General features: G+C 37.2%; 7 protein-coding genes across 14 annotated transcripts in view; 3 read left to right on the top strand and 4 right to left on the bottom strand.

The window, feature by feature from the left end:
• The window catches only part of LOC139967924 (monocarboxylate transporter 10-like), a 12245-nt gene extending 3637 nt beyond the window's left edge, over positions 1-8608 (bottom strand). The window contains exons 1-6 of one of the 2 annotated variants that reach the window (XM_071972146.1): positions 8312-8608; positions 3257-3618; positions 2193-2333; positions 1459-1838; positions 890-1115; positions 110-253 (exon numbers count right to left, since the gene is read on the bottom strand). In XM_071972146.1, coding sequence (XP_071828247.1) covers positions 110-253; positions 890-1115; positions 1459-1838; positions 2193-2333; positions 3257-3440 — 1075 coding nt within the window. In that variant the 5' untranslated portion in view covers positions 3441-3618; positions 8312-8608. Of the gene's footprint in view, positions 1-109; positions 254-889; positions 1116-1458; positions 1839-2192; positions 2490-3256; positions 3619-8311 lie in introns of both variants that reach the window. The other variant, XM_071972145.1, reaches the window with a different exon arrangement.
• Positions 8609-15320: 6712 nt separating this feature from the next.
• LOC139967922 (erythroid differentiation-related factor 1-like) lies at positions 15321-37563 on the top strand. 2 transcript variants are annotated; one of them, XM_071972141.1, is made up of 22 exons: positions 15321-15595; positions 17739-17863; positions 18664-18863; positions 20046-20109; positions 21268-21393; positions 22085-22215; positions 22951-23038; positions 23846-23967; positions 24964-25138; positions 25900-25984; positions 26379-26529; positions 27097-27172; positions 27592-27867; positions 28322-28934; positions 29615-29830; positions 31055-31258; positions 31479-31702; positions 32309-32467; positions 33186-33338; positions 34028-34175; positions 35016-35307; positions 35783-37563. In XM_071972141.1, the coding sequence occupies exons 2-22, from the start codon at positions 17786-17788 to the stop codon at positions 35943-35945; spliced, it is 3744 nt and encodes a 1247-aa protein (XP_071828242.1). In that variant the 5' UTR covers positions 15321-15595; positions 17739-17785; the 3' UTR covers positions 35946-37563. The 2 variants fall into 2 exon arrangements, with proteins under 2 accessions (XP_071828242.1, XP_071828243.1); XM_071972142.1 differs by having other exon boundaries at positions 15341-15595; positions 29615-29818.
• On the bottom strand, positions 37084-48549 carry LOC139967923 (uncharacterized). 2 transcript variants are annotated; one of them, XM_071972144.1, is made up of 6 exons: positions 48436-48549; positions 44012-44241; positions 42164-42452; positions 41878-41909; positions 40493-40582; positions 37084-39584 (listed from the first exon to the last, which is right to left on the bottom strand). In XM_071972144.1, exons 2-6 carry the CDS (start codon positions 44233-44235, stop codon positions 39323-39325), a joined length of 897 nt encoding a protein of 298 aa, XP_071828245.1. In that variant the 5' UTR covers positions 44236-44241; positions 48436-48549; the 3' UTR covers positions 37084-39322. The 2 variants fall into 2 exon arrangements, with proteins under 2 accessions (XP_071828245.1, XP_071828244.1); XM_071972143.1 differs by lacking the exon at positions 48436-48549 and adding an exon at positions 48192-48416.
• Positions 48550-51306: 2757 nt separating this feature from the next.
• Positions 51307-63235, bottom strand: LOC139967919 (WD repeat-containing protein 54-like). The gene is made up of 8 exons (XM_071972139.1): positions 62926-63235; positions 60339-60401; positions 58573-58639; positions 57374-57427; positions 55444-55654; positions 54622-54784; positions 54284-54352; positions 51307-53319 (listed from the first exon to the last, which is right to left on the bottom strand). Exons 1-8 carry the CDS (start codon positions 63154-63156, stop codon positions 53185-53187), a joined length of 993 nt encoding a protein of 330 aa, XP_071828240.1. The 5' UTR covers positions 63157-63235; the 3' UTR covers positions 51307-53184.
• A 1313-nt stretch (positions 63236-64548) lies between these two features.
• LOC139967918 (bromodomain-containing protein 8-like) lies at positions 64549-114080 on the bottom strand. 5 transcript variants are annotated; one of them, XM_071972135.1, is made up of 18 exons: positions 99304-99445; positions 86357-86448; positions 85468-85537; positions 84422-84471; positions 83637-83843; positions 82316-82377; positions 81531-81634; positions 80189-80371; positions 79434-79524; positions 77043-77075; positions 71955-72124; positions 71309-71515; positions 70214-70419; positions 69646-69723; positions 67643-67889; positions 66806-66892; positions 66254-66356; positions 64549-66218 (listed from the first exon to the last, which is right to left on the bottom strand). In XM_071972135.1, exons 2-17 carry the CDS (start codon positions 86446-86448, stop codon positions 66273-66275), a joined length of 1971 nt encoding a protein of 656 aa, XP_071828236.1. In that variant the 5' UTR covers positions 99304-99445; the 3' UTR covers positions 64549-66218; positions 66254-66272. The 5 variants fall into 5 exon arrangements, with proteins under 5 accessions (XP_071828236.1, XP_071828237.1, XP_071828235.1 ...); XM_071972136.1 differs by lacking the exon at positions 99304-99445 and adding an exon at positions 113834-114080 and having other exon boundaries at positions 64549-66356; XM_071972134.1 differs by having other exon boundaries at positions 64549-66356.
• LOC139967920 (clarin-3-like) lies at positions 91120-101186 on the top strand. Its single transcript, XM_071972140.1, has 4 exons — positions 91120-91258; positions 93151-93826; positions 97648-97830; positions 99320-101186. Exons 2-4 carry the CDS (start codon positions 93610-93612, stop codon positions 99595-99597), a joined length of 678 nt encoding a protein of 225 aa, XP_071828241.1. The 5' UTR covers positions 91120-91258; positions 93151-93609; the 3' UTR covers positions 99598-101186.
• LOC139967914 (clarin-3-like) lies at positions 102906-106479 on the top strand. The gene is made up of 3 exons (XM_071972125.1): positions 102906-103467; positions 104160-104339; positions 105383-106479. Exons 1-3 carry the CDS (start codon positions 103242-103244, stop codon positions 105667-105669), a joined length of 693 nt encoding a protein of 230 aa, XP_071828226.1. The 5' UTR covers positions 102906-103241; the 3' UTR covers positions 105670-106479.
• Positions 114081-114486: the final 406 nt, after the last annotated feature.

Here is a 114486-nt window from a genome sequence, read left to right as displayed (position 1 = left end):
CCGAAAATGTCAAATCACTGCTATTTATGCCTACTTGTTGCACTATGCACCTGTTCTGTTAATATTTTCTGACATATGGAATAACCTAATGACCTCTTGTTTAACATACCTGCTGGCAATGTCCCGATTGTGAATCCAATACCGAGAGATAGCATTGCTAGTGTAATACCCTGGTCGGAATTATCGGCTTCTAAAAGTGTTACGGCGGCTCTGTATGGTAATGTATTGTACCAGCCTCTAAAGACGCCTATGACTGTATAGAAAAGAACAGATGGTAAACAGAGAGAGGTGAACGTCTTCGAACAGGGAAGAGAGACCGAGGGATGAGAGACAGAGAGAGAAAGAGAGGGAGGAGGGTGCGGGCGGGGGGGGGGGGGTGATAGTAAGATCGAGGGTTTTTCTACCTAAAGTAAAGAACACTTCGTCGTATTATTTACTTCATTATTGTTAAAAATTTCATTAATCAGTTGATATATATCGTAGGTATATTGCATTTGAAAACATGAATTAGTGAATATGTGTCAGTTAATTAATAACGAAATAAATAATAATAATAATAATTAGGCAATTCAATGACAAGAGGGAAATTTTTCCTCAAATTTCTAACCTCAACCATGGAAAATGTCATGTGTAAAATACCTCTCAAGTCCAAAATAGTATTATAGTATTAATAAATTTCTCGGTAATACAGTGAGCACATATTTCATATATTTCACAGATATCAAAATATCATATTTGACTACCATCAGCTGGGATCCTCTTCACAACCCAATATTTGAAATGACAAGGTTCTTATAAAATGTCAAGTGGATTTTTTTGTGTACGGTTTTCGTGCGTCTGAGTGTGTGCATTAAAGTGTAGGCTATTCAATTTAAATCGGTTTACTTACACAAGCAACATATAGAAAGAACTATTTTCACGGGGCAGACTACAAATAGGACGGACACTACTGCCATGATGAAGTTAGTTGTTGTCAGTAAATTGACTTCCTTCCATGGAAGTTTATTCATAAAGAATACAAGGAAAAGTTTCCCACATACATCGCTAACCGTCATAATCGTGACGTAGAGAAGGATGTCGCCTTCGATCATCGCGATACTTTCAAAGTAACTGATCTGAAACAAAGAAATCAAATTGTCAGTTTGTTGTCTTGAAATTGTGTCACTCACCATTTTCGAGCGAGAGGGGAAAAAAAGCAACGCTCTGGAAATCTAAGAAAGTTTTGCAGATAAGTATAAGAATGATATTTTATTCTGTGGAAAATGGCACATACATCGCTAATTACGGAAGAAACAATAAACATTGCTTCTATCCCCATTTGACATGCAGGCATAACGTGAGGGTTGCGGTGGGTATGCAGCCCCACGGCCCGTGTGGAAAAAAAGGATATAAACAAAATATGAAAGAATATGAAACTGTGAAGATTTCATTCCAAGTTGAATTGCCACCGATACTTACAACATTCACCCAAAATACGGACCACGACATGGCAGGCAACATCAAAGCACCGAAAATGAGCCACGCCCTCCAAAACGTCAATAGACGCATCCAACTATTCCTTTCTTCGTATATTATGACGTCATATGGCGTGTTTTTTGGTCTCATGGGATGCTCCTCTTCTGCCTCTTCCTCTTGGTGTAACTTTTGTATATTCTTCAAGGAACCATTTGTCTTATCTTCCTCCAATGATATTCTTCTAAAATGTTTCTCGTTTAGACTGATTAAGAAAGAAGCTGGAATCGCAAAGATTGCAGCAAAGACTGACGTCATCTGAATTGTGAATCGCCAACCGTAAATGGGGATGAACTTCTCATAGGCAATGGTAACCAAGACAACCGCTGCAAGAAAGAAAGAAAAAATAATATATATATATATATATATATATATATATATATATATTTATATATAAAATAACACATTCGAAATAAATAAAAATAAACAAATTTAAATAATTTCGTATGGATATATCCTTTCAAAGATTGTCTTAAAAAAACGCTTGACCTATAGCTTAACTATGTATAGTATAATCAGCCCAGTACCAACTCCTCGCAATGCGCATGCCCGAGTGTAGCTTAAGTGCTGCCACAGAGCGTATATACGAAATATGGATACATCTACATATAGCCTTAATTATTGCTGAAGTGAGACTAAAATTGAGTATAGCAACACATAGAGGACATTTATATCCTTACCCATTGCACCACCGGCCGAAGGTATCCCGGCAGCTCTCGTTTGAGCACTCGATGAGAAATATTTGAACAAGACGCACAGTATTGAATGTATGCATACTCCAGAGGTAGAACCGCAGAAGAATCCCATGAACAGTAGGACTCCTATGTAATTAGACATGAAGGAAGACGTCAGATAGCAGATTGCACAGCTCACAGATCCGAGTACTGCCGTCAAACGATATCCGATATAACTCTCTATTAACACTGCTACGGGGCTGATTAAAAAATTGCTAGCCCAGGCAACCGAGCCAATCCAACCTGTTGCAAACAAGAAATTGTCACTACCATTTGTATAAATACAGACCAAGTGAATAGAGACGCATTAGTCCAACACTCTTCTTGAAAATTTATTATACATTGCTGAGATATAAGAATTTAAATATTCATTTATTTAAATCAGTATATTTAATAAATAAATAAATAATTAGTGATATCGTGCATGCATGCATGCATAGACAACACACCAAACTGATCCCCCCCCCCCGGCAATATCTTGCACTGACGCAACTTTGACTCATCCGCAACTAGAAACACTTTTAAAATCATAATTTCAGTACCATATTCAAAGAAAACAAATGAAGTTTTTGTTGTGGCCTTATGTGACAATCAATTTGCAATATCACTCACTCAAATGATTTGAATGTTATAACATTTGTGTTTCACACACGTGCACACACGCACACACACCTGGGTGTGTTTTACATTCAGACCGAGGACCCCATTGTTTTTTCCATTGTTCAAATCCACGTACCCTAACCTTAACAATACCCCATGACAATAGAATTCTTTCGAGGACGTGGTTATTCTGTAGAAATCACATCCGAGGACCCAGGAACTCTTTAGGTCAAGTCCTCGGTCAGAATACAAAACAAGTGCACACACACACACACAAACACACGCGCACACGCACAAACAGCGCATACAGCGTACGGTTCCGTGAGAAATCTTCATAGAAAAGACAATCGGAAACGAATGTTGTACCTCTCTGTTTTGCACGTAACCGTACTGACGCGAGCTATACTGACCTGCTTCCACAGCTGTTATATTGAGATCGTCTTGTAACCCGGTAAAGAGTCTACCGTATGAGTTCATGGGAGCTAATAAACCACCAAATATGAAAAATGATGCCACACACATCAGACACCCATGGATGAGCCTTGGCGATGACGCCATTTTGTGGCCTCTAATCTTATAACCAGCACTGGTCATCGACGTTCCTATACCAGGGCTAACAACACCCTAGTCGTATAACCGTACGCATGTTTATGGGATGTTACGAATGTTTGAAACGTTAACAAATGCGCTTTTGGGTAACTGTTACTGCCCGTCATGTTGGATAAGCCCTTCAGCAATCTTCCGCATCTGCAACCCGGCTTCAGTCATAGAGCTGTGAGTAAATAAAGGCAATAAATAAAGGTATATAAAGAGTTCTTGATTTCCAACTCATTACGATTTTCATTTATATATATATATATATATATATATATATATATATATATATATATATATATATATATATATATATATATATATATATATATATATATATATATATATATATAGTCCGTTCAAAGTATCTCTTTCGAGATCCGGCTTTAGGAATCACAAATGATTTTCGAGTTGGTTAGCATCATGTTTGATCTCTAGAGTAAGGCTAAATATGTCTCCAAAAACAGAACTAGTATTGTTCGATACAGTTGACAAACGCCTACAGTGGAATTACGATCTTCCTTACCGGTTTCGAACCTCTGGACACACAATCAGCGTCCATATCCTAGTGGTTAGGGTGTCCGCGTACAGAGCGGGAGGCCCGTGGTTCGAATCCCGGTGGAGGCTGAAAGTTTTTTCACTGTTCTTGATTTTCCAACTCATTACGATTTTCATTTATATAATATATATATATATATACACACACATATACACATATATATACACACAAGGAATTTATTAAGATGGGGTGGCACCCTTTGGGTCGTTGAAGCAGCAACCCATATAGGGGACAGGATTGGTTGTCGTCTTCCCCACAAAAAAAATATTTTTAGACAACCAACGGTACATTCGAAACATAGACACTATAAATTTGATGTACAACTAATCTAACGCAAGTTTGTGCTAATAACAACCGGGCGGGTGTATATACCGTACCCGCAAAACTGTATCCGCGCCCGATACATTTTTTTGGAAAACTATAATTAATTTGATGTCAATGTGTTAGGCCAATGTTTCACTAGGCTAATGTTATGTTTTACCTATTCCAGCATGTCACAACTGTATCTCTACTATATTAGAAATTATTATTTAATTGGAAAAGAAAGTCGCGTTTTTTCTTCTTTCAAATTGATTGTGATTGCGGTTTCAGAGCACTAGAGATATAACTCGGCGTCTTTATTAGCAGACGGCTTGCAATGTTTAACCTGTATCATGGATACCTGACAATCTGTCTTCTATAACAGCAATACAAGAGAAATTTTACAAATTTTACATAAAAAATCGTGGAAAAACATAGGAACAATTTGAAAATATCCAAATAAAATAAGAATTTTGGGGGATGGGGGGGGGGGTGGTTAACATGATACCCCTGCAAAACAAAACTTGTAGGCTATCATACAATTATATATCGAAAAACTAACTGAATATGCTCCACGTTCATAACGCAGGTCAAAACAGACCACCAAACTGCAGTGTGGTTTCGATGATGATACTTTAATAATCTTAAGTCTTTTGACCAAAAAACTAGCAGCAAGCAACTTGTCTCAAAACTGATTAAATTGTTGTATATTTTGCAAATTTTGGCTGATGGCATGTAGGAAATGCCTTAATAAATAATTTAGGAGATGTTTTGCCACCTTTGGTGTATTGGTATTCTGACACGAAACATTTCTCCCAAGCTATCTTATGTTTTCCTTTGAGTTTGGAAGATTTGCTTCGGAAAAGCGAAGAAGCCAATCAGGTTTGCCAATTGGGCCCACTTCCTCAAAATGTTTATTCAAAGCCCTGCCTCCCGCATTGAACAACCACTTGGCCTTAGATTGCTTTATACACTGCGAGACCATCGCTTATTGCTGTGGAAGAAACATGATCTCACATGACACGCAATTTCGTAATAATAATATGAATAAAGATTTTGTGGTTTGCATAAGTTTAAGCCCCTCTTTGGAGAAATGTCCAAGACGTTTGTATCGGACAGATCCTCGGGCATGTAATATACAGTGGACAATCACTTTCGTGGTAGGTAGAAACGGACTCTGAGGCATGTACAGTTGCACGCGAGAAAAAGAGTATTACAAACGACTTGGCCAAGACTACTCAAAGGTTAGCATAAAGTGCTCCCCAACCTATAAGTTCTGCGGGAATCTTCTTTATTTTCAGCCAGGATTTTCTAAAGTGCCTTCAATCACCTTCAATCCTCCAGATATTTATAGCATCTGTAGTTTGTTTCATCCTCTTCCACATCCAAGCATGTTAAAAAAAAAATCACGATAGTAGTTCACTTTAGGACAAGTTTCCGACAATGGTTAACCTTTCAGGGGGACGTGCACTACACTCTAATTTGTGGTACGGTACCTATGGTAGCTTACGCCCATTAAAAGACCCATTGACTTACACACTAAATCACAAAAGTAATGTGGTCTCTAAGTCTAGATAGAAGTTTTTCACTAGCTAAAGGCTACCCATCACCGGATAGCTGACAAGTTGGCCTGTCATGGCACCTTCAATTTTCCGTATCATGACCATGTAGATTTTTTGCTATCCGAGCCGGAAGTTTTCGTCACTTGTAAACAAACCTCTTCACTCAGTGGTAAACAATTTTCCTACGCTGCTCCTAGGAGGCCTAAAGGGGTCTAAAATTGCCTGAATTGACCCAATTTTCAAACCACATGTACTTCCATTCATGCTCTTCAACATGCAAGCCACAAAAAACTAGATATGATTGATAACAGGTCAAAAAATGTTCTCCTGCTGCTTTTTGGCACTTTTCCTGAAGGAGAACAATCGAGCGGATGGATATAGATTCTAATAGGAGTATGCCAGCTTAAAATGCTATAGAAGGTGGCATACAAGTCAGAGTCTACATCAATCCGCCCCAAGTGTTCTCCTCGGGAAAAGTGCCAAAGAGCAGGAGGAGAACATTTTCTTTTATATGTTATCAATTAGGATCTGTTGTTGTTGTTGTGTGGCTTGCAAATTGAAGAGCATGAATGGAAGTACATGTCTATTACGATGTTTGCTCTCATTTATTCATTCAATCTATAATTTAACCCTCTTCAATGATTGTGGATATTTCATCTCATCCATGTTAACTGTTGATAAGTCTTAGCAATTGTAAACGTTTATTAATGAATTTTGGAACTAAAACCGATGACCCGGAAGATGAAAAACATTTATATGAAGAAACAAACATAACTATGGGCTACACTGCAATAACTGAGTTTAATTTCACTTTCAGGAAATCTTTCCAGATTCGTTCAGCCAGATTATCGCTAGAATTACATACCGTACAAAAAACTCATAACAGAAATATTATCCAGGAATAGAAAGACACCTGCAAATCGGAAGAATAGGCTTACATACTACCATGCATTCTCAAACAGATGTAACTGTTATCCATTGCGCTCAATAATACTATAGCTCCGGATGCTTTTTTTTTTAAGGGAAAGTCGCCCAGGAGAGAACCTGGGCACGAAAAACAAACTACCAAACGACTGGTCCGCTCTCAGCCCAGTCCCCTTGCATCGGGACTGTGACTGTGTGATCATCGTCAGGTGTGCATCACCATTCCCCTCGAAAGGGAACAGATACTACACATAGCTCCGGATGCTCTTACTATTATTAATGGAGACTTTAATTCATTGTAGTCTAAAGAAGAGCAGTGTGTACTATATGTTATCAGCATGTCAAGTGTACAGCCCGGGTTGCCGCTACCCTAGACCTACTCTACTAAAACGTTAAAGATGCATACCTCTCATATTCAGTTACCAACACTTGGAAAAGCCGATCACAACCTAGTTAACCTTGTACCTAAGTACAGACCTATTGTACAGAGACAAAAGCCCACTATACTTACCATTGACATTGTTACAGCCTGCAGATATAACTGGATGTAGTCAATCCAGATATACAGATTAAGTTATATCTGATCTTTATAAACCAGATATAAGTTGATAAGCAGTTATTCCAGATATACATATGAAGTTCAATCTGGCCATATAACACCAATGATATAACTGAATAAATAGTTATTCCAGATATGCAGATAAAGATTAATCTGGCCATATATATAGCCATGAATTACTGGATATGTAGTCAATCCAGATATGCAGATAAAGTTGTGTCTGGCCCAGATATGGATGCCATAAAATTTAACCAGATCAAATTTTATATGTGCCATATAAAACTCAGTTCATTTGATATCAAGTTATATCTGTCCAATTTTTTTATCTGGCCAGATATAAAATCCAGATCTGGAGAAGATCTGGCCCAGATTTATATTCCAGATCTGGATTCTTATATCTGGCCAGATCTGGGATTTCGGTAAGGGATGAAGTGGTGCATGCGGGCATATGGTTGTAAATTAGGTCTACTCTCAAGATTGTGCTAATAACCACTATTACTAAGTTCTGAGTGTGGTTGAAAGGCGGTGTGTGCATGGGGGGGGGGGGAGGGAGGGCTGCATCTTCTGGATCCGCGCCTGTGTAGGCCTATTAGACATACATAGTCCTAACGTTCCAGTCAGGCATCCCCGCCCCCCTCCATTATTGGTGTTTTAATTGTACGTTATGAGAAACGTTATGGGAAGTTATGTTTACTATATATAGGGCCTATACTACGGTTCAAATTCAGATTTTATCATTTCGCTCATAATAGTAAATATCTAAAATGAGTTAAAGGGTTGACCATTCGGTTCCCAAACATGGTACAAAATGGATTACATGTGTATGATACCAAATTTACCGTTATTCAGGAAATACCGATGTTTACAATATCGTCACTGTGGCCAAAAGAAATTAAGAAGACTGGTCAAACAAACAGAGAAAGGAAGATAGAAGAAAATGAACGCTTGTGATCATGTTGACACTTACCTTATCTTTGGTCAACTGAATTTGTCTTGTTATTTGAAACCGACTTGTCAGTTCTACAATGATCCAATGCCTCACCGCTCTATTCGATAAACACATGAAACAAATTATTGAGTCTTTGCACTGCAGTGTGTTGATGCAAGAAATGCCTTGTGATATTTTCGCATGCATGCATGCATGCTTGTGAACAAAATCATCATTGTTTCCGATAATATATATAGCGAACCTATACCAACCCCACACATACAGCTATATATCCACGTATAATCAGTTTCAGTGTAAATGAACCTGCATGATGTCATATCGAACCCACGCAGAGCGGGTTAATGCACTACCGTACTGTGTAATGTGTGGCGCTCTGTGTGACTGTGTACAACAGGTGACGACAAAAAAAAAAACACTGGACAACAATACAAAGCTATATAGCAATTGACGCTATTGAATATTTTGTGTAGAAACTGTACAAAAAAAAATAGTTTTATAAACAAATGTATTGTGTCACGTCAACCGGATCTATTGTGTTAATTGATTTGTGTGTGTGTATAGCCTATATGTATATAAAAATAAGCAAATTCGTGTTGACGACTTGTGCATTAAAACGAATGCCCCCCCCCCCACCTCTCTCTCTGGATATACTATGTTGCACGTTGACAGCTACATATATATGATACGCAACATAATTCGTTATGAAATGTAATCACTGCGCTTTCAATTACACCATCGTTTTGTGTAACTGAAACAATGAATTACTCATCATGAACTTTGTGCGCCATCTATATATTAATTTCACCGGACGATTTCACCGGATATTTCACAAGTCTGCGTAAATGGCCGTATTGCTTTATACGGATTCTGTACCCGGCGTGACCTCTAATTATCATATATATATATATCAGGTGCGTATCCAGGGGGGGGCATTGGGGGCGCGCGCCCCCCGGGTAAGAAAAAGAGGAGAGAAAAAAAAAGAAGAAAAAAGGAAAAAAGAGGGGAAAAAAGAAGAGGAGGAGAGGAAGGAAGAGAAAAGAAAAAGAAGAAAGAGAGAAAAAGGAGAAAAAGAGGGAGTAAAAGAAAAACGCGAAGACACCGGGAAGAGAAAGAGGAACAGTGACATCATTACAGCGCTGAAGGGTAGCCAGTGACGGATCAATGATTTCGTAAAAGTTTGACTCACCCTACCCCTTACACCGACAACTCCATTTTTTGACGTTTCCATTTTCCTCTCTCACTAATGATCTATATATATATATACTATATATGGTCTATCATAACGCGTGTGTAGAATTGTGCTATCAAACCAACTGTGGCTGGTCTCGAACTCGATCGTGTCGTTGGGGAACATGACGATTTTTGGGATGGGGGCGACCGCCCGCCCCCCCCCCATTCAGCATTGTTTTAAATGATATCGCTAAGTAATTTCAAAATAGAAAGTGCTTAGATGCAACTTACAAGGCCTGGGAAGTGTCATTTCCAGCGATCTGGGAGACATTTTCGGCCAAAATTTGCTTGTACGCTTCGCGCTAACAAATGGTCCTGTGTAGTGCCATTTCCAGCGATCTGGGAGGCATTTTCGGCCAAAATTTTCTTGTACGCTTCGCGCCAACCTATGGTGGCGCTACGCCCTCCCTTGGCAAATTCCTCGCTACGCGCCTGTTCGAATTTGTGACGCAAACAGCAGATATCACATCATATCAGTGAGCATGAAAATGGCGTTCCAGGATGTAAAGCCTCAAAACTGTCCGACTTGCCTGAAAAAATAACCCAAAATTTTCGCGCGTTCAACGTCTTCATGTCAATATCATATAAGCAAGCATCGGTTAATACATCGCATGCCATCATGTACCGTACGGTCCGTTCAAATTGCGCGGTATACCGCGGGATGCTAATGTAAACAACGACATGTCTCATGTAGATGTATAAAAAGCATGGAGGTCCAATTATGTCAAAACTCTCTTTTACATTAGTAATGGCGAATTAGGGCCTGCACCCCCGCCGCGCAGTGGCGGAGCGTCCATATGGTCAGGGCGGCGCATGCCCCCCCCCCCTGACGGACTCAAATGGACTGCTGGCGCCTTTTTCAGCTCTTTACCACTTTTTACTTATTCTAGATTATTGACTTTTTTATTGCGCTCTCATCTACTTACTGACATTTGTCACATTTTGTTGGTGTCATTTGGAGATGACACCTATTTATTCTTCGTTTATCTGCAAATTAGCCAGGCCCGGAAAAGGTCATTTCCGGCGATCTAGGGAGTATCTTTACTCAAAAATTTTCTGTACGCTACGCGCCAACCAGTGGTGGCGCTCCGCTTAGATAGTGTTGAAAGCGCCCCTACAGACCATTCTCGCTCCTCCTGACCAATACCCCTAGCTCCGCCACTTCCGCCGCGCCTCCTAAGCCTATGTGTATAGTGTTCGGTTGAAGGAAATATCTGCTATTTTTTCATTTCCTTCAACCAAGTTTTATAATAGCCGTTATAAGAGGTTTTAATATTTCTACACCAATAAATTAACTGTGTCTGAATTTTCGAAAATTTCTGACCAACATTCTGCATCACACTTCCCTCTACTCGTGCAATTTTGACCAGTCTGTTAGGGGTTCAAGGAAGTTTTTCTATATTGGTTGTCCATAGATGAAATTGTGTACAACATTATGGGTATGTTTTCAAGTGAGTTTATTCACGAGAAATGTGAATTTTCAAATTCGGAACAAATATGGGGCTTAAAACCTTGAAAAGTGGGGCTGACGGGTATTGTGGGCCGTGACGTAGAATCACCTACAAAAGCAAAGACCCACAGGAGATGCGATCAGGTCGAACATGATGTGTGCCGGGTTGACAATCTTCAAAAAGGTTATGGATGGAAAAAAAAACTATTAGGAACTACTCGGTTCTCAGGCAAAAAGTGTACATCTGGTTGGTCATTTCAAGCCCGAGAAGTGCCGTTTCCGGTGATCTGGGGGGTATCAAAATAAGAAATTTTCTTGTACGCTGCGCGCCAACCGATGGTGGCGCTCCGCTTAGATAGTAATTCGCGCCCCCCGGGTTTGAATATCCTGGATACGCGCCTGTATATGATAATTTAAAGCCTATGTGTATCTTCCTGTTACATCCTCAAAGTATACAAAGACACTTATATTACTGTCCTTCGATAAGGAAACTCCCAATATATATTGTGATACACTATTTTCGACATGAATTCCAAACTTAACCGATGGAAAATATTAGGTTTTCAGGATTCACCGCCAAAATAAAAAACCCGTATAGGCCTACATCAATCGGAGGGGTAAAGAAAAAACTTACATTAAAATGGATTATGAAATACTTCATGTGTTCGGGTATTACTTGGCTGATCTTCTGTATGGAGTTGACTGTCGGGCATTGTTAAAGCTAAGAGCAGAAAATATAGAATAGAATAATAAAGTCTGGAACTGAACTTAACAGTAACTGACAAAAGGTCATAAAAACTATCATATGGTTTGAAGAACGATAAACCCAATTTTACGAGGCCGGGGTTTCTGACGATAAATAACATGTGTTTGCTTTTGAATTTTATTGACCATCCGCGAAAAAATCAATGTTGTATTTTCGTACTGAAAGCTACGGGACCGCGGCTGTTAAAATGCCTGAAAAAAGGGCAGCAAATATATACCGTTCATTGTTCATATTTAATTTCTTTCAAGGCTTCCAGTGCCTGGCAGGAGAATAAACTTTATAGCTCAACACAATTCATCCGATAGCAGTACTGCGTTGGTTACACTAGTGTAACCAACGGTCCTATGTTTTTTTTAATTCTTATCATACATTTCAACACATAGAAAATCAGCCTATATGGGACAGACCTGCCAACCCATCCCCATGGTTCAAACATAGAGATTTTACAACAACAAAAAACAAGAAGAAGAAGAAGAAAGAATGGTGACCAAATCCTATAGCTTGTGCCCAACCTCCTACAGTCAACTTAAACACAACATTTGTAGAGCCTGAATATACCCCACTTCTTTTACTGCATTAACTTTGCTTTACCAATTCAAAAGGTTGCATGGGACATTTGCAGAACACACAGAGCACCTGTCAGACCAGGGAGTTTGGGAGTTGTTACATAACAACTCCCTGGTCACACGATACCAACGAGTCTCGACGAATTCGAAGAAAACGTGAAAGTTGACACGTGTGATGTGACACTGGATTTGAGAAATATGATCGTCACACAAGTTATTAAAATATCAACTTGCTGCGCAAAAAAGAGGATCCTCACCCAACCAGACATTGACCTATATTGCACCACAAATATGTAGACACCATGGTAAATTGTTTTCTTTAGAATAATTAGTCTCTTTAAATTTTTGGAGAACATTTCTGTTTCGATGTTGCTTTCTTAAAAAAGTTTCTATCCCTCGAGAGTCAGTGAGCTACCGAAGGCTGCCGTAGAAGTATAGGTCTTACTACTGATGCCATGCCATAACTCGCACCGATGAGGTTCTACAAGCAAAACAAATTTGCACTGCAGGCTACTAACATCAATGTTGCAGTATCGATGCTGTAACAGCATCGAACACTTCAACCACAGCAACCACTTCCAGAGATAATGACGCAACTACCCCTGTTGGGTCATTGTATTTTAATACCCTCAAAGCTAGGTGATCTAGGATATACCTCCTGCATAGTAAATGACGGACAAAATATTCATCAATTTGTCTCCTGGTGAAAGCGCTCTCACATACAGAGTTTTATATTTTGCGGATAATAGTTGGCAGGCTTTCGTTAATGGTATGGACATTACCAATTCTCAGTGGCGTAGGAAGGTACTTTTGAGTGGGGGGGGGGGGGCTGAAGACTGATGGCCGGCCTGGGGGAGGGGTCTAAGGGGAGGGGGTGTCCCCCTCCCCTTTGGATTTTTTTGCATTCCCAGGTGGCCTCAGATGCAACACACTTCAACACCCTCTCCATTTTGTGAACTTAATTTTGTATTTTCACCTGGCCTTAGATGCAATTTGGTGCTCCAAATGAGATTTTTTTCTCATTTGGAAATGAAAAAGGGGTTTTCTGACTTGCGAACCGGGGGGGGGGGGCGGAATGATACTTCCGCCCCTCCACATTTTTCACTGGGGGCTGGCGCCCCCCCAGCCCCTACCGGTTCCTACGCCCTTGGCAATTCTAAATGCTTGGAGGCGGCGATACATCGCCTTTGTGAAACAGAAACCGATTTCTTCATTGCATATTTCAATCTCGAGGGTATCAAGCATTGCCCTAGTAACCATGGCTTTGTTGAGTTCAATAAACGCTTAAAGAAAATTTATTCACCGGCTCACGTCTTCAGCAACATTAATGCCCGTTAACATAGAGACTGCGAAGTTGAAACGTTGAAGGAATTGAATTTTGTACCATAACGTTTTTAAGTTTTCTCAAAGTTATGCTTTGACCTTGTCATTATTCTTTCAAGTAAAATAGTTATTTTATTGAAACCTGGAAAAGGTAATTGCAATAAAACAAAATTGAGTACTTAATTATAGCTCTCGACAAATTGTAACTGTGCTATCAAAATCTATTTAAAATATTGTTTTCAATTTGCTTACTTAAAGTTTATTGAACCCTCAAATTGTTTAATTTTAAATTCATATTTTGTTATTATTAAATATAAATTCTTACCCGATCATATTATTTTTTAAGAATTGTAACCTTTTTCAAAGGCTGCATAGTTGAAAATTTCAAGGAATTGACTTCAGCATCTTTCCAACATAGTATTGATTTTTTTTTTGGTAATTTGTTTGGCCATAATAAAAATCTGTTCAGGAGATGCAGAACTTATTCAGCAGGTGGTTCCAGTCCACCAACAGATAACATTAAGCCACTCAGTTTCCGAGAAGAATGTCAAACTTTTGAGCATTTAATGTGACTTGCTATAGAAAAAACACTTGGTATTGCATTCTGAGTGTTTCACTTACCCCGTTCATTGTGCCACCGTAATCCAAACACTTTTGTATTGCATTCTGAGTGTTTCACTTACGTACCAAAGGCACAGTGATTCAAACACTTGGTATTGCATTCTGAGTGTTTCACTTACGTATCGATTGCACAGTGATTGAAACACTTGGTATTGCATTCTGAGTGTTTCTCTTACGTACCAAAAGGTTCAGTAATTCAAACAGTTGGTATTGCATTTTGAGTGTTTCACTTATGCACCACCGCAGGGACAAACTAAAACGAATGACAGCGAATGACCGAATGACAATTGACTTTGTACAGGGTTAATTATCATTTGCGAATGACAGCGAATGACAGCGAATGACAGCGAATGATAGCGAATGACAACGAATGACAACGAAGGACAGTGTTGAGTGGAGATAGAATGATTAACGGAGTGGAGTAAATGCGGTTATTGGTTTTCTGCGCAAAAATGATTTGAGGAAAATCGCATATGCGATTTTGTAACATATGTTACGTGGTTCCAGGGTTTTGGTGTAATTTACGGATAGAAATCACAGGGAAAGTTTGTGTGTGAGAATACGCTTGAGTGCTGTGCTTTTTACCTCTGTAGATTTATATAGAAATATATCCGTTTCAAGATTATATTATTGTTAGTTTCTAACAATTAATATCGGAAAAATGACGTTAATTTTTTTTTTAAATCAGACTTACAATTTCGCTTACTATAAGGTGCGTTTTTATCTTGTCCGTACTTTACTAGATCTAGATACCCACGAAATCTGAACTGTGATATCCGGTTGAAGCAAATGTCTGTGCTGTCATTACTGTCATTCGTTTTAGTCAACGCAATTTTTTAGTGTGTACAACATATTGTCATTCGTTATGTGTAACGCAATTGTCATTCGTTTTAGTAACACCCCCACCGCAAGCCAAACACTTGATATTGCATTCTGAGTGTTTCACTCACATTGGTGATTCGAACACTTGGTACAACTCACGGAGTGTTTCGTTTTCCATCATTTCTTGACTTGATATTATGAATTTGGTTTTCACAATGATCTAAAAGTAACTGGTATCTCAATCTCTATCCCCAACTTTTCCAAAAGCTTCACAATTTACCCCTAAAACGATTCATATTATCAGTGAATCTGAACGGAAATGACGTTAAAGGTCAACTAGCTGTGTTGTCGAAAAACCTAGAATTTTGTAGAAACTTACCTCAGCCGTCTACCCAGGCTAGGCCTACGGTTAACTAAATAAACTTATTTTGTCTCTCACTACACAACATCCTAGAGTATGTCAACTTCTGTACTTGCATTTAATCGCCTTTGCTGTCAAAATGTACACATAATCAAATGAAAACGTAAGTACTATGGTAATTATTATTTTTTTCTTTTCATCTCAAACCATTTTGCGGGATGGCCTTCGACTTTACTCGCTTTTAGATATCTTTACACTGTATGGATCCTTTCCGCGAAAATCACTTCACTACGTCTTTGCCCATTTGTACGTCGTAAAAGTCTTAAGTTGGGCCTTTAACTTCTAATAAAAGTATCATATCCGAACGCGATGCTATTCAACAAAGTATTCGAAAACAATCGGTCAAGATAATATAGGTAGCAGAGGCTTACTCAATTCAATTTTGTTTTATCTAAATAAGGTCATTGACGTAGATACCTGAATAACCCCATGACAGACTCTTGTAACATAGAACTTCAATGGAGATGTTTGTATTCAGAAAACGTATTATTTACATAACTTCAGTTCTTTATGCTAAACAAGTAGTAGATGGATATATATATGGTGGGCTTTGCCATAAATACCCTATATGTAATGGTTAACTCATAACTGTGTCAAATCTTGAATGCTTTTTATAAGTCTAAGTCCATGCCTGGTTAATTGCTGCCATTTTCTAGTTGTAAATGAATATCCAAGTATTAAATGTTTCTAAAAAAGTTGTGTGACCTCATCAAATCCAATTTTTAATTGAAGAAAATATTTTCTTTACTTTGGGACCATTGCAATCATATCAATTGGACCCGATCAAGTAGTTTGTTCATTCAAGAGAGTAAACTTATTAGTCTGTAGTTTCCTGATAAACTTTTTATCTCCAATTTTGAAAGCAATACCTTGCAGCTTTTAGAGGATAAGGTGAGCCAGAGATAAAAGCATCAGATATGAACAACATCTGAGGCAATTATGTCAGAACAAAATTCATAAGCTTTACTGTAATCTTATGGAATTCTGTCCATATCTAGAGTTTTGCCTAATTGCAAGGCGTTTGCTTGAGACATTCTCATTCAGTAACAGGTGAAAGACAAATGTAACTTGCAGAAGGGTGGTTCAGGTAATCATGTGGACACATTTGTGAAATACTTAATACTTGGACTAAGATTCTGACCCATAGCGGAGCAGTAAAACTAAAAACATAACTTATGCTGGGATTATGGAGCCATTTTGGACAATTACATCCATAGATTAGATCTATATTCATTAAAATACTGGATTATTCTCAATTATTGACATGTCAATATTGAAATCTCCTCCCAAGATACATGTAGATGAAATGGTGTCTGAATCTAAATGGGTTTTTTTTTTTCAAGCACATCAAGGGTGTTTTGGTAGAATGTTGAATTGATACAAAGCAAGATTTGTGGTGATCAGCTTGGTCCCAAATTATGAATAATATTTCATTGAGGTATTTGAAAGAGGAGTTTGCTGTACAGTTGTTTTTTAGGGTCATTCACCATGCAATAACATGTGTAGCAACAATGGCTGCAGTGTAAGGAAGGGACACAAAGACAGGCACATATGTACCACTGGATACCATTGGGATGCCTGAGTTGTTATCCTTGGACCAGTGGCGGAGCGTCCATATAGTCGGGGGGGGGGGGCGAATGCCCCCCCCTGACGGACTCAAATGGACCGGTGGCGCCCTTTTCAGCTCTTTACCACTTTTTACTTATATTCGCGATTATTGACTTTTTTATTGCGCTCCCATCTACCTATTGACATTTGTCACATTTTGTTGGTGTAATTTTCTGTCAAAATGCTCTAATGGCTATTTTTTCTTCGTTTATCTGCAAATTAGAAAGGCCTGGAAAGGGTCATATCCGGCGATCTAGGGAGTATCTTTACTCAAAAAAATCTGTACGCTCCGTGCCAACCTGTGGTGATGCTCAGCTTAGATAGTGTCGAAAGCGCCCCTACAGACCATTCTCGCCCCCTATGGCCAATACCCCTAGCTCCGCCACTGCCTTGGACCCTCCATGCAGTGTAAAACAAGCAGGAAAGGGAAATGAAGACAGGCATATTTTGTATATATGTACTATTGGAAGTCTGACATGATTTTCTTGGAATGGTATTTAGGATTAGCTGGCAAGCATATATACTTCAAAAACTTTAATAGTCAACACAGCCTGAGTACTGAACTGAGCCCACCTCTGTGCACCTTCTTTAGTAATTCAAAACCTTTTGATCGTTGTTGCTTTGTGTTCCTTTTCTAGAACAAGTACACAGAACTTAAGACACGATTGAAGATTTAAAAAAAAAAATGGCATCTTTTTCTGCAATAAACGCCATCACTGAGACTACAGATTGTCCAGACGACCAATCAGGAAACAAAGGAATGGTAAGTAATCTAATTAGTACCAGTATACCGTGGAAGAGGAAAAAAAAAAAAAGATATTACATTACAATTCTGAACTGTTGTGAAAGTTGTAGTTCACCAGCACATTATGGTGTCTACAGTAGGCATCCTCTTGACCATTGACATCAATACGAGACTTTATTCCAAATATCATTTGACAGACCGACCTAACTGATAGTTGCAACATCAGACTCCAAAGATCACTAACAATATAAAACAAATTTAACAACTTATTTCAAAGTATTTTGCACTGATCATCCATAGGTATTTAGATTTAATGGAACAAAGTTAAGAAGAAAAGAAAAAGAACAGAAATAATTTGAAAATATAGACAGCATTCAATTTCCATCTTTGTTGTACAGTATTGTCAGTTAATTAGAATTTTTGCTCAGATGGATATGTGCAAGGATGTGTCTTTAAGACATCATTTAGATAGTAGAAGGATACTTTGGTATTTGTAGACATGAAAATTCTATGAAATGTTGATTTTGAAGGCCTCCCCCAGGTAGTTTAATAATTTCAAGGGCAGCCTGCTTTGAAGCTTATATCAATTATAAATGAAAATTTGAGGTAACGTTACTATAAAGGCTGTACGGTGTTAAATTTTGATTTTCATGATTTTCATCAATGAGTTTGAATTTTTTCACAAAGTTAGGGGGTTTATCAAAGTTGTTTATAAGACTTTTATTTATGTTTTGTTGTGTTACATAGTTGCAGCATTATTATGTCACTTTTATCAAGGTAAGGGTTTTCAAATGGGAAAGTTGTTTCTTTTCTTATAGACCGAGGAAGAAGGAAGTGAGAAAGTCAACTCCACGACAACTTATGTTCTTAAATCTGCACAGACCCAAATTCCTCTGACATTCTCAAAACTCAAACAAGATACCGACTTACGCCAGCCACCGTCGAATTGGCTCAAGAGTGGCATTCAAATCGACGGTCGGAATTCATGGGTCAAGGGTGGGCCAGGAGAGTTCTCAAGGTAAGGGTTCGCTTTAGCATGTCTCCTATATAATCTTCTAAAAGAAAAAGGAGAAGTTGAAAAAATAATTGGTTAAAGGAAGTGGAATGTTTGATCAAAACTTGCGAGTAGACTGCATAGGTTTTATATAGAATTACACCAGTTTTTCATAATTATGGCCATCAATGGCATAATCTTTTACTTGATGGCTAGGGTTCGAAAGTATCGTAAAATGAAGATACAAAAGTACTTGTTATGTTACCTAGCAACGGATTAAATATTATTACTGACAGCTCAACATCTGCATACCAACTAATCACAAACTTGAAAACCTATCCATGTGATGACTTCGGATGGACACTGGCTGACATCAGGCCCTCTACTTGTCAATGAGTGTTTAGAGAATTATGAGGCATAGTTGTTAGGATTGCACCCATTCCTGCTTCTTAGACCGCCATTTCAAAATAACCATCCGATGAAGGTGATTGTTTTTCCCAGCATCTGACCACTATTTCCAATACTTTGGTTTGAGAATAAAGCACCAGGTCTGCATAGGCTCCTCCCTCTCTCTCTCAGTGTATTAACGAGACAAATCCATGAGCCGGGTAAAGGGATGTGCCACTTGTTGACTTTCGTTGAGTTATGTAAAAGGTGATACTTATTTCAGGTACATTTTATTTTGACCTGTTGAGTGTAATGCTTCTCTCATGGATGTTTTTACTCTCAGTGTAATGTGTGTTCTTTCAATCACAATTGCTTGCATATTTTCTTTCTTCTTCTTCCCAATTTCTCCTTTTTCCTGAGAACCATCACATAATTTACATGTGTTTAACTTGCCAATTTTCCTTGATTTCTTTCCTTGCAAGGAAATAGTCGGAAGTTTTACATCTCCTCTCTGTTCCGTACTCTCTAACCAAAAGGGAAAACAACACAATCAGGTCCCCTGCTTTACCTACTCTAGCTAATTCCATTCCACATCACTTTAAAATGGAACTTACTAGCATTTTACAAATTTTGCTTTGTTAATAAATATTTCAACTTTTACTGCTTCTGAGAAAGTGAGAATCACTTCATTTTAGATTTCTGAGTATTTTATATATATATATCTGTAATATAATCAAACTAATTCTTAAATTGTTTGAAATACCAGCTATATGAAATTTTTTAACCGCCTGTTGCCTCTCTTTGTGTTTTCACTTTCAGTTTTAGAATGGCTAATCAAAAACCAGATCAAGTCGGTGAAGTTGACGTCATTTCTGCGTCGGAGGTCTGTACTACATCAGAGGCGTCATGATTTTGATAAATGCTAAGAATTAAGAATCCTCTGACATTTACCCCATCATCTTTCTATAATTCTGGTATTCAGTTGCATAAAAGTGTCGTTGAGCAGAGAGTGTCTTCGAAGGTGATGGAACGTTAAACATATCGTAATTAACCATTTGTGACACCTCAATGTACATTTGGGATATACAGTAGTTGAAACTATTTTTTATAGTTTGGCAAAATTTAAAACCATAGTTTTCAACTTTTCCATTCACAAGGTTAGATCCTGATCAGCAGTAGTCAATGTCCATAAGACGTAGAATGATTACTGTCACACATTTCATTACTGATGATAGAATCTGTGATTGTCATAGGTTACTGTATATGCTTGGTTGCCATCAAAAGTTAACTTCCAGATAATTAAGCAAACACTATCACAGGGTGTGGGTTACAGTTATTTCCTGATCAGACGCTATCACCATGGTTACTGTCACAAGATTAATTCCACCCTGCATGCAATCAACATCTCATGGTATTTACCAATTTGCAAGTTAAGTACCTGGATAAGATGCTATAACTGTCACAGGATGTAGGTGGATTACTGTCACACCCCTCACAACTGAGTCGATGCTATCGCTGTCACGGTGCATATGTTGATTACTATCACAAGTTAGACTTCAGATTACTTGCAGTTACTCTCACAGTCCGTACATTGATTACCATTGCAGCTTAAAGTCCAGATTATATCAAATCTTTGTCATGTGATGTTGTTTACTTTACTGTCTCAAGTCAAGTGCCTGGTCAGATGCTGTCACTGACACAGCGTACATTTTTATTCATTTGACAAGTTTTGATCTAGATTAGATTAGATTAAATATCGATGTCACAGGACTTTTTTTGATGACCAAGTAAACTTCAAAGAGGTTCAAAGAGGGGGGTGGGGGGGGGGGCTGGAATTTCTTATCGAATGAAAGCCTGTGTCTGTAAATGTATCAGACTGACTGATATGTCCACAACTTTACTTGTTATATTCCAAGTGTTTGGTGCATAACGAAGAGTAAAATTTCAAAATCCGGTTGGCAGCTTTCATCAAGTATGGACATACTGTATAAAACACACATCATTACAATCAAACTTTTATTTCTCTTTCTTATTTTAACAGAATATTAAAAAGTTATTGAAGATACCCTTTAGCTCCAATCAGGTCAGCATGGCGGTACACAGAGTAGAAAACACCCTCCTTCTCGATGAGCTGGATCTACTGAAGGAATTACGATATACGTCTGAGGTAAGATTGCAGGTCAAAGGTCATCAGCAGACTTAAACAGTATCATCCAGTAGGAAAAACAAAATATATACAACAAAAGTGATTTTTTTTTGTAAAGCCTGTCTGGATATCTTCTTCCCCACTTTGGTATAAGGTTGTTTGAGGGGCGAGTTATATGATTCGCTTAATTAATTACATATTTTGTTTTAAAAGAAAAGATGAGTGTTCTGTGATGTCATCATGTTGTTTTTGTCGATACATTTCACACATTCAGATTCCGTTCTAGCTAAACAAATATGTCTGTCCTATGTTCGTGTTTGAGTTTAAAGGCATTAAAGACTCGCCCCAAACCGCATGCGGCCATCTGAAAAAGTTAACTTCTGTTACTTGCAAGTGACGTTTTGTTCGTGTCGCTACAAATGCAGACAGTAATGAAACGTGATACCTTAATTGTTATCTTTAGCTGGACCTGAGATGTCCATCGCTGTATCGTTTGTATACTGTGCTATGGGTATTGACCGCAGCTGTATGTAGTGACTGTACACTAGTGTCTAATAATACCGACGGTAGCAAGCTGTGTGTGTATTTTCTGGGATCGATGGTAGTGTTTAACACTTCTGTTACACCTCAAAACTAGGTCAAATTACCAGCATTAGATGTTTCTTTTTGCACGAGTCTTCACACCCTTTAACTGTGTATCGTCTGTCTTCAGTCTGCCAGGGATTGGGTGAAAGAATGCCTCTTACGAAGGGTCCTTCAAGATGGACAGACACTTACCACAGAGAAGAAAACCAACCAGATGCTACAGAACCAGAATCTCCTCTCCAAATTCCTCTATCACAGGTATTATTAAAGGGATAGGTCAATATTCTTGCCCTTTGCTTTTAATAGCAGATCTGTAAGGATAAATCAGAAATTTGTGTTTAATAGTGGAAATAAACTTTCTGTTTACAGAACACCATCATACAGATTCTATACAGGATGTTAGATTGTACTCACAGGATTTCTTGAAGGTCACTCAAGAAAGGGAAGTAAAAAGTGCATTAATATATAGTTGGTATGTAGTTGACGCAGACTGCAGTGTAATATAGTGTGTTATATCTCAGTTTTGATTCCCTGAGGAAACTGTTTTTAGAAGTAAACGAAGAACGGGTTCTGTGCTCTGCCAGGTGAGCTGTGCATTACATAGTTGACGGCGGCGGTTCCCCTTAACAGCAGTTTCTTTGTTGCTGGTGCTTTTCAGAAGTACCACACAGTACCTTTCACAAAATGCAACCATGAAGGGGTCCCACCCAAATTTTCATTTCATACGATCAAGAAAGTGGTAGGAAGAGATTTTTAAAGAGAAACTCAGTGTTTTATGTTTATATATTCAAGTACATGAACAATAGAAAAATGACTTGGAAATGTTATATATATCAATATTAAACAATAATAATGCATTGTGTCAGTTATTGTTCAGCCCTCTGTAAACCATCTTTTCATAATCTGATGAGAAATTAGGCTCAGCAGGTGTTTTGTTTTTAAATCAAGCTTTACTCATAATTAACATTAATTTGTTGTTTCTTTTTTTATCAGCATGGAGGAGCAGAATGTTGAATCTATACAAAGAGAACAGGAACAGGGGCGTTCGGTGATACCCCTGGTACCCCCAGAGGTCCAAAAGGTACGGTAACACTTTTGCTAGGTCGGAGGAATGAGAAGTAGAGTCTTTGAGCCAAAGATGATATTATTTGCTTGACAGATGAAGATAAATCAAGCAAGGAGGCATTGTGGTCTAGTTTTAATGTCAAGATTGGCCAGAGAGAGACGTTTGGCTTGAATGCAACTCAAGCTATAGTAACTTAGTCGTAGGCAACAGTACTTGACATACTGTGTGACCATATACCAAACTGTTTTCATTCAATACACCCTGGAAAGCAATTGAGGCAAGATTTCAATAAAAATCTATTTTTATCTAATTTTTTATACATGGAGCCAACAGAAAACTCACTAGAAAATAACAAAACAGAAAGGCTGGCAAACTTGAACTAATAAAGCTCAGTTTCATTCTTTTAATCCTCTGTTGAATTTCTAGATACTTTTGTGGTCCCAAAAGTCAATTATTCAAAGCATGAATGAGAAAAGGCAAATGTTGCATTGTTTATCATCTATGGATAGAAGTTCACAAGAAGAAGAACTTTAAAAGCAAGCTATCTTTATAAAATGTTGAGTCACCAACAAAATTTTTGCCAGAACTATCGTGTGTAAGTGGAAGTCAGGCTTCAATGCAAGAGTTTTGGTTGTATATAGTTATTTTGTTAAGGCGAGGACGTTTTGGGTTTTTATAGTCTTTCCTATTTCAAAGATCAATAATTACCTATCACTCATCAGCCAATTTATATACATATATATATATTTTTTTTTGGACATCTTACATATTGAACAGCTTCTATCTATTTGTTAACAAATTTCCTCTCTTTCAAACCTTCAGGCAGAGAGCAGTGAGTTTGCACGACAAGTCCTCTGGGAGTTTGAGGACATCTGTATGATGATTGGAAGTGATCTACCAATCTTTGGAGAAGGGAAGTATCCAGCAGTCAGTCTTCGACTCAGGTAAAAACAAAGAATCGCTTATTTAGAAATGTACCTTTTTTTCTGTTAATGTTACGTTTATCCTTATCAGGAATCATCAAATTTAGCACTATTTATGTTTCCTATTTTGTAACGTTATCCCGAGATTCTGGTTACCCGTACGAACAGATTTCCCCAGACGTGTCATCATTTTTGCTATCTTACATGAGCATCCAAGTGGATTTACAAAATTTAAGATACCTTCCAGATTTGTGAGTAGTACGGCGTAAGTCTTTGTGGAGAAGACTCTTTTTAGGATAATTAAGCAATCTTGTTACTTCGATTTGAGCACACGTTGAGTCACATAGTGGTTTTGGATTTTGGCCAATTAATTGCCGCAATTAAAATCAGGTTTTCCCCAAAGGGCCAGGATCAACCCAGTAAACTGAGGCTCCTCTCCTGACCACAGGAAATTATCTTTCTTTCTTTCATCAGATCAAGTATAGTAACCCCACTGGAGAATTTTTTTTTCAATCTATTTTTTTTAATTCAAAGAAAATATCAAAATGGTTGCATAATGATTTTAGTCTTGACAAATAGTTAACTATTACATGTTTTAAAGAAAGTGACAAATCTTATAGGAGAGTATGCTTCAATGCTTTCCCAATAAAGCAATTATCAATTAAGTTTTTAGATTTATAAAGACCACAGAAGCTTTGAACTGGAAGTCTATTTTGCTTTAGGTATTTGTTGGAACAGCTGTTCTTGCATTATCATCTCCATCACTTAGGTGATAGTTTTCTTTTCCTGTGGTTTCTTTTGTCTTCTACTTAGTAGGGGGGGGGGGAGGAAATTAGAGCTGTTTGTAATTACTGATAATTGTGTTAACATTTCTCTGTCAATGTTTGAGATTGTCTGGGTTCTACACAGATGAGTTTTTTTTTGCTTTGTGGCAATGTTTTACAACTTAAGAAGTTATCGTCTTCACGTTCTACATCGATTCACGTGTTGCTTTCCCTCGTGGTTTTCATTATTCAGAGATACGAACAGTCCAATCAACGTGCTAACAGGGATGGACTACTGGCTGGATAACCTCATGTGTAATGTTCCAGAATTAGTCATGTGCTACCATCTCAATGGCTTTGTCCAAAAATATGAAATGCTTAAGACGGAAGAAATCCCTCATCTAGAAAACGCAAAGTTTTCAACCAAGGTGAGGAGAAAACAATCAGAGGAAGATTATGTACCGTGTAATATGTTATTACTGGTTGTTAAGGAAGTGACCTCATAATAGCCCATTCTTCTTGGAGATCTAGATCTCTAAGATGGTTTTACTATCATATTATGTAGAGGGCACCAATAGTATTTTCAGATGTGCAGCTTATCCACTCGTCTTTGCTATCTCTTGTTATGTCACGGTATTGCCCACACATGCATTATGATGAATTGTGCAAAATGTCTCTCTAGCCTCTGGCAAGTTTCCTTAAAATTGCTTCCTTCATGTCTCTTCAATTGATTTGTGTTTAGAAACATGTTTATTTTCATTATGTCATGATTTGCACCTGTGCTGTCAACAATTGAGTCTTAGGTTGTGTTTTCTTGCTTTCATTGTAAATTGTTTCACCATGTCTAATCTATCGTCTGTTGGGAACACTAAAGTTCTTTGGTTACTCCCCGTACTTTAACATGCCGTTGATAAAAACCAAAGCATCTAGGAGATTATTGGAAGGTCAAAGGTCACTTGTGGTCAATATAAGTATGCAAACCCTGTAAACATGATAACTGCAAGAGTAAATATTTGGATGAACTTCATACTTGATATGTTGATCTGCATCTGTACAAGAACCATTAATACTGATCACTTGAAGTCAATACTGGTCGATGGTCTGTAGCGCATTGCTTCAATGTTTCTCACGTAAAAGTTTCCAAACAATCACTAAACCTATCGGCTTCCTGGTCGTCTCGCTGTTGCAGGTAGTGAAAGATATTGCCCAGAATATCCTGTCATTCTTGAAGAGTAATTGCACCAAAGAAGGACACACATACTGGCTCTACAAAGGTGAGAACTATTTTATTCATTTTATTTATTTCAGGTCAGACAAATGCTGTCAAGATCCTAAATATCAGAAACAAGAGATGAAACATATGTCAACTGTTTCGTATTCTGCAGAGACCAAACAAAATCTTTTCATTGTACTACTTAGAATGCCCACTCCTCCCCCCTCCCCCCCACCCTCCCCATCTCTACTCCATTAACTCCAGTAAAGAAACCCTTGTCATGCCACAGAAGTGTTTAACATGTTAACCTTTGATTGGTTTCTCATTTGTAAATCTTGTCTTTGCACTGTAAATATCAATCAGCAGAGATGGAATTATAAGATGGTTAAGATATTTATACTTTATTTACATCCCTGTTTAAAGTATTTTTTTATTTTCCATTTGTATTAATCCAGGTAAGGAGGATGATATCGTCAAACTCTACGATCTGACCAGTCTCTGCGATAAGTATCCGAACTGTCCTTGGGATAATCCTTTCATTGTTCCTGTAGCTTTACTTCTCTACAGAGTCGCTAAGAACATGTCGGCGATGAATCCAACAAAAAAGTGAGTGATTTGTGTTCAAATGGCTCTTTGGTTTCAGTGGGTGTCAGTGGGTCTTTAGCTTGGATTCCTGCAGTCTTTGAGCAGGGGCAGAATAAACTTCCCACCGACGTTGTCAAAACAGCTTGTTATGTCGACACGTTTAATACGAGACGTAAGACTTATCTGAACTTGACTCTTAGCTCCTCCGAACATTGCTTCACTTTGGATATTATGCGCTAGATCAATTCCTTGATTGATCTCTACTACCAATGTGACGGGGTTCATAAACAGTTTTAAAAAAAAACGGTCAAAATAAAGTAAATAATTGGAACAAAGGATCCTTAAAAGAAAAAAAAAGAATTATAGGCACTGGTCTCTGGTCACTGTTCTCTGGTCTCTGCTCAAGACGCAACAGGACAAGGGAAGGGGCAAAAGGGAACATGGGGGAGAGAGGGGGAGAATAAAATAGGGAAAGGTTTGGGTTAGAAAATGTTTAATAACTGGTGCTTGCTGCTGTTATTAAATGCATTGTTTTCTCTTGGCATTTGTGATTAACCAGTATTTTTCATTTCTCTGTCTTCCTCACAGACAGAATGCTGTCATATCTAAGCTACTGAAAGAATGCGTGAAACTGCTGAGGGAAAGTGGAGATACCCATCCGGAGGTATTTATTTGTTATGTGATAGAAAAGTCTGAGTGGGTTAAAATTGATGCATTTTAAAAGTAAAAAGTTGAACCCTCCATGTTTTGCTGTAAAGAAACGTTTAACTCGAGGTTCAAATGCTGGAGAGGAGAGGACATGAAGATACACTAATGTTATTTTCCAGTTTTGTGGGTGATTATCCCTCTCCTCCCCCCCCCCCAATAAGAAGGGGGAAAATTGATTACCGCTAAGTAACTACTAGAGGTTTAATATTAGCTATACTCAATGATTACAAAATGGTTGACAGTGTTTAAGAAGGTGTGCCATCTTTTTGGTGAAAATTATTAAGTACTAGAAAACCAGAAAAAGATAAACCAATTTGTGTGCTTCCCAGCAATTCATAGTGATATAATTTCATATTCTTGTTCATCTCTTCTTAGATTTCATCTTCCGCATACTACATGCTCACTCTCATTCACATCAATGACAAATACGATTCACCAACTAAGGTCCCGGCAGGGCAGAAAAAAGCCCTCTCTCCCACGAATAGCAGTGGAAGTGAAGAAGAGGAAGTGATCATGCCAAAGGTCAAATGTCATGAACTGATGTCACCCTGCCTCCAACCTCAAGAGAAAGTAAATACCGGCATCAAATCACCGAAACGTAATGAGAAAGCATCGGAAAAGAATGAAACAGTTCTGGACTACATCGTCAAGGTAACGGAAAATATATTATTAAGAAGAATACAGAGTTCACTTGCAACAATTATTCTGAGATCGTCTTCTGTGTACCTTGTTTTCAACAAAAAGCTTCAGAGGGGACCAGGCCCTTCCCCCCATCCCCCTTTCACCCAACCCCCTTCTACAACCCCTCCCTGGAACAGTCCCTGATGTAATTTCTTCTTCAACGCTGACTTGAACATTTTATGTCTTAATCGCTAAAAGGATCAAGAATTTTGACAGTTTCAAGAGGTAGAAAATGCCCCCTCTTTTCAACATAAGAGAATTCTCTTCACCCAAAGAGACTAGAGTTATGTCTTTAAGCACTGGAAATGTTTAATCATGCTCAATATACACATACCAATGTGTGTTCTAACGGCCACCTTGCCTTAGTCACCCCTCCATCCATCCCGCAGACAGATCCATATTTGTTTCTTTTTCATACTTGCAGGGTTTGAAATATATCCATGCATCCTCTCCGAGTAGTGTCAAAATTCCTCTGCCATCGCCTGAGCAAGTCCGACACGAAAAGGAGAAGGGAGCTCAGTCTGCTGATCTACCGGCCACGGAATCAGAGACGACCACAGTCCTCAAAGATGAAGAATCTTCAAATGAGTCTCAATCGATGCATTCTAAAGGAAGTAGTAGCAGTGACCTTAGACCAAGACTTGCCTTAGTGCCTTCGGAACTCTTTGGGAGGAAGCATGACATTTTGGGAACGGTAAAATCAAGTGATGTTACCTCCGAGAGGACAACAGAGACGAGAAGAGAAGACTCCGATAACTTAGACACTGCGTTGGTTGCGTCAGATCAATCTAGCGATGCATTATCTGTGGTTGGGGTTTCCCCACACACTGTTCAATTGAAGCCGGCTCTACTACAGATAGATCATGAGCAGGCGACAGATTTAAAGCATTTTCCTAATGATTCCTGGCAAATGGATGTACAAGTGTCACTTCTGTGCCAGGCTGCGCAAGTTTATATGAAAATGACGGAAGAAGAGTTTTCCAAGCAGCGCTATGGGGCAGCGCTGCTATACAGCAGAATCGGCCTAATGTGCGACGGTAATAAACTCATTTTCAAGATCTCAAAAAAGTATATTAAGTGTATAGAGCATAGTATAGAGACTTCATTGCTCAAATTTACTTCCTTGTCCAAATTATTTGTCGTTATTGGTATTGGGTTCACTGTTTTTATATGTATTAACATCATTGTAACATGTTGACTTTGTTGATGGTACCAAGTTTATTGCTCATATTAAGTCTTTTTCATTGGTATTGAGTTCATTGTTCTTGTTGTCATTGTCGAGTTCATTGTTTGTATTTGGTATTTATTTTTTAACTAAGATTATTATTTACATTAGCTCCATTGTTCATATAAAGTTTATTGATCCTATGACTTCATTGTACTGCATTCATTTTCCATATGAACTGTCTTCTTTACAATCAGCCCAAATTTTTATTGTGAGTTCATTGCTTATATTCTCTGTATTGAGTTCATGGTTCATGGTCACATTTCTGTGTTCTTAAAAGTATTACCTAGTCTGAATGTCAGGCCAAAATGCAAGGGCAAAATGGTTTGTTCTGTTTGTAGCTTTGTCCATTAAGATAAATTTGAAATGTTTGCTTTACTAACTTATTTTCCTTCAATTTTTTTTCCTTTAAACTTGCTTTAGTAACTGTCAGACTCTGAAGCTACTCTGATAATCCACAATTAAATTTATCATTTTTGGTTCCCTTTGCAGCAATAAAATCTCATTTCCCTCTGAAAGACCCCAACCTTAAAGAGCAGAGGTTGCTAGCTCATCAATTCTGGATGCTGGCTGGAGACTCTTTGGTCATGATGGCTCAAGATACCTCTAACTTTGAGCAGCATCTAGAGGCATTTGAGGACATCTCTGATAATCACAGGATCATTCAAGAAGCAACTGAAAAAGTTTTACTCGATAGTGAGTATGACGGTAGGGAACAAACCTCCCCTTCTCCCTCCCCCCTCCCCCACCCAGATCGGAGGTTATCTGATCAAGTCGTGGTGGAAACATGAAATTGGTGGCAGGACATGTGTTTTATCTCAGAGAGTCATTGAACCATCTTGTATGGTAACAGGCCTGGCTATCTGCATTTATTAGGTTGTGCTTCAAGAAGAGGTGAAAGGTTATCAGAGCATACAGATAGCTTTTTCTAGAATTTTGCAAGTTTTCCAAGATTCTTGTTGTGTGCTATAACTTAAAGGGGTTTTTACTCTTTCTCCTTTTTTTGATTGAACAACTATTATTTGGTATATAGTCATAGGTGTAGGAGACCAATTTGATTTGGGGGGGCTGTAACGACCTGCCCGAAAAATATCACCAAAATTTTCGTACGCTCCGCGCGTGTTCAACGATTTAATGTGCATAGTATATAGGCATGCATTGGTTATTACATCGCATGCCAATAACATACAATCATTTGCTGCTTATTACCCTTCCATATGGTTATAATTATTGGGGAAGTGGTTACAATAATAACGATAATAATAATATAAGTTTAACCATTGAAAAACACATTGCAAATTATATTTCTTTCAGTAGGTGCCCGAAAAAATTCTCAGCATATTGCCTGAAGTTTTTGCAGCCCCCCACGCCTATGAGTATTCCTTGTGCTATTAATCTCAGGAGCTTCCAAAACAATGTGAAATCTCATCTTGTAAATAGTCAAAGACACTTAGGTTGTTTTAGTGTTGTTTATTTTGCTTTGTTGATATCTAGTTTTCGTGTCTCTTTCTCCTTCTTTCCTGTTCTTGTTTTTCCTGATAAACAACCTCTGTTTTTCCTAGTGTCCGTCACTTGTACTTTTTCAATTATATATACCAGACACATGTGTATTGACTTTTGAGTACATTTGAGAAAATCAATTGGAATTGATTGGATAGAATTGAATATTTAAAAGGGAAAAAAAATTATTTTAGAAACATCTACAAAGATTTTACTTGATAGAGAGGAGCCATACTTCTGTTTTGTTTTTAATACCTGAATTTTTGTAAGCTCAGGGACTTCTTTGATGTACAAGATTTCAAAAGGTCAGGTAGGTCTTCTAAAAAATGATTGAAATAAATCTGTGAGAAAGACATTTTGATTCTTGTTGTTGGTGTTGGTTGTTTGTTTGTTAAACTTTTCTCACAGCATGTCGATTATCTTGCTTATCAGGTAGCAGTTGGGAAGTTGAATTAAGCAAAGAGAAGGAAATTAGCCTTCGGTCAAGTCTGAAATGTTACAACAGTGCCCTAAGAAATGACCAGGGTCAGTCGCCTAGCTTCCTGGTTACCGTGGCGAGGAAGATAGGCAACGTTAAGAATGAACTAGGAGTACATATAATGAGCAAGGCATCTCAGTGCTATAAACAAAGGGAAGGTAAGTAAATAATATTCATTTGTATGTTCTAAAAGAACTTTGGTTTTCTCTCCTTAACAGAGTATTAACGCTTGAATAATATTTCATTCCCTCATTTGGGGGTCCACATGTTTAACAATTCTAATATTCAGGGCATTTTGTGTCTGCACTTGAAACTTTTAATTACATTTAAAGGCTTCCACCAATAATTGTAACATGAGTATTATTTTTTCTTTACAAGGCAATGAAGTTTTAAAAGAAGAAAGAGACCTTTGGAAGCAAAGCCTCTCATGTTTTGAAAAGGGCATGGAAGCATTTGAGGAAGTCAAGGACGAAGCCAACATTGCCCTCCTGCTATGTAACAGCGGTCGATTAATGAGGCTCTGTGCACAGAGTCACGCTCACCAGGGGAGTGCAGGAGTAGCAGGCCAGCTTTCCCAATCAGAGAGACATTTCTTTCAAAAGGTAGGATATTTGAGAAACTATTGAATTCGGTAAGTTGATCTGTTACTTTGTTGTTTGTTGGTCTTGTGTCACTTCCAAATGCATTAATATATTTACAGCAGTGTTAGAAGAAGATAGTTATGTTGGTGCGGTAACTTTCCTTCTACCCCAACCCCACACCACCTCCCCCAAAACCCTACCATCACCCCTACCCTCACCTCCATTCAATGAAAATTAAAAAACAGCATCAACATCAACTTTTTATTGCCCACACACTTTTCATAAAAGCATTGAAAACCAGCCAATTTAAACAAATTAAAAAATAAACATGTTTTGACTCTTTGCTTCATTATTTTTAACGAACTTGGAAAACCTGCTTTAGGAGTAACAAAAACTTGCATTTAGGAGTGACAGAAACCTGCTTAACAAGCTTTTAGGATCAACAGCCAAATAATAGGTATTTGAACCGTGATATAACATATTGCATTCATCAATTTTTTCCTTTTACATGTTTTTCTTGCAGGTTTTCAAGTTATATGATCAGTGCTTTGTTTTTATATCTTTTCTCAAAGGTTTGTCAAGTTTGTTGCAATCAAACTTACTGCTTTCTTTCTATACTTCATTCAGGCTTTCAAATACTACAAGCAAGCTCTTTCACGTCTCGTTAAGAGGAAGAATAATCCGCAGATTTGGGATGCGGTGTCCTGGGAACTTTGCACCTCTCAGTACAGTCTGGGGTGTCTGTTACAAGACTACCCTCCTATGAAAACAACTGCTCAAGAAGAGGTAATATTTGTTCACAATGTTTTTGCGTTCATATTCCGAGCAAAGCACTTGTATCACTGAGGTCACTGTTTCTATGCCTCTGCCAGTAGAAAAATTCTGTCCACTTTCCGAACTTCCATTTATACTCTCATCTCAGAACTTTGCTCCCAATGTATCCACCAGCAGAAGTGGATTCTCTTAAGTCCTCTGCCCCTTACGAGAGATTTAACATTTTCAAAATATTTTGCTTTATGCTTAATTTCATATATCAATGTAGAACAAGACATATGCTCCTTCTTATATGATACACGTTCATATAAAAATCAAACCATTTAAAAGAAAAAAAAGAATAAAGAAAGAAACAAAAATCTACCATTTTCGAAATATGCAACGACTAAAACAGCATTGGTGAAACGCTGAATTACATGGCAGCATTGTCATGTTGGCTCCTTCATTCTCAGCCTTGTATTACGGTAGTGATTTTTGTTCACTTCACAACTCTTCACGGAGTTATACGGAAATGATCTTCAAGTTATTATGATAAAGCCTGGTACTCTCATGTTATCATTAAGTGTGTAATAAATTGGATTTCTAAGTTTGTTCAGCTCTCGAACTACTTAACATGGTCAGTGGGTGTATAACCATCAAATAAGTGCTATGACTTATTGCTGTTCTTATATTTAATATTTCATAGAGATATTTGGTGTTCAATTGTAGTTTTTTTTAAATTATATTTCAGGTGGAAAGGGAAATACAAGATTGCTTCAGCAATGCTCTTCGGCTGTGTAATGCAGAGGATAGATCCATGGCCTCTCGTCCTCTGTACCAGTATCGTATGGCCAGTATTCATCATCGCTTGGCATCAATGTATCACAATATCTGCAGAAGTCAGGTAATTACAATGTCATGAATAAATTAAACACTTAATATGTATGAATATTCATAGAACTGTAATATTCAGGTTGTACAAATCTCACATCATATGGCCAGTATTCATCATCGCTTGGCATCAATGTATCACAATATCTACAGAAGTCAGGTCATTACAATGTCATGAATAAATTAAACACTTCATATATTTATGAATATTCATGATCAGGGTTGTCACCAGACCATTTTTAGAGCCGGGTAATTTGTGACAGTGATCCGCGGGGTTAATTACAGTTAAGCTGCGTTTTGCACTGAATCGCGCTAATCTTTACCAAGTTACTTATTGGCGGTACTGTAGGCTAATTTGTGCCGGGCGGTAAGGCTGAAATTGACCTTGAGTACCGGGCGGAAATTTTGAGAGCTGGGTAGCACCGCCCGGCGCCGCCCGGCGTTGTGACAACCCTGTTCATGATATTGATTGTTGCCTGTGCACAAGATCTGCAATATTCAGGTTGTACAAATCTCACATCATATGGCCAGTATTCGTCATGGCTTGATCAAATGCAGAAGAATATTTACAGAAGTCATAACATAATTACATTGTCATGAATAATTACAACATGCAGTATATATGATTACTCATGATATAGATTGTGGCATTTGCACAAGCACCTAATTACATGATAACTTAATACTTTCTCTTTCAAACAGGAGGTTTCTCCAAAGCAGAGAAGGACTTATCCGTTGATAGAATTACATTATAACAAAGCTTTCAAATACTTCATAGAACAGGACAGACATTTGGAAGTACTTAGAATACAACTAGAGAGGATAGCAGTCCTGGAATTCCAGTTAGCTGGTAAGGCTTGTAGGTATTCATCATGGGAATGGGGTTGAAAGAAGGGTGGGAGGGGGTGGCGGAAGGGGATGAAAGAAGGGTGGGAGGGGGTGGTGGGAGGGGGTGGTGGAAGGGGTGGAAAGAAGGATGGGAGGGGTAGGGGAAAGAAGGGTAGGGGAAAGAAGGGTGGCAGGGGAAGGGGTTGAAAGAAGGGTGGGAGGGGGTGTCGGAAGGGGTGGAAAGAAGGGTGAGAGGGGGTGGCAGAAGGGGTGGAAAGAATGGTGGGAGGGGGTGGCGAAAGGGGTGGAAAGAAGGGTGGGAGGGGTAGGGGAAAGAAAGGTGGGAGGGAGGGGTAGGGGAAAGAAGGGTGGGAGGGGGTAGGGGATAGAAGGGTGGGAGGGGAGGGAGTGGAAAGAAGGGTGGGAGGGGTAGGGGAAGGGGTGGAAAGAAAGGTAGGAGGGGTAGTTATTCTGATATTGTTCTAATGTTGAGGTAATCAGGCACTTCAGTTTGAATTATGTGCTGTGTTCAAATAGCTTGTGTTGTTTGCAGTACAGTGTCGACCAAGTGGGGTAAATACAAGAACCCAAAGTAGATTGGATTTTTCAAGGAAGTTAGTTCTACAACAGATGTTGGAGATCTAAATAATAATTTATCTGCATTTTTCCAACACTAATATTGATACTTACCATAGGCCTGCAATTTTCTTTATCGCAAAATGTACCCTAACCTACCCTAAGTTTGCATATAAACATCAGGGCTAAATCCATTATTCTAATTCAAGAAGACTTCACAGACTTACAGAGAAAAGGATGGGAATATCCTCCAATTCTTTTCTCTTCTTGTTTGTTTCCTCTCAAGGTCAGACGGGTCAATCGGCTAGAGCCAAGTCTTTCAACTTAATATTACAGCTTTTCATTGCTTCAAAGGAATCTCTCATAGCTCTTCAAAGTAGATGTTCTTCTGCCGAAACCAAAAACGCTGTTCAGGAATCTCAGTCTCCTGAGAAACTTCCTCAAACAGACAGTCCAAAGGTGGAGGAGGCATTTGATTCAGAAGAGCAGACAGAATTATCCAAACTGGTACCACTTATGGAGTCTCGAATTAAAGTCAACTTGCTCGCTGTTATGAAACATCTCAGTCACAACAAAGGGTAAGCTTAACAAAAACTTCCCCATTCTCTCCTTGTACCCCCTCACCCTCCTCTCCCCTCCCCCTCCCTTTTTTTCGTGCATTAAGTTTAGAAAATTTTCCAAACTAAAGTTTCTGCATCTTGAAGTGAAGACCACATTATTCAAGAAGATATTCCTTTAAAGTTTGACAAATGATCAGGAAAATGTGTGCAATTATCTTAGCAATTTAAGCTAAAACTAGAATTATTTTACAAAATTATTACAAAGGTTTGTATTTTAATGAAACCCTGAATGCAGAGTTTATGATTTCAGCTTTTAAAGAAAACATTCCAAATATCTTTCGTTTTGAACTCTATTATTTAATGTAAATTTTTTGCCTCTATAATTAATTTTGGCATGCTAAATATTGCTGAATAAATTATTTTGGAACTATGGAAGTCTTTGCTTTGTAAAATATTTTGTGCCTAAAACTCACATATTTGACTAATCTTTCAGACATGCAGAGAAGCTGGAACCCTTCAAGAAGATTTACGGTAGTTTTCTAGGTAAAACCCACTCTGTTGAAGAATCAGACGAGGTCAACGCAGACAGAATCAGAACACTTCTTGAGATAGTTAATAAAATAGAGGCTATCGTTAGAAGCCATCCATTGACTTGAGAGTTTGTGGAATCCTGTCAGGACCTTCTTTACGTGCAATGATGTTTTTAGGCAGGCGCGTAGCCAAGGGGGGGGGCGAAGGGGGCAGCCGCCCCCCCCTTGAGCATATTTTTTTTAAATTTGTTTTAATGTTTTTATGATAACGCTAGTCATGGCGCTAATCATGGTAGCGCTACGCTTCGATAGTTTGCACTGCTGTTTCTACGGCTCTGATAGTTTGCCTACATTTTCACCCCTCCCTTGGCAAATTCCTGGCTACGTGCCTGTTTTTAGGTGCTTTTGGAGCTGTAAGCTCTGTTTAGAGTTTTGAAGACTGTTAGAATGTTGCAGGCAGTTTTTGTTGTTTTTGAGATGGAATATTCTCTGATTACCAAACATCCTTGAAAATGGAAATGGTTTCTGTGCTACATATCTAATCCTAAGACCATGTAGGTAAAATAAGTAGATGTGAAAGAGCCTTGCAGGGTATTCTTGACAGGCACACACACACAGTCAGTTGCAAGCATGCGAGATGAGAAAGATGAAAGTGACAACTGGCAGAGGAGAGGATGATTGTCCTGAAGATCTCTTCAGAGTTGCTTAGAACACTGCCAGTGGTTAATACCACAACATTGAAAACCGTCAAATATAGTGATGCGATTACTCAAGTCTCAAGAAATGACCAAATGTTATTACACATTTCATTTAATCATGTCTCTAAAAGAGCTGTACTTTGTTTGAAGGATTTTCATTTTTTGCCAAATGCTTACTTTGAAATCACTATGCAATCTTGTCGTTTTAACCAATCCTGCCTGCTTTCTTTTCATGGCACAGAATAAATCCCCTGCTAGTGTATCAGGTAGCTACATTTTCCAAATGTTTTGTGATATATTCTGGAGTTGCCTGTAACCAAATAAAGCTGGGAACTTAAAATAAATGGGAGAGTAGGAAGTGAAAATGTCCTCCCTTGCTTTTCAAATGCTGCAATGTTCAGTGCCAGAGTAAACTAAACTGAGTAATATTTACTTCCAAGAGCAAGGGTAGGAAGAGAGATCTACTGCAGCCTTGAGATGTAAATGATAGCTGAAACATAAATTATGATATTTAATTTGATGGCAGTGATCAGTTGATGTTTGAGACTACAATTTTGCTTTCTTAAAATTTGTGTCTATTTACAAAATAGGTAAACCTTTTATAACCTGTTATTATTACTCTTAATGAGCATGATAGCTTTGGGTAGCAAAACTGATGTGGTTAGGAATCTTTCAAGAACCTGTATTTTCAGTGGAAGTTGAGAAGCAGGAATATGTCGTTCTCTTGCTGATAAGTTTTCCAGGCGTCTCGAGATATGTGTACAAATCCCCAAAATGTGAGCTTTACTCTTTTGCCTTGTACCTATCAGCTATATGTAATATAGATTCATATTTTCATGCCTGGGTGTGCGGGAGGGGGGGGAGTATACAGTGACCATTTAAAAAGGGGGTAGGGAAACATATCAGTCATCTTTGATAAGGATTGGATAGAGCAAGACGGAACAATATCTTGACAAACTCACATTATCTGATACCTTTTTTGTCAGAGAAGTTTATTGTAAAAAAGAGACAAGTTGGAATAAAAACTCTTGTTAAAATCCCCTCAATTTGTTCTTTATTGTCAGTTTTCTTTTCATTACAGCCAAAAAATACTGACGATTTTGTAATTATCCCGGTATAGAAACAATCAGCTCTCAAGGAAAAAAATTAAAAGTTGAAAAAAAAAAACACTGCTGCAGATTTATTATATTTCCTCGCCAAGAGGAAAGCGTCATGAGAAGTATTACCTTTGAAATAAATATTTATGCTTATCCTTTCACTTGGTAGTTTATTTCCAGATTATAGATTCAGACACTTTCATGAATCCTCTATTAACATATTGTTTGTCCATATACACCATATACAACATCATTTATGATGAAAAATGACAGTCAAAATGAATAAAAATGACTAGAAAGTTATTCTTATTTAATGGTGAATGTGCATATATCTCCTTGCAAGGTGTTTGATATAAAATATGATTTACAAACAACAGCACCCAAAAAATAAAATGCTTGATTTCTTTGGTGCCTTTTGTACATATTAAATTGGTTTACAGTTTCTCCAATTCCTGAATACCATATTTAAAAAAGGGCCTCTAGAATCCTCTACAAAGTTCCTTAGGAAGTAAAATCATCCTATGGCAAAATTTGTAACAATAAATATAATAATAATCATAAATATAAAAAAGATTGCACTTATTAATTATGAATTATACGTTTGTAGAATGTGTACAGTGTTGAAAACGGTAATAAACACAATGCAAGACGACATTCTATCGATGAAATAAAGGAAAATTTATACGTTTGAGGAAAGGTAAAGTATTAAAAAGCACTACCATATTGCCTCCATTTATGAAATTCAAGAAATTAACTATCTCGTGTTTGAAATATCACAAGACGGCAAAAACATAATTTTGTTTCGACTGCACTGTCTCTTCCAACTGATAAAGCATACTTGAAGATTTTACAGATGTTTTGTATTGAACAGACTCCCTTATTCCAGGTTTCTCAACATATTGCCACAATTGGGAACACGACTGCGACTCAATGGTTTTGAAAGTCATGGACAAAAATGATTCCAAAGACATGCTCAAAGTGGGTCAAAAACATCGACATATATTGAAGCCTATCTATCACTTTTCAAGTGACTAAGTGGTCCTTTCTCGTTTGTTTCCTGTGGTGATGACCATCGGTCGTGGAATACTCGTTATAATTTACAGACAGTGATATTTAGCAGTATATTTTATTTTATTATCTAGTCTTAAAATCTCCCCTTTTTGTTTACTTCAGGGTTTAACATGGACGTCCACAGACAAATCCAGACAGGAGCAAGCAAACTGGGGGTATTCAATAACAAGTTCACCCTTTAAAGAACAGATAAAAGCCATATACAGTTTATCTGTCTGAATTGATCAGCAGCATTTTACAACTGGGTATAACTGGGTATAATTTTAACAAGAGTGCACCAGTTTTGGTTCCTTTTCTGTACTACCTTGATTTTTCTAGACAAGTTCTCCCTTCCCACCCCCTTCCCCCTTATTCCCCCAATCCCACAGTCACCCTTGGGGTTTGTATTTCACTATTTTCAATAAAATGGAAAGTTTTCTGCATTCACTCTTAACATCCAAGGTAACCAATGACAGTGGTACCTTTCAGTTCACCTCACATTTCACAGACGGCCATTCTTGATTTTCACTCACAATGTTAAATAATGGTCTCCTAAAGTACTAGAAAAACCTTGAACACATGACCAAAGTGTAATTATTTATAGCATAAACCTTGTGAGTCAATCACGTTTCACATATATGAACATATTGACATCCAATCATTTCACCTTGTTTGCACTTCTTGTATCTGGTTGTTCATCACACCAAGTTGAGCACCAAAGTACAGAGTACGGTTCTGAATCCATTCCTTTCTTCCTGAAAACGTCTACATAGAACGTTGACGCATTCCAAATGAGCCGCGAGAAGACTAAACACAGCACTGTGAGGTTTGCATAGAAGTAGTTGTACCAGAGAAAGTTGAGGAGAACACTTGTCCCTCCTATGGTCAGTATCAAGAGGATGTACAGAAATGGTCGCCACCTATGGATATGGAATTAAAACCAGAATGCAAACATTCGCATAGTGGTTTCGATGATGAAACATGAGCTATTTTCTGCATGAATCTGAAGTAATGTACAGTGAGGGTGTACACAAGTGTACAACATTCTTGATATTAGTAATACAGTGAAAAGCAGTGCGATGTGACAAACAGTAAATTCACAATGACACAGGCTCTCCTGATATGACCATTGACCTCAACAACAAGCTTCTTGTACTAAATGTGATAGATACATCAACATACTACGAAATTTATCGAAACCAAAAAGTAATGAATTTTCATAAAACCAAAAATCAATATCGAGTGAAATAACAATCACGAGAATATAAGAGAGTAGCAGAGAGTGAAAGCTCTTTCACAACGGTAACTCGACCTAGTTACATATTGACTGGACTAACGAAGATAAAATGTGTGAGGTATATCATTATACTATTACACACAAAAGGGCCCAGAGAATTTCAGTTTATACAGGTACTGGTTATCAATTTGGAGAGCAAACAAACAAACCAAAGATGACATTACTGACAAAGGGAAAGTCTTTATCCCCACCAGGGTCATTGGAATTTAGGGGGGCGGGCTGGAGCATGCAGACCAATTACTAAGTCACCTGGCCCCCTTGTTTGAAGTCCTCATTTTCCCTTATGAAAATAAGAATACATTATTCTTGATCCCATATTTCCCAGGCTCACTAATTGGCCCCATGTCAATAGAGTCAATGTCACTTAACTACCCTTAATATCAAGCCTGACCCCAACCTCCCATTAGGACTATTTGAAGAAAAAAAAATAAGATTTTTTTTTTTTTTACCATGCTGAAATTTCAGAGCATTTCTGTTCCTGTGAACTTATAATCTCTCACCATGGTATCTGAAGAAATCTTTCATACTCACTTTCTGGCAAACTTTTTGAAAATTGTCGGCCAAATTCCACTGCTTCCTTCTGTCAAGTACGAGTAAAAACCCACATATTCTTCACTGGGTCTAAAGAAATAGGTGAAAGAACACAACCACAAAACCGTTTTAAAAAAAAACAAAAAACAACACTATGTAATAGCATTAAACTAAAAATGTGAAAAGAAAGACAACAACATTCTTACTATGTCAGTCAGTGGCGGAGCGTCCATACAGTCAGGGGGGGGGGGCGGATGCCCCCCCTGATGGACTCAAATGGACTGCTGGCACCCTTTTCAGCTCTTTACCACTTTCTACTTCTTCGCGATTATTGACTTTTTTATTGCGCTCATCTACTTATTGACATTTGTCACATTTTGTTGGTGTAATTTGGCGATGACACCTATTTATTCTTCGTTTATCTGCAAATAAGCCAGGCCCGGAAAGGGTCATTTCCAGCGATCCAGAGAGTATCTTTACTCAAAAATTTTCTGTACGCTACGCACCAACCAGTGAGGATGTGACATCACAGCTAGTCAGATTTCAGCATTTTCTACACAATCTGATAAAACTTTACACTTGAATATCTCTTTAATCGAAAAAGATATTTGAACAGTTTTTTCATCATTGTGTTTCTTTAATTGTCCTCTTTCATATAACATAAACATGTATGACAACTGAACCAATCCTTTAAGTTTTGTGGGGCCTACAAAGATTGGATTACATACAATACATATTTTGTCACAAAAACTTTAGTCGTTGAAGCAAAATGAAAGACCTCAATGTTGTTTAGTTATGATTAGATCATGAAATACTAACATATCACACAAAATGACAAATGAAAACATCCGTCCTGCCTTAAACTGGAATGGAAGATCCAAACAAATTAAACAATCATTGTTTATCATCCCTTTATTTACTTTAATTACACTTATTTTATTTTTGAAGCTAAAACCATATCGTCATTTTCTGCTTAAAAGATAGAGTGTCCTTTTTAATGAATTTAATCATAAAAGGATTTTCATTTTCATTTTTGTTAGGTCATTTCAAATGTTTTATTGAGCTTCTTGCATAGTTTAGAATAGTTTCACTATACCTTCCTAGTATTGCTCATGATAATGAATGAATCTGACCAAAATGGAGACAACCAACTGAATTTATCACACACCACAAATTAAACAGCAAATCACAAACTTATATATGTCATTCATCTAAAAAGAAAAAAAAATCAGCCAAATGATTTTTGTAACAATTTTATAACAATTTGTAAATTTGAAAATTTTCTTGATGAGTTGAAAACTAGCTGGCTGACAATTGACGAAAAAAAAACTTATGTAAAAGCTTTTACAAAACTACAATAATTCATTCATTAAAGATAAACATACCTCACTATCACCAAGAAGCTCAAATAAACGGCCTGTGAAAGGAAAATAATACCAATTTAATATCAATCAATACATTTGAAATTGGTCTTACGACAATCTGCCCTACTCTACACCTTTGCCCACCCTTAGAAATGAGGATTTTATTCATTTGGTCACAATATGCTACAAAATCAGCTCATTGAAATTCAACTATGGCAATGGATAACATACATTTTGTTGCTGTAACATGAAGGAGGGGGCTTATTAGAAACAACCAAGTATATCATATTCAGGCTATTGAACTTACAGTATGGAATACCAGAATTGCCAATGGCAGGGCAAATATCCAGAAAGATTGTTCTGTCAAATTTAAGTCCTGGTTGCTGATGAAAGGAGCGATCCAATGGGTGATCCGGTCTGGGTACCACCTAATGCCAAAGGTCAGCAATGGAGGCATGAGATGTATGAAACATGACGTCATACGGTCCATGCTGTGGAACACCAGCGAGTTGCGAAACGTGATGGCTGCTGTCAGGACAGGTCCGTGAGATATACCGAAGATGACGTACAAGAATTCTGGAACACTTGGTCCTACCCTACAAGATGAAACCAGAATGCAAAAATGCATTGTTGTGGTTTCTATGATGTTAAATGAGCAGTTTTCTTCATGAATTTGACCAAATGTATAGTGAGAGTGTACATGTTTACAAGGTCTCAAGACTTGACCTCTGATGACCCCTAATGACCTTTGCCCTCCACCAAAAACAGTAGGCTCCTTTTGAGCGGTACTTCTAAACACCAAATATGAGGTCTGCCCATGATTCCCTTCTTAATAAACCTTGTACAGGTTTTCACAATTTGACCCCTGGTGATCCCAAATCACCAAAAACAATAGGCTTCTTGTACTTAATGTGGTACTACTACAAACAAAATAAGAAATTTGTCTAACCTTAACTTCTTGAGATATCATGTTTAAAAGCTGTGCTTCACAAATGCACTCACACACACACACACACGCATGAATGCATAGGTTACGATTATAAGCGAAACCAATAACCCGTTTTTTTAGCCAGATCCATGTTTTTGGCTAGAAAAAAACAGTTTCTAGTATTTACAAAACCGTGCAAGCCTACACAAGACATGAAAATTAATTTTTGAAGAGCAAAGACATAACTGATTAGATGGCGTCGTTAGGGCAGTATTTGAACCTATGACCCCCTTGACTCTACTCTTCATCCATTAGTCAACTTAGCTATCCAAAAATCAACTTATACTTTATGTGCACATTATCAAACCAGCATTTTACGACCGTCACTTGAAATTCGAAAAAAATACAGGTATACATCCTTCAGTTGCTATGCTATTAATAGATACTATTACTATATACTCAGACTAAGAACACAATTGGAGAAATCTGTTGCAACCTATTGACAAATCATACAAAATGGAAAGAAACTTTCGTTAAATTGTGGTAACTGTGCTTGAATAGCGATCGATCGTTGTAGTAATTGCAGATACCTATAATGTTATACATCAGTCTCACACAACAGGTTACATTATTAATAAAGGTCCATGTTTACAGTGCATTTAATATTAACATTTTGCTTTAGCTAATTCAGTTTGCAAGATATGGAACTGAGAAAACTCTCGGCATGGTCTCACCTCGAAAAGTGATGTGAGTGGCCATTCTATGGAGTGTAATAAATGTGTGTGGGCAAGGGAGGGGTATAGGCAGTGGGAGTGGAGGTCCTAACAACTACAGGCGCGTAGCCAAGGGGGGTGGGGCGAAGGGGGCAACCGCCGCCCCCCTTTGAGCATATTTTTGTATTATTTTTTTAATGTTGTTATGATATTGCTAGTATTTTCAAAAGAGAAAATGCTAAGATGCAACTTACAAGGCCTGGGAAGTGCCATTTCCAGCAATCTGGGAGGCATTTTCAGCCAAAATTTTCTTGTGCGCTTCGCGCCAACATGGTGGCGCTACACTTAGATAGTTTGCAATGCCGAATCTACAGTTTCGCCCCTCGCTTGGCAAATTCTTGGCTATGCGCCTGAACAACTAACCAAAAGCAAGGGGTCCTGGCAATTGAAGAAAAAGAACCATAAGAGTATCTAGCTTAATTATGCAAAAAGATTTCATGAAATTCTAGCTCACCATATGTATATGTACAAGACAAGATTTATGCAGTAACATAAGTCAACGAGGAACAGCTGCCATTTTAATTTAAAATAAAACCAAGCACGAAGTATGATTAGTATTGGCAAGAAGATGGCATAGATGTACAAGAGTAACCATTGGCAGAACCCAGCAGCCATCACTATGAGCAAGGTAAGGTGCATCCAGAAGAAGAAAGTAATTTTCACACTTAAGAACTCCATGATGATCTGTAAGAGAAAAAGATTGAAAATCCTGAAAGATCAACACAGTAATACTCCTAAATATATGCTAGCAATTAAGAGCAGCCACTAACAGCAGCCAATAGTGTAAACATCAATGTTACGCGCCGTTGGCCATAGATGTTTGTACATTGTGACGAGCGCTGGGTACGCTGTGGCGGAAAAGTGGATCCCCAGCAGCCACTAAGGGCAGCCTAAATTAGCGGACAATAACAAGACTGTTACTTTTTCTTACCTGTTTTAAAGCGATAATAATTTACGTATGCATACTGTCAAAGGCCAAAAATTAGCACCATAAGCGAGAAGAGATTTTGCTCTTTTATGTGATATAATTCTGGAATTTAATGGTCATGGGCGATTTCTGCATCCATAGTCAAATTAAACTTGTGATCCAACCAAAACTTGTGGAGAAAGGGGTAAATTGCCGCAATTTTCATACCAATTTGTTTCCCCACCCCCCCCCCCCCAAATGTCTCAACAATTAATTTATGAGAATATGCAACAGTCAAGAGAGGTACCATGACAAAGGTAAGTTATTCCTCTTACACGTGGTATGAATAAACAGTCAGTAACACTTTGATTTATTGAAAATCGATGGCTACAAACCGTTTTTTTTTTCATTATATATTCGATTCAATCAAAAAGCAGTATACAAACAACAAAGTACGAAAACACAAAGCGGATCATGATGTACAAAAGGAAACCAAATTCCTGTAGCCCGAAGGCCTGTACACCCTTACAATAAGAGACTTAGAACTAAAATAAATATATAATATTCACAAATAAACCATAAGAAATATAAAAATTAAAAATGACAAATTACACATGTGATAAAGCTAAGAAATGTTCCTTAATATTGCACGCAAATGACTGGTAAGAACCACACAAGAGCAAATTCCTGGTCTAACAGGAAGGGGATGCAAATGGGAGAGTTCGCTTGAAAAGCGCAGTAATGTGTTATGATCTAAACGTATTTTTTATTTCAAAATAGATTAATTTGAGTTATCAACCTAGTTAAGAGGTCCAGTAAGCACAACATTAAAGAAGTAAGATTCTTCTTTCATGTGCTATACGTCTACTATCGGAAACAAAGATTACACATTACATATATACAGCGCGTTTATAGAGATGTCCGTATCGAGGTTAAAACTTTAAGGCCACTTTTGGTCAAGAAATCGTTCTTTTTATCGATAGTAGAGATATATCACGTGGAAGAGGAACCTTTCTACTTTTAATGTGGTGCTAACCGTACATCTCAATAAGGTGATAAATAATAATAATAATTTATTTTATAAAGTGTAAAATCCACAAAAGTGCTCTAAAACACTATGTAACGGAAAATAAAAAAATATATGACACAAAATATGTAGTAAAACTGCAGAATAAAATACAATATAAATGAGTATGAAAAATAAAAGCATGCATGTTTGAGTTTGATGCACATGAATATAGTTGAATACACAGTATATATATATTGCAGTAATGCTGTCTAAAAATGTAGATTTTGCAGCTTTGACTTAAATGTTGTTAGACTAGAAGCAGTTCTAAGTTCAGCTGGCAGCTCATTCCAGAGGCGTGGCCCAGCCACGCAAAATGCTTTGTTCCCATAGCTGTTTGTCTTGGTAATTGGCACCTCTGGACGACTCTGACCAGCAGAACGTAGGGCTCTTGTTGGCTGAAAAGGGCTGATGAGATCTTGCAGGTATGGAGGTGCCATGTTGTTCGGGCACTTGAACACAAGAAGAAGGACTTTGAAACTAATCTGCTGAGATACTGGCAGCCAATGAAGATCATGCAGTACTGGGGTAATATGACTAGATGTTCTTGTCAGTGTAACAATCCTTGCTGCTATGTTTTGGAGCCTATGCAGTTGTTTTATCTGTTTATTATAACTGGTAGTTTCAGATAACTCAGATTAAATCAATTTTTATATCATTACACATTATGTTATAGAGCGTGTTTAGAGATGTCCATATTGGGGTGAAAAATTTAAGGCCACTTTTGGTCAAGAGATCGGTTTTGTTACCGATAGTTGAGATATACCACGTGAAAGAGGAACATTTCTAATTTAACCGGACATCTCAATAAGGTCGATAACTCAATTAAATTATTCGATTTTGGAAGAAAAAAAGATTTTGCGATCACTACACAGTATTTATGCACTAATTGAACAACACACTCGACCGTAGCGTCAGTTATAACAAACACACTCGACCGTAGCGTCAGTTATAACAAACACACACGACCGCAGTGTCAGTTATAACAAACACACACGACCGCAGTGTCAGTTATAACAAACACACATGACCGTAGTGTCAGTTATAACAAACACACTCGACCGTAGTGTCAGTTATAACAAACACACTCGACCGTAGTGTCAGTTATAACAAACACACTCGACCGTAGTGTCAGTTATAACAAACACACTCGACCGTAGTGTCAGTTATAACAAACACACTCGACCGTAGTGTCAGTTATAACAAACACACTCGACCGTAGTGTCAGTTATAACAAACACACTCGACCGTAGTGTCAGTTATAACAAACACACTCGACCGTAGTGTCAGTTATAACAAACACACACGACCGCAGTGTCAATTATAACAAACACACACGACCGCAGTGTCAGTTATAACAAACACACACGACCGCAGTGTCAGTTATAACAAACACACACGACCGCAGTGTCAGTTATAACAAACACACATGACCGCAGTGGTAGTACTGTGTGTCATGTCTTACTGTCCTTGTTCTCTAGTGGCTGCTGTTTTAGTGTTAGAGGCTGCTACCTTCCATGAGGCATTTACAGCCACCAGAGTATTTTCTTTTCTGAAACATTTAATTATATCATTCATCAATAATTGTCAATGGTTGGTATATGTGAGGAGTGTTTAATTCCACTCGGACACCTCACCCCATGCTAATTGGAACAATAGCTTGCCATCCTGCAGTATTTTGATGTTGTTTACTAACAGAAAAAAAAGAATATTCGTGCGATAGTTACTTCACTTTGGTCAAAGTGTAAATGTTAGGCTTACTGTATCTCCAACCAGGCCTAGGCTACCGGTTAACTTTATTTGTATTTGTATTCGTATATTTATTTGTTTCATCACATATTTCAATGTGACGGAAGTCTCCTATAAAGCCTGCAAGGCTTAACAAAGTAGGAGACTCCCCAAAAAGAAAAAAGAGAGAAAAACTTAAGAATAGAAAAAGAAAAGTTAATATTAGCATCTACAATGATGAATAATCGAATTGACACTAATTGAAATTAATAGTCTTAATAAAAAATCCTAACAATCTTTATAATGATTTAATCACAAACACACACAAGAATAAATCCATCAATAGTGAGAAATAATTTCAGTTTGGAGATTCCTTTTGAATAAAGAGTAAGAAGGCTTATTCTTAACATTATCCTGGAGAATATTCCAAGTTTTTATAGCACGAATACGAGGGCTTAAAGAACCCATAGTAGGCCTACTTCGATGGGATAAAACATGTGCGTTATTACAATGGCGTGTTTGATGGTTGTGGATTAGTCTACTACTATAAATAAAATCTTTAAAAGCCTCGGGTAGCAATCCATTCCACGCTTTATATGCAAATGTTGCAAGCTGGACTCTTATAATATCATTTAGTTTTAATAAATTTAATCTTTTGAATAATGGGCTAATGTTATCTCATAATTTTATCAGCTAGTAACAGCCTGTCTAGCTATCACTTGTGCAAGTTTACAACCACATAAAGTAAGATAATTCATTCTTTGTGCAGTCTGTGCCTACTTCTAAAAATATCAAAGTAAGCTACTTACTAATTATGACCTAAGTTAAAAAGTCTTTTTTTTTAATTCATAATCCAATCACCGGTATCTCAGACCTAGGCTATAGGCCTTAATGAAAGTTAAATACCTTTCAGTTGTATGTAAAATAACTCACCGTCTGCTCACAAGTCGGCAAAAAGCTAAATGCAAAAATCGAATATTTTTTTTTTTTACAAGATTGTTCTATCGTTTCCAAATCGCACCATTTCTATAGTCTTCAATGTAAACAAATTGGCCAATTAAACAACGCCCATGAGTATGTCAAATGTTCCCGCAATATATGCAGACGATCAGAGAGAATGGACAAGTTTACTGTTTGCAATACATGGTCCTCCGGGACTACGGTAGCCCAAACTAACCTTATGTGATAGTTGTAATAGTGAATACTATAGCTGCTGTTTAATTGAGCTTTGCCCACGTTCTTATAAAAAGAAGAAAGGGTCACGTACGACCGGGTTAAACACCTCCAATGCGTTCAATGTCAGTGTGATTTCTAAACACCCTCTATTTAAATTGCTGCTGTGACTACTATGGCTGTGAAAATAACCAATGCAATTTAAAAAGCGTTTCGAACAGGATGGCAATCGTATGGCTATAGGACACTTTGCACAAGTACATCTACTTCCTTTGTATAAATTGCTTTGGGATCGATTTCTTCACAATGAACTTCCATTGGTTATTATGTCTAACGCTAAGTTAAGCTTACTACAACTTCTCGGCCGCCGTACTATAATAAGTTACCGGTATACCGGTTTACAAAGGAGTATCTCGTGCTGTTCACATGCGGTTCTCTGTGAGCGGTGGCATCAGCGAAAGTAGTCCAGGATTGTGTCGGGCGTGATTACTTAACGTTGACCAGGGAGTTGTTCCCTGAGTGAACAGCATACCAGAGTAGCCATTATATAAAACCACTACGTTCTCAACTGAGAAATAGGCAGACAGTGCTCATGATTTCACCAAAAAGAAACACTTGAGAGGCTATATGGTATCTTTAGGAAGTGGAATGTAACGAACAATGGCCGAGGTATCTTGCTGTGTTAAATCCCTGTTCAGGATACGGATATAGGTCTATATACTCTCTTCTTCCTCACCCCTCCCTTTCCTTCTTATTCCCATTTTCTTCTCCTCCCTTCTCTTCTCCTCCCCTCATCAGCCCTTCCCTTCCTCCTTCCGCTTCCTATTCACCCCCCCCCCCCCAGCTCTGTACCCTCATCCTCCCAGTTTCGTTCCATTGGAGTTCGAATATTTAAAGATTACTTCCAATCTGTGTAAATTGCTTGTCTTCTTACCCATACCAATGTATTTAATAGTCTGTTTTTGGTTTGTTTTAAAAACTGTTGCCAACCTGCAGGAGCAGATTCGCTCAGGCTTGTACCCCCCCCCCCCTTCCCTGACACTAAGGCCTTGTGCAGTAACAGCTATGGGCTCAACGGGATTGGAGCTTATACAATTAAAGTTAATTTTCATTGAACGGCCGTGGAGATAGAAGGAAAGAAGTCTAATTAGTCTGAATGGGAAACTTATAGTTTAGAAGTATAAAGCGGAGACCATTATGCCTGGTTTTGTGGAAAGCTTTATCACAATTGAGAAAATGATCGGTTGTGTGGTCTTTGTTTGGAAACTGATTTTGACAATTTCCTTAATTCTGAAGATGGGATTTAAAGTTGACTTTTTGGACCTGAGACAAGCGTGATCAAAGGAGACAATTTATTGTATTTACGAGAAAACTAACAGGACAATATTCAAGCATAAAATAGCTAACACCGTCATGACAAAGAGAGGAACAGTTCTGTGTTAGCGAATGCTAGGTTCTTATCAATAAGAGCAATATGGTGGTAATTTCATTCCCTTGAAGAGGAATGTCGTTAAAATATGGAATAAAGTAACTCGGATTGGAGTTGATAGGAGTATCAATGTAGATTATGAAGGCATTATCGTAGTTCGGGTTGGTGGGAATGTCGAAAATGCTAGGAAACGTTTTTCAAAGGAGATAAATTTGGGCGGACGGGTTATTGTTAATAAGTTAGCTTTTTTGGTTTCCGGGTCGTTTCCGGGACTGCTAACCTTCCTCCAGAAAATACAGGGATCCTTTTCGCTGGCGATCTCGGTACAAGTTGTCTTTAATTGATCTGGGTCCTGGTGATGGATGAGATCATTAATTCGTTCTTAATTTTATTAATTATAGTCTTAAAAAATCACCTACCCGTCAAAAAATCCCTTTATAGAAAAAAAAAAAGTGTCTTTAACCTATCGCCACGGGAAACTTTTCATTTCGAGGGCGCTATTTCAGTTCCCAGAACGAAGGAAACGGCGCTATTTATGAACACATTTCAAAGAAAGATTACACGGCTAAATTAATATAAACTTGCACAGGAGGTGAAGTGTGATTGTGGTGCAGAGACGTGGCCATAAGCAGTTTAATGTATCCATGTTACGTCACTGACATACATGTCTTATATACATTCCTTTCTGTCTGTGAATAATTTGTGAGGTCATGAACTCCAGGGAAGTAATTGTCTTTGAATTTGTTTTAAATCGATTTCAGAATGCTCAACTTTTGGGGTACACCCATGGCCAAAAAGGTCATATACTCATTGTCAGCAAAATTGACCATGTTAAAAAAAAAGTGCTTAAAATGTCCCAAAATTACTTTCCTTGAGATTCTGCGAATCATATCCTTCGAGGTGCATTCCCAGACATCGATTCCAGTTATATTGTCAAATCGAAGAAAATTCTCATTTTGTCAGTGATTGTAAACTGCCTGCTAAGGTTGGAACTATAGTGACCATTAATTTACTTTCTAGCATATTTTTGGATAGTCTGTAAGTGGATAGACATTTTCAATCTATTGGCCTATCGGATCAAATAAAACTATCGACACTAGGAAAGGATTGTAAAGTCAACTCTTCCATATAGTGAATCTAGTTTTGGACTAACGTGAACTAACGGTGGAATTGGAAACACTGCAGCTATACTATTTTCACTTGCTTGCCTGCCTCAGGAAAAGAGGGAGGCAGAGAGAGAGGTGAAGATGAGATGTGAGAGCCTGAGGAAAGTTGCACCTCCATTGAGTCATGCTGTGTCAATGGAATGGGGAATTAATGGGGGGAAACCTTGGTTTAACAAGGTGCCTTGAGCACATACACTATGTTCGAGGGCGAAGGGTTTCTTTAATCAGGTACATGAAATAACTTGTTCTGAGATCTCAAAGAAATACAAAAATCAATTCATGCATTTTTGTAAACATGGCAAACATTTACTTATTTATTTTTTTAAATTTATGTTGAGCTGATAAACAGAGATTGCACATTCTACAAAACATGATCATCGCTTCAATGTTCGACACGACATACACAATGTATTGACATACGTAATGCCACATGTAAAGACATACGACATATGGCGTAACGACATACACAATGAATGCACACAAGCTCCTTCCAATTTTGGTGGCAGGAGGTAAGTACAGAATATAGAATAAACATAGCAGTTTAACAAAAGTGATATATTAAGTACACAAATATTTTACTCCCTCCATACATATATAAACAAAGATAAGAAACAAGAATACATGATTATCAAGGTAACTTTGCATCTAATTAATTAGCAAGCAAAACACAATAAATTGATTTAAATTTTTCTATGTAAATGCTAAAACATAACCAGAGGAATTTCAAAGATGAATGAACAGAGGCCAAGGGTTAGGGGGGGGGGGGGGGAGGGTGAGATGGGCGGGTAAGAGGAAGATAAACTATATTTTATTGAATTTTGGTAAAAATTAAATACAACCCTAGCAGTGATTTAAAATTGAACAATACTGTTTATAGGTAACTTTATAAAGACTTTACAATCAACAAAAGGGGGGGGGGGACTTACACTGCAGAGAATAACTTAATCAAAGGGATTCAAATAGATTTAGCCTAGTTAATCCATGACAATAACTATCTTTGTCTAGAATCTTATATGCAAATTTAAACAGATTTGAAGAATTAAAATTATTGTGACACAAGGTAGCCAAAGGAACAGTACCTTTGTGTGGTTTTTGCATCAGTTTGATTGTATACTCTAAAGACAGGCTTCAGTTTTTATAAGCACACATAAAAAAAGCAAATGAACAAAATAAGGTAAGATATAACAGTTATGAATTTCTTAAATTTATAAGTTAAACAGGATGTCAAGGTATAATTTTTGTAAACTTCAAGGTGTGATGTAGTATAAGTTTTGTTAAGTTAGCCTCAAATTGTAATTTGGAATGTCTTTCACTGTCTTAACTATCACTCTTTCCAATTAATTTGTAAAATATAATTAAAACACAGAGTAGAACAACATTGTAGGCACTTTCACATAAAAATACCAATGGAAATAGTTAAGCTTTACTCTATATAAGTCACATGGCTGATAAGAATCTAACATGAAAACAGCGACTGACTTGTAAATACGTTTTTCACTTTGTCATAAAATTGAATGAAACCATTCGAGTACTGTCATCAGTACTACTACTATAAGAAGGGTTCTGTTAGCTATTACTTTGATGAAAGACAGTGGCTGCACTAGCATCAGATATTTGATATGGAGGTTGGCCAGCTGGAGGGATCTTAAAATGATGGCGGGGAAAGGCAGAGGGCTTACAATTAGTAACAACTTGCATTACCGTGAAGAAAATTCCACAGGGAATGGGCAGACAGTAATCTGACAATTAGCATTAACCAGCTGGTAATATTAATCAAAAATGCAATCTTAAACACAAGATGATATATTTTAGCGTGTTGAATTGTCATCTAGCAATTCAGGGGATGGGGAGAGGGTGGGGGGGGGGGGAATTAGAAAGATAAAGTTAACAGTGGCTTCTATATGAGAACAAACAGGAAAACAATGCTATACAGTCACTGGTTCACTGTTCTGCAACCAGGTCTTCTAATTACATCATACTGCCCTATGACTTTATTTAGTTATATATATATTTATCTTCAGATATATAACATTTTTGAATACATTGAATGTTAAAGCTGATTTCAAATCCTCCCGCCCCCTTCTAAAAACGTTTGCAAAAAGAAATGCGTCGGCTGTTACTATTGATGACCATTGAAGGACAAACTGCAAAAGCATCTTCAATTCACTTTGGTGAAATGATTGAGCACGTTGGAGTCGTAACCAGAGACACTGAAAGATTGTCCGTTGGGATCCAAGAATTGTACACCAGTCAGCTGTGTATCTTGTATCTTTTCTGTGTGCTCTAGCTGGATCTGCAATAGAAATACAACGTCAAGCAATTTAATGCAAAGATATCGGCGATTGAAAAATTTCATCCTTTCTGTAATAACAAGTATATTTCAACTTTTATCAAATTCTTCAAAGTCATCTCTTACCCTCCTCTATTTATTTAAACTACTCTTCTAATCTGGTTCAGGTCCATGACACACACACAGTGGTTCACTCACAATGGTCAGCACTGGCCGTGACGTTGCCCTCCGTTGCTACTATTGTGATAGGGTACGAGCACAGTAATGTTATTTCAAGGCTTCCCCAAAGAGGGACATTTGTTCCTTGGCTTGGTACCTTAGAGTACACATACATACATACGTATATCAATTTGTCTCTCATAAACACTTTTTACCTTGGTATACCAACATGGAGACACCTAACACAAGTTATGTGTAGGACACATATAAGCAGGTATGTAACACTGCCTCTAACAAACACTTTATACCTTGACATACCAACATGGAGACACCTAGTACAAGTTAACATAAGCAGGTAAGTAACACTGCCTTTCACAAACACTTTAACTCTAGCACACAATGACAATATGTTTGACACAACACGAAGAGGATAAATGATACAGTGCATTTGTGAGGGGTAGTGTTTGCCCACCAACATTGTGGCAAGGTACACACAACACAGGTACGTGTAGGGTACATGTGAACTTATGCAGATAGACCACTTTGTTTGTCACAAATGCTGCAAAAACCAGCATGATAAGAACTTGTGTGACATTTGACTAACACAAATTGCAAACATCAGCAATAATGAGACGTGTGTCTGAAATTGTATTTGACAAGATAAATGATTGATTTCTCAAGTCCACCAAACTGTTATGAGAAAAAATACTTTACTTTATGATGCAGTTTATCTCTTATAAAATAAACATGAATAAATGATATACCACATGATTTGGCAATAATGATTAAACATGATGTCACATCTTACATGAACGTCATCTTGCTTCTTCAGTATGGACCAGACTCTAACAAAAGTGTCTTCAGAAGTTGACACCAGCTATCAAACAAGAAGTAAAGATTTTGTTAATATTAATATGAATGTCCAGAATTTGAGAACTATTATTTCCACATACTTGGTTTTAGGAGGGAAGGTAAGAGCAGAGAAAGGATGACTGTAGTCTAGGTTTTTGCCAAAGGGGAACTTTTAGAAGAGAAGTAATGGTTAACAGTTTCCTCTTCACAACTTTGCAGCTACGAGCGTATTGGTCGAATGAAACAACAAAGCGATCTTTTAATGACATGCATAGAATTAAACGTCTTACTTACCAGACCACTGTCTGGAGCTAAATCAATAGCATGGATCCACCTGGCATGGGCGCAGACCTCCACCATCATGGTGGCTTTGAATGCATCAAATATCCTGATATGGCCCGAACCATAACCAGCAATCACCATCTGTTTGTAGACCACCAGGGATGTGCATGATGATCTAAAGAATAAAAATAAATAAATACATAAAAGATTGAATTTATATATTTATTTATACTTGCAAAAGAACTTGCCCTGTTTCATGAGCTAACTCCTTTCTGCCGATATTCCATTAAAAGTTCTGCAATTGCAGGAGAAGGCATGGTCCCTTGACCTACAATTACAGAAGGCATTTTCCCTTGGCCTACAATAACAGAAGGCATGGTTCCTTGGCCTACCATCGCAGGAGAAGGCATGGTTCCTTGGCCCTGCACTTCTGGTAACATATGCTTAAAACTCATATACTTAACGACATATCAAGTTTTTTTTATAGTAAATAAAATTGATAAATAAATAAAAAAATTGCTTTGTCTTCTCCTGGTAATGAACTGCATCTACTCTGATATTATGCTATTTAGTGGCATTTTACTTTAAACTGGGAACATTCTGTGGATTACCAAGCAGTTCATTAGATTAAGTATTGAAATTTAATTTCAAATAATCAAAACAACTTTAATTATATTTAAACAGTGTTTGAAAAAGCTTTTATGGGCTTAACAATAATAATATAACAAAAGTGTCTGAATAACATATTTGTAAGAATTGAACAGAATTGTTGTTAAATCACTTTTAGTAAAAAAAAAACTTTTCAAATTAAAACTGTTCGGAGTCATCTCTTACCCTCCTCCATTTATTTTAGCTACTCTTCCAACCTGGTCCTGAACCGTCTCCCAAACCGTGATTCCTCCGCTATCGTCAGCACTGGCCATGACAGCGCCCTCTGTGGCTATTGCCGTGATGGGGTAGTCATGACATTTCAAGGTTTGACAAAGAGTCACGTTCGTTCCTTGGCTCGGCACTCTGAAAACTAGGATTCCACCATAGTGGGTTCCTGAAAAGAAAAAATGTTAAGCCTTGGATAACAATTTCGAGCCTGCGTTGGAAGTCAATCGAATGGTACATGCAGAAGTGGTTTAGTCTTAACCTAACGACCAAAACTTTGAGAGAAGAAGTATGCTGAATATTCATAGGGTGATTCAGATGGGTTTATTTTTCGTTGAAATTGAAGGTATATGAAACCTAACTATGATATTAACAAAGCCCTCTGTCAGGCTTTATATGTGTAGAATAGGACGCTTGATTTTATTCGTAAAAATTAACATCTGTCAGCAAAGCTTTCTAGTCACTTCGCCCAACAACCATTTCGCCCAACTGCCATTTCGCCCAACCAGCCTGGTCACTTCGCCCAACCAGCCTGGTCATTTCGCCCAACCAGCATGGTCATTTCGCCCAACCTTATTTTTACTAATATTCAGTCAGAATAATATTACTTTTTCTATTCCACTAGTTCAATTTGATTTATTTTGGGTAAGGTTACTTCGTAATAGGTAAATAAAAAAATGAGGTCCGCTCGATATCGATCGGAGTCTGAGCAGTTATTTCGGGTATAATGGGAGGATTACACTACTTTAGGCGTTTGCGCATACAATGGAAGTTACATTATTATACAAACACAGGGGAATCGGTCTTCATAAAGACCTACAGTATCAAACCTAGGTCTTTATGAAGACCGATTCCCCTGTGTTTGTTGGGCGGTGAAATGGTTGTTGGGCGAAGTGACTAAAAAGCATCAAACCTAACCCCTAAAACACTGATCCATCCTCAAGATTCCTTAATATTCGGTTCGTATCCTGTAACGTTAAAAATTCCCGAACGTTTCCTTACTAAAGTTATACAAAGTAAAGGACTTCAAGTTTCCTTAATATTCGAACGTTTACTATCAAACCTAACCCCTAACACACTGATCAATCCTCAAGTTTCCTTAATATTCGGTTCGTATCCTGTAACGTTAACAATTCCCGAACGTTTTCCTTTTGAAATATCATATTTAATCAAGGTTGGGCGAAATGACCAGACTGGTTGGGCGAAATGACCAGGCTGGTTGGGCGAAATGACCAGGCTGGTTGGGCGAAATGACCAGGCTGGTTGGGCGAAATGACCAGGCTGGTTAGGCGAAATGACCAGGCTGGTTGGGCGAAATGGTAAGGTTGGGCGAAATGGCAGTTGGGCGAAATGGTTGTTGGGCGAAGTGTCCTGCTTCCTCAGCAAACATGGTGATGCTTGCATTGGATTTGCCGCCATCTAGTTTCCACCATTACTGAAATGATCAGGCACTTGAAAACATAAATCTGTGATTTCTGTCCATAAAAAGTGCAGGACAGACAAAGAATTTGAACAAGAAAATTGTTGTTATGTATAAAGTAATGTTCTTTAAAATAACTTAGCAATAAAAAAAAAAAAATAACTTAGCAAAGCTTTGATAGGTTTTATTGAATGGTTCACTTCTCTATTAATCTGATGTTTATTCAATGATTGGGACTCCCATATATACATGGCTAAGCTAGATTTCTGCATATCTACTGATGTGCAAATCGGGCTTTGCCAGAATGACAAGAGCTTCCTGTGAAATACAAAATGCAGCTTCACAGACAGTTATGTGTTGGCTACAAATAATATCAGCTAGGCTGATAATCATTTCATTACGGTTTCTAACTGTCGTGATTTGATAAAGCAATAAGTACTACAGAAATGCGTAGGATAACTGACTCACCAATGGCTATTAAATTGTCCGGTAAGACTGCGATACCCCTTGTGAAGAGTAAGCCTACAAAAGCAAAGTAAATCAGAAAAAACGTGAACCAACTGCAGACCGGCGTATGAGCTCAGGAGAACACCTTTCATCGTTCGTTTAATCTTTTAAAGTAAAACATGAATATTGCATTCGGAGCTAAGACCAACTGCGAGCCTGAGTAGGGAAACCCTAACTGACTTCACTGTGAACGTGTTTGCTAGTATTGACAATTTCCTGCTATTAGTCACATAGTGTATGAACAAGCAATCCCGATACAAAAAGGGTTGTTTTTTTAACAATGAAACGAACTGTTGAACTGAACTGTTCTACTGATCAATCCTCTCTATCTTTAATTTTGACACAGATCTCTACACCTTTTGCCATCTATTTTCCCTCATTATTATTACTACTTTCTTTTGTACAGTGAATTCCCACTAGGACCCTACATTTCCCACTATTCTATTCTATTCTCTACACCTTTTACCATCTTTTTTCCCTCATTATTATTACTACTTTCTTTTGTACAGTGAATTCCCACTAGGACCCTACATTTCCCACTATTCTGGTTAAAGTTAAAGTTGAATGTTTACAGTCTTCTATGAGGCTAATGCCTCCTCACACGACTTTACAACTTAACCCCTGGTCATTGGTAACTTGTCACACCCACACACCAAAGTGTGCACAATTCAATCAATCTCTCCTGGGGCACCATAGTGCACCACAACCACGTGTCCCCCGGGGGACTTCCCATAGGGTGCAGCCACAAACCGGCGCACGCAACTATATTTACAAGTTACCTCGCAGGTCCCCATTTATACACCTGGGTGAAGAGAGGCAATGGAGATAAAGCCCCTTGCCCAAGGACACAACGCAATGATCTGGCCAGGGCTCGAACCTGTAATCCTTAGATCACAAGTCCACTGCCTTAACCACTTGACCACAACGCCCTCGCATCCGTTTGGTTCGCAAGGTTTTCCAACCATGCTTCTGGCTGTAGACAATAAAATAAAGTATTCACTACTGTGGTTGAGATTTTCAAAAGGGCTTTGTGCATATTCTCATGTTTATGTTGTAGTAAACTAAACAACAAATCATTTGCAAACATCAATTTTCTAATCAATAAATGAGTTCTTTACTGGATCATTTTTCTGATAATCAATTAATTATAACTAACAGACCTTGAGTAGATTCAGCTGCAGGTAATGCATACCAAAAGACCATCACAGAGCCATCTGACTCAAACATCTGAGGAAAAAACAAAACAGAAAACAAAGAGATCTGAAGTATTTATGACACAGAGTCTTTTGCAATTCAAAATTTCTGTGGGTCCTTTCTTCAGGTTTATGAATTTAATTTCTGATAAAGTAAAGAAAATGCTATGGTTTTGTATCCTGTAAAGGGTGTGAAGACTCTCGCAAAAAGAAATGTCTAATGCCGGTAATCTGACCTAGTTTCGAATGAGGTGTAACAGAAGTGTTAGACACCACCATCGATCCTAGAAAATACGCACACAGCTTGCTACCTTTGGTAATTAGACACTAGTGTACAGTCAGTACATACAGCTGTGGCCAATACCCACAGCACAGTGTACAAACGATACAGCGATGGATATCTCAGGTCCAGCTAAAGATAACAAGGTATCATGTTTCATTACTGTCTGCATTTTGTAGCAACAAGCAGAAAACTTCACTTGCAAGCAACGGAATGTTAACTTTTTCAGAGCGTGACACGCGGTTTGGGGCGAGTCTTCAATGCCTTCAACTGCTATACATATTGGCACATGTGTAGTCCATTTTGCAAAGCATTCTGGTATTTAGAAAGTAACGAACGGCCGATGATCAGACAAATCAGACAACACACTGAGACTACCTTCAGGTTCTTTTATGAAAAAACAAAAGTCATAATATTTTTTTTATGTTATTGCACCACAGGAAGTGAAACCTGTTTCTTTTTACATTTTTAAGTTGAATGCAAACAGAATACTGCCCCCTATTTCACCCATGGTAGCATTAGGTCATATTAAGAACTTCAAGATTTCAGATTGAGCATCTATCAAAAAAAATATATATCAAAAAAACTCACAATTAGAAAGAAATATTTAATAAATTAAGAAGACCATATATCTTTAAATGATATCAAAATTAGACTTGCTCAAAATGTTGAGTTCTGATTTTGAAGAAACATAATATTTGATATCTTCCAATCCTCTGGAAATAATAATTTCCATAGCAGGTTGGGAAAATTGTTTATCACACGTAGGAAAGGTTTGGTTGTTGCCTCCCATTTGGCTATCACTTACATAGCAATTTCAGACTTTGCAATTTTGGTTTACAAGTTGGACCCTCTCCAGAATCTGGGAATTAATTTGTAGCATTAAGCTTCCTGTAAAGTTCTTTCAGCAACTGTATAGTAATTTTCAGCATGCTAACTAGGCAGGACCCATTTAATGCAGATTTTTCCCCCTCTTTTTCAAGATCAAAGATGTGCCACTTTCATTAAAACCACGCTCTATCTCACATCCTATAACATTGCAATTTTTTTTTCATCCAGCACTCCTTTTTCAATCCATTTCATTTGTAAAAAAAAGTTTGCTAACATTTTTTCGACTATCATAAGGAGTGTTAGCTCAGTGGTTAACGCCGGTGCCTTCCAATCATAAGGTCACTCCAGATTAATATCTGTCGTCCAGTTACAGAGTTGTTGACAATTGACAATTCATAATCATGGACGTTAAATATGAATCTAAGAGACTGACTTCGGTCAGCTTGCGGCTTTGATAAGCCAATGAGGCTTGTTCACGAGTTCCTATTTGCAGGAGGATCTAAAAATACATACATCAGCTAAAATCCATCAGCAGTAAGTGATTGACGTCTAATTAAAATTTACATGTTTGTTTGTCATTATGGTTAGACAATAACGGAATTTAACATGCAATGATACTTACCTGAACACCCTGTTGTGAGCATAATACCAAGATATTCCGTCCTGACAAGCAACAAAACTTTGCCTACACAAGAACAATGTGAAGAGGAAAGGGGTGCTTATTAGTATTTATTGTTGTTAAACACAATTAGCACATAATTGGTTCAAAGTTCTAATATTCAGTTTAAAAAGGAAAATGGTCATAATGAAGTGATTTTCATGATTTGACTTTTATCTTTAAGCAACATCCATGGAGTGAAATCGCACTAAGAAAGCAAATATTTCCATAAACATTGCTCATGCCTTAAAAGTGTAATTCTATATCACCTAGCCTATTTTCAGTCGTTTTTGTCAAATATTGACTTGGCTACTTGCTGTTTGAATTTGAAGTTTCAATCACAAGGCACAGTGGGTCAGTTTCTTGGGTAATGGTAGAATACGGTAATTTCACATGTTCCCTAAATTTGCTAATTTTTAGGAAACACATGTTTCACATGTTCCCTAAAATTCATATGTATCTGTACTGATAAACATGTAGTTACTGTACTTGTGTTCAATAGTCAAACTGTAACCACTTATTGAATCGCAATTTTAATCTACAAATCCTTAAAGGAAACGGCCAAACTTCCCACAGTGAAACTATGAAACGCAAATTTGTAATTTGAGACAGTTTCGTGGACGATTGTTTAACCCAATTAGCGGAACTGCAGGTATACAGTAACCTTCAATGCATGTGCGAAGTTAGGGAAATTTACCCAGGTTGCTTTATGCAGTTCAACTGTAACAAGTAATACTTTATATTTACAACGAATTTGGTAAAATCGATGATGAAATCACAGCACTTAAAGATGGAACTAAACAGATGAGCATAATTAGCGAGATCTTCATCACCGCTATCCTTTAAAAGAACATTAGAGTAAGCTGGTAACCATGTTTAAGGCTGCTATGTGATATTGGTCGACTTCACCATTTCATTTCAATAATTAAAACTGGTGCTGATAAAATGCATTTATACCATGATGCCATCTTACATAAATATTCTTTCAACATAATAGACTGCAATTCACATGCATGGCTACCTCTTGATGCATGAAAAATTTTAATTTATATTCAATGAAATATCATAGCTCTGAGAGATGCCATATAATTAAAGGGGGCTATAACCTGCAGCACGCACTTCAGTGAGTCAAAAAATTCACAGTAAGCGAAAAATAACAACATTATTGGCTTATTTCATGTTGTATGTTGGCTATGAAACATATTCAGTAAATAATTGCTCTAATAATGGGAATTTAGGGACATGTCTGGGATCTCAATTCAGTGTTTAGAATTCTGCATAATTGTACAACATTTGCATTGGATCTGTTCACAATTCACCAAAAGTTCCAATAAACAATTGATGAATATTTTACATCCTGTGAACGTGCAGTTAGTCCAGAACAGGTGTACATTGAAGATATGACTATATTTCTGTTGCTGCCCAAAACCACATTTGAATCTAATTTTTCAAGATATAAACACAAACTTATAGTGTCAGGAATCAAATTTGTCACATTCTATCCATCATACTACGCATGTGTGTATCTACTGCTGGTGAAATGGAAATAAAATGGTGGTCCAAATTAGCATCAGGGTTGCCGAAATGCAATACGGGCGGACGAAAATGGCCGTGGCTATTCTTACGACTAGTCGTAACAATTATTTATAAAATATTCTTACGACATAAGGCGAATTCAAGCGCAGTAAAGTAAATAAATCAACTGCGCATGTAGTAGGGGTAATCCTAACCCTAACTTTAACCCTAAACCCCAATCCTAACCCTAACACTAACCGGAAATTATTATTACTCCTGGTCATAAAAAATAGTACGCCTATCATAAAAATAACGCGCCCACGCATGCGTAGTCGGAAATTATTCTGACAAACAGTCGTAAGAATAGCCACTTTGGACGAAAATAGCACAGAAACATGTCTTAATTAAAAACTTACATAAATTAAACACAACAAAAATAAGTGCTAAGAGAGATCATTACCCTGTTATAAAATATAAGAATGATCAAAGTTTATACTTTTTCTGGGTGTCTCGCCATGCTTGTATGAATTAAATTACTATAAAGTCTTAAGTGGTCTAAATTAACCCTGTGCACCTTCATGCCCTAACTTTCACAAATTTACAACTGTTTGAGGCTGGGCATTAAATCACAAGCCAGCAACTTTAATTGAACAGTGTGCTTGTTTCCCTCTTGATGCAGTTTGACCAAAATGTCAGGAAATGTTATAGGTATCATCTATTTTGTTTGAATGATAAGAAGGTTTATGTTTCTTCCAGATTCTCAGAGATCATGACAAAAAAATTGTGATTGGTGTTACCGTTAGTACTGTGCCCTTACCTACCTACATGATACTATACGTGACGAACCGTTGTATAAGGGCAAATACTTTGGCCTAATCTTAGCCCCATTTTTTCCATTACTTGACAAAGCTAGCTCTAATATTGGCTTCAGGTATTCATTCGATAAGTCCTGTACTAGGCTAGTCCTATTTGGTTAGGCTTAGTCGAGTACTGAAGGCTAGGACCTGGAAGCTTCATGTTAGGCAATGATTCCTACCTGTAATATTGAAGATGCGTGTGTTATTGAAGGTTCCTTGCAGGAAACTTGTTTGTGTGATATGCTGACTGCACTAGACTCGCTCAATGAGCAGCAACCCAAGTTAGCTACAGTCTTGTGGACGACAGCGTAAGTTGTTAGTTGCTTATCTGGTATCACAAGAGCTGACAAATTATTGTAAAGTAGAGATGCGCTACTTTTAACATGGACAGATTTCGACTTGGTATACATTTTAGATGATTTTATGCTGCGAGAACGTCTTCAACTTTGCAGGCTTCCCTAGAAACGAATTACTAAAATGGAGAGGGCGCTAAAGAAGAACTAAAATATTTAACAAACAAACGATAGCATTAGCAGCGGCAGAACGAAACAGGATTGTTTAAAGAAAAGAAGGGGCGGGGGGGGGGGGGTGGTAGTTCAGAAGGGGAGGGGACTAATGTAAAATAAAATAAGAAAATTAAAACGAATAAGTCACTTCTCAATTGTGTCACTGCCTAACTGCTATTCATATGTAATTTAAGGCTCAATGTTCAACACTCAACAACATTCCTGGGAAAATCAGTTATAGCCTCATCATCATAGATATGTTTTTCTGAAGATTCTCACCGTCCACCAATTAATAAGGAACTATTAACAAATGTTGGTTCTCTCAACGTTTTCTTTGTAATTTCTCAGCCAGTTTCATTTCTTGATTTATTTATTAAAACAGATTCCCCAGCACCTCCCTAACAAAATGAGGGGACCACCCGCCCCCAAAAAAGGTTATCATAGGTTGAGTAGGGTTTGCATTCTGCAGGACCTTTTTAAGTTGGGAGGCAATGGTGCGGGAAATTCCATAGGAAGTAATTATTGCAGCCCACACTTGTTTAACTATCACTTTGTATTGTCATGCAGTATGTACTTTCCATTCATTCATTCATTTCCAGTGTAAAGCGACCAGAAGGGGTGGTGAGGGGCGGGGAGGATAGTTTTCTAGGTCAAAGCAAACCTTCGTAGTTCTTGACTTTCATATCACTACAGCTATTTATTGTGTATATATATTGTTTCTAAGAAAACAGAATATTTGTTATGTCTACACACATCCATTTGTAATCTGTTCATTGGAGTAACTTTTAAAGCAATTCACTATTACAACTGTTACAAATTAAGATATAGAAGACTGTTTTAAACACAAAAAAAAGTTGTGTTGATATTATTTCTACAAAGGAATATTTATTTGGCATGGGTACATAGTCAATGGTCTTAAACTATAGTTAATATGATGACTTAACAAAAATCTTAGGTCCCGTTCTTGTCATAATGAGCTGTATCGAGTCTCGTCATTTTAAACTGAGTCAAGTCACCGAAAGTGATTTTTCTGACGTGTTTTTGATTCGTGAGTCACTGCATTGTCTCTATAGGGGATATCAAAAATGACAAATTTTTCATCTGAAATTTAGTAACAATTGCTTGTTACAATAATGGTGTCAACTTTATTCATAAGAAGTTACACCCATTATCATCTTTCATATACAAAAACTTGATAGAAGATGTTGTAGTTGATACATTGAATCAAGTTTCGAAAAATAAATAATTAATAAATGAAATAATAACCCATGCAAAATCTGAAATAAAACGAAACAGTCAATATGTTTCCAAGCTTTATTACTCGACCGTTCATTACACAAGTCATTTAGATGGTTTTAACAAGCAAAGTTGAAAACTCTTGATGAAAAGCTATCTAAGCCCTATCATATACCCTACTGGCCCTTTGGTGTGGTGATATCTACATCCTGAAACACCTTTTTGCATTTGGTCATTAATTTCCAAATCATATTGGGGCATAGCCTAAATAAAAAATTACAATTCTTGTAGAGTAAAACTCTTGATCTCAAATCACCAAATTAAAATGATTGATTCTATTCAACACTCACAGTTCTGTTGTCCAGACACTATTCAAACATTGTATTAATACTAACACATGCAATGGGGCAGAGGATGTGCACAGGATTTCAAATTTAGTGATGGGCTGTAGGGGAATAACAAATGTTACAGATGAGTAGTGTTGTTGTTGGTACATTGAAAGCAACTCCTAGGTAGGAGGGGAAGGGGGGGGCGGGTCTGAGGGAGACACCAAATCATGCATTCTGAGGGATATTTAGATTATACATAAGGTCAATAATTAGGTCTGAATGCAAGGCTGTGCATTTTCCTCAATATCCCTGACTGAACCTATTCCCTTGACTGATGATGGAGGTCCACAGGATGGTGGGGGAGGGAAAGTAAATGTCCCCCACCCCGCCCCCCCTTTGTACACGTCACTGCAAAAGAGTAAATTAGAATATCCCAACAATGTTGACTGTCTCGTCATGAGGTGACAGCTGGAATAGTCAAGCTCGTCAAGCTTGTGATTTGCAATTATTAAGGGATTTAGTATCCAGTAGTAAACAAGGTTTTAGCATGGATGGTTGGAACAATTTATACATTTGAAGTTTGCATTTAGCTACATGAATCCATCATCATATAAGTCTAGATATTTTTTTTATAAGAGTTAAGAGGGCCTGTTGTTTTTATCTTATCAAAATGTTCTTTAAAAAAAAAAAAGTAAGAGGAAAAATGACTTAAAGAGTGGGATGAATCAGACAAAGTTGCTAGGATCGAAATGTCAGACCCTCTAAGATTTATGCATTTACCATATCAAGGTTTTCTGTAGATTTATTCTGTATTTGAAATCCAGATATTACCCCCAAAACTTTAAGAATGTTGGGGGTGAGAATAATATCACACAGTAAGGCCCACATTTTATCCAGACCATTGCATAATATCACAGCAACAACACCCGTAATCCGCAACTCGAACCTTTCACTGTCTCCAGTCCTTGAAAAATGTTAAAGTACCTTGAAAAATGTTAAAGTTGTGTCTGTATGACATGCGTACGTATGTATGAACAAAAAGGCTTTCAATAAATATTTGTATACATTAATTCCAGCTATTCCAGTCACGTCCAGTTTTATCTGTGTTAATCTGGCTATTTCAATTTCAAGACCAATAAGAAGGATATCTGTCTTGTACTGATGCAGGACCTTATTGAAATAATGCAAACATCATACATGGTTTACCTTCCACTAGCATGTTTGCGCCACCCTCCCTGCCACTCCCCACCCCCCCTTACCCAAAAACAAAATTTATGTACAAAACTGGAAGCTACAATGTTGCAATAAATATGTCACTCAATAGCAGAGACGACTGTTACTTTAAGGGCCATCCCATCATCTCTCTCTAGAGCAGATGCTGCTACTTTAAGGGCCATCCCATCAGAGCAGATGTTGTTACTTTAAGGGCCATCCCAGATGCTATTTCTTCCGTCTTCACACTTCATCCGCTCTAGTTTTTCGCTTCTTTCCCGAAGTATACTCTGCTTCTGATGTGAATCGTTTCGGTTTATCCTCTTCCTGAACGTTCAAGAAATGAAAATAAAGATACAAGGTGGTAACTCTTTTTACAAGGAGTCACATTAAAATTAAATGCACAGTTAAATATAGCGAGGAGATTTTAACCTAACTTTCTGTAATGGATTTTCTGTACGACCAAAAAAAGCTATGCATAGGAAGTTTGATAGTCACTATATCAAAACTGAATAAATCAATAATATCTTCCATGTAATTACATACGTATAAACTTTTTCACTTGTTTTTCACAAATTTCTGCCACAGAGATATAGAAATGTCCTTTTGTGATCATGGCATTATTGAGCACACATATTCGTGAGGTTCTTATAAATCAACTTAACTTTTTTTTATTTTTTTTTTAAGTTTCAATTAAAATTTAATTAAAGTTTTAATTAAAACACTATGATTCTGCTGCTACACTGTTACACTGTGAATATTAATTAACTGGCTACCTTGAGAGTGAGATCCGCCGTTCTTCTTCCTCTCAAACTCTTCGCTGGATCGAGGTTCTGGACCAGCTTTTGGGTAGAGATGAATTCCTGAGGATTGCAAAGAGTTTGTAAAGTCTCTTGGTTTTTTCGTGTTTTACTGAGAAACTTAAGTTTCATTTCAGTTCCACTTCTTACTAAAATCTTCTAAATAATCATACACAAAATGTGATTTTTTGGGGTGGATTGAGCAGAGTTTGTAACGAGTCATGTCATTTAAAGGATGATTCGAGTCATTAGTTATGATTTTCCTGATTCAAGTCTTTGACTTACTTCTATAAGACGTCTTTTACGAACACCCAAACCCCACACTAACCAGCCCCATTCTGTTGCCTATCCATAGTCACTATTATCACAGCCCTTGAAATGTCTTAAATATCATCCAAAACCCACTAAGCCCAGCCTGAGTCCACTGCCTAGCCATAGTCACTTCTATTAGATGTCTTTATGAACACCCAAACCCCACACCAACCAGCCCCATTCTGTTGACTATCCATAGTCACTTATTAATCCTTAAGCCATCCTCCATACCAACCATCCCCCTTCCCCTTCCCCTTCATCCTCCTATTAAAATTAACCCTACCCCTTGTACTTCTATAATCTGTAACACATCTATCTGCATATAACAATACCAACCCCCTCCCACTTCATCCTCCTTAATTAACCCTAACCCTTGCCCATCAGTACATACCTCTATAGTCTTTAATACATCTGTCTGCATATCACAATACCAACTCCCCTCCTGCCCCTCCCCACTTCATCCTCCTAAATTAACCCTAACCCTTGCCCATCGGTACTCACCTCTATAGTCTTTAACACATCTGTCTGCATGTCACAGGCCATCTTGTATACGTCGTGGTCCGATCTGTTGTACATTATCGCATTCTGGAACATCAACATGATATCTCTTTGGAATGTCTCTGTGGTCCTGATGGTTCCACTTTCGATGTTCTTCTTTATGGTAGAGAGGTCCATGGCACGGTGCACCGTGCTCGTGTACTCCGGGGCGATCTCGTCCGTCACAGGATGCAGGAAGAGATTGGCGTATCTGTCCAAAGAGAAAGACATTTAATAGCGACCCAAACATGTGGATATAAAGATTACCAAATGGTTGTATACATTATCAACGACTATGAGCACCTATGAGACTAACTATGAGAGAATATGAGAGAGAATTGAGTCTCAGTTTACAGATACGGCCAGAAGAGTGAATTACAATTCGGCTATATTTGAACGGAATTCAGTACAGTTTCTTCAAAGGCTACCGAACAAATTAATACCCGGCCTCCTCCATCACACACAACCACTAAGGGCAAGCAGTTTACAACTATAATATTTCTTCTGATTCTTCATAGCAAGTGTGTACTCACGTCATAAGTTATAATTGCATTGAAAATGAGCTTTATGATTTGTGGGGTATTAATGTAAGCTATGTGTCACGGTTCCCGAGCTACCTGTATTTTAATAATGTTCATTAATTTTTTCATTCCTCAAAGTGCCACATAATACAGTCAAGTTATTTGGCGTGCCAGAGTTTTACATGCTCAGAATGAGTTTTATTTTTAATTTGCTCGTATGAGTCATTGGACTAGCACTAACTAATCTCTTTGAATATGATATCGATCAATTCCATCTAACAGAAACAGTTGAAAGCATTTTTGGAAAGTAGCAAAATTGTGGGTCTTAGTATATACGATATCATACCACAAGATTACTAAGTAAAAACATGTCTGGGCATAATACTCTCGGGAGGGCTTGTGAGAAGCGAGATGAGTGAGATGTAAAGAACACAGGGAAGTTCAAGGCCTAGATCACAAATGGCATGAAATATCAAACATTAAATCTGCTCTTGTACCCTTTAACTTTGGCAATGTGGACAAAACATTACTGGACCAGTAGAAGTAAGTTGGCCTGACGTTTCGATCCTAGCAGGATCTTCTTCAGAGGTTAAATGACAAGTAACAGAAGGGACAAAAACACGCACAGAATACAAACAGGTTAATGAGCATGGTGAACACAAAGAGATAGATGTAAGAGGATTAGTAGACAAGGGATGGAGAGAAGAAAGCAACAAAGCTTCTCCAGTTTATTCCCTACCGCTTCCCTTAATTCTCTCTTTGTCCCTCCACTGTTTATCTCCTACCTCTCCTCGTCCCCTGTTGAAGAAGATCCTGCTAGGATCGAAACGTCAGGCCAACTTACTTGTACACATTCTATTACACAGGTTCTCTAGTGGATATACAGTTTGCTAACAGTTTTATTTTATTTTGGACCAGTAGAAGACAGTACTACTGAACAGGCATTTTAAGAAGTGAGGTTACATTGGACATTTCTCATAAATATTTAGCAACCACTCCTGATGGTCCGTACCAGCTTTTACTTTCTGTTATCTGGAGAGCATTAACCTTGGTTTTGTGTGTTATTGAACAGAAGCTGATTGACAATATCTGTTATTTACATTTATGGGTTTGGATCTAACTTGAAACAATGTGAAATAATTGTGAATTTTCACTAACAGAAATAGACCACCAAAGCTAGCAAGTGGTTGATTAGCATATTACCATGGTAACCACATGACACAATTGTATTTGAATTGATTATACAGTGGTATTGGGCATCTCAAATATTTCCTGTTCTGTGGGCGACTGAACCAGTAGAAGAAGAACAAGAAATAAAGGGCCTTCAAAGGGCCTTAAAAAAAGAAATTCTGTTGCTAGGGAGACTACCCATATAAATGTCAAACTATTATCAGGTTCTGTCACTCAAGCTCTCTGATGGTAATAAACATTAATGTTGTTACTGACTTATGGCTAGCAGCTTCCCTCCAGACGAGCATGATTGCCTTCTTCCACTGGCGATCTGGCTGATCCTGGTGATCCTCCCTGAGGAAAAAGCAGAAATTAAACGTAACAGCAATTTGGGGCTCCATGCATGTATATAGTTTTCAATGAACAAAACCGTGGAAATTTCATACCTATATTTATCATTCCTGGTGTAATTTTTGTGGTCGATTCTGTCTGTTCATTTTAATGTGATAGATCGATGGATGTATCAGAGTATGGTTTTCAAGTACCTCACCTTTCCTTTCACAGTAAAGGAGGGTATGCCCAGATTATGAACTAATTAGATCTAAAATGCAGTTTAAAAGTGACACTAACCACTAAAAATGTGGATATTGAATTCAGAAATGAGTTATTATTTACTAAAAAAAAACCTATGCCTATAGATCAATGACTGTACATGACTAAAATACAGTATCTTGATGAACAGTTGCTTCACCCTTGCCCAAATCCCCCTCCCACCTATCCCTCACCCCGGTCTCTCTTAACTATTTAGCTCTTTTCTCCGCATCCCACTTTCAACGATACTCACGATTGTTGAGAGGCGGGGCTGTTTGGTAGTGATTCGGTAAAGAAGGCTCCTGCTATGGGAGCATTAGACAATGAGGCGTCGTCCCTGTCACTCTCGGAGGGTCTTTCCGTCCCTTCAGACTCCGCTGCTTCGCTCCTAGCACCGTCTTTGGTCTCGTCTGCCGATTCGCTGACCGACCTGACCTCAACAGCATCCTCTTCGTTACCCTTTTTGGGAGGAATTAAACAGAAAAAAATGTCTCTAATCTGGTCAAAGTTACTTTGTCATCTGGAAGACTCTGGAAACTATTCAAATGTTTGGCTGGGATATTTTGAACTTTCTAAAGACTTCAGATATCTCACCATAAAAGGACATCTACATTTGTGTGTTCCCATTACAACATGCATCTACAACTAATTCTGCAGTTTACTTTCAAATCAGTCTTTGCCATTAGAACTAAAAAATATTCATTGTACAATTACCTTCTTTCTACATTAACTTCTAATTTTTTACATTAATGTCTACATTAAACCATATGAAGATTTTTTTTTTTTAAACCATATCATAGATGATGACAATAATATTATTAAAATGGATTTTCCCAGATACTGATTCTTTTAAGGCAATTCACTTCTACAAAGAGAAAAGAAAGTGATAAAAACAAACCTCAGGATCGTTAGTAAAGAGCAAAAAATTTAATAAAAAACAGGTTTTAAAGCAATTTTAGATGAATGTAGATGTTTTCACCTCCATAGGCGTAGGAACCCAATTTGATTTGGGGGTCTGTAACGACTTGCCCGAAAAATACAACCAAAATTTAACATGTTAATTTTGCATATCATATAGGCATGCATCAATTATTGCATCTCATGCCAATAACATACAATCATTTTCCGTGTTATAACCCTTCCATATTGGTTATAACTATTGGGGAAGTCGTTACAATACTAATGATGATAATAATAATAAGTTTAACCATTGAAAAACACATTGCAAATTATTTTTCTTTCAGTAGGTGCCCGAAAAATTCTCAGCATATTGCCCGAATTTCCACAAAAATGTTGTTTGGGGGGCTGCAGCCCACCCAGCCTCCCCGCCTCATACGCCTATGCTCACCTCGACACTGACCTTCTTCTTTGTCGGACGGCCTCTCCGTCTCCTCTTCTGGTCCTCCGCTTTATTACCTGCGGGTGACGATGGTGCAGTGGATGCCACCACCGAAACGTCCGAGGAGTCCTCAGAATTCTCCAGACCTGGTATCTGGAGCTGGGATGAGGGCACCGGAGAATCGGTCGGTGGTTCTTCCACCACAGTCACTTGAATCTTGCAAGGGAATATGAAAATATGTACATTAAATAATAATAATAATCAGCAGTTATTTTTACGATGCTTAATTAAGCGACCGCAAATATGGGAGAAACCCACAAGGGCTTATGGATTACAACTTACACATTGGGTGGCTTCCAATTCAACATTTTAACTCAAATTTTGGAATCTTTTTCAACTTAGAAAGTCATGTCAGATGGGAAAACCGTAGATTGCTCTTGGATGAAAGACCAACCTTACTGTTACCCAGGCTGGTATCACTCCCGGAACCTCCCGATTGCTAAGCCTAATTGCTTTAAATGAAGATATTGGCAATGAAAACTTCTCAATGGCTTCGTAGAAACCATTTCACTTGGGGAAATTCTTTTGAAATAATTTGATCGAGTAATGGAACCAAACTCCCCAACGAAGAATCCAAGGAATAAGGCCACCTTACCTCTTCTTTTGGTTCGGGCTCAACCACCGTAGGTACCTTTGGTGTGACCGCCGCCTTTGTCTTGAGCTGGACCCCCGATGATTTGGCCTCAACTGTCACCAGTGGGGCCTGTGTTGGTGTTGGGTAAGATTTAGTCGATGTGGACAACAACTTGGAGAGTGTTGGAGTTTCTGCGGAGGTGGATAGAAGACAAAAACTAAGACAGCGGGGTTAATATAATGAGAACGCACTCTAAGTTAACGTTTAAAGCAAGAAATGGAAACTAAATCTACTCGTGCTTTTTGTATTTCTGTTTTTAATGCTTGACAAGCCACCAACAAACAGCAAAAAAATAAGGGAAAAGAAAAGGGAAGAAATTTAAGCCAGTATTGGCAAAGAAATTTACAATTTCTAGTTTAGTCATTTTTTATGGTCATCAGCATCCTCCGATCAAAAAGCTGAAGCGATTGGAAAAGGTGTAAGTTTGTGTCAGGATATTAAATCCAAGACTATAGTGCCCCTGATTAACTAGAACTGCTTGTATGATTTATTTTTGAAAAAAGGTCATTCTTTAATGATTATTGCCAATTAATAAGACACCTTTCACAATTTACAACAGTTTTCAACTTACATTAGCCAATGAGTCCAGTTCAATTGTAATGGTTCTGGTATATAATATGTGCAGATTATACGTATACATGTTCCATGCAGTTTTGTATCCATGACAACTATGTGACTTAACAATTTTAACCATATATGAACCTATATAAAAGTTCAGTATGAATTATAAACTTCAATCTAATACTACTGTTAGTAGACTATGATGTAATTAATACTGTGTTGTTGTTGCTAGTGGAAGAAAGTATTTAGTTTTGGTAGAGTACACAGATCAAAGGGTTGTACTACTACTTCAATGAGGTATTACTGCTCGTAGACTAAGGTGTTACTGCTAGTAGACTAAGGTGTTACTGCAGGTAGAATAAATTGTTGAGGCTGGTAGAGCTGGTACATATATATTGAAAAGAGATTGAAATGTGTCGTGAAACTACTACTAGTGTTACTGCTAGTAGACTAAGGTGTTACTACTAGTGAAATAATGTGTGGCTGGTAGAGCTTGGATATATATCTACTGACAAGAGATTGAAATGTGTGCGTGAAACTACTACTAGTGTTACTGCAAGTAGACTAAGGTGTTACTACTAGTGAAATAAAGTGTGGCTGGTAGAGCTTGGATATATATCTACTGACATGAGATTGAAATGTGTGTGTGAAACTACTACTAGTGTTACTGCTAGTAGACTAAGTTGTTACTACTAGTAAAATAAAGTGTGGCTGGTAGAGCTTGGATATATATCTACTGACAAGAGATTGAAATGTGTGCTTGATACTACTACTACTACTACTAGGGTTTGCTGCTAGAAGACTAAGGTGTTCACACTGTCAGTTGCATCAGCAGAAAAAGTAGCATTTATCCAAATGAATACTGTCACCTATGTCTTGTGAACAAGCTGTCCATAACCATAAATGTTTGAATGAATGACAAGAAACATGTTCTGCTATTTAAGATGTTTACATTAGTACGGAGGAAATATTTGCAATAATACGTGTTTATATCAGTACAAACATGTAAGCAAGGTTCCTATTCATTCATAGAAATCAGCTTTAATAGCTTCCAGGTTTCTTTTCTTTTTCTCCTTTCTTTCACATGATGTCTCGATGACTGGGGACCTGAATTATTCTTAGATAGGATTATGCAAAGTCCTTGAAAGCATTCTGTTATCAATAGATACCCACCCAAAAAAAAAGTTTGCGATGTACAGATTCGGTTAATAACAAAGCGTGTTAAACAGTTTTATACGGGTAGATATATATCGTACAGCAAATAATGAAACTTGAAAATAAGAAAAATTGCTCCATCTTGTCCGGACTTTTTTTGAAAGAAATATCCTTGGATGAACAAATAGCAAACCTTGGTTGCCGAATAAACATTGAATTTAATACCACACGTCTGACCGTTAGGGTGTTTACCATTTCTAGAATGGTCATATATTCTAGGCAACCTGAAAAGGAGCTGTTATCGGACATACTGACTTTAGTCGTCTCAGGAGATCAAACAACCGGTAAGAATCAGTCTTGCTGTTCTTGAGTGCATCCAAGAATTTCCAAAATTTACAGTCAAGTTAAAAGCTTTTATATTTGGTGACCTGTAAAATTATTTGATGAGTACCATAGGCTTTATTCTTTGATTGCCAAGCTGACAACTACTTTTAATATTCATAATTTTCCATCGGTCTCTGTAAGTTGAAACTCATTCAGGTGTCTTTGAATAGGATTGAAAAATTAAATTGCTACTATTTGTTATTTATATGAATCGACTATAATTTCAAATTTCTATTGTGACCCCGGGCATATTATTATAAACTTGGAAACTACACACATTGAGGAAGTATTGTCCAGGCATTCTACCTTGTAGCAATCTCCTTGTGAATTTGAGCAAGGATATGCATCAGAAAGAGAGGGAATACAGTTTTTCTCATCAAGTATTCTTGTCCAAATTGAAGTAGCTAGCTGCATTCCATTAACAACAGTTATATTTTGTTGGTGCCACACTTACCACACAATGGGGTTTGACTCCATAATGTGATAGTTATTTTGAAAAGGAAAAACAAAATATCTTACAGTGGTGAATGAATCTTATGACACTAAAAAATGTAAGAAACAATAAATTTGTTTACTTATGGGAAGAAACCCAGGATCAAATGTCATTTGAAAACAACTGAGGGATGATATGTTAGTCACGATGAGTAGAATTTCCACGCAATATGGCGAGGTGTTAGTATCGAATGAAATTTGAAACGAAAACAAAAAGACAATTGCACTAAATTCCACACCTGTAATGGATTGCAGAAATTGGCACTAAGAAGGTTTGCAAATGCATGACTATAACGTGTTAATATTTGGGGTTCCAAAAACATGGCAAGGGTTATAAGCTTTTATATCTATGTGAAACTTGAAAGCATATCGGGAGTTTTGAATAATAATTTCAAAGCAGTCTCTCATTAATAATATCAACAGATATAGCAAAAGGTCCAAATTGCTTCTTCGAGAATCAGGAACATATGAAAACGATGGCTATACCTTACTTAGCTGTTATTCTTTTGTTGCATGACCCAATTTTTTACCTTGATGGTCTTGGTGAACCTCAAGTGGCAGATTTTGTGGCCTGGGGAAGGGTTATCTGAAGAAGATATCCCCCATCCCTCATCTTTGGTAACTTGTATAATTAAGGGTGCTTAGCTGCAAAAAGGGAGCTTAACTCTATTTTGCAAGTTTTGAAGTAATTTCAAGTTCAAGATTTTTCCACTTGTTTTCCAACTAATATCTAACATTTTTTTTCCTTCCAAAATATTTTGGCAACCTTCCAAATATTTTGGCGACCGTAAAGACGGCCACACCCCTCTATTTGAATATGCAGGTCTATACAAATTTCTGCCTATTCATCTTTGTGCGTAGGAAACATGCAAAATAATGCATTTTTGTACATCACTAATGAGATGCAAATGATATCTTATTACATGAGAACCACAGATGCCAGTTATTCCTACATAAAACACATAAATGTATAAAACAGCGAGATGTTTGATCAATTCTTGTCAAAATTAAAACTTACATCCACACTTTTCAAACAGTGATCAAATGGAAGAGAGATTGCCTTTAAGAAATTGCAATTTTTATTTTCAAATTAAATAAAAAAAACAAAATTGCAAGAATTGTTTAAATCAATGTTAGTTTAGATAGGGGAATCATTGCTATTGTAGCCTCTGCCCTGGAATGAGAGATTTAATTTAAAATGTAGTCCCTAGAGCTGTTATACTAGTTTGGATTAACACTATTTAGGCTACAGACAACAAAATGAAACTACATTCTGGCTGTGATTCATATTTCAAGAACAAACTAGATCAGAAATTATATCCATACATTTGGAATGCTTTACCTTTCAGACTAGCCTATGCTTATTGTTAAATTCTTTCCCATCAAACTTGGCTCTCCCTTAAAAATTCTGATTCACTATGTGTGCATATCTTTGAGAGGGGGGGGGGTGTTTGTTTCTTGTAATGATGTAAGCAGACTGGCATCTCTAAATGTGATCAAGCGTTACATTTTCCCAAGACACATACATCCCGCAAGCTGACAATCACATGTAGTGAACAGAACAATTAATGCCATGTTTTATGATCAAAGTCCATTCTCCCACATCCCTAACACTCCTCCCCTCCCCTCCCCCTCCTCCCCCTTCCCCCTGTTTTACCTTTGATAATAATTTTGTAATCAGCAAGAAGTGGTATTGGGTGTTAATTTGACTCAAAACTTTATAGTCAAAAGACTGTCCTGTAGTGAGATCACTGCTTGCTAAAGTACCAGTCAAACTCTCACAATAAAGCTATCAAAACAAGGATCAATCTTGATATGAATATGTAAAGCTGTTAAAACAAAGACTCTTCTTCTGATCTTACAGAGCACCTACCTTCAATTCTCCAATAGGGTTCAGTAGAACATTATGATGTGTACAAAGGTATGCAATTTTTGGCAATGTGTATTAAAATCTAAAAATGAATTTGCTTGGCTGGCACGGCATGCAATTTTGAATGAGAAGTGATAAACTGAGTTAAAAAACAAAAGTCACCTGGATTGACGAAAAACAGGTCGATCTTTTGTTTGACGGAATGTATTTGAATTGGAGGTCAAAGGGGGTCGAAGCTCTCCCACTTGCTCTGAGGCACAAAACAAACATTTCTTTTTCCTCTCAAATATTTGTTGTTATAAATTCAAAGGATATTTCTCTTCCAAATGCAACTTTTCAGTCATGCAATTTTGATCATAGGTGTTTTTTAACAATCTACAAAAGAAGTTGTGGAATTTTTTTCTTCTCCAAAATCTCTGTTTCAATTCCCCTGATTGCTGATGTCTCTGTTCTGCTCTCCCTCCCCCCCCCCCCCCACATTCCTCTCACCGGTCCTTTTTGACTTTGTAAGGGAAAGAAAACGCTAGAGGGATGCAGGAATGGCTTCATGACCCTTGACCTCAACAATAACTTGGGAAGATTCAAACCTTTCTTGTTAGCTTGGCTCTTGGCAATTTCCTCTGTAAACAAAATTATGAAGAAAGATACAAACACAATACACCAATGCATTGTGGGTAACATATTGTGGACTACATCTAGGCAAAAGAAAAACTAAGGAAAACAGGCTACAATCCAAACCACAGACAACTTAAACAAAACTTCAAGATTACTTTAAAGTTACTTTAAAGTTGTTGAAATAGATAACAAAAAATATATAAAAAATATTTCTATAAACATTAATCTATGGAAATGAAATTGTTTAGGACTTTATAATTTGTAGATTAAAATACATTTCATATAAACATGATCATTTCCTTTAGAAGCAATTTCTCAAGGCCTTATTTCCATCTAGTGTCAGCTTTACAGCAAGTGCTATCGAGGTTACTGAAAATTTGTTTGCTCTCTGTTAATCCATATTCTTTTTAATGCTACCTCCTGGTCTTATTTAGCAGTCTGTAACTCGAATATTTGAACAAGAGCACTCTACTCTTAGCGATATTATGGAAGTATTTACATGCCCCTTCAAACATCTCTCTACAACAATGCAAGTCAACACATGTAACAACGTTTTATATCTTTGGTTTCCAAATTTATGACGATCTTAACCACAATACCAATCTGCTTGGCCAAACTGCCCTGGTTGGGTCCTTAAATTTAACGATTTAAAGTTAAACCACTTGCTAAGAAATGCCAGTGCATAAAAAATGTATTTGCTAAAAATCAAATTTCCACTGGCATTTTCCTTGAATTAATACAAAACCAGTGTTAATTTGCACTGGCAGAAAAAGGCAAGTTCCTTTTTTCGTTTCTAGTGGCAAAGAGTGAAATCCACTGGCAAATAGCCAGTGAATAGCCCAATTTTCAAGCCCTGATAATATGCTAAATTTCTTGCACTAATATGTACTAGTTTTGCTTGTAAATAATCACCCCCCTGATTCTAAAAATAAATTCACCCATATAAGTATTAACCTTATGCAAACAGGAAAGTCCTTAAAAAATTTTCTTGATGATTTAACCAAAAAATTTGTAGGCATGTCTAGCCAATGTTATGGCATTTTGAGAATGAGAATTTTAATTGAAAGTCTGTACCAAATTATCTGCATTATTGCTTCAGATCAAAGATTTCAAGTTATGATTGAGAATGTTGTACACAACCCCAACCCCCAAGGTTGATAACAAATTTGCAATAATTTATCGAAAGGGCATGAAACATTAACCTTACTTTAAATTCCTGAAGGAGATATTGGAACAGAACATTTTTACATAAACGGTATCAAAAATATTTTTCCTTTGAATTTCATGAGCAAGATTATAGGAAGCAAGAAGTTAAAAAAGAATTCAGCAGAAAAACAGAGATGACAGTTGTCTGATGGAAAACAAACGAGTACCAAATTGTCACATGGCTGTTTGTTGAATGTAGAAATCATGGGGGGAGGTGGGAGGGGGCAGGGGAAGGTATAATGAAGAGAGCATGATGCACTGTACAGCATTTTATGATTGTCTTGAGAGAAACAGACGTGACGATTATCATTAAAATTCTATGATGCAGATTATTGCGGCAAACAGATATTATCTGATATCTAATTGGGCGATACTGTCATAATACTCCTTTCATATATGGGAAAGGTACAGTTTCATTTATTAATTTATTCATTGTCATTTATGAGTGGTGCACATCATGGCTGAGTTGGGGAGACATTTTCGGTAGCCATGGCTGTGAAAGAATGACACTGTTTTCCAGTAACCAAAGGTTTTTTTATTTTTATTATTTTGAGTATGAAAGAGTCTAATTTTGCCTGGAGACACGATAATTATACATTTGACACAACGGCAGTTTGCTGACATGGCTTGAAACCTGCCATATCTTTTATTCTTTGATTTCTTGCAAATTTGAAGTATTTTTGCATGTTTGAATTTTTTTTTTTTCCTGGAGTAAAAACCTTGGTACCTGAATCAAGTGGAACCAATGCAAATAATATAAAGACTACAACAGTCACAAACTTAATTCCTCAAAGTTCAATGGCCATTACATCTGAAGTGTTTGAAAAAGACTCTTCATAATAGAAATTCCAAAACTTACCTGGTCTGGATATATTAAAGAGTGTCAAAGTTACCTCTCTCTTAAAAACTAAAGCCCAAATCAGAAAACCAACTCTTCATCAAGTACAAATGAATATCTTTTTTCGAAAATCCTTTTCACGTGTCAACATCTCTACCGGTACGTAGGAGGGCCGAAAAGAGGACCCCATCGTATTGAGGTCATGATGGGTTTCAGAGGGAGACAGGACCCCATCCTGTGCTTTTAGTATTGTGGGAGTTATCAAACAGTGATGCTAAAATCAGAGGTTTCAAGAACTGGGAAGATAACGAGTACTTACTCTCTCCAGGAGCAGGAGAATCTGCCTGAGGCGTGACCACTTTCCCAACCGTTGGCTTGGCCAGCATTGCCTCAATATCGGATATTTGTTCCTAAGAAAGGTAATTAAAAAGAGCTTAAGAATAGTCGACTGAACTCTGCTTAAATCAAAATTGTTAGTTTATATCTTAATGTGTGACTTAACCAAATTCTATTCATGTTTAGTTCTACCAATGATAAATTTTAAGCAAACCTTCTGTTGCTGACTGACTGTTTGAAAATTACAACAAAATTCTAGTTGTGATCGTTCACAAAGTGCGAACGCCACTTGTATACAAGACATGGTAAAAAATGTATGGCACGGTGTATAGTCCAAACAATCATTTGAGCTATATGTGCCTTCAACACTGTATGCTGGCTGTATAAGAAGCACTGACTGAAATGATTTATTGGTAGACAAAAAATAAAAGGGGGGGGGGAAGAAAAAGATTTTGCTTGTAGCATTTAATTACTGCTAATTGCATCATTCCATCAAAATCCATGGGGCTGTTAATGTACCCAAAAAAATTATTCCCAAAGAGCACTTTGTCCCAAATATTAACTTTGTTGTGTACATAAAACAGCATTTGCTTTTATTATTATTATTATTATAATTATTTTTATTACTAGATATAAATGGAGCTATGAATAAACCCACATAACTATAGCTGCTTGTACCCACATCAAACATAGGTCTCCAGGTTTAGTGTAAAGTGAGGAGTGCCATTGTAAACAAACCTTCGTTATTGTCTCTTTCTTCTCCTCCTTCTTCTCAGATACCAATAATTTTGGAAGCAATACAGGGGTGGGTGTGGTCTGCTTAGTAGTGGAGGAGGGAGTAGTAGTCTGGACATCCTTGGCAATATCTCCTTCTTTAACTTTCTTAGGGGTTTCTTTGGCTTCATCGGGAGCATCGGATGGCTGCAGGTGGAACAAATACGTGCCAATCAATCAATCGATTAATCAATCAATCGAGCAGAAATTAAAGTAGTCAATCTGATATGCCTGAAATACAGATATGTTACAATGATAAGCAGACACAGCTGGGTACAGCATGTTTACATTTCTCATAAGGGGATGAACAGCGAGAGGGGGGGGAGGGGTCCAGTAAATTAAATAAGTTTAATTTTGATTGAAGGGGTTTGTGAAAACATGAAACTGGCTTCATTCCTCAACTGTGTGACTGGAGTACCCTGACTCAAATTGGGTACCTCATTAGTCCTTTAATTTAAGTGATTTTGTTCTGATAAAGACACTGTCAGAGGTCATCCGATGTTGACCATTAATGAGTTGCTAGCTACGAAAATCCTTCGATAAAGCAGGACAAAATTTGAGTGATTTTGTTCTGGTTGTCTCTCGGACACCCAAGTGTTACGTTTGCATGTCAGAACAGCAAAAAAGGTTGTCTGAAAAACTGTAGCAAAATAGAATGACTTATATGTAAAAATGTAGGAGAGATGTGTAGGTTTGGTGAATAGAACAGCAGCTTGGGGCCAATAAAACTTGCCTTTTGGGTGGATCAAAGGCCTGCCACTATTTTTGTTTTATGTCAGTAACACCAAAGTGATGGAGGGTGATACCAATTTATCATTTACCATTGGGGAGCTGATAAGTTACGATGCAATCAAATTTTGACATAAACAACGACCTACAAAGCTGATTTTGGTCTTCCGAACAGAAAATTTGGTTGTCCTGAAAGACTTGACAAGCATTTAAAAATTTTCCCTGAATAAAATAAATTTCACAAATTCCAGATGTTAAAAGTTGTCATCTTTTTCCTTCCCCCTTCCCTTAATCCTCTCTTTGTCCCTCCAATGTTTATCTCCTACCTCTCCTCCTCCCCTGTTGGTTTCTTTCTTTCTTCTCTCCATCCCTTGTCTACTAATCCCCTTACATCTATCTCCTTGTGTTCACCATGCTCATTAACCTGTCTGTATTCTGTGTGTGTTTTTGTCCCTTCTGTACTGTTACTTGTCATTTAGCCTTTGAAGAAGATCCTGCTAGGATCGAAACGTCAGGCCAACTTACTTTTACATATCTTTTTAATACCTCAAAATGCTGTAACAATATTTACACTTGCCTTCTGTTCAAGAGGTGAAGAAACTCCCGCATCCTTTGTCTCTGCCTCTGTTTGTCGTGGAATTTTTCTCACAATCGGCAACTTCTTCTGTTCTTCTTTCTTTGCTGCAATTTGTACAAAAAAATGACAAATTCTAACCGTTTAGCAGCAAATAAAACAAACAATTATCACAATTTACCAAGATGACTGACAAACTTCAAGCTGTCTCCGAAAGAACTGAATGGCATGTGATCGATGATACAAAGGAAATTAAACAAAATCTTAGCTGGCTCTAACACAGTACTAAGTCTGTAAACAAAAGCACAGTTAAACTGTAAAAAAAAAGAAAAGCAAAAACCAGACAAGAGAGTTTGATATAGAAAAGGACTGAAAGCAGTGACCAAAAGAAAACAGATGCTATATGCTAGACATACTATAAAGCTTTTCAGCCTTGACGATGAACCATCCCTATTAAGCCGTTTCTTTACAAAAATAGTTTAAATCAGAAGCCATACAACTTTGCATAAGTAAGTTCTGTGTATTAACAAAAGGATCCTGTTTCATTTAAAGGCAATCCAACATGCAGCGATTATGACTGAGAGGGAGGGAGTCCAAGAGAAAGAAGTGCCATTCTGATACATACTAACATGTACAGTATATGTGGAAGCTGTTACAGGAAAACTGCCACTTTTGCAAAACAGAATATGGGAAATTGTAAAAAAAAAAAGAATAAAGATAGAAATGTTAATTAAATGTGATGAATATCTAGTGCACCAAATCAATACTGATGGTGACCTTTGACCCACCTAAAAGTTCAGCTGCGGCAGCTTCTTCTGCCAACTTTTGTTCTTCGGCCTGTCTTTTCTTTCTGCAAACAAAATTAATGATTTAACATTTAAATAATCATATTTATATTTTCCAAAATTAAAGTCTAAGCATGGCAAGTGTGACTTTCTATATGTCCTTTTTATTCTTATTTTTTTTTTTGGGGGGGGGAGGGGGGAGCTTTTTGTAATCTCCGACAGTATGTAGCCTTTCCACACTAACCTTTGTATTGTTCTTATTCATAACCCTTTGTATTTATTCTAAATTATCTGCCTTTCATGTTCTTCAAAACTGCTTTTGCTAATTTCATACACGGCTTTTGTAGTTTCCTATTTAACCTTTGTTTTTGATTTATTACGGACAGTGGAGTTAATTTATAGCCTTTGTATATTCTACATGGCATGCAATTTGTATTTTCTACATGACATGCACTTTGTATTTTTCTACATGGCATGCACTTTGTATTTTTCTACATGGCATGCCCTTTGTATTTTTCTACATGGCATGCAATTTGTATTTTCTACATGGCATGCACTTTGTATTTTTCTACATGGCATGCAATTTGTATTTTCTACATGACATGCACTTTGTATTTTTTTACATGGCATGCACTTTGTATTTTTTTACATAGCATGCACTGTGTTTTGTACATGACATGCACTTTGTATTATTCTACATAGCATGCACTGTGTTTTGTACATGGCTTTGGTACTTTTCTTTTACACGCCTTTGTTTTCTTCACATAGTGTTCTTAAAGATTGATATATGTTTCCCCTATTGCATTTGCCCTTTTCTAGTGGCCATATTTCTTTTCGAAGTTATCCATGTATTTTCTTCCTGGCCTATCAATATTTCCTACGTGGGCTAATTTCACATCTACAGATAACATTTGATCACATAAAGACACTCATCCTACATTTTTCACCAATAGGACATTACTCAGCGAGCAATGAATTCATTCGATACTGCTTCAAACCTTACATCACCAAGACAGGTACATGTTTGTATAGCTTTATTGAGTTCATGCAAAAAATTATATCAGAAATTTTTAAAATTCTAAAAAAAAAATTATTTCTTGAAATGACACTTGACTAGTCAAGATACAGAATTGCCTTGTTGTGACAATTTAATTTGAAGAAGTATCAAATGTTTATCCAAATTATCCAAATAAAAAAAAATCAAGTATTAAACATAAAAAAATCAAATAAAAAATATCAAAAGAAGTAACAAATGTTGATCAAAATCAACACAAAACCTACTTTGAATCATCAGACATGCACTGATGTCATTGAAACCACTCACTCTTTAATATCCTGTAAAATTTCCGGAAGTTTTTCATCCAGGGCTCCACTTTCGATCAGCTCGATTTCATCTCTCAAGAGTTTGAACTTCTTTCGGTCGTCAGCTAACATCTGCTTCAGCTCTTCCACTCGGTCAAAGGTCATCTTCTTAACGATGAGGTCGCCGGGCGTCTCCACCACGTCCCCTTTGTCACCAGACCTCTTACGCCTGTAGAAGAAAGTCATGATCATAGTTTCATGAATAAGAGAAGCAAATGCAACTCTTGACCTGTGTCTTATATTTGATAGGGATGATGGACATCTACTCCCACCCCAGGTCTGACAAGAGGGGGGGGGGCTTCGTGAGCCTACAGTTCAGCTCAGGGTCAATTTGGGGGCAACAGAAAGATGAAGATGGCTGAGAAAACATGGGATACATGGGGAGTCCTATAAAGTGGGCCTGGTGACATATTTATCCCCAAAAGCCCAACCTGACTCTTGATGTCTGCCACAAATACAAAATATGTTACTACTTTGCTCAAATTTTTCATTGAAAACTGAAAATCTCTCCATCAACATGTACAAAATATGATACAACACAATTAAATTTTCTAGCTTCAATATGCATCTGGTTAATTTCCTGATATCAATAAATCTAGTCAACAAATTTCATCCATCCCCAATTTCTTTCCTCAACCTTGCAACTTCCCTCCCTCACTCATGTAGTCAATTTTTTTTCTTTCTGCTTTTCATTTTCTCCCTAAAATAATACCTTAGAATGACAAATAAAGACCGGAAGTATCTTACTTTGGGGTATCCACTTCATTCAGCATAGATGAATACTGTATCGCGCAATTCTGTAGAAACAAATTTAAAAAAAAAAATTTAAAGAAGGGGAAAGTTCAAAAGATGATAGGTTAAAATTAAATTCCCAAAATCCTAAACATCTGCAAAAGGGAAATCTAAATTCAGCCATTTGAGTTCATTCACTATTTTAAGAGAGATACAGAATATCACCCGAAATATTTCATCGAATGGTCAATTTAAGATGCCCATGTATTGTTTGTTGTACATCAAATGAACATTAAATGTGGAATACTTTTATATTGATTCCATTCTATTCTACAACAATTCCTTGTCTAGATAATTTTTCATATCATTTTTAGTAATCATGGACAAAAGACTTTTGGATGTTTTCCAAATGTGTCAACTTTTTCTTCATTGCTTGAAATGATACTCAATTTGTCAAACTAATTGGAGATGAGGGGGGAGGGGGGGTGCCCGGGGGGAGACAGGAGCAGGAATAAAAGCAGTGTCCAAAGTGCAACACTTGCCCAGTTTCCAAGAAGTTGCAAGTCTTCATTGTTTTAGTGTGTTTTGTTTTGTTAATGGAGGATTTGGGGGCCTAGGGGATGACCGGCCCGGGTTAATAACCCAAGGATGGGTCAGCAGAACAATGGTACACTATTGAACATCTACACTACGTTGGGTTGTTATACGGTTTGCACCGTATGCTGATTGGAACAGAGGTATCTGTGCAACGGTCAGCAAAGAGATTACTAGGTAGAAAGGAGGAGTTTATCATATCTTTCCCACCCACTGTCTCAAATAAATGTTGCACTTTCATAAGGGAAGGCCAACAATCTTTAAATGGAAGGTTACACCAGTCATCTCCTCACTGTCTCTCACTCCCCTTATCCCAACCCCCCCCCCTAAAACAAAAACAAGACACTGGACTACTAAGAAGCTCTGTTGTTACCCTATCTATAACCAAAATGTAAATAACAAATAGTAGAAGTAATCAAAATAATTGATATAACATTAGGTAATACATGGACCATTTTGATAGTTACCTTAGGTGTATTCCAATCAGAGGGTCTACCCGGTTCTGGAAATGGCTTGATGGCTCGACTTACAGACATCCTGAGGAAAGGAAACAAACGCAAATATCCAAGATGGCCATTATTAATTGATATGTTTACATACCTAATTCTGATCTGGACTTAAAATATCTATGTCAAAGGGTCAGTTCAACACCACATGTGGAATTGGATGGGTTAGGGGGAGAGGGGAGGGAGGAGATAGATGTACAGTAATCTGGATACCAACAGAATTAATCTTCTATGCATGCATAGAATGTAAATTACAACAGTGTAGTATCATGCATTGTATACTGTATGCCTTTATAGTACTCTAATAGTACTAGGTAGTCTTGACTCTCAGTTTGAGCTCTCTGACTTTGGAGTATAACTACATTGAGGATTCGCTGCATCTCAATTACAGGATGACTTGAGGCAGAATTTCAGTCATGGTACAGTGTGACATACCTGTAGTCCAATAACGATAAAAGAAACCTCTGATTGCCAAAAGTGTTTCTATACATATAGCTATTGTGGTTTTTAAGATATATACACACCATTAAAATATGCTTAATCTCTGGAACGCTCCTTTAAGGGCTTACTGGATAATAATATTGGCTTCTCAGAGCAGGCCTAAAATGTTATAAGTTCTAATAATTCAATCAGTTTGTATATATCTTTTAACTTTTATCTAACAACTGAGCACCACTGGAGAATGAATACCACTGGAGAATGAATAGTTTTCTGTTTTGTGACAGACATCCCTTTCAAAGTATCACAAGTGTACATTTTAGAGATGAAGAATCACAGCAGACTGAAAAGTTTCCTGTTTTGTGACAACTTGCTCAAAGCATCACATTTATATTTTAGGATTAAAACTCACCAGTTCTGGTCACCACTTCGCATGACAGCTGATGCCAGGCACAGCTTCTCGCGGATGGACCACTCTTGACAGGGGGGTGTTTTCACAGCCATCTGAAATAAAATGTCAATCATCAGAAACTGATTAGAGTTCACTGTGAAAATTTACAAAAATTGTGTCAAATTCAATTTCAATTCAACCGTATTATTATATGTTTGAACCGTGTACAGTACACGGTTATGTGTTTATAGCTTTAATTCTGTGAAATCTTGGCAGGTTGAGTAAAACTTCAAAAGATTTTCTGACAAGGATTGGGTTAAGAGAATAATCTATGTACTGTTTATATGTATGTTTGGGTGAATGTTGGGGGAGGGGGGGAGGATAGCGGGTGAGGATGGGGGTTAAAAACTTAAAATCATTTACATGCCCCCTCTCCTCCCCTTAACACAATCAAATGCACACAATATTGAGGAGACATTTTGGTTAACTCAAGCATAAACTTTCTGTCTTTCCACTAATTTTTAATTAAAGTTAGAGGGCCTAATATTTCAATCCTTGAAGGATCTTCTTCAAAGACAAATTGACGATATATAGAAATAATTTTTAGATATCATCGAATCTTCTCGATGTTTCAATTCATTAAGCATTAACGTTCTAGATATTATTTTCATTTAATGTTTTATTATGGGATCAACCACAATTCTCCTTCCAGACTTGGCAATCCATGGTGGAGATGACTTTAGTAATGAGCTGGGTGTTTACCTCCATTATAGAAGAAATGTTATCCACTCACTGCAGTCATCTCAGTGACAAAAATTATGCGGGGAGATACATATACGTTTAAAAAGTTAAAATTGCTAATACCTGATTAAATTTTGCAAAGTATGCAACAGTAAATAATACTACCATGTTATTATTTTTTAATCTTTGACTTTAACAATGCCAATAGAGCAAGAAAAACAAATTAAAATTTAGTACTTTTTTGCAGGTAGTTAACAAACTATCAGTGTAATGGATGGGGCATCTTTCAGGATATATCAATCCTGTGTGGCAAACACTTTCCTTCATCAATGAAAAATATGTCATACAACCATTAACAGCAGTTTCCAGTGTCAATTTACATTCACCGCAAGTAAATCTCTATTTCAGACTAATGCATCAAATGGCTGATTATGTAACCTAGGTGACATGCATCCTACAGTAGGTGACATGTATCATGTATGTAGGTGTATGCAGGTGACAGTAAAAGCCATTTGGGCAGCTGTAGGACTTTCATCTTGAAGGACATCGAACTTGACCCAAAATATGCTAGAAAGTCAAATAATGGTCACTCACTGAGACATTGAATCGTCTATAACTTACCACTCCTCTCAACCACTGGAAATAACTTCGGAGATTTAGAGACACCAAGAAAGTACTTTTCAAAATTTATTTTTGTAATATACATAAATGTTTAGGGAAAAAAAACTTTAACAATTGTTTTAAGCATGCTAAAACTTGAGGTCAATATTGATGACCTTAACAAAGTTATTCAGCAACTGAACTGTAGTCAAACAATGTTCAGTATGAAATAGTTAAATCAGAGAATGTCATATCCATTTCAAGAAATACAGTATCATGGAATGCCACCCCACAATTTACTGTGACGTTTCTTAACCATTAAAGCTGAACTGTAATCTATTCGACTGTACATGTATACTAATGATACTACTGCATGTAAGCACTAAGCGTGGTTGACATCTTACAGGCTCAATGGTAGATATGTGCAGGTACTGTGTATAAAAAATAAATTATATGCCTCTATAATTATATTCAGTTAAATAGATAACAAACGTGTGTCAATAACAACGAGGGTGTGCATATGTCGTTAATCAAATAGCATATATATTACTGGTACAGTAGCTTTGTCTGCAATATCATAAATCTACTGTATGTAATTACAACCATTACATCAAAACCTTATTTACAACTTTTTCATCCAATAACTGAAAATGTGTCCTGGAAACACCTGGCTTTGAAATCTTTCAATTTTTTATTTACAAACTTTTATACATGTATGCCTTACTACATCTGGTGCAATTTTCATTGAATGATGTAATGGATTACAACCAGACTGTGGCCAAGTCAACGAAATAAGCAGTCTTAAAGCTGTGGCCATTTCCATTAAAATTGAATGGATATATCACCATCATCTCTCTCCATCCATACTAAAGGTATAATCTCTTTACTTTACATCAGAAGCTGAAAAGAAGTTGACCGGTTACTAAGCAACGGTACGCTTGGACGGAGACAGCAACAGATGAACTGGGATCTATTGTTCTCATCAGCTAATTCACTTGACGAGGCGACGGACATTGTCACTAGCTATATTAGCTTCTGTGTCGACACAATCATCCCTCTTCAGACCTACAAGACCTATCCGAATAATAAGCCGTGGTTCACAAAGGAACTTAGAGATTTACTTAACGAAAAGAATGAAGCTCCAATGGAAGTGAACAAAACGAGGGTGAAAGAGGTACAGAAGTGCATCAAACGAAGAATGTACACAAAAGAAAGAAAGAAAGTCGAAGAAAAAACAAAAGAATGTCGAAGAATGTAAACAAACATACAGAGACAAATTAGAAAGAAACTTTGCTGAAAATAATTCTGCTGGTGCATGGAAAACGATGCACACGCTGACTGGTTACAAACAGAAGTCGGTGACCCACAAGTCAGAAGTCACACAAACTTTCGTGGAATGTATTTTATAGTAGATTCGAAAAGGACTTTACAACTGAGAACAATGTAGTTACGAGTGGGTTGATAAGTGAATTAATGGAAAATGGGTTCAACAATGAGATTTGCTTTACTGAACATGAAGTTAGGGTAGTGTTTGGATCATTGAAAGCCAACAAAGCCCAAGGCCCTGACGGTTTATGCAATAAGATCCTTAAACTCTGCAAAACTGAACTGGCCGGGATTTTCACAAAACTCTTTCAACGTTCTTTAGACAACGGCTCAATTCCACGACTGTGGAAAACGTCATTAGTAATACCCGTCCCCAAGAAAAAGAATGCAACTGAGCCTAATGATTTTCGATCCGTCTCACTTACCTGTAACGTCATGAAATCTTTCGAAAGACTTATAATGAATCGCCTTCTCAGTATTACAGAACAGTTCATTGACCCCAAGCAGTTTGCTTATCGGGCAGGGAGGGTGAGTGATGATTCGGTGTTGACATATCTTCACAAAGTTTACTCTAATTTAGATAAAGATAGACAGTATGCGAGATCTACTTTTATAGACTTTTCTAGGGAATTCAACACAATTGTCGCACACTTACTTACAGCTAAATTTATCCCATACGGTGTATCCCATGGAATTACCCTATGGATTCATGACTTCCTTAGATATAGACCTCAGAGGGTGAAGGTAGGCGATATCTACTCAGGGGATATGATTTTAAGTGTAGGTGAGCCTCAGGGCTGTGTCCTCCCCCCCCCCTGGCTTTTTTCCCTGTATACCAGCAACTGTCAGAGTATCACCAGTGATTGTAGCGTCATCAAATATGCGGATGATACTGTCATTACTGGTTACCTGTCAGATGACATTGAATCATACCCCACCATGATTGCAAGGTTTGTCCAGTGGTGCGATGATCATTTGTTACAACTTAATGTGTCCAAAACTAAGGAGCTGATTATAGATTTCCGTCGCAAGCCAGTAACTCACGCCCCCATCTATGTTCATGGGGAACAAGTAGAACAAGTAGATAAATATAAGTACATAGGAACCATGCTGAGTAACAAAATTGACTGGTCTAGTAATACCACAATTGTCCATAAGAAAGCAAATCAGAGGCTGTATTTCTTGAGAAAATTGAAGAACCCCAGAGTGGATAAAACAATCATGACCTTGTTCTATAAATCCCTCATTCATAGAGTTTCGATGTATAACATAATTTGTTACTTTGCCAATGGTAAAAAAATTGATGTGAAGATGCTTGAGCAATCTAGGAAAGTTGCTCAGCGTGTAATCGGTGCTCAATTACCATCGTTAGAGTACTTGTACCATGAGAGGGTCTGCAATAAATTGAAACATATCATGCAAGACCCAACAAACCCTTTGTTTCAGCACTATAATTACAACCGCTCTGGACTGGGTTTATGCCCACCACGTACACTTAGGGGCCACTACAGATACTCATTTGTGCCTAACTCTATCCATATATTTAATTCACAAGTGAGAAGATAAGTTTCTTATGTGTAGTACTTGCTGTATATTTGTTGTATTACTGTATGTGTATCGCAGTCTTTTAATACTTATACTATTACTTTTCTATTTTTTCTTTTTTCGTTTATGACCTGTGTAAGCGAAATTTCCGATTGTGGACAATAAATTCAAATTCTTCCGTATTAAACATTACATATTAATTAAATTTAGTACCAATCTGCACACCAGGAGTTATGTTTAATCTTCAGCCCACTCTTCTCTTTGCCTGTGTCCAAAGAGTTTATGCAAGTTACCAAAAATTGGAGGACTTGAGCCGAGAAGGTCAAAGAAGGTAACTTACTGTAATTGCCCAATAAAATAGAAAAACAAATTAAAAACAAAAAGAAGAAAAACTTTGGCAATTTCATGCCCTAGAGTAAATAGTCGTGGTAATTTGTGAGATGGCATTTATGGCCTGGACAGTATGTAAACAAATATATTAGAATTCCAATGAAAGTAAACAAGCAAAAAAAGGTCCTATCTACGGGTATAAGCGGTGGCAGTGGGAATTTTTTTAACGACCATTGAACTTCGAACTCAGCAAAACTGTGTGCGGGATTGAGAGAATTTACTTTGGACATCACTGACACAATAAGTTCAATTGTACAGAGGAAAGGATGCAGTTGACACAACTTATGTGCCGGGGAAAATAATCCATGATACACTTCGCAGGTAGGGGAAAAATCTTAATCTTTCTACTTTACAGTGTACTAAATACACACTTACAGCCAAGAATAGATACTATGTACTGTGCCAGTAAAAAAGAAAATCAGAATCAAGTTTTTTTAACGCTTACATTTTGACTCAAAATATTAAATACCATATTGTTAACTTGAAATCCATACACTTTATATATATATATCTATAATATTCAAATTAAAGTAGACCGGCCTTGTAAAACAACTTTGGAAACTCGTCCTTTAGCAATAGCTTCAGCAAGCTTTAATCTCCTTTTAAATTCCTTATCAGAGATAAGTGACTTAAATCCTGGATAAAAAAGAGATTATGCAGACACTTTCAATCAATTATCTGGGCAAGGACTAAACCAATGAAGAATACTATACATTGGTCTCTCATCTTTCAATGTCAGATGGGTTTATTAAAGTAGTCTCCCCAAAACATAGTGATCACGGTAGATTTGAAAAGGCAGAGAAATTGGGGAGTACCATCAGGACCCTCAAGTCAGCAGAGGGCAAATCTTTTTTTTTTTTGTCCCATGCATGTGGAATAGCCTACCTGTTAGCATTAGGAGTTCTTGTTCTTTGTCCAATTTTCAAGAAAGCTTTGAAAACTTATCTATATTCTAAGATTTAGCTTTCTTTTTGTAAAGCGCTACGATCTTGATGTAGCAGTGTATATAAGGGTCTAATATGTATGTATGTACTGTATGTGTTTCATTGACACGGATATATTTGTCAAGACTGTAGTTTAACATCGTGCTTGCGGCAAATTCTACTCACTGCAACTGACTTTTGCGGAAATGAAAATCGATGTGTCTTTTTGTAAATTATGTAGCACAATATTCTTTGTGGGGAAAACAGAACTTTAATGCGATGTATTGATATATTCAGAAAACTCGCCTACTGGAACAGCTCCACCAAACTGGGTGTAAAACCCAAACCAAAGAGTAGGCTTTAAGCCACAGGCTCAACCACATATACAGTACTTCTAGAGGAGCTTTAGCATTTTCTCCCAAGTAAAATCAAGGTGGACTGAGGCCTCCCTCCCCCCCCCCTTCCCCGCAACTAATAGACAGAACATTACAACAACAAAAAGTGTTCAGTTCGTAAATACAACATGCATTTAGGATACGATGTAAGCAACTTTCTTCAACATAACAGAGTGTACACTCCATTTAGCATATAAACACCCTCAATTTTACCAAAACTGAAGGGGTACCCTATTTCCTTAAACCCCTCCAAGTGGCAGGAAACTGGTGACCAAAAAAACCCACGCTACAGCTTTATACTCGAATGAATATAGGGGCAAAGGTGAAATTGTTCTCCACTTGACCATTTTAATGATAACAAGTAAAAATGATATATTTAAGCAAATGCATATAGCATCATTTATCATGACCTGTTTTCCAAACCCAGTCAAGCCCAGAGTATTTATCTCTCAACAATGAAATAGGTCAGGGTTACATCATATCTTATCAACAATGGCATCTAGAAAGAAATAACTATAAAATGCAACTCTAATAAAATAATAAATGAAGCAAAAAACAAGCAAAAAATCCACAGGATATATATGTGAATAACAAACAACCGCCAGGGCTTAATGCTGTAATCCCTGCAACAACAGTGTAGCTTTGCAATGGTGGTTCTTTTCCTTGAACCTTTCAAACTTTCCAAAGTTCTACTTTGTACAGTTTACTGCATATATAGTGGCAAGCTGTAAAACCACTTGATATCTAGTTGGATTATCAACCTTTCTATGACCTTTCCACTGCATAATAATAAGGAAACCTCTAGTCGGAAAATTTTCTAAGTACTAAAGCTTGAAACTCTCTATATACCAGCCTTAGCAACTACTAATTCCATATATTATCAATTTTACCACAGGTAACTAAGACCAGGAATCCCAACAGAGCTCTTGACATTTCGTCCACAGCTGGTGCAGGAAAGTCTCCCTGGAGCAAAAAAAATCTGTGACAATATTCCCAGCAGTTCAGCAGTTCACCTGGAGTGTAACAGACACATGTATGTAAATGCTAGACGTCTGCAGGCAGAAAGTCTTCACAGATCTGGATCTGTGAATGTTGATTATTTTTGATCCTGACTTTAACAGTAGCTTTCAAACATTGGAAAGATATTGGATAGTTACAGTTGCTGGTACCAAAAAAAACAACAACAACGACAGAGCGAGTTCATTAGACTATTTTTATAGTCTGTTAGTGGTAGGCCGCATATTACATGGTGATTGATACCAGATTACATGGTGATTGATACAGTTTATAGTAGTAAAACTACAGACTACTGAGCCGACCCATGTGAACTGTATCCCATGAAGCAACTCTCAAGATGAACGCAGTCAAGATTCTCTACTACATCACTTTCCTATTTGCTTTGGGTGCATTTATCATGCTGTCTATGAGTCTGCCTACAGAGTACATGGTTACTGCAACAATTGTAAATAGTGGGGGACAAACCACCGGTTCCATCAACTTTGGCATTTTCAGGGGCAGTAAGCTCTTGACTACTGATGACGCAGGTGCCAGTGAGGTGAAAGAATTTCTTGGTGAGTGACATATTGAATGACCTGTGTGGATCTACATATTTACCAAAGTTGTTGTCTTATCAGGGAGCTGCTACTCTAAAGCTCCCTGGTCTTATACTCTCATTTGCCCCATCAGGGTGTTCACGGAATTGAAAAAAGTGTGTTGCCCAATGGGCTGATTAAGAGCATTGGTTGACTGATAGTGAATTAAGCAAAGGTATAAATCTCCTGAATAGAGCGATATTTTCTCTTATTTTAATATTTTGAAGATTCCTCATCACAAGCATGTCTAGGATATCAGGATGTGTCTTGAGGTTTGCTTCCCTTTTTAGAACACCAGTGTGAAGTCTAACACTAAAGCAATCATAAAATGATTATCAAATGACCTTTACCTGTATATATTAAAAAATCTTCTATGACAAAAATGCAGAACAAACTAATACAATTTATTTGAGCTCAGGTCCATTGTGCAAGGTAAAATGTAAACCCATATATATCTGAGTTAAGGTTCAAACAACCATTTCATTATTCAGCAATTTCAGCACAGACTACTTGAATAGGATATACAGTATGTTTAACTTTATATACGGTCACTGTAAATAGTTATTCCAAATGATAAGTAAATGTGATATTATCTGCAATATACCACCATCTCATTCAGTTATTTTTTAGAAAGAGTACAAATCATTATACTGAAGGAAAACAAAGCAAATAAATACTCTTTTTCCAATATGTTGGGAACTTAAATGATAACTCTCAGTAGTCAGTTTAATTCATCATGAAAATATATGAATAAAACGGTTTGTTAGCTTTCATTGTCCTGCTACTGTAATACTAACAAATGAACAGTAACAGTTGGCTGGCATACAGCAAAGTGCCAACAGAGCAATTTATCAACTTCTTAAAAGAATGGAGGGATATTGAGGGCAGACTTGCAAAATGACTCTTAATACACAAAGAATAATCAATATAATGGAGCAAACATATATTCCTTGTTTGGTTCCCTGATACATATTGTCTAGTAGACTAGTGCTATATATAGCATACTCTGTGCACATAGTCTAATTCTTTACTATGGAATTGCTTTCTACTGTTTTATCTCTCCCGAGGGACCCGGTGCAAAGTTGACCGGGTTCCTATCCCTACAAACACCCATGGTTGAGTCAGAGCCTGATTTTTAACCTAATTGAAAACCTACTGTATAACACTGTCATTACTACCACACAGAGGACTATGGAACGCGAAAAGGACCACAACATGTGATGATGATAGTGATGATCTCATTTTATACAATCATGTACTAAAAACTTACGATCATGTACTTGAAATACACGATCATGTACTAAAAATTTACGATCATGTACCAAACATATACGATCATGTACTAAAAGTATACGATCATGTTCTAAACATATATACGATCATGTACTACAAACGTACGATGTACATCAAAACATGTACGGTAATGTGCTAATAATGTTATGTTAAAAAAAAGTGGCGTCTGCATAGGTGTATGTATATTCATATGTGGCGTTTACATACGAGTATGAATATTCAGTGTAAACTCATTAAGAACCATTAGGGGCGGGACTTCGGTAACAACTTTGATATTCCTCGGGGTAATGTACTTTGTAATCAACGGGTAGCATACTAATATTCATTTAAAGTGAGTAATAATACTGCACATAGAGTGTTACTGCTAGCTTAGCCTAAGGCTAGGCTCAAACTCAAAGACCCATATCTCTCATGCACAAAGAATTTAATGGCCCAGGTCACTTAATTCTCTATTAAGGTCCATTGGTACCACCTGTGCCATATAAATCAATCCCGCTGACCACTACTGCACATTTCGGGCAGATTCAGAGTGAGACTGAGAGAAAAGGGCTTAATAATAAGTAAAATTATGTAGGCCTAATGCTGTAGTTTAGTCTTTAAGTTTTATTGTACTTTGCAGCCTAGTGGGACTAAGTTAGTAACTAGTATACTAGGAGGCCAAATTACAAGCCTGGGCCTTTACAGTATACTACTGTATAGCCTTGCCCTTGGCTAGGCCTCTAGTAGCCAGTAGTCTTAAGTAGGATTAATTGTTAGTGTTACAGTAGGCCAGCTAATAATAACTGTTAGGCTAGCCTAGGTATTATTAGGCCTAGCTTGGCCTAGCTTAGTAGGCCTTATTATTGGTCAGTTTTTTGTTTTTTAATCATTTGCCTATATCACATCACATCAGATTCGATGTTGTTGGTCATTGGCCATTTCATCACTCAAATAAAACTATATATAGTTCATCAAATGCCAATAATGTTCTAATTGGTATAAATGACTTTGTAATTGTAACATAAAAAAAAAAATTGATGTCATGCAGATTGCTACTTCTTGTAGTACTAACTGGTTGTTAAATAAACTCTGAACTGCCCTAGGCTTGTAAATGATATGCTCACCAGTTACAACTGAAGTAACATCCTTCTACCTAATTCCCAAGGATAACCTACAGTAATGCATTTCAAATTGGTTACGCTTATATCGAGCCTATCTGCCATTTCCCTTTTAGTAAAGCCCATTTTAACAAACTCCTCTATTCGTTTTTCTGTAGCATCTTGGGAATCCATTTCTTAAAATCAGGTAGTAGTAAATTGTTTTATTTTAAAAATCCCGCATAGGCTAAGTACGGTAGGCCTATATACTAAAGCATAGGCTAGCCCTAACGTTACATGTATAATTATTTCGAAGAAAGTATATACTGTACTGACTGAGCCCAGCACAGACTTTGTTTCTCATTATTCTGTTCATGTGGCTTTTACTGTACATTTTAAGCTGCAATGTGTTCTGTAGCCTAATTATGCAATGCTTGAGGGGAAAACAATTTCTAAAGTGCAGGTGTTGATTAAGTATGATCAAGAAAAATGGTCTATCATTGTTTCAGAATCATTTTTTTTTTTGCAGGTAGGCTGAAACCAAATGGCAAAGTCTACTGTTCATGTAAACATACTGTTCTCTACTGTACTGTAGAATCTTAAGGAGGGAAAAAAGTGTTAGAATCACCATACTTACTGTATAGCTGCAAGGTTAAAAGTACTACTTGTACATAAAGTATACTGTAGTGCAGCCTAAGAAAAACACATTTACTTTTCTCCTCTCTTACCTGTCTCCCCACACAACCTTAGCACTCTTGAACTACCGTGCCTAGAATGAACTGGTAACCTTTTAAATCTGTGCGCTCTCTATGACCGGCCACTCTGGTCAATGCCCTTCTCATTACGTTGAGACTAACCTTCGTACCAAGGAGCAAAATAATAGGGACCCTGTGTATTCATCCAATATAAGCACCGCCCCAATAGACACTTACATATTGATATTCATACCCGTATTCAAACGACAATAATGGATATTCATACGCCACTTTTTGGTAACTTACGCTTTACATCATCATCACAAGTTTTCAGTACATGATTGTATATGTCTTACGTTTTTAGTACATCATCGCATGTTTTGATGTACATCTTAAATTTGTGTACATCATCGAATATTTTTAGTACATGATCGTAAGTTTTTGAGTACATGAACGTATAAAGTTAGATCATCATAAGTTGTGGTCCTTTTCGCGTTCCGTAGAGGACTGGCCTAAACCGCATATTAGATTCAAGGCATGTAAGCTTGTTGTTGTCCTCAGACTATTTGAATACATCGTCATGTACATACAGTAGAAGGAAACAGCACTAGGGTTGTATTAATTCCAATAAACTTAAAATAAATTCAGTGCAGAATACTGAATCCTGCTTTGGTTTATTTTATATTTTTAACCATGTTTTTGGGGTTATTTACAAGTTATTTCTTGTTTGTTTCAGTTTTTGATGAATACAATGATTCGTTACACCCTCTGATCGTCTACATCGCCATCCTAACCACTTGCTTTGCAGTTGTCAGTGCACTCATAGCAACCATTCTATCATTCATTAACATCTTCAAAAATGAAAAGTTCTCCAGTGCAGTTGGTCCGATGGCATTAGGATTTTATAACATGCTTGGAGGTAAGATGACACCAAATAGAAAATACTCCCTGGATGAATCAAGGAGATGGGAAAGGGGAGGGAGAGAGGGATTGAAGAGGAGGCTTATACTAACATATGAGATTTAAGAGACTTAAGAGGATTTAAGAGATTTAAGATTTAAGAGATTTAAGTTTTTTAGATTTAAGAGATTTAAGAGACTTAAGGAAGACTTAGAGAAGATTTAAGAAGAGACTTAGAGAAGACTTAGAGAGACTTAGAGAAGACCTACAGAAGACTTAGAGAGACTTAAAGTACTAGAGACTGAGAAGACTTAGAGAAGACTTAGAGAGACTAAGAGAACTAGAGACTTAGAAGAAGAGACTTAGAGAAGATTTAAGAGAGACTTAGAGAAGACCTACAGAAGACTTAGAGAGACTTAAAGTACTAGAGACTGAGAAGACTTAGAGAAGACTTAGAGAGACTAAGAGAACTAGAGACTTAGAAGAAGAGACTTAGAGAAGATTTAAGAGGGACTTAGAGAAGACCTACAGAAGACTTAGAGAGACTTAAAGTACTAGAGACTGAAAAGACTTAGAGAGACTAAGAGAACTAGAGACTTAAAAGAAGAGACTTAGAGAAGATTTAAGAGATTTAAGAGACTTAAGAGATTTAAGAGATATAAGAGGATTTAAGAGACTTAAGAGGATTTAAGAGACTAATGAGGACTTTCTGGTGACAAACAATGAGAAACTTATATCGAGGAATAGCTTTCCACACTACTAGTTGGAAACCTATCTCAATATCTTCCCCTCTAATTTGAGATACATGGTTGATTGAATGTAACCCCCTATTTTTTTGACTGGCTAAACCTTCAACTTCTCTAATTTGAGATATGGTTTATTGAATGTAACCCCCTATTTTTTTGACTGGCTAAACCTTCAACTTCTCCAGAAAGTTGGATCACGGTAGGGCGTCTGTGAAGTCATCTGGGCAAGCTTTATTTAGGCTATTATTATCTTCTTATTGGTATAAACTTAAAATCTGATAAATTTGGAATATTTTTCTCTGTACTTAAAATTTCATCAATATGCTTTTTTCTAAAAAAATTAAGAAATATTCTTTTCCTCTGTAGATAAATGATTGAAATATTATAAAGTAAAACAAACACCTATTCAGATGAACTATCCTGAAGACAACATCAATTCTGGTGTTGCCAGATGTATAATTTACAAAAATATCACAAAATTTGAAACCTTCCAATTCCAATACAAAATGCTTCAGATGATTATCTGGGTTTCACCTCAAGATACAGAAAACTTGCTAACGATGCTAAATAATTAACTTCAGCCACCAGAAAATCATTTTCAACTAATTAGCAAAATAGTCTCCCTACTTCGGAATGGGAGAAGAGGAAGAAAAGGGAGAATATAATCTCGATAAAAATAAAGAGCTAGCATGCGACCATTAGACTTTAGCACATTATGATTTAAGGCTAAAATAAATTATTTTTACCTCTCTTTCTCCACAGCTATCCTCTCGTCAGTCACGTTAATTCTCCTCACGAGTGTGCTGTTCGGTACGTTCGATGGAGAGGTAACCAGCACGGCCGAGCAGAATCTGGGATACTCTTCAACCGGTGTAGCCTTGGGTTACTCCTTCTGGCTTCAGATGGCTAGCATCGCACTTTTGAGTTTGAACTGCGGCACAATAATCCTCGCACAGTCTTACAAGAATTTAGGGAGTGACAAAAGTGCCGCAGCTATTCCACGTCTGACAAGATCAACAAAGACAAGGGATGTTTTGTAATCTAAAAGCTTATATTTTTCTGAAGAAGCATTTGAACATTTACTGTAAATCATCAGTTTGTAAAAAATACTGTACCGCCAGCAGCGACAACAGTTAAGCATTGCATTGCCCAGTCCCTCTCCCTCACCCCCCCCCCCCCCCTGCTAGCAAATCTTACATCTGGGACTCAGCCCATTTATCCCTACTTCCAGATATACAAAATGTTCAGGAGGGAAAAAAATATATATGCAAAATATTTTCTGCAAATATTTCCATCCATGAACATCTACTTTCCATCAGATCTGATCAATTTTGTTTCTCTTGAAACAGGATAATTGTGAAAGTATTATTTCCTCTCATTGACTAAATTCCATAATATCCGGAGTACGAGTACAAATCCAAACGGATGAGTAGCAGTTCATTCGACCTTGCTTGATTACGAGTACGAACTCGCGAGTCACAGTACGAGTCTGGTGGAGTCTGGTGGAGGGTGTAAAGAAAAACCCTTCCAAAAAACAGTACATTCCACAGATCCAAAATTGAAATAAAAGAATGGGGAATTTAAGATGACTAAATTAAGACAAATGCAATCAATGGAAGCTACTGTAACAGCTATCCACCTTAACATCATATTTTGGTCTTGGGTAATGAGCTACTGAACACAATAGAACTTTCTTATTTGTGAATTGTGATCACAATAGCACAAAACAGTTATTGTTCATCTACACAGTGACACTCCCTTTGCCAAAAATTAGATATAGAAAATCGTCCATCCCCCTCCCCTACCTTCAACATTCCCCCTTCTTTCTCATGAGGTAGTTATTATAGATTACCTTTCATTGAACAACGAGCATTCACAAATCGTTCAAAGCAATGCAACAAGCTACGTCAGTAAAACTGCTTTTCTCTATGAGTTCTGTATTTGTAACGGTATAAGTCCTTTATTTACTATTCCAACCACTTTTCACACCATTCCCATCTTTTTGCTACACTTGTTACATTTGCCCAACTTCATTAACCAGTATACTGTATCTTAACACTCATTGTAAATAAAATGTTTTTTTACTCTTTAACATGAACCCGAAACCACCGAGCTGCTTATTTGTAATATTATACCCTCCAGGCTGATTTATATTTTAAGTCAACTACTGTACTGGGCTTTTATGGAACCAATATCTACTTTGCGATACTTTTATATCTATTGGACAAACTCAACTAGTGACTAAACGAATAATTTACACAAAGACAGGGGGGAGGGTGGGGAGGAATACAAACATTTTGCAATTGACCTACTTCGTTCTTCCAACCTTAAAACTCTGAATGAACCAACTTTGTACAGAGTGAGAGAATAAGCTGTTTTAAGGTTCCAGCTACTCATGGGACAGGTAAAATTATGCCTATAGTAGGCACCAATCGAACAGAAACCCCACACATGTATGCAATATGCATTGAAGTGGGATGCACAGAGGGTATGGGTGGACGTCTCAGGGCTTCTTTGATAGGAGGAATTTTTATAACCATTCCACCACACTTCAGTCCCAGGATGCCTTCATGTGGGAATCCAGCAGGTGTGGGGATGGCACACTCTCCCTCCCACCCCACCTCCTCCCATATCAAAAATGATTCAAAAAAGTATTTATTAGCACCATCTTGCATTAAGAACTAATTATAGAACTAATCGATAACTGTGTAAAACTTAAGTAAATCTGCCTAAGAGTGCACCATTTGACATCTTAAGATTCATTCTGTTCTCTTTTGCGGGGAGGTGGGTTGGGTTGGGAGGAGAGGAAACAGACCTTGAGCTGATGTTGAGACATAATATTAAACATTTTTGATTCTTACACTTCCTTCAATGGCAATAATCAAATATATCTAGATATATATATCTAGATACCCATAACAAGGAGGGGCGAAATTTGGTTTAATTATCATGACCGCAAATTTTTACAAACAAGTGTCACATTTCCATATATTTTTGTTGTTGTATATTACCATATTATATTAGAAATTCATCGGCCTTTACTATTTCACGATCTCAAAGTTCTCTATTACTGTTAAGAAATGTCACAAAACAGATGAAACGTTCCAGCTAGCCAGCTGGGTTGGAGAGAATGCGCAGAAAAATTCCCATAAGTTACCGGGATACCGGGTGTTGACTTGCGTGGGTGACAACTGTTTACCCATCTCAAAAATACCAGCACTCTCATTCTACCATGTCTAGAGTGAACTGGTAAGTGTTTTAGCACTGTACACCCTTAATATGATCATTCACCCTACAGTTGTATGTCAACAAAACTCCCCATCCTCATTCTACAACCCAAAGTATCTAGAAGTAATTTCCATTACTCTGACATCATGATCCACATGGATCTTCATTTCTGGTTTTATGCATACTCTTTGTTTTTACTTATCATATTTTCAAGGTAGAATTTTAATAGCTTTGACTCTGAAACTAATGACATCATCAGGTCATGTAAAAGAAGTTCAATTTTATATACATTTGCAAATCCATGTCCATTGTAGAAAATAAAAAAACACTGTCATAAATAAATAAATAAAGGAAAACATAAATATGATGTCACATTTATATTTAGTTCTCATGTGTGAAGGAACATTATATCTGCGATACCTCCCAAATGGAGTAGGATATTTCTTGGCGTTTTGGGAAACAATGTTCATGACAGTGGTACAGTATCCTATCACATAGACCAATTGTGTTGGTAGGATTTGTGTCTCCTGGCTGTGGAGGGTGGGTTGAGCCAGGGGGGGGGGGGGTGAGCAGGGGGGGGCTGTTCATGACAGTGGTACTGTATCATATCACATAGACCAATAGTGATGGTAGGATTTGTGTCTCCTGGCTGTGGAGGGTGGGGTGAGCGGGGGGGGGGGGGGCTGTTCATGACAGTGGTATCTATCCACTTAGAAGGGAACGGGAGGAGACAGGAAAGAGGAAGACACATTTGTAAATTTCAGATGACTTCCTGTCCAAGATAAGCTTGGGAGGGAGTATCAAGGGTAATCAAATATCACACCGTACGTACTTACCAGTCGTCCAGATTGCTGGTAAACATTTTATCTCAAGGTTCTGAATATTGATTGTCAGCGATAAGAAATCAAATACCCAATTGAACATTAGACCACGCAGTCATGACATTCCAGCGATTTCTCGGGATATCCGTAGAAGGCGCATACATTTCAATTATGAGAACATTTTTGACTTCCTTCTACAACTCGGTATGCTTTCCACTCAAACTGATCCCTTTATACAAACTGGACTTTGACCATTAATCAAACCTGCCCTTCATAGTGATAAAGTAAGTGCACAGAAAGACAAGGGCTGTAACAGTGGGTAATGTTAACTGATTAGTAGTGAATACAGTGTGGTAATCACTGAGTCTACTGATATACATACACGTACACCGAAAATCCTCTTACAGAGAGAGACGAGACCAGAAGACAAAACACAGGCCGTATTTATCGACGCTCTGGAATGAGCCAAGCAACACATTCGCTTTGTGCAATTTCAGAATCATTCAATAAACAAGCAAGGTAGTGAACCAAACTGAATTTGGAAGGAGGGGAAGATCTTGTAACTTGGGAAAAGGGAAAAAACAATTAGGAAATTATAAACAAAAGGAAAAAAAGAGCTGAAGTAAAGTGCCAGTATGACTAACAAAATACAAAAGTTGTTGTATCTCGATGTTTTCATCGTCTCCTTGATCGTTCTGGGATGTTTCCTGACAGCGATATGCACAAACCAGATGGTTGTTGGCAAACTCAAACATCCGCGTGTGACGGCCCTTAATTACGGTAACATCAAATTTGGACTGATTTGGGGTACTAAGCAGTACAACTACGGTTACGGAGACAGAGATGAAGAGACCTACCTTGGTAAAGTTTTTGATGTTATTTATAATCAGATCCTTTTGATCTCTCTAATTTAAAGTAGAAATACCACATAAGTGTATTGCAATTGATATCATCACATAAGATAATTCAATGAGGGAAATGTTGTTTAATGAAGGACCACTTATAGCCAGAAGTTTAGTCTTGTTTATATGTCATAGTCAAAATACAAAACAAGACATGATATAATAAAAGAGAGAAAAAAAGAGTGCTATTTATGTTAAATATAGTTATGATAGTTTTCAAAATATCCAGTTTTATAATACACTAAATCTTTGGATTGCTCCTTTAAGGCTAAATTTATGATAATGTCAGCTCTTCATGGCATGCCAAAATGTTAATGTTTGATCCATTGACTATTCATTCTAAATACTCCATAAAAAATGATAAAATCATGGCTTTTTCGTTTTCATATTTGAACAACAGAGCAGCAGTACGTGACCTTTCAACACAAATTCTGTCCGAAAGACAAATTTTGTGAAATGCATCCTAAACATGTTATGTTATTTTTTCATTTATAAGTACTGTATATAAATGTCACAGTGTTTGTTTATACTGGAATATATATATTCCTATACGGTACTGTCATCACAATTCCAAACTAGCAGTTTTAGTGTTCCCTTTCACTATAACCTAAGACATCTCAATGACTAACGATCATTTCTTATTAATTACAGTCTACAACGAATATGAAGATCAGCACAACATTCCTCTGATCATCACAACGCTGAGTTTCATTGGGGTCGCGACCATCTTTACTGTCGTGAGTACGATATTCGCACTCATGAACACTATCACGGTCCCTATTCAGACCATACACGGATCGTTGGGCTTGTACATTTGGAACGGCATCGCAGGTTAGTGTCATTGTCCAAAATGTCCACACTCATACATGTATATGTGTCTTGTGGGTTTTTTTTAGGTAAATTTTTAATTCAACTTTTACCTTTGATCTTGACAAAGCAAACTTCTTCTTTCCTACATCGTGATCGATATTAAATCCAACATCACATTGTAATGGAATCCCTTATCTTTGACTAGGGATACAGTAGATGTTTTTCATTTTTCTAACAATTTTTAGTAAATTTTGATCATTTTCAAGTTGCATTTCGCACACATATTTCATGTTATTTATAATATATAATGTATGTCTTTTTGAAAGCATGTGGGCAACAAACTTGTTTTAGAGTCAAATGGATCAGGACTCACTCATAGTTAAAGAAAAATGTTGAAAACAAGTGAGCAGATCTATACTATAAGTTCAATACATTGTTATTGTTTTGACCTTTTGAACATTTTATTAAAGCTCCACTTTGCCTATGTGTCATTTTATTGTCATGTGTCATTTACTTAAATATCAATGTTTGTGCAAGACTTTGGTCAGTGCATGTTGTCACATCATTCATGGGATGGTCAAACAATATTGTCAAAGAAGAAAATAATAAACAAGCACTCTTCCTTAAAGCCAGGTAACTTTGTCAAAAGGGGAGGACTTTACCCTCTCCTCTTAAAGACTCCTCACCCAGCTAGGCCAGAAATTGAAAACTAAGGCCTTGAATTGGACTGACCCCCTAACATGGAAGAGCCTTTTGTCATGCTTATTTTTACAACCTTAATCCTTGAGGGTGGTTGAAAATTGGATATAATATAAATTATCAAAGATTTGAAAGGCAAAGGAACTTCAAACCTTTAATTTGCCACAAATATCCACCACAAGTTTTAATTCAATTTTTTTTTTCTGTGCCCTTTTCACAAAGATTTGTTGCAAAAATGTCAACAATATGAGACATTTTTTGGCACTTTTGCTAATTAATTGTCCAACATCTTAGGTATTCATAATAGTTAACGATGCATGGATTTTTCTTTCTTTCTTTTCATATTTTTTCGTTTCTTTTTCTAGGTGGGTTTGGATTGCTGTCTATCATCCTATACACCATTATGTTTGAGACCACAATTAAAGATAACATCCAATCCCCTAATGAAGATGAATTTTCGACTGAAGATCCGGCTAAAGTAGGCTACTCATTCTGGTTACTGCTCTGCGGCGTTATCCTCGTAACGACTAACATAGGGATAGTGTACCTGGCGGGGAAGGCAGCCGATCCCGACTTTTTCAAACGCAAAAGCAAGATCGAGGTGAACGAGAAACAGCAAAACGAAGCTGTTGCAGATGGTATTATGTTTTAGAAAATAAAAACTTCTGATTTCTTGCAATTCGGCAACTGATTTTGAAATCACAAACATCCAATAACATGTAAAAAAATTATAATTTTTGTGTGTGTTTTGTTTTAAAATAAGCACATCAAAAGCTTAATTTGTACTCTATGATAACTTTAACAGACCAATAAAGCATACAAGGATCAGACTATTTTTTTTTCTACTGTCTGATAATGTACATAGAAAAAAAATTTGCTTTGAGAGTAAAGTAAGGTAAAGTAAAAGTTACTTGAGTGAAAGATCTGTCAGTTAAGCAGAGACATCTATAGAGTACTTGTTTACCTTGGGTACAATCTACCAAGAGATTGCTTTAGACTTGAGACAGATGCATTCTCCTAATGTTAAATGTACAAAGATAAATTAAGATGAGAAAAATTGCCTTCGATATTCTAGGCTTGTTATGGTAATCTTATGGTTATGGGAAAGCTACAGTATTTATGACATCATTAGTTTTTTTGATTGGGGGCGGGAAGGAGGGGGAGGTGGGGTGAGGGTGGGGAAGGGGGCGGGCAGAGTGGGTAATTAATGTACTAAAGCTCATTTTGCACAATATTAACTTTATCAGTACTCTTAGCAACAAGCATGTCAATAATAGTTGTTTTATCATCTTCCAATGTTCATGTATAGGAAGATGAGTTAAGAAGAATAGAAAAATCCTTTTCATAAAATGTGCTCTTTATGGCAATCTTAAATTAAAGCACTAGCTTTTAATCTACCCCTTATCTTGTGCACATATGTCACGTTTTCTGTGAAATAAATTACGTATGGGCAATCAATGAATTTTAACGAGTTTAACTCTTGTTTTTTTTCTTCATTTACAATTGTCCACCACAACTAATACTACAAGTGGAGTGTATGAATACAAGTTTTCTCATCTTTGAATGTTTTGTTTTCCCTCTTACCATGAAAATAATTTTATTTGGTCTCAAATAGATAGGTGCTCTCTATTGCCAACTTGACTATGAACTTCTTACTTCTCCCATCGCTTGTACAACATATTTTCTTGGAAGCCTCATCTCCAAACACAGAAGCCTTAATTGAAAAGAAGTCCAAACATGATCTAAGAGACTAAGACTGTATAATTGGATAGACGACTTATGTGAAGTGTCAGTCACAATCTATTCAGGGCCTGCCACATACGGTACATACAACTTTGCTGCTTAGCATCTTAAAATAATGCCTTCCAGGCTAATAATTATTATTACTCCTTCCCCCATCTCCATCCCCCATCCCCCCCCCCCCCCCTCCGCCTCAATTTTGATATGATATGATAAACAATGACTGTTAGAAATCTCTAAGCATTGCAAAATGTACATTTTAACTGAATTTACTGTAGTTCCTCCTTACGAGGAAATTTTATATAAACAGAACCTACAAATGAAATCATTTCTGGCCGCCTTCTCCCAATGTCAAGTACAGTACGTGAAATTACTATACAATCTGCAAAAATGTTCAATACCGGCGCATACATGTACCAGGCTGTATTACAATGTCCAAAGTCCATGTTGAAGTAGATCTTTGGAATTTTTTATTATACATTATCTTCTTCTGTACTAATTGTTTAGACAAAAAAAAAAAATATTATCCACGTTATTATCTTACCATCGCCTACTGTGTTTGTTGTGCCTAACTAAGTGTATTCTGATAAGTTCCATAGTGTGACTAGATCACAACCCTTGAAATACAACTGTCAACATGTGGGGAAAGGGGACTCCCCCGGAGGATGGGGGGGGCAAAAAATAATGATTTAAAAAGAGCATGAGATTTATGGATGACTTTAGGCAGAATTCCAGTCTTGATTCTTGATATGTGATAGTCCAAGAAAAACAAACAAAAAGAAGAGTCAGTTCTAGTAATGTGTCTTTATATACAGTAGAGTATATTCCGGTTTCACAATATTCAGTTTCATATTGGAGTATGCTAAATCGGCAAAGTTATGCTTTAATAATCCGGGCTAACTTGATGGTGAAGTCAATAAACATTTCCTTTTACTATACATGTCCCTCATGTAAACAACAAGAATAACCTCACTTGATCATGTCGATACCATTTCTCCTTTGACATCTTTGTAATGGAATTGTGAACAATTCGAACATCTTATTTGAGGCAATAAACGTTTTATGTTTTCTGACTAAGTTGTGTTGCATCCGAAGAACTGAATCTAATAGTCTGTGTGTTAAATAGTCCAGCCACTTTTATTGATCTTTGAGCTTCATACGATTAATGGGTGATATCTCCAAAGGTAAAGTGACAGAGAAATACTAACTGAATTGATGTCAGTGTTTTTAACAGGACTTCTACAAAGTATCAGATCTAATTTTGTGCATTGAGCCACCCTTGAAGTCACCTAGGGTGGCCAGAAGTCCAGCATTAGGCCAGACAGTCCGGCTATTCAGTGTGCTGTCCTAAATCCAGCTTGACCTCTCGCCGTACACATGTATGACCAGTCTCGCCGGACACATGTATGTCAGGCATTGCTACTAATTGGATTGAAAACAAAGCTATACAAAAGATGATTGATATTTACAGAATCCTACGAACAAATATTTGTAAAACTCTACTTGTACTGGCTTTTGCAGGCTACAGTACTGTACATGAATGAACATGTACTGTATAACCACTCACACAGCCTTAGAATGTAATTCCCATTGTGTAAACAAGTTCAGTTTTATTAGTCAATACCTCTTCCAACTTCATATAAACTGTATTGGAATTATTTTAATGTTGTATACAAAATGTAAATTAACATGATAGCCCTACCTAACCTTGGACAACCAGGACTTACATTTTGGTTGTCCAACAACAAACTTGGTTGCCCCCAAAAATGTAGCAAAATAACAATGACCATTTTATTTTATTTTACCTATTTGGGAGTATTAAAGTTACAGTGTAGTCTGATTGCTGTTGATGCCATTGTAGTACACAATGTGACCCAGGGTGAAAGTAAGTATGGGCCACGGGCATATAGCCTTGATAACTTGCCAAACTAGATCACTCAGAAAATATACCAGGATCCATTGTCTAACATGTCGAAGCTTCCGCTCACATGTACACACTTTAATCAAAGCAAAAATAAACAAAGAAACGGTAAATAAGTAACTCATTGCCCAACCTTGTAGCTACATGATAGTGCTGCACATTAAATGGAGTACAAACTGACATATAGTATACCTATATAGTTACCGCTGTAAGTTACTGTATAGACCTGTATACTATATTCTTTGCTCTGTATATATATACATATATATATATATATTTATATATATATATATATATATATTTATATATATATATATATAGTTTTGCTCGAAAGCTCTGCAAAAAGCAAACATTGGCTGTTTTACTTCCAATCATTTACCTAATTTAATTATTGTATCTCACTCGAGATCCCGCCTTTCTCTAAATGCAGCATAGTTGTTTAACAGTTTTTCTGTTATTCCTATATATTTATATACATATATATATATATATATATATTTATTCTATAAATTCTATATATATTCTAAGCTCCTTGCTGAGTGTGACTGTCATCGAGCAATCATGTGCTATGCATGCTGTGAAAGAACAAAGGGAAGCTTTTCACCTATGGTTATAAAGGCCAAACTGATGACAGCTTAAATACAAGTGAGTTTAAGCCACACATTGAGTAAAAGAAATGACCAGTCAGCTGTGACGACAATTCCCTATTGTTGTGCAAGATTCTTCAAGAGGCTTAATCATTGCAACTTTAGGTGCAATTTTGTTGATTACCAAGTGTTGTAACTTCAAGTTAGGTAGATCTTAATGCAAATTTATAGGAGACAGTTAAAGAGAGGAAAAAAGGTAAATGTTTCTTCAAGTTTGAACAAGTCATAAATGATTTGTTGATCATTTGGTAATATTTTATCTAATATTGTTACGGTAGAATAGGTTAAACCCTGAAAGGTAAAAAAAAAAAATTAAATACATACAGTAGCTACCTAATCAATCTTCAATATTATCATATTACACTTGAGGCTATTATCAAAGTTATAGACCAGGGCCAGTTTTTCAAAAAAATTGTCAAAAATGTCAACACGGAGATATATGCTACATTGAAAAACAAAATAGGAAAGGAGAATATAAGGGGGAAGGCAGTGGAGAGGGAAACGGTTACACACAAACACTCATGGAGCAAACATTATGAACATCTCCGCCCCTCCAACGATAAAGATAAAATATGAACCAATATATGAAAATTCATAATCACAATACAGCTACATTCATTGATATCGCAGTAGTAAGTCTCTCACTGTTTTTCACAAAAGTGTAGTCCACAAGATTAGAACTTTTTCTATTGCACAAAGTCTAAATCATCACTATGCAGCAACTCTTTCTTGTGTCTGTCCAAGGTAAAAAATGAAGGAATACTGTATCTCTTTATCATTCTTTCTAAACCATGCTTGTTGTATAACTATAAATTATCATATATTTGCATAATAACATCTATACTATTTCTATAGGACAATCTCCTTAGAGGCTCTACATTTGGAATTTCAGATGCAGTCAATTCACTGAAGGTATACTTAGATACAATAATACATACTGTACTACTGAAAATATTAGCAATAATTCAGTAATGTTATTAGTGAAAAAAAGGTTGCGTCCCAGGGATGCAAGCCCCCGAAAAAGTTTGCGTCCCGTAAAAAAAGCTTGCGTCCCAATCGAAAACCAAAATTTACGTTTATCGTATGCCCTACTGTTACTTATACTAGTGAAGTATCACTGCTTATACTTTGTGAATGTTATACACAATATATAGGGCAGAAATGCTCAGTGCCCTAGCTTCGCTGTCAGGGGCGGCCCGGCCCGCCTCTCCTTTCGACCACCCTGCTGTTTCAACCCATTTTTACCCCCAGTCCCCCTTCCTTCATCCGCCCTTCTACTTCCCTTCTCGCCAACTCTGTAGTAGCTCCATGCTTTGACCTTGCAGCGATTCCAACAACCAACTCTTCAAAAAGCCCAGTACCTACAATGTGCATATCTCTCGCTAAATTCCAGTTCACTGTACTACTGCATGTACATGCCTGTTCGAGCTTCATTTTCAACTACACATGCGCAAATCGTTAAAATCTGATCCAACATTTATCCTGGGCTCTTTGCAAGCAATCATCTATACGAAAATTACAGTAGGTCTATGTGAATAGCTTTTTACGCAATGTAGATTTTAAAATTATTAAGTCCAATGTTCTAAAGTACAGTACAGTAGTTTACACACAAATGTTGCGCCAAAATAACATTTACTGAAGCACGTGGTTAATTGGACTGTGAACAAATTTTTTAACAGAAACTACTGATGGTAAGAATGCACATTTTACATTAGTTACTCTTAATGCAGAGAGAAGAAACATACTGTGACTTATGAGCTGAAATATCCTGTTCAGGATCAGAGATATTAGCTTCCCACAAACTTCGTAGATTGTCTCCACTCATTAACATTTTCTGATCAAAACAATGATTCAAATATTACGTGATAGTCTCAGAAACAATGCAAGTGCATCTTCGTTGTCAAAAGGTATACGTACTGTATGTGACAAGGCCTAACGTTATGATATTGGAGTGCACACACATGATAGCCTAAACACAAACCTCACTATCTCTACACAGGGGACACGTTGCAAAGTAATTGTTGTTAAACAACATATTCTGTGTTCATTGAGCACTACAGATGCAAGAATTTTCACAGACAATGGATGGGAATATTAACCAATCAAATCACGGGTATTATGGAAAAGCATCATCGTCTATTTTTAGCATGAAAATCTCCGTAATGGGGTGTTGTTAACCCTGTACATTGCGGTTGATCGTTATGATATATTTATTTTCAAACAAATTCAATGATCTGTAGGAGTAGGAGAAATTTTAGTTATTGTAAGAAGCAGTTGTGGTGTTTTGAAAAGAAATAATGAAAGATGTTCATTCAAAAATGTGTTTTGTTATGTTTTCCGTTGACCTAGGTGTGAGTGTGTATACTTGGGATTTGTTTCTCAAAAAAAAGTTTGCGTCAAGCAATTTGAAGAGTTGGCGTCCCTGGCTAAAACATTGTGTCCCGGACGCAGAATCCTGCATTCGTAACAATGCTGCATGATCATGTTTGAGCAATACCACAGGAAAGGTCCAGAATGTTAAAACATGTCAACTCTATAGATTTTCATTTAGAAGTGAGAACAATAAAATAATTTGAATCATTTTACAATGAGTAATAATTGCTTGTACAACGCTGAAATGCACTATGATTCACCCCACCATAATACTACTAAGTACTGCAGGCCCGGCAGTGTTGTAGTTTATATGGATTTTCCAACTAATCAACAAATAGCTGGGACCTCCTGGAGCAACAGCAATGAAAGAACAGGTTGGATAGGCCTATCACAAGTAAAATAATATGGATTGGTGCCGAAACTTTCTGACCAGTATGAAACTTTTGGTTTGCAAAATGTATTGCGAGTTATCTTCCAATTTAAGTCATTTTTAGTCATTTAATGCATAATGTATATACCCCAACAAATGCATTGAGGAATTTTTCAATCGCTCAAACTACATTTTCACGAGAAATTTGTTCAATGGATCATTTGCACAGTTATATACTGTGTTAGGCTTGTTAAGTCATACAGTTGCACACAGTTTGCAAATTACCAAACTTTTTCATAGATCACTTGAAAACATCATTGGGAATAAAACATATCAAGTTGATTTTAAAAAGCAATTTTAGCTTAGCCTATGAGTAGTAAATGTAAATATGTAGCCACGACGTATAAATCAGTTCATGGGTCAAACAAACGGTTTTGTACAGCCTTACCATATACATGACTGAAGGCCTGCACAGCCTATACATAGTAACATTAGGCATATGCATGCCCCAGACTACAGCCTAGGCTAAGGCTAGCTTAGGCATCTAGTTCCATTTGAAATAATTTAGGTGACACTCTTTATTTCGTAGTTGAGGAGATCTCTATCAGGCCTATCGTACATGAGGATGTGTTTGTATCTGATTTGATTTGGAGTTTTGCTTATATTAATACATTCACTTCACTACAGTACTGGCAGTAGGTAAGGCCTAGGCTTCAGCTAGGATAATCCTAATTCATCTTGACTGAGGCTAGCCTAAAAGTTACCGATTGACTGGACGACATTTCGAAGCTACGTAGGCTGTGCTACCAGTACCATGTTAGCTTATGTATAAGCTGCCTGTTGGTTTATAGCTAAGGCTCTTGGTTTGTGTATGCGAGATCCCGAGTACGATTCTCCGTCAACATTTTTTTCCCTTTTACGATTTTCTCGCGTAGAAAATATTAGTATATATAGCAGAATATATTAGGCTACAACCTAGTGATTGGACTGCCCAAACTTTTTCTCCCATGTAGTTGCTTAGTGTATGCTAATTTCAGTTGGTGCCTGTACCTGCTCATTAGGCATTCAACATTAAACACAACTCGGCCTAGGCCTATGTGCTAGTGTTATGTATTTATCCGAGCCTATAAGTTAGGCCAAACGCTTGTAACAACTAGGCCTAGGGCCTAGGCCTAGTCCTAGACTCTCCCAGCGTTGACCATACAGTAATTATATTTCTTTATATATATATATATATATATATATATATATATATATATATTTAAAGAAATATTATTACTGTATGGTCAACGTCAGTGTGTGTGTGTGTGTTTTTGTCCCTTCTGTTACTGTACCTTACTTGTCATTTTAGCCTCTGAAGAAGATCCTGCTAGGATCAAAACATCAGGCCAACTTACTTTTACACATTTTCTTACACAGGCTCTCTCGTGGATAAGCAGTTTGCTAACAGTTTTATTTTATTTTGATTTCAGTTACAGAGTTGCTGAAAATTGACAATTCATAATCATGGACGTGTAATACGAATGTAAAAGACTGACTTCGGTCAGCTTGCGGCTTTGATAAGCCAATCAGGCTTCTTTGCAAGTTCCTGCTCGCAGGAGGATCTAAAATACATACAATACATATATATATATATATATGTATATATATATATATATATTTATATATATATATCATGACTGTTTGGTCAACATTGGGAGCTCTGTGGCGTACTGTAGGCCTAAAGCATAAGTGAAGAATTATCACAATGTCGTGGAATAGGTACCTGTGAAACAATAGGCTAGTGGTCTTTGTAAAGCAATCCTTTCACAAATCCTTCTGACTTTAGAGAACTTAACAAAAGTGTTAAACAGTTTTCATCGCCGTCGGATTATCGCATTGTCAACAGGAAAATTAAAGTTTAGACTCGATAAATCCCCCATAAAAAGGTACTGGGCTAATGAATTAGCAGTTGGCCACAAAGTTTTCTACAGTACCATTCCAATCTGAGCTAACCGCGAATTGAGACTATTGTGAGATACTGCCCTCTATTCCTATTTATTGATCATGCACCAGGACCTCAAGTTTGTTTCATCTCTCAAGACAAGGTCACGTGAGGATTGGCTGGATCATGACTCGGTGAACATAAATATGCTTGGATGTTTGTCCAGGGAGTTCCATAACAACTCCCTGGTTTGTCGTGCTCTTTTTGGTTGCGCGTTAGAGTTTACTGGAGGTCGTGTCAACCAGCGACGTAGCCAGGAATTTGAAAGGGGGGGAGCACTTTTTGCGATTGATATGGATTTTCAAAGTTGTAGGCACGACTATCTGAGCGGAGCGCCACCATCGGTTGGCGCGGAGCGTACAAGAAAATTTTTGGCTTTACAAACCCCCCACCTTCCCGAATGTTCATTCTGGTTCCCTGGCCTCTTGCTAACT

The sequence above is a fragment of the Apostichopus japonicus genome, chromosome 5, assembly GCF_037975245.1.
Source record: "Apostichopus japonicus isolate 1M-3 chromosome 5, ASM3797524v1, whole genome shotgun sequence".
In the NCBI taxonomy this organism is placed as follows: Eukaryota; Metazoa; Echinodermata; class Holothuroidea; order Aspidochirotida; family Stichopodidae; genus Apostichopus; species Apostichopus japonicus.
The sequence above is the reverse complement of the archived record's forward strand: the minus strand, read 5'-3'. Positions and strand labels throughout refer to the sequence as shown.

What these genes read in the sequence shown, in the direction of transcription:
- LOC139967922 (XM_071972141.1), top strand. Translation starts at nt 17,786, where the DNA reads ATGGCATCTTTTTCTGCAATAAACGCCATCACTGAGACTACAGATTGT. An exon ending in AATCAGGAAACAAAGGAATG is followed by an intron (nt 17,864 to 18,663) that starts GTAAGTAATCTA and finishes CTTTTCTTATAG; the next exon opens with ACCGAGGAAGAAGGAAGTGA. An exon ending in ACGTCATTTCTGCGTCGGAG is followed by an intron (nt 20,110 to 21,267) that starts GTCTGTACTACA and finishes TTATTTTAACAG; the next exon opens with AATATTAAAAAGTTATTGAA.
- LOC139967920 (XM_071972140.1), top strand. Translation starts at nt 93,610, where the DNA reads ATGAACGCAGTCAAGATTCTCTACTACATCACTTTCCTATTTGCTTTG. An exon ending in TGAGGTGAAAGAATTTCTTG is followed by an intron (nt 93,827 to 97,647) that starts GTGAGTGACATA and finishes TGTTTGTTTCAG; the next exon opens with TTTTTGATGAATACAATGAT. An exon ending in ATTTTATAACATGCTTGGAG is followed by an intron (nt 97,831 to 99,319) that starts GTAAGATGACAC and finishes CTTTCTCCACAG; the next exon opens with CTATCCTCTCGTCAGTCACG.
- LOC139967923 (XM_071972144.1), bottom strand. Translation starts at nt 44,235, where the DNA reads ATGGAGTTCTTAAGTGTGAAAATTACTTTCTTCTTCTGGATGCACCTT. An exon ending in GTCTTGTACATATACATATG is followed by an intron (nt 42,453 to 44,011) that starts GTGAGCTAGAAT and finishes TTCATCTTGTAG; the next exon opens with GGTAGGACCAAGTGTTCCAG. An exon ending in TTCAAAAAGTTTGCCAGAAA is followed by an intron (nt 39,585 to 40,492) that starts GTGAGTATGAAA and finishes CCATATCCATAG; the next exon opens with GTGGCGACCATTTCTGTACA.
- LOC139967918 (XM_071972136.1), bottom strand. Translation starts at nt 86,448, where the DNA reads ATGGCTGTGAAAACACCCCCCTGTCAAGAGTGGTCCATCCGCGAGAAG. An exon ending in TTCTCCTGCTCCTGGAGAGA is followed by an intron (nt 77,076 to 79,433) that starts GTAAGTACTCGT and finishes TTTTGTTTACAG; the next exon opens with AGGAAATTGCCAAGAGCCAA. An exon ending in AGCCCCGCCTCTCAACAATC is followed by an intron (nt 69,724 to 70,213) that starts GTGAGTATCGTT and finishes CTTTTTCCTCAG; the next exon opens with GGAGGATCACCAGGATCAGC.
- LOC139967919 (XM_071972139.1), bottom strand. Translation starts at nt 63,156, where the DNA reads ATGTATACCAAGTCGAAATCTGTCCATGTTAAAAGTAGCGCATCTCTA. An exon ending in ACGCATCTTCAATATTACAG is followed by an intron (nt 60,402 to 62,925) that starts GTAGGAATCATT and finishes GTTCTTGTGTAG; the next exon opens with GCAAAGTTTTGTTGCTTGTC. An exon ending in TAGCTCCAGACAGTGGTCTG is followed by an intron (nt 54,353 to 54,621) that starts GTAAGTAAGACG and finishes CTTGTTTGATAG; the next exon opens with CTGGTGTCAACTTCTGAAGA.
- LOC139967914 (XM_071972125.1), top strand. Translation starts at nt 103,242, where the DNA reads ATGACTAACAAAATACAAAAGTTGTTGTATCTCGATGTTTTCATCGTC. An exon ending in AGATGAAGAGACCTACCTTG is followed by an intron (nt 103,468 to 104,159) that starts GTAAAGTTTTTG and finishes TATTAATTACAG; the next exon opens with TCTACAACGAATATGAAGAT. An exon ending in CATTTGGAACGGCATCGCAG is followed by an intron (nt 104,340 to 105,382) that starts GTTAGTGTCATT and finishes TTCTTTTTCTAG; the next exon opens with GTGGGTTTGGATTGCTGTCT.